General features: G+C 40.2%; 1 protein-coding gene across 1 annotated transcript; it reads left to right on the top strand.

Annotated features, from left to right (window-relative positions):
* Positions 1-345: 345 nt before the first annotated feature.
* Positions 346-84,257, top strand: SLC39A12 (solute carrier family 39 member 12; the record flags this gene model as incomplete). Its single annotated transcript, XM_080811391.1, has 12 exons — positions 346-606; positions 8,601-8,882; positions 13,298-13,505; positions 35,064-35,236; positions 39,736-39,907; positions 44,076-44,248; positions 47,040-47,192; positions 49,724-49,834; positions 52,747-52,813; positions 57,053-57,211; positions 58,718-58,905; positions 84,129-84,257. The coding sequence occupies 12 exons, from the start codon at positions 346-348 to the stop codon at positions 84,255-84,257; spliced, it is 2,076 nt and encodes a 691-aa protein (XP_080667517.1).
* Between the last annotated feature and the right edge of the window lie 59,922 nt (positions 84,258-144,179).

Raw genomic sequence — 144,179 nt, forward strand, 5'->3', positions numbered from 1 at the left:
TCTGCTGAGTTTAGAGAGAGGCAATCGCACAAACTTCTTGGCTGTTCTACAGTTTGAACTAAGTGCACAGTCCTGAGCATTGCCTGCTGTTTGCAGTTATAAATGACCTACACACACACCCCCCACCTCCCCACCCTCGTCCCCCGCTGCTGTTCAGAACCGGCTGACCATTGCAAATCAGCTTAGCCACCCCATTAATGAATCCTTTCAAACACGTTGCAGGCGGAATAATTAAAGCCTTTATTTTTCCCCTTTACCACAGAAGTTCCTCCCCTTACAAGTTTACACCGACAGCAAGCCACCCGACTCCATCACGCACGGTCTCCAGGTAAAGGAAGGGTGGAAATGTGCTTCTGGACAAAGCTTCCAATATTGGGGGTGCCCGTGTTCCTTTTCCTCGGCCTTGTTGCCTCTACTGAGACGGAAAGACCCTCCACGCAGGACAGCGGCGGCCCCTGGAGCCCCGACCACCTGACAGAAGTGCTACGAGCTCTGTCTGCTGGTGACCCCCGACCCCTGAACCATTCTGGAAGCCTCATCAAAACCTTGCTGGAGAAAACTGGCTGTCCGCGGAGGAGAAATGGAATGCAAGGAGATTGCAGTCTGGTTAGTGCAATGGGATACGGGGTCAGGTACCCGCGCGTGTTCCAAAGGGAGCCATGGCTTCTCCAGCCCTTTACTTCGCTAAAGGAAAATCAAGACACGGTGCCCAGGTGGGCGGCGCGTTGCGGTGTCATAACACCCGCAGCTAGGGTACTGCGGGTCACTCACTCAGCATCCTCCATACAGCAACTCAAAATGGGGAATTTTCGTTTAAAGTTTCTGGAAGCCTGTCTGCAACCCTCCAGCTCATGGAGGGTATTTAGCTGCAAGTGTGGGCTTTTAGTTCTCTCTTCTTTCTGATTTACTATTTTATTTTATATTTTATTTTATTTTATTTTATTTTTTGTGGTTGTGGAGAACTTGTGCTTCACTGGGTAGATGCTCTTTGTTTGGGGGAGCAGGATGATAGTGATAAGATATTTTTCTAACGCTGAATTTTTGAAGTACTTTATCCTGGGTGTTGATTGGTGTTTTCTAGAATGTTGCATGGTGGGTCGTTCATGAATTGGATAATCATCCTCTCAAAAAGGACACATCTGACTGGCGCCTGCGTGAGGCAGTCGGTTGAGTCTCGGTTTCTTGGTTTCAGCTCAGGTCTTGATCTCAGTGTCATCGGATCGAGCCCCATGTCAGGCTTGGCACCGAGGTGCGGAGTTTGCTTGAGATTCCTTCTTCCTCTGCCCCTCCTGCTCGTTCTGTCTCTCTCTCTAAAATAAGTAACTTTTTTTTTTTTTTAATGACATCTAACCTGGGGAAGAGAAGTGCTGTAGATGGAGCTAAAATGAAGCCTGTGGCTTGCCAGGCTGGGCTCCCTGCTTTCCCCTGGTCTGCCCCGCGGCCCTCGAACCCTGTCCGCTCCTCAGTGTTGTCTGGGCAGCTTTCCCCAAACACCATGCTGGGGCTTCTTCCTCTCTCCATGGAAGAGATTTAACTTGCCTGGAATGGAATTTTTAAAAAAATCTTCCGTAGGCTGCTTTCCTGTAAAATCCACCTTAATGTAAAGTCAGCATTTAACGTAAAATCAGAAAGTCTCCATCAAGGAGGGGGGACCCACAGAGTTAGGAGTCCATATTGTCAGAGGATAGCAAACAAGAACAAACAAAAATACCATTCACCATCCCTTTCCTGATTGATGAGATTTTTTTTCCCCAGAATGAACCTACAAATAAATAAATAAGCAAATAACTGTCTCCAGCCAAAAAAAAAAAAAAAAAAAAAAAAAGAGAGAGAGAGAGAAAGAAAGAAAAAAATTTGGCAGACTTTCTCAATCATGCTTCATTCTAGGGGAAACATTTCCTGGCCAAGTGTTTTGTTTTTTGTTTGGTGTGTGTGTATATGTGTTTGTTTTTCTTTCTTTTTTTTTTTTCATGTCAGAAGGGTCTTACTAATAGAATTTTTTCTCTGCTCTGTGCAAACAATAAATAATTTGATAATTAGTGAAACTCTCAAAGGTGCCCAGAGAAAACATGTGTTAAAATAGGCAACTCATCTGTAATGACATTAATTTATATATATAGCAACATAAGACTTCCCCATGGAAATAACTCGGAGTCATATCTTATTAATGTCCTCTGAGAATTTGCTTCAGGGAAATGTTCTCCTCTAATGACATAAAGTGCCTTATTAAGGCTGGTTGAATATGAGTCTAGCTAGGGCGAATGTAAACAGGCAAAATTGTTCTCCTGGTTTTTTTTTGAGGGGCGGAGAAATTGTTTTGCACTTTTTGTTTTCTGTGACATTACCAAGCATTTGACCAATTTAGCTTCTGTTTGAACTATTTCCTTTCCTAGGAAGTGAAACTCTCGTCTTGAATAGCCCTCTTGCTGCAGCTCTTTCTCTGTGGAAAAGACTGAGGCTAAAAAAAAAAAAAAAAAAAAGAAGATAAGAAAAAGAAAAAAGAAACAAAGAAAAAAGAGGGCAAATTTCCACTTCACCTGCTCAGAGAGCTACACTTCACATGAGTTCCCCATAAGCGAGGATCCCCTGAAATCTCTCCTTGTCATTCATAAAAAAGCCAGGGAGAAACAGTGTCCTGTTGGTTTAACAAACAATCACATTTTGGCACAAACCACAGGACTTCAGCTCGTTCTTGAATCTCTTATGTCTTTTTAGAGACTTTGTCCATTTAGAGGCAGCATTTGTATTAGAAATTCTGTGGTAAATAAAATCTTGAAAAAGAAAAGAAAGAAATTCTGTTGTAAAAAGAGGGCAAGAGGGTAAGTTCGTATCCTTAAATGTCTGGGGAAAAAAGAGGGAAGTAGGTGTCTTAAATTTGTGAGGAGAAAAAAAAAGTCCCCAAATTTACTTCAAGCTTAGGTAAAAACTGAATGAGTGTGTGTGTGTGTGTGTGTGTGTGAATCAATCTGCAGTATCTGAAAACACTGTGCATTTAAAAATAAATCCATTCAAGCTTTAGCCTTTGAAAATGGATAGTCTTGCCTGATCATGGCCTTTTTAACTTTTTTTAATGAGAAGGTTAGAATGGAGTTTTAATGAATTTAATGAGGGATTAAGTAACTCTAAGTGAATAAATTCCACTTCAGTTATGGTGGGAGCCATGACCCTACATGGATTCCAGACATGGTGAAGGGATAAGAACCCAGGGTCTGGGGTCAGCCAGCACTGGGCCCAAATCCTTGTTCTGGTACCTTCTAGTTAGGGCATGTTGAACCTCCACTTCCTCATCTATAAGACCCCAGTGCTGGGTCTTATAGTGTGAGGACCACATGGCCATGAGCTGGGGCACAACAGCTCAAGCTCTCTCTGTCCCCTCACATTTCCTATACATCATGGACATGTCCATCGCCTTTTCCGAGGGACCCTGGAGTGGTGCTGGTGAGAAATGAGATAATCCTCAGCATCCCCCTCCTGCCCTGTCCCCAGACTTCCCCCGCCCTCCGTCCCAGGGGCTTGGGGGTTTTATCCAAGATCTCTAGAATATTCTCAGACACCTTCAAGGTAGAGAACCACAGGTTTAAGGTCCTGCATTTAATTCAATGCTCCCTCCCCCATTTGTCATTTCTGTCCCAGGATAAACAGGGAACAGTCCAAACTCTTATCTTGTTGATCTAACAGGTCTTTCTTATCTCAGAAAGACTTATCTCTCTCTGTCAGTCAGAAATATCACGGAATCTGGTACAGACCCACAAAAAGCCAGTACCTGCCATCAGCCAACATTCTTCCAACTCTTGGTTTGGCAGGAAAAAGAAGAAATATAATTTCCCTCTTAGAGTCCATTATAAGACTCCCTTCCCCCCCCCCAAAAAAAGAGACCTTATAAAAATCTAAGAACTTGAAAAAGGCCAGTGGATTTATCCATAATAATAATCAAACTTAAACATCTTTGGATCTAAAGTCTTTTAAGTTTATCTACAAGTATGACAACTGCCCTGTTAATGCAGAAGAAAGATTTCCTATTGTTTTTGTCACTGAGGCTTTCCTAGCATCAGCAACAAACAAAACTAAATGAGGCGGCTGGGGAAGGTGATCTGATTTGACTATAGGAATCCAGAATCTGTTTGTTTTCCCTTTGAAACCTGATTGCCTCCACCTGACAAGAAATCAAAGGGAAAATCGACGGATTATTCCTGAATGAGTCCATGCTTCTTTTTTTTTTTTTTTAAAGATTTTATTTATTTATTTGACAGATCACAGTAGACAGAGAGGCAGGCAGAGAGAGAGAGAGAAGCAGGCTCCCCGCTGAGCAGAGAGCCCGATGCGGGACTCGATCCCAGGACCCTGAGATCATGACTTGAGCCGAAGGCAGCGGCTTAACCCACTGAGCCACCCAGGCGCCCAAGCCCATTCTTCTTTAACAAAGCATCACTTCACCCGAGTTAGCTACTTAGACGGATCTTGCTGCCTATGAGGTGGAAGTATTTGCAAAATTTTACTAGACATCATTTCCCAAACACAACCCAGCCACTGCTAAAAGCTCTAACAACATATCTAGTGATGATGAATTGGAAAGTCCAGTCCCCCACGCACCCCCATAGAGCTTTCTGTCCTGTCAGTGTCTGTTAGATCTCATGATGTTCCCAAGAGTAGCCTTTCCTCAAGCCGCTGCCCTCCATATACAGGTAACTTCTTAAAAGTCCAATATCATAAAAAGGCAAAACGTTGTCAGTCCACGGTCACTGGATTCCCCACTGAGCTTTATTCAAGCAGGTGTCAGAAAATTAAAGCAAGGTTAGGGAACTTCTGTTCATTTGAGATGAAGGAAATCTCTCATCAGACAGAATGAGCTGTTCCACTACTATTTAAACATTTTCAGTCAGAAATCAATTTACCTTCCCCATTCTGTGCTTTTCACAAACCATATCTCGCCCTAATCTCTGCTGCCCTAGGCCACATCCCTCCTCTTCCTTTTTTTCTTTCTTTTTTTTGTTTTTGTTTTGCTTTGTTTTTAGATTTTATTTATTTATTTGACACACAGAGAGAGAGATCACAAGTAGGCAGAGCAGCAGGCAGAGGGGGAGGGAAGCAGGCTCCCTGCTGAGCAGAGAGCCCGATGGCAGGGCTCGATCCCAGGACCCCGAGATCATGACCTGAGCCGAAGGCAGCGGCTTAACCCACTGAGCCACCCAGGAGCCCCATCCCTCCTCTTCCTATCCTAGAGAGCACATTGAGGAGGACCCATGAACGGAGAGGGGTCTCACGCACCCTGGATGCGATGAAGGGTGGCCATGTACTCTGCTATGCACTGTCAACCAAACCCTGGCTGTGTGTGCCTGGTCCTGTGGCTTCGTGGAAGTGCCATTTCTTGTTCCAGGGGCACTTTGTCTGACATACCCAGGTTCATCAAACAACCTGAACAGCACTTGACAGTCTGTCAGCAAGAATTCATTCAGTCTTCTTGTGGTGCTATGTCCTTATTGATTTATATTCAAGCCTTACCCATCCCTTGGTATCCTTTTTTTTTTTTTTAAGATCTTATTTATTTATTTGAGAAAGAGAGAGAGAGAAAGAGAGCACAAGCAGGGGAAGGGACAGAGGGAGAGGGAGAACAGAGGGCTCCCCACTGAGCAGGAAGCCATATGTGGGACTCGATCCCAGGACCTCAGAATCATGATCTGAGCCAAAGGCAGATGCTTAACCAACTGAACCACCAATCCATTGGTCTCCCAATTGACCTTTTTTTCTGTCAAAAAGGAGGGAGAAAAAATTACTGGTCAAAAATACATTACTTAATGTACACATTAAGTACATAGGTGGGTCTACAGCTTATGTTCTTCATGGCACAAAACAAAGGAATAAGAGAATAAAGCCTATCCTTGGCGAGGGATAATTAAGATTGGGCAGTATTAGCTCTGTGACCTTAGGTACATTGCTTAGACTTTCTTAGACTTGGTTCTCACATATGCTATAGTTATACCTTCCTTGTAGAAGGAAGACATAATTCATGCTGGATTCTGTGCCTTGCCCTTGCATACTGCACAGAAATTATCCATTATTACCCATTACCCATTACCCATATAATAATGTACCCATTATTCACTGTGAGTTAATTGGGTAATTGGTATTCTCAGTGCTTAACATTATGCAGAAATATTTGGTGGGTTATCAAATAGGCTGGGGACATTTTGTTTCCATTTAAAATAGTGGAATAATAATCTCACCATCAAAAAACAGATTATCTGAAATTTTTTTTCCAGAACCAATTATATTTGGGTTTTTTTTTTTTCTCAAGACTTTATTTATTTGACAGACACAGAACACGAGCAGGGGGAGTAGCAGGCAGAGGGAGAAGTAGACTCCCCACTTAGCAGGTAGCCTGATATGGGGCTCAGTTTCAGGACCCTGGGATCATGACCTGAGCCAAAGGTAATGCTCAACTGACTGAGCCACCCAGGCACCCCACCAGTTAGATACATGTACTGGGGAATGCTTGAATACCTAAGGTGCTTAGCAGTGTCCTGGACACATGGCTTGATTACACTTTTGTTTCAACTGATTCACCTCCCTAAGTCTTGGTGTCAGCTCTGCCAACAGCTACCAACCCATGAACTTTTCTTGTGGGCTAATCAAGAAACAGAAAAGGGCTGGGTTGGTTTCAGTGGTGAAGCTTTATAGCCACATCGCGTTGGTCTTGTTGGGAAGCCTGTTTGCTGAGTTCTTATCCCGGGGTAGCTGAGCTGGGGCGAGAACGGAATCTGTATGGCTCGTGAAGAATGTGATGAATGCTTTGCTTTAGAGACAGATGACATGTTTCTTCCTGACTCAGACGGTATGTCCCAGATGTTCCCCGGTGGGACACCCAACACACGTGGAATTAGGACGCCTGAAGCTTCCACCTCAGAGAGTAGATTAAAAGATGTTCTAGTAAACTGTCCTGCAATGGGAAAAAAAAAAAAATCCCTCTGGGGCTCAGGACAGGCATCCCTCCATGGCTTGACTCTGAGGCTGAGGCTATGCCATGGGCTGCTTCTGGTATCCTGGGAGAATTCTTTTTTTTTTTTTTTTCAAGATTTTATTTATTTATTTATTTGACAGAGAGAGATCACAAGTAGGCAGAGAGGCAGGCAGAGAGAGAGGGGGAAGCAGGCTCCCCGCTGAGCAGAGAGCCTGATGCGGGGCTCAATCCCAGGACCCTGGGATCATGACCTGAGCCGAAGGCGGAGGCTTAGCCCACTGAGCCACCCAGGCGCTCCCTCCTAGGAGAATTCTTAGGAGTGCCTCACCGTCTTTGAAGGAAAGCAGCTCCTGTCTTGTCAGGAGAGTTTCCCTTCCACAACTCTGTGTGTATCTTTTTTTCTCATCATCTCCTCATCATCTTTTTTTCTCATCACCATCCCATTACCCACAACACCTTCTGCCACGTAAACTTCCCAGATGAGCTGAGCCGGGCGTCGGGCAGTGTGTGTGAAACAAAGAAATCATCGTGGAAGTATTTTTAAGCAATTCTCTTAAGTAGGGTAAAGGCAAGGCAGATGGCGTTCATCATTGCTTTTCACACCTCCTAAGAGCCAGGCATTGTGCTCGATGCTGAGGATAGAACTGCGCACAGACAAAACTTGGCCCAATGGAGCACTTGTTCTCGGGGGAAGAGAGAAAATAAACATGGAGAGAAAGCAGTTTTAGAATACGAGGGCCACAAAGAAAATAAACCTGTTCTATGCTAAGGTTGCCACTAGCCCCACATGACCGCTGGGCATTTGATACGTGGTTCATCTGAATTGAGACCTGCTGGGAGGTGTAAAGTACACACCAGATTTTGAAGACTTAGTCTGACAAAAAGAATGTCAAATAGCTCACGAATAATTTTTAAAAATTTGGATGACATGCCGAAGCAATCCTATTTTGCATGAATGTTTCAATAAGGGACAATATTAGATATGTTATTAAAGTTAATTTCGCTTTCTAAAATGTGGCTATTAGAAAATTTAAAGTGACGTGTGGCTCACCTCTGTGGCTTGGGTCCTGTTTCCATTGAACAGCGCCACACTGGGGAACGTGGGGCAGGGTTTGGGATTTCCTATTCTAGAGGGGGTGTTCAGGAAGGCATCCCGAGGGGGTGTCACTTTAAGCTAGATCTGAGAAATGAGGGGGAAGAAGACCTGATGCGTGGTGGGAAGGAGCTTGGTGGGACTGATGGAAAATCACAGGGGCAGAAAGTTAACGAGAGGTGGGAAGAGGCTAAGGGAAGGGAAGGGTGGGAGGTAGGCAAGAGCCAGACCAACGAGAAAGTTGTGTAGAGCTTGGATTTCACTCTAAGTGCAATGGGGACATTTCTTTAAAAGCCAGAGTCAACTGCTTTTACTCCAGGCAGCATATGGAGAACTGGAGATAGAAGAACTCCTCTCCGGGAGTAAGGGCTCCCCAAGAGGGCATCCCTGATGTATGAAAGTCCCACCTGGATTATCTTATTTGAAGCTGACTATTGGGGCTGTCCACCTTTCCTTCCTGTTCATAAAATAATAAGGGGTGGTCATTAGTGTTCTAGGACTATTCACTAAGCTTTGTTTCTACCTGTGTTTTATTTTGTGTTTTTGAAACAGTGCTTTGAACCAGATGCCCTGTTACTAATAGCTGGGGGAGATGTTGAGGAGCAGCTCCGAGAGGAAGTGGTCCAGAGAGTTTCCCTTCTCCTCCTCTATTACATTATTCATCAGGAAGAGATCTGTTCTTCCAAGCTCAACATGAGTAATCGAGAGTATAAATTTTACCTACACAGCCTCCTCAGCCTCAGGCAGGACGAAGACTCCTATTTCCTTTCACAGAATGAGACAGAAGATATCTTGGCATTCACCAGGCAGTACTTTGACACTTCTCGAAGCCAGGTAAGGAGGGCCAAGGTGCCAGCTGGCTTTGCTCCTGAGATACAGTCCCTGAGCCTTGTTTCCTGTCCCTTATTCCTCCCTAGGACAGTCAAGGACTCTTAAGAGAGGGCTTTGTGGCTTTTAGTTATGGGATGTTAAGTGATGTCATTTAAAATTCTGAGTATAAAAGGGGGAGATGGGATGACTAATGATTGTAAAATGAGTTCTAGCCAGAAGGTGGGTGGGTGGGTCGGTGGGTGGGCAGGAAAGCCAGGTGACGGGGCAGCGCTCTTCTCCTGAACAAGCAAGTGGGTGATTCACAGCTCCTGATCAGTCTCCAAGGACTGACCCACGTCAGGGAGGGCACCGTGCCTCTTTGCCTTGCCTTCTGGCCAGGGAAAAGGAAGGCGGAACCATTTGAGGGAGAGGAATTTATCATTAGTTACTTCCCCAGAGAGGCAGCTTGCAAAAAGCATTATTCATGACCGTCAGCCCAGACCATATCTCCTGAAGCTTTTGATTCCTGCCGCTTCTGTTCAAGGGCTCTCCGGAAGTGGTTTTCTCCTCTCAGGGCTCCCACTGTGAGGAACAAGGCTCTTGGTCCCTTCTGGCCTTCATTACTGTTCCAGCAAAAGCTGGCCTTTCCATTACGTTTATCAGCTTTGCAGTGGGAAGTCTGAGTGGATAAAGTGCTCTGAACATTAAAAAAAAAAAAAAAAATTAAGCCACATTTTCTTAAAGAATTGTGCAGCCACCTGTGCAGTTTGAAGAGAGTTGTGAATCTTTTTTTTTTTTTTTCCTCTTGAATTTTTCATTGACATGTGTCTTTGAGCTGCTGTAACAGAAACACAATAGACTGGGTGGCTTCTACACAATAGAAATTTATTTCTCACAGTTCTGGAGTCGGGCGAGAGTCCCCATCCTGGTTCAAAAGATACCATCTCCTCCCATGGTAGAAGGGGTAGAGAAGCCCTCTGGGGTCTCTCTTCTAAGGGCACTAATCCCATTCATGATGGCTTCGCCCTCATGATCCAGTCAACTCCCAAAGGCCCCACCTCGTAATGCTGTCACAGTAGGTGGTAGGATTTCAACATATGAATTTGGATGAGGGGGACACAGTCATTCAGTTTATAGGGACGTATGTAGGTATATTTGATTTTGGACCTCAATTCTGGCTCCTCGGAGCCCAGAGGTTTCTGTGCAATCATGCTGTGGCCTAACGACCAGCAAACATATCCTCCAGTTTGTTGTAAAAATGTTTAATTTCTCATGTGATTGGCACACAGATGGAAAGACTGCTTCTTAAAGACTGTGTGGGCATCACTCTGGTAACTCTCATCTCATGAATCTCAAAATAAGGCCATATTTTTGTTTCCACTTCCAATTGAGAAAATGGGTTCCTTTCTGGAATTCAGTTTCTGCTTAAATAAGGAAATAGGCCCACATATAATTTCTTCGGTGCAACTTCTATATGATACAAGATCAGTTCAAATTAGCCACTAGGATTTTAGTCATCCCATCTGTTACTGCCTTTTGATGCAGATAAAGTGGGAATGAAAACCCAGCACTTAAAAGCAGATGGTGTGTATATGTTCAACGCAGATTTCTGGTTATCCAACACATACTGCAAATTCCTGGGCTTCCAAGTGCATGTGAGATTAAACATTCCTAGAGCAGAATAAAATAATTCAATATTATGTGTAGGCCTACTTTCTCCATCCCTTCAGTCAAGAAGAATTAAGAGCTCTTGTTGAGTTGTTAGGCCTTAGAGCTTTTGTCTCCTGGAGGATGGCAATGTCATCCTTTAAGCCATTCACTTGGGCTGGAATTCCCTTAGGAATCCTTAGTCAAGTCAACCCAGACTTTTACAGGAGGCCAGTTGGCCTCTCACTGGAGGGTGCCACTGTCTCCAACTAGAGAGTGTGAGGTCACAGAAGGTGCTGGTAGACCAGGCCCACCACTACCAGCAGGTAGGTCTTGGTCTACACAGGAGTCGGCCTCCATAGGTGAAGCCACTAACAGGTGCTCTAGTGAGCCTTCACCAGCTCATCAACAAACAGCTCTGCACTGGAGGACCCTAATGTAGCCCCCCTCCCTAGTGGCCCAGAACGTTATTATCCCTCCAGTCCTTCATTCTCTTTTGCCCAACTACTGTTGATCTCCTTGACTCAATCTCTTGCTTCCACTTCTCTCTGTTCTTTCTACTGTTGGCTGTTTCCATGATGAATAAACAGGGATCTGTACGGACTTCTCCACTAGCCCTGACTCTTCGATGAGGGAATAGTGGATAGTATTACCATCCTACATTTGACAAACCCAGAAACCTGAGCCATTTTTAACACTTCGGACTCCTTCACGTTTTCTTCCAAATCCTTTGTAATATTTCTCAAATATATCCATTTTTCCATCTCTAGTGCTACCATCTGAGGTTAAGAAATACCTTGGGTTAATCAATAACTTCTTTTTTTTTTAAGATTTTGTTTATTTATTTGACAGAGAAAGAGAGATCACAAGTAGGCAGAGAGGCAGGCAGAGAGAGAGGGGGGAAGCAGGCTCCCCGCCAAGCAGAGAGCCTGATGCGGGGCTTGATCCCAGGACCCTGAGATCATGACCTGAGCCGAAGGCAAAGGCTTACTTAACCCACTGAGCCATCCAGGCGCCCCTAATCAATAACTTCTTAACTATACTCCTGCTCTTAAATTCCAGCCCTGGCAATTTATTCACTACTTTGCCACCAGAGCGACATTTCTTTTCTTTTTTTTTTTTTTAAGATTTTATTTATTTATTTGACAGACAGAGATCACAAGTAGGCAGAGAGGCAGGCAGAGAGAGAGGAGGAAGCAGGCTCCCCACTGAGCAGAGAGCCTGATGCGGCGCTCGATCCCAGGACTCTGGGATCATGACCTGAGCCGAAGGCAGAGGCTTTAACCCACTGAGCCACCCAGGCGCCCCCAGAGCGACATTTCTATAAGATACCTTATTGTATTATTCTTTTGTTTATAATATTAATGGCTTCCCTGGAGCCTTTACGGGAAAAGTTTTCATAGCACTGAGTATAAGATTCTTGTCACCTTCTTCAGCTTACTGTCTATCCGATGCACAACTAGACACTGGGTCCAATAATAATAGTAGCGAAGACTAGCTGACTGTGTCCGATGTACCAACTACTATATTAAGAATTTTTCAGGGGGACGCCTGGGTGGCTCGGTTAAGCGGCTGCCTTCGGCTCGGGTCATGATCCCAGCGTCCTGGGATTGAGTCCCACATCGGGCTCCTTGCTCGGCAGGGAGCCTGCTTCTCCCTCTGCCTCTGCCTGCCACTCTGTCTGCCTGTGCTCGCTTGCTCGCTCTCTCTAACAAATAAATAAATTTAAAAAAAAATTTCAGGCTTTAGCTCATCTAATTTTAATAACTTTTGTGGTGGACAGCATTGTCCTTTTTTACCAATAAAGAGTATGAAGGTTGGCAAAGTTAATCATTTTGCCCAAGGTCACTCAGTTACAAATAACAGAGATAATATTAAAGCCTTATCTGCCTATCCCCAGCACTATGCTGTGGAACTCACTTTAATGAAATGGAAGTCCCATCACCATCCTGTGTTTCCATTTATTTCTACATATAAGAGGAAGAGTATTTAAGAGTTTAGGCTATGGGTGTACACTGGGACTCAGTTATCAGCCCAGTGATCTGTGTGAAGAGTATCCACTGCACAGAGGTCTGGGAGAATGAGAAGAGAGAATAATGTAATGGACTTAGCATAGTGTCTGGCACACAATAGGCGCTCGATAAATATTTAAATGAGTGAATGGGTATTTTAGTAGAATGCAAGGCAAGAGTCTCGCCTTTCAGACACTCATAATTTCATTGAAGAAAATTGATGTACACATGGAAAAGATCCTAGGTCCAATGGAAGTTTAAAAAACACAGACTGTGATAACTTTGATTTGCACTTAGCACACATTGAACTTGAAACTAAAGGCAAGGGTGAAAAGAGAAGTTTCCTATGATGACACAATGCAACCGAGCCAGTATGAAGTCAAGGTCAGGAATATATATTTGAAAGTCATTACCCTGCAGGCTCTACTTGAAGCTGGAGAGAAACAATTCCCCAAATGGAAGGGGAAGGGTGTGAACAATAAGAACAAGGGATCTTCTTGGAGAAAACCCATCTCTGAAGGAATAATGAGAAAGGTTGGGTAAATAAGGACCAGTAGGATGGGGATTAGAAAATCCAGTGTCAGGGTGAATAAAAGAAACAAGAATTTTCCAAACAGAATTCTGAGACTAGAGAATGAGGGTAGTCATGGTCCTACAAACAGTTCAGACCTCTATAAGGTAGCGAACTATTTCTTGTCTTTTGGGGAAATCCTAGAGATATTTTAATCAAAGTAACTTCAGAGGTTCAAACTTTTCTTTTTACTGTGTATCTCATTTCAGTGTATGGAAACCAAAATGCTGCAGGAAAAATCTGGAATATTGAGCAGTGACGGTGCTGATGAAAATACACTTCCTCAGTTAGCAGCGACAATCATCACTCTGTCCCTCCAAGGTGTTTGTCTGGGGCAAAGAAACTTGCCTTCCCCAGACTATTTTACAGAATATATTTTCAGTTTTTTGAATAGTACAAATACTCTCCACCTCTCAGGTGAGGATGCTTTTCATGAATTTAACTACTAAATTCATACCTACTAAATGAATTGTGCCTAAAAGAAAGACTGATGCTTTTTGAAGCCTAAATTTGTTCAGGTATGTTCTAAAAGCCGTTTCATTTTACCAAGCAGTAAGACAGCTGAGACCTTTTCTTTTCTTTTTTTTTTTTTTAATTTATTTTCAGCATAACAGTATTCATTGTTTTTTCACCACACCCAGTGCTCCATGCAAACATGCTATTGTCTCCATGTGGTGATGGGGCAAAAATAGGGACTTGACCCTTTATTGATGATATTATGGATATAGAGCCAAGGGAGAGATTTTATGACCTGCTGTAAGTACTAAGGAACACTTTTCTACTTGGTACCTAGTCCTGAGCCAGAGGTCGCATAATATTGTGAAGAGTGATGAAAGGGTATGCCAAATGATGCAAAAACCTTGGTAGTGTTTCCTTATAACCATAACAGTAAACTATTTAATTTTAAGTAAAAATAATGTGAACAATCCACTCTGGCTACATTCATGACTGGCAGCTTTTTTGAGCTCCAAGATAAAACAGGATGCTAGGAATGGGCTCAGAATGTTTGTCTCGCACATTTCTTTGTCCTTGACAAGATATTAAAAATGAAATGAGTTTTATTCATTAAATTGTATTCATTAAAAATGAAGTGAATTTTAATTTTTTAAAATTAATTTTATTAACATACAATGTATTAATTGCCCCAGGGGTACAGGTCTGTGAATCATCAGGCTTACACATTTCACGGCACTCACCATAGCACATAACCCAACCACACTATCCCTACTCCATATGTCCATAACCAAACCACACTATCCCTATGCACCCCCCCAGCAACCTTCAGTTTGTTTTGTGAGATTAAGAGTCTCTTATGGTTTGTCTTCCTCTCGATCCCTTCTTGTTTCATTTTTTTCCTTCCTTACCCACCCACAACCCATGCACTGCCTCTCAAATTCCTCATATCAGTGAAATCATATGATAATTCTTTCTCTGATTGACTTATTTCACTCAGCATAATACCCTCTAGTTCCATCCATGTCATTGCAAATGGCAAGATTTCATTTCTTTTGATGTCTGCATAGTATTCCATTGTGTATATATATACATGTATATATATATATACATACACACACACACACACACATACACACACACCACGTCTTCTTTATCCATTCATCTGTTGACGGGCATCTAGGTTCTTTCCATAGTTTGGCTATTGTGGACTTTGCTGCTATAAACATTCAGGTGCATGGGCCCCTTTAGATCACTACATTTATATCTTTACAGTAAATAACCAGTAGTGCGATTGCTGGGTTGTAGGGTAGCTCTATTTTCAACTTTTTGAGGAACTTCCATGCTGTTTTCAGAGTAGCTGCACCAGCTTGCATTCCCACCAACAGTGTTGGAGGGTTCCCCTTTCTCCGCATCCTCGCCAACACCTGTCATTTCCTGACTTGTTAATTTTAGCCATTCTGACTGGTGTGAGGTGGTATCTCATTGTAGTTTTGATTTGTATTTCCCTGATGCCGAGTGATGTGGAGCACTTTTTCATGTGTCTGCTGGCCATCTGGATATTTTCTTTGTAGAAATGTCTGTTCATGTCCTCTGCCCATTTCTTGATTGGATTATTTGTTCTTTGGGTGTTGAGTTTGATAAGTTCTTTATTGATTTTAGATACTTGCCCTTTATCCGATATGTCTTTTGCGAATATCTTCTCCCATTCTGTCAGTTGTCTTTTGGTTTTGTTGACTGTTTCCTTCTCTGTACAAAAGCTTTTGGTCTTGATGAAGTCCCAATAGTTCATTTTTGCCCTTGCTTCCCTTGCCTTTGGCGATGTTTCTAGGAAGAAGTTGCTGTGGCTGAGGTCGAAGAGGTTGCTGGCTGTGTTCTCTTCAAGGATTTTTGATGGATTCCTTTCTCACATTGCGGTCTTTCATCCATTTTGAGTCTATTTTTGTGTGTGGTGTAAGGAAATGGTCCAGTTTCATTCTTCTGCATGTGGCTGTCCAATTTTCCCAACACCATTTGTTGAAGAGGCTGTCTTTTTTCCATTGGACATTCTTTCCTGCTTTGTCAAAGATTAGTTGACCATAGAGTTGAGGGTCTATTTCTGGGCTCTATATTCTGTTCCATTGATCTATGTGTCTGTTTCTGTGCCAGTACCATACTGTCTTGATGATTACAGCTTTGTAATAAAGCTTGAAGTCTGGAATTGTGAGGCCACCAACTTTGGCTCTCTTTTTCAACATTCTTCTGGCTATTTGGGGCCTTTTCTGGTTCCATATAAATTTTAAGATTATTTGTTCCATTTCTTTGAAAAAAATGCTGGTATTTTGATAAGGATTACATTAAATGTATAGATTGCTTTAGGTAGCATAGACATTTTCACAATATTTGTTCTTCCAATCCATGAGCATGGAACATTTTTCCATTTCTTTGTGTCTTCCTTAATTTGTTTCATGAGTACTTTATAGTTTTCTGAGTACAGATTCTTTGCCTCTTTGGTTAGGTTTATTTCTAAGTATCTTATGGTTTCAGGGGCAGTTGTAAATGGGACCAACTCCTTAATTTCTCTTTCTTCTGTCTTGCTGTTGGCATATAGAGATGTAATTGATTTCTGTGCATTGATTTTGTATCCTGACACTTTACTGAATTCCTGTACAAGTTCTAGCAGATTTGGAGTGGAGTCTTTTGGATTTTCCATGTAAAGTATCATATCATCTTCAAAGAGTGAGAGTTCAACTTCTTCTTTGCCAATTCAGATGCATTTTATTTCTCTTTGTTGTCTGATTGCTGAGACTAGGACTTCTAGTACTATGTTGAACAGCAGTGGTGATAGTGGACAGCCCTCCTGTCTTCCTGACCTTAGGGGAAAAGCTTTATTTTTCCTCATTGAGAATGATATTCACTGTGGGTTTTTCATAGATGGCTTCGGTGATATTGAGGTATGTACCCTCTATCCCTATACTTTGAAGAGTTTTGATCAAGAAAGGATGCTATACTTTGTCAAATGCTTTTTCAGCATCTATTGAGAGTATCATAGGGTTCTTGTTCTTTCTTTTATTAATGTATTGTATCACACTGATTGATTTGTGGATGTTGAACCAAACTTGAAGCCCAAGAATAAATCCCACTTGGTTGTGGTGAATAATCCCTTTAATGTACTGTTGGATCCTATTGGGTAGTATTTGGTGAGAATTTTTGCATCTGTATTCATCAAGGATATTGGTCTGTAATTCTCTTTTTTGATGGGATCTTTATCTGGTTTGGGGATTAAGGTAATGCTGGCCTCATAAAATGAGTTTGGAAGTTTTCCTTCCATTTCTGTTTTTTGGAACAGTTTCAGGAGAATAGGTATAAATTCTTCTTTAAATGTTTGGTAGAGGGGTGCCCGGGTGGTTCAGTGCGTTAAAGCCTCTGCCTTTGGCTCAGGTCATGATCCCAGGGTCCTGCAATCAAGCCCCGCATTGGGCTCTCTACTCAGCGGGTAGCCTACTTCCCCCCCCCCCCCTCTGCCTGCCTCTCTGCCTACTTGTGATCTCTGTCTGTCAAATAAATGTTTGGTAGAATTCCTCTGGGAAGCCGTCTGGCCCTGGGCTCTTGTTTGTTGGGAGATTTTTGACAACTGCCTCAGTCTCCTTACTGGTTATGGGTCTGTTCAGATTTTCTATTTCTTCCTAGTTCAGTTTTGGTAGCTTATACATCTCTAGTAATGCATCCATTTATTCTAGATTGTCAAATTTGCTGGCATATAGTTGCTCATAATATGTTCTTATAATTGTTTGTATTTCTTTGGTGTTGGTTGTGATCTCTCCTCTTTCATCCATGATTTTATTAATTTGTGTCCTTTCTCCTTTTTTTTTTTTTTTTTGATCAGTCTGGCCATGGGCTTATCAATCTTATTAATTCTTTCAAAGAACCAGCTCTTAGTTTTGTTGATTTGTTCTACTATGCTTTTGGTTTCTATTTCATTGATTTCTGCTATGGTCTTTATTATTTCTCTTCTCCTGCTGGGTTTAGGCATCATTGTTGTTCTTTTTCCAGCTCCTTTAGGTGTAGGGTTAGGTTGTGTACTTGAGACCTTTCTTGTTTCTTGAGAAAGGCTTGTATCGCTATCTACTTTCCTCTCATGACCACATTTGCTGTGTCCCAAAGATTTTGAACAATTGTATATTCATTTTTATTTGTTTCCATGAATTTTTTAAAAATTCTTCTTTAATTTCCTGGTTGACTCATTCATTCTTTAGAAGGATGCTCTTTAGTCTCCATGTATTTGAGTTCTTTCCAACTTTCCTCTTGTGGTTGATTCTAGTTTCAGAGCATTGTGGTCTGAGAATATGCAAGGAATGATCCCCATCTTTTGGTCCTGGTTGAGACCTGATTTGAGACCCAGGATGTGATCTATTCTGGAGAATGTTCCATGTGCACTAGAGAAGAATTTATATTCTGTTGCTTTGGGATGGAATGTTCTGAATATATCTGTGATGTCCATCTGGTCCAGTGTGTCATTTAAGGCCTTTATTTCCTTGTTGATTTTTGGCTTGGATGATCTGTCCATTTCAGTGAGGGGAGTCCCCTACTTTTACTGTATTATGTATTATTATGTCAATGTGTTTCTTTGATTTTGTTATTAAGTGATTTATATAGTTGGCTGCTCCCATGTTAGGGGCATAGATATTTAAAGTTGTTAGATCTTCTTGTTGGACAGACCCTTTGAGTATGATATAGTGTCCTTCCTTATCTCTTATTATAGTCTTTGGCTTAAAATCTAATTGATCTGATATAAGGATTGCCACCCCAGCTTTCTTTTGATGTCCATTAGCATGGTGAATTGTTTCCCACACCCTCGCTTTAAATCTGGAGGTGTCTTTGGGTCTAAAACGAGTTTCTTGCAGACAGCATATCAATGGGTCTTGTTTTTTTGTTGGTTGGTTTGTTTTTGTTTTTCAATCCATTCTGATACCCTCTGTCTTTTGATTGGGGCATTTAGCCCATTTGCATTCAGGGTAACTACTGAACGATATGAATTTAGCGCCTTTGTATTGCCTGTAAGGTGACTGTTACTGTATTTTGTCTCTGTTCCCTTCTGGTCTATTACTTTTAGGCTCTCTGTTTGCTTAGAGGACCCCTTTCAATATTTCCTGTAATGCTGGTTTGGTGTTTGCAAATTCTTTAAATTTTTGTTTGTCCTGGAAGCTTATTATCTCTGCTTCTATTTTCAGTGACAGCCTAGCTGGATATAGTATTCTTGGCTGCATATTTTTCTCATTTAAAGCTCTGAATATATCATGCCAGTCCTTTCTGGCCTGCCAGGTCTCTGTGGATAGGTCTGTGGCCAATCTAATATTTCTATCATTGTATGCTACAGACCTCTTGTCCTGAGCTGCTTTCAGGATTTTCTCTTTGTCATTAAGACTTGTAAGTTTTGTTATTAGATGACGGGTTGTGGACCTATTTTTATTGATTTTGAGGGGTGGTTCTCTGTACCTCCTGGATTTTGATGCTTGTTTCCTTTACTATATTAGGGAAATTCTCTGCTATAATTTGCTCCAATATACCTTCTGCCCTCTCTCTCTTCCTTCTTCTGGGATCCCAATTATTCTAATATTGTTTTGTCTTATGGTATCACTTATCTCTCAAATTCTCCCCTCATGGTCCAGTAGTTGTTTGTCTCTCTCTTTTGCTCAGCTTCTTTATTCTCTGTCATTTTGTCTTATATATCGCTAATATTCTGTTATGCCTCATTTATTCTACAGTAATAGCCTCCATTTTTTATTGTACCTGATTAATAGCTTTTTTAAAATTTCAACCTGGCTAGATTTTAGTTCTTTTATTTCTCCAGAGAGGGATTCTCTAATATCTTCCATGCCTTTTTGGATCCCCACTAATACCTTGGTAATCATCATTCTAAACTCTAGTTCTGACATATTACCAATATCTATATTGATTAGGTCCCTAGCCATTGGTACTGCTTCTTGTTCTTTTCTTTTCTTCTTTTTTTTTTTTTTTTGTGGTGAGTTTTTCTGCCTTGTATTTTATCCAGATAAGAATATATGAATGAGATAATAAAATACTAAAAGGGTGGCTAACATCCCAGAAAAATATATGCTAACCAAATCAGAAGAGACCCAATACTGGAGGGAGAAGAAAGGGGGAAAAGATTAAAATATATATATATATATATGAATGACTGGTAAGTAGAACAGAGCCACTCACTTGATTTTGTCTGTATTCTGGTCTCAGAAGAAACTACTTCCTAGAATTTTAAAAAAGAAAAAACTTATACATATACACAAAAATAAGGGTAAACACGCTAAAGGGATGGAATATGACTGTGAAGATGAAAATTAAGAGATTCTAAAAAAGGAATTGATTAGATTACTTGGTTGGGAAAAGGAAGGGGAAAAAAAAGAAGAGAGAATGTGATCAGGCTGGAGACTAGAACAAAGCCATGCACTATATTTAGGTTATATTTTGATCTATATTTCTTAGAAATTGTATCCCAAAATTTCAAAGAAAAAAACCCTCTATGTATAAAAAAATAAGGTTAAATACAATGAAGGGATAAGATATGATTATAACAATGAAAATTTATAAAGAGTTTTTTAAGAAAGGTATTGATAATATAAAATAGTTTAAAAAAACAGTAAAAGAGGAAAGGGGAAAAGTTAAAAAAAATAGAATAAGAAAAAAATGGAAAAAAAATTAACTTTGCAAGACTAAGGGGTCATGGGGAAAAAGCCATGAATTCTATGTGTTGCGTTTCCCTGGCTCTGGAGTTCCACAGTTCTTGTTGGTTATTGAACTTTGTCTTGGTTGGATGTTCTTTCTGATCTTCTGGGGGAGGGGCCTATTGCAGTGATTCTCAAATGTCTTTGCCAGAGGTGGAATTGCACCGCCCTTGTCAGGGGAAAGGCTAAACAATCTGCTCGGGTTCACTCTTGGTAGCTTTTGTTCCCTGAATGCTTTCTGTACAGCGTTGCAGGATGGGAATGAAGATGGCGGCCTCCCAATCTCTGGTCCTGGAGGAGCCAAGAGCTGGGTCCCCGCTCCTCAGTGTGCCCTCAGAGAAAAGCAGTCAATCCCTCCCTTCTCCCTGGTCTCTGGCCACACTCCTTGCTCATCTGGCCTGTGACGGAGTGTTTCTGTCTCTGGTGCATGGTCCCATTTGGAGTCTCCAAACCCAGCAGATTCCTGCAGCATGTTCCCGCATCACTCTTCTGGAGGAGGAAGGAGGGGTTATCTCCGGATCTGCCACAGTGGGGTCCCTGCTTGAAGAACAGTGGCCCAACTGTGCCTCAGATCACCGTTGAAGGTAACTCCGAGCTGAGAGCCCCTCCTTGGCTCCATCTCTGCCACCAGCTTCCCTGCTCTGATACCTGAGGGCTCTGCCACACTAGGCACCCCTGGTCTTTCTGTGACCCTGCAGGTCCTGAGATCACACTGTCCCCATGAGGGTTCCTCCCCTCACTTAGCCCCTAGAGCAATGTCCCTCGGAGCAGACTTCTAAAAGTTCTGATTTTGTGCTCCACTGCTCTCTCACTTGCCAGGAGCCACCCCTCCCTCTGCTGTCTCCCCGTATGTCCCCTCAGATTCACTTCTCCACATATCCTACCTTCCAGAGAGTGGTCGCTTTTCTATTCCTAGAATTGCTGCTCTTCTTTTCTATCTCCTATTGAGTTTGTAGGTGTTTGGAATGGTTTGATAACTATATAGCTGAACTCCTGGGACCTAATGATATTTCAGTCTCCGACTCCTCCACCATCTTGCTTCCTCTCTGAATTTTAATTTTTTTAAAGATGCATTTATTTATTTTAGCAAGTGAGGAAGAGAGAGTGAGTGGGGAGAGAGTCAGAGAGAGAATGTCATACTACCTGCTGAGCATGGAGTCTGACTTGGGACTTGATCCTACAACCCATGAGATCATGACCAACTGAACCATCCAGGTGCCCCAGAAATGACATTTTAAAAATCTGTATCAAAATTTTACACCAAGGGCATCTAGAATGTTACAAAAGAGCTGGTGCTCCTTCCAATACACTTCCTCTTGGGAAGTCACAACATAAAGGGAGATGTGAATTCACCAAGGGACCAACAACATCTGTGATCTGAGTAAGCCTCCCAACTCTGAAGGAGGGGCTTGAGAGCTGGAACCGTACAGTTCAGTATTGAACTTTCCCTGGACCTGTTTGCCCAACAATTTGAATGACAGATGTGGTTTTCCACAGTTCACTTGCACTTTTTGTTAAAAGTTGAAATATAATTAAATCAGGTTACCCAGATTTCATGCATAGGAAATAAGCCAGAGAAAGACATGTTAAGCAGAGAATCAGTCTGAGGTGGGAAGTAGGTGTTGGAAAATTTTAACAGTGTAGTTTCTGTTGCAGTTGGAGGGGTGCAAATGATCCCATTTTTCAAATGATGTAAAAATGTACACCACTTGAAGTCTTGACCGCTCTAAGAAATAGGAGGCAGTCAGACCACAATACAGAAGACAGAGGCAAGTTGTGTGAATATTGATCATTGTGGACCTTGGTTAAAAAAGCCAAGTAACTGTTCATGAGAGATCAGTAGTATCACCTATCTGAGCAAAACCCAACCACTTCAGCGTTTGAGAACTTGGAGTTCAATTTCTGACTGCCATTCCGTCTCAGCTCCATTAGGCATTTTAAAAGCCATGAGGCATTTTCTCTCACAGCTGCCCCTGAGCTAGGGTACTGTAGCTACTGATTATATCTTGGGTGGGAAGAAAGTATGCCAGTTTCTAGTGTTGTTTTATTTGTTTTTTTTTTCATCTAAAATCCAGCATAGTGAACATAACAGTGTTATATTAGTTTCTGTGTGCAATATACTGATTCCATTCTATGCATTACTCAGGGCTCACCATGATAAATATATTCTTCATCCATTTCAACTATTTCACCCATCCCCCCACCCACCTCCCCTCTGGTAACCATATATTTGTTCTCTACAGTGAAGAGCCTGTTTTTTTGGTTTGTCTAGTTCTCTCTCTCTCTCTCTCCTTCTTTTTCTCCTTTCCTTATTTGTTTTGTTTCTTAAATTCCTCTTATGAGTGAAATCATATAATATTTGTCTTTCTCTGACTGACTTCATTTTGCATTATACTCTCTAGCTCCATCCAGACTGTTGCAAATGGCAAGATTTTGTTTTCTTATGGCTGAGTAATATTCCATTTTATATATACCATATCTCTTTTATCCATTCATCTACCAGTGGACACTTGGGCTGTTTTCATAGTTTGGGTATTGTAAATAATTCTGCAATAAACATAGGAGTGCATATAACCTTTTGAATTAATGTTTTCAAAGTCTTTGGATAAATATCCAGGAGTGTAATTACTGGATCTTATGGCAGTCCTGTTTTTAATTTTTGAGGAATCTGCAAACTGTTTTCCAGAGTGGCTGCACCAATCTGCATTCCTACCAACAGTGCACAAGGGCTCCCGTTTTCTCTACATCCTTGCCAACATTTGTTGTTTCTTGTATTTTTATTTTAGCCATTCTGACCCGTGTGAGGTGTTACTTTATGGTTTTGATTGTGTTTCCCTGATATGAGTGATGTTGAGCATCTTTTCATGTGTCTATTGGCCATCTGGATGTCTTCTGTGGAGAAATGTCTGTTTACTTCTTCTGTCCATTTTTATTTAGATTATTTGGGGTTTTTTTGTGTCAAGTTATATAAATTCTTCATATATTTTGGACACTAATCCTTTATTGGATTTTCATTTACAAATATCTTCTCCTTTTCAGTAGGTTGTCTTTTAGTTTTGTTGATTGTTTCTTTTGCTGTGCAGGAGCTTTTTATTTTGATGTAGTCCCAATAGTTCATTTTTGCTTTTCTTTCCCTTGCCCCAGGAGACATTTCTAGGAAAATGTTGCTCTGACCAGTGTCAGAGAAATTACTACCTGTGCTCTCTATTAGGATTTTTATGATTTTAGTCTCACCTTTATGTCCTTAATCCATTTTGAGTTTATTTTTGTACATGGTATAAGAAAGTGGTCCAGTTTCATTCTTTTGCATATAACTGGCCAGTTTCCTCAAGACCATTTGTTGAGGAAACTTTTTCCCATTGCATATTCATACCTCCTTTGTTGAAGATTAGTTGACCATTACCATACTCTTTTGAATATTGCAGCTTTGTAACTATAACTTGAAACATGGAAATGTGATGCCTCCAGTTCTCTTGTTCTTTTTCAAGATTGCTTTGGCTATCAGGGTGTTTGGTGGTTCCATACACATTTTAGGATTGCTTTTTCCAGCTCTGTGAAAAATTCTGTTGATATTTTGATAGGGATTGCATTAAATCTATAAATTGCTTTGGATAGTATAAACATTTTAACAATATTTTGTCTTCTAATCCATGAGCATGGAGTATCTTTCCATTTGTTTGTGTCATGTTCAATTTTTTTCACCAATATTTTATAGTTTTCAGAATATAGGTCTTTTATTGGTTAAATTTATTCCTAGGTTATTTGGTTAAATTTATTCCTAGGTATTTTATTATTTTTGGTGTAATTATAGGATTATTATCTTAATTTCTCTTTCTGCTGTTTTATTATTAGTGTACAGAAATGCAACAGATTTCTGTATATTGATTTTGTATCCTGCAAACTTGCTGAATTCGTATCAGTTCTAGTAGTTTTTTGGTGGAATCTTTAGGGTTTTATATATCTCATCATCTCATCTTCAAAGAGTGAAAGTTTTGCTTCTTCCTTAACAATTTAGATACGATTTGTTCCTTTATCTTTTCTTATAGCTCTTGAATAAATGTTGAATAAAAGTGGTGGGAGTGGACATCCTTATCTTGTTCTTGACCTGAGAGGAAAAGCTCTCAGTTTTTCCCCCATTGAGGATGATGTTAGCTGTGGGTTTTTTATATATGGCCTTTATTACGTTGAGGTATGTTCCCTCTAAGCCTACTTTGTTGATCATTTTTATATGAATGTGTGTTTTACTTTTTTCAAATGCTTTCTCTGCATCTGTTGGAAAGATCATATGGTTTTTATCCTTCCTCTTGTTGATGTGATATATCACATTTGAACCACCCATGCATCCCAGGAATAAATCCCACTTGATCATGGTGAATGATTTTTTAAAGATTTCTTTATTTGAAAGAGAGAAAGAGAATATGTGTGTGAGTGGGGGGAGGGACAGAGGAAGAGGGAGAGACTCTCAAGCAGACTCTCCACTGAGCATGGAGCCTGACACAGGAGTCAGTCTCATGACCATGAGATCATGACCTGAGCCAAAACCAAGAGTCAGATGCTCAAACAACTGAGCCACCCAGACACCCCAGGAAATGATTTTTTAAATGTACTGTTGGAATCAGTGTGTTAATATTTTGTTGAGAATTTTTGCGTCTATGTTCATCAGAGATACTGATCTGTAGTTCTCTTTTTTTGTGATGTCTTTATTTGGCTTTAATAGCAGGATAATGCTGGCCTCATAGAATGTATTTGGAAGCTTCTCTTTCTTTTCTAGTTTTGGGAATATTCTTTGAGAAGAATAGATATTAACTCTTCTTTAAAGGTTTGGTAGAATTCACCTGTGAGGCTTTCAGGTCCTAGACTTTCATTTGTTGGATGTTGTTTTATTTTGAGGGAGAGAGAGAGGTAGGGGCAGAGGGAAAGGAAGAGAGAGAATCTTAAGCAGGCCATGGAGCCTGGTGTGGGGCTTGATCTCACAACTCTGAGATTATCACCTGAGCTGAAATCGAGTTGGACACTCAACCAACTGAGCCAACCAGTCCCTGGGAAGTTTTTTGATTATTGATTCAATTTCAGTGCTAGTAATCAATCTGTTCAAATTTTCAATTTCTTCCTGATTCCATTTTGTTAGGTTATATGTTTTTAGGAATTTGTCCATTTTTTCTAGGTTATCCAATTTGTTGCTATATGATTTTTCATAATATTCTCTTACAATCTTTCATATGTCTGTGGTGTCAATTGTTATTTCTATTCTTTCATTTCTGATTTTTTAAATTTGAGTCCTCTTTTTCTTTTTTCAAGAGTCTCACAAAAGGTTTATCAGTTTTGTTGATATTTTCAAAGAACCAGCTTCTGGTTTCATTGATCTGTTCTGCTGGCTTTTTAATTTCTATTTTGTTTATTTCTGCCTTAAACTTTATTATTTCCTTCCTTCTCCTGGTTTTAGGTTTTGTTTATTTTTCTTTTTCTTGTGCCATTAAGTGTAAGGTTTAGCTATTTATATGAAATTTTTTCATGCCTCTTGAGGTAGGCCTATATTGTTATAAAATTCCCACTTAGAACAGCTTTTGTTGCATCTCAGAGATTTTGGACCATTCTGTTTTCATTTTTAGTTGCTTCCATGTATTTTTTTTTTCTTTTCAGCATAACAGAATTCATTGTTTTTGCACCACACCCAATGCTCCATGCAATACATGCCCTCCATAATACCCACCCACCTGGCTCCCCCGACCTCCCACACCCTGCTCCTTCAAAACCCTCAGAATGTTTTTCAGAGTCCATAGTCTCTCATGGTTCACCTCCCCTTCCAATTTCCCTCAACTCCCTCTCCCCTCCATCTCCCTATGCCCTCCATGTTATTTGTTAGGCTCCACAAATAAATGAAACCATATGATAATTGACTCTCTGCTTGACTTATTTCACTTGGCATAATTTCTTCCAGTCCCATCCCTGTTGATACAAAAGTTGGGTATTCATCCTTTTTGGTGAAGGCATAATACTCCGTAGTTTATATGGACCACATCTTCCTTATCCATTCGTCCGTTAAAGGACATCTTGGTTCTTTCCACAGTTTGGCAACCATGGCCATTGCTGTTATGAACATTGGGGTACAGATGGCCCTTCTTTTCACTACATCTGTATCTTTAGGGTAAATACACAGTAGTGCAGTTGCAGGGTCATAGGGAAGCTCTATTTTTAATTTCTTAAGGAATCTCCACACTGTTCTCCAAAGTGGCTGCACCAACTTGCATTCCCACCAACAGTGTAAGAGGGTTCCCCTTTCTCCACATCCTCTCCAACACACGTTGTTTCCTGTCTTGCTAATTTTGGCCATTCTAACTGGTGTAAGGTGGTATCTCAATGTGGTTTTAATTTGAATGTCCCTAATGGCTAGTGAGGATGAACATTTTTTCACGTGTCTGATAGCCATTTGTATGTCTTCATTGGAGAAGTGTCTGTTCATATCTTCTGCCCATTTTTTGATATGATTATCTGTTTTGTGTGTGTTGAGTTTGAGAAGTTCTTTATAGATCCTGGATAGCAAACTTTTGTCTGTACTGTCATTTGCAAATATCTTCTCCTATTCTGTGGGTTGCCTCTTTGTTTTGTTGACTGTTTCTTTGCTGTGCAGAAGCTTTTGATTTTGATGAAGTCCCAAAAGTTCATTTTCGCTTTTGTTTCCTTTGCCTTTGGAGACATATCTTGAAAGAAGTTGCTGTGGCTAATGTCAAAGAGGTTACTGCCTATGTTCTCCTCTAGGATTCTGATGGATTCCTGTCTCACGTTGAGGTCTTTTATCCATTTCGAGTTTATCTTTGTGTATGGTGTAAGAGAATGGTCGAGTTTCATTCTTCTACATATAGCTGCCCAATTTTCCCAGCACCGTTTATTGAAGAGACTGTCTTTTTTCCACTGTATATTTTTTCCTGCTTTGTCGAAGATTATTTGACCATAGAGTTGAGGGTCCATATCCAGGCTCTCTACTCTGTTCCACTGGTCTATGTGTCTGTTTTTATGCCAGTACCACGCTGTCTTGGTGATCACAGCTTTGTAGTAAAGCTTGAAATCAGGTAACGTGATGCCACCAGTTTTATTTTTGTTTTTCAACATTTCCTTAGCAATTTGGGGTCTCTTCTGATTCCATACAAATTTTAGTATTATTTGCTCCAGCTCTTTGAAAAATACTGGTGGAATTTTGCTCGGAATGGCGTTGAAAGTATAGATTGTTCTAGGCAGTATAGGCATTTTAACAATGTTTATTCTTCCGATCCAAGAGCATGGAATGGTCTTCCATTTTTTGTGTCTTCTTCAATTTCTTTCATGAGTGTTCTGTAGTTCCTCGAGTACAGATCCTTTACCTCTTTGGTTAGGTTTACTCCCAGGTATCTTATGGTTCTTGGTGCTATAGTAAATGGAATCGATACTCTAATTTCCCTTTCTGTATTTTCATTGTTAGTGTATAAGAAAGCCACTGATTTCTGTACATTGACTTTGTATCCTGCTATGTTACTGAATTGTTGTATGAGTTCTAGTAGTTTGGGGGTGGAGTCTTTTGGGTTTTCCATATAAAATATCATGTCATCTGCAAAGAGAGAGAGTTTGACTTCTTTATTGCCAATTTGGATATCTTTTATTTCTCTTTGTTGTCTGATTGCTGTTGCTAGGACTTCTAATACTATGTTGAACAAGAGTGGTGAGAGTGGGCATCCTAGCAAACAGGATCCAACAGCACATTAAAAAGATTATCCACCATGACCAGGTGGGATTCATCCCTGGGGTACAAGGATGGTTCAACATTCACAAATCAATCAATGTGATAGAACAAATCAATAAGAGAAGAGAGAAGAACCACATAGTCCTCTCAATTGATGCAGAAAAAGCACTTAACAAAATCTAGCATCCGTTTTGATTAAAACGCTTCAAAGTATAGGGATAGAGGGAACATTCCTGAACTTCATCAAATATATCTATGAAAGACCCACAGCAAATATCATCCTCAATGGGAAAAAGCTCACAGCCTTCCCGTTGAGATCAGGAACATGACAAGGATGCCCACTCTCACCACTCTTCCATGTATTTTTTTAATTTTCTCTTTGGTTTCTTGGTTGATCCACTCATTGTGTGGTAGTGTGTTATTTAATCTCCATGCCTTTTTGCTTTTTCTAGATTTCTTCTTTTGATTGATTTCTAGTTTCATAGCATTGTGTTCGGAAAATATGCATGGTATGACTTCTATCTTTTTTAATTTGCTGAGACTTCTTTAGTGATTATATGTAATCCACTCTACAGAATGTTCCATGTGCACTTGCAAGTACTATATATTCTGCTATTTTAGTATAGAATGTTCTGAATAGATGTTAGATCCTGCTGGTTCAGTATGTCAATCAAAGTCACTATTGTTGATTTTCTGTTTGGACCATCTGTCCATTCAGGTAAGTAGGGTGTTACAGTCTCCTACTGTTTTTGTATTACTATCAATTACTTCCTTTACATTTATTATTAATAATTTTATGTATTTGGGTGCTACGATGTTGGGTGGATAAATATTTACAACTCTTATATCATCTTGTTGGATTGCCCCTTAATGATTTTTCAGTGTCCTTCTTTGTCTTTTGTCACAGTCTCTGTTTTAAAGTCATTTTAGGACACCTCAGTGGCTCAGTCAGTTAAACTTCTGCCTTCAGCTCAGGTCATGATCTCAGGGTGCCGCATTGGGCTCCCTGCTCCATGGGGAGTCTGTTTTATCCTCTGCCCTTCCTCCCACTCATTCTCTCTTGCCCTCAAATAAGTAAATAAAATGTTTAAAAAAAATAAAATAATTTTATCTGAAATAAGTATTGCTCCCTAGACTTTTTTTTCAAATCCATTCACATGATAATTATTTCTCCATTCCTTCACTTTCAATCTGCTTGTGTTCTTTAGGTCTGAAATGACTCTCTCATAGGCAGCATATAGATGGGTCTTGCTTTTTCATTCATTCTGTCATCCTGTCATTCAACTGCAGCATTTTGTCCATTTACATTCAAAGTAATTATTGATATGTGTATTTATAGCCATTTTGTTACTCACTTTATGGTTGTTTTTGTAGTTCTTCTCTGTTCCTCTTTTCTCTTACTCTCTTCTCACATTTAGTTGGCTTTCTTTAGCAATAAGATTTCTTTCACTTCATTCTTTGCATATCTATTACTGATTTTTGATTTGTGGTTACCATTCATTTTGTATATAACATGTTCTATATATAACAGTCTATATTAAGTTGATGGTTGCTCAAGTTTGAGCCCTTTCTTTACTCCTCTCCCTGCCCTCACATTTTAGGTATATGGTGTCTTACTTTATATCCTTTAATTTTGTGAGTCCTTTGAATGATTTTTATAGATATACTTATTTTTATTGCTTTTGTGCTTCCTACTTTTCTTACTATTACTTATGGTATTTCCTTGCCAAGCGGAGAGTCCCCTTTAACATTTCTGGTAAGACTGGTTTAGTGGTCATGGATTCCTTTAATTTTTGTATGTTGGGGAAACTTTATCTCTGTTTCTATTCTGAATGATAACCTTGCTGGATAGAGTATTTTTGGTTGCAGGTTTTTGTTTTTTGTTTTTTGTTTTTTGTTTTTTTTTTCCTTTCAGCACTTTGAATATGTAGTGTCACTTTCTTCTGGCCTACACAGTTTCTGCTGAAAAATTAACTAGTAGCCTTTTTGGTTTCCTTTGTATGTAACTGTTTTCTTATTTCTTGTTGGTCTTAGAATTCTCTCTTTACCACTACTTTTTGCCATTTTAATTATTATGTGTCTTGGTGTCTTGGTGTAGACCTCGATGAATTGACTTTGTTGGGGGATCCTTGTGCCTCCTGGGTTTAGATTTCTTTTTCCTTCCCCAGATTTGAGAATTTTTCAGTAATTATTTCTCCAAATAAGTTTTCTACCCCCCTTTCTTTCTCTTCTTTTGAAATCCTTATGATGCAAATGTTATTACATTGGATGATGTTGCTGAGTTCCCTAAGTATGTTTTCGTCTTGAATTTTTTTTTTTTTTTTCTCAGCTATTGAACTTGATTTCATTACTCTGTCTTCCAGGTCAGTGATCCATTTTCTCTTTTCTCTAGTCTACTATTAACTCCATCTGGTGTGGTTTTAATTTCATTTATTGATTTCTTCATCTATTTTCTTTTCTTTTCTCTTTTGAGAGGGAGAGAGAGAAGGAGGGGAGGGGCAGAGGGGAATGGAAAGAGAATCTAAAGCAGGCTCCACACCTACCTCAGAGACTGACACAGGCCTTGATCTTACAACCCTCAGATCATGACCTGACCTGAAATCAAGAGTCAGCCCCTTAACCAACTGAGCCACCCAGGTGCCCCTCTGATGGGTTCTTTTTATGTTTTCTACCTCTTAAGGGTCACACTGATGTCCTTCACTCTTTTCTCAAGTCTTTTGAGTATCTTTATGACTATTACCTTAAATTCCCTATCAGGCATATTACTTATCTCCATTTTGCTTAGGTCTCTTGTTGCGATTTTGTCCTGTTCTTTTATTTAGGTCATATTCCTCTGTCTCCTCATATTGTCTAACTCTCTGTGTCTGTTTCTTTGTGTTGGGAAATTGAGCTACCTCTCCTGCTCTTGAAAGTAGTGGTCTTGGGGCGCCTGGGTGGCTCAGTGTTTTAGGCCTCTGCCTTCAGCTCAGGTCATGATCTCAGGGCCCTGGGATCGAGCCCCGCATCGGGCTCTCTGCTCAGCAGGAGCCTGCTTCCCCCTCTCTCTGTCTGCCTCTCTGCCTAGCTCTGATTTCTCTCTGTCAAATAAATAAAATTAAAAAAAAAAAAAGAAAGTAGTGGTCTTATGAAGACAATGTCCTATAGAGCCCTGCAGTGCAGTGTCCCTTGCTCAGTAGAATCCCACACCTCAGAGGACTCCCCTATGTATGTTACATGCACCCTGCTGCCCTGTGTTTCATGTATATTCATTGTTACAGATCTTTGATTACTTATTTCGTGGATACTGTCTTGTAGTCAGTACCATAACATCTTGTTCTCTCTTTCTTTTTGGGAAGTCATACGGTATTGATAATTGTCTAGATTTATTATTTACAGCTTATGAAATGGTGTTCTTCTAATTTAATTTCTTCTTCACTTATTAGTGTAATAATTCTGAAATGGAAAACTTCCCCTCATTACAATTTCATTTTGTTGTTGTTTTTACAGTAAAAATAAATTCTTGATTCTTTAATTTACCATTTTTTCAAAATGATAATATTTCCTTGCATCCTTCAAAGGAGAACCATGATATTTTCTTTTTATATCATTGTGATTTCATATCTCTCAATCTGTTGTCATTATTACCCTAATTAGTGCTCAGATTTTTGCCTCATTGAGCAGTGGGATCATAATCAAGTTGACTCCTAAGTCCTTTTGACAAAACTCTTAGGACATTTTCTGTCTTCTTTGCTGTCTAGTATAAGATATTCCAAGTTTATCTTATACATTTCCTGTCTAGATTTGGAATCAGTCTTTCTCCGAATATTTTTTTAATCTTTTTTAAAAAAGATTTTATTTATTCATTTGACAGAGAGACATAGAGAGAGCACAAGTAGGGAGGAGGGGCAGAAGGAGAGGGAGAAACAGGCTGCCTGCTGAACAGGGAGCCCAATGCAGGGCTCAGTCCCAGGACCCCAAGACCATGACCTGAGCCAAAGGCAGACACTTAATTGACTGAGCCACCCAGGCACCCCTATATTTTTATCTTTAAGATTTATTTATTTATTTATTTTAGAGAGAAAGAACAGGGGAAAGAGAATCTCAAGCAAACTCCCTGCTGAGTGTGGGGCCCATTATGGGGCTTGATCCCACAACCCTGAGATCATGACCTGAGCCAAAATTAAGAGTTGGATGCTTAACCAGCCTAACCACCCTGGTGTGCCTTTTAAATCTTTATATTAACAAATTAGTCAGACTTTTCTTTTACTGTTTTCTGATTCTGACTTAAAGTTTTCCACATTTCTAGGTTATAGAGGTAGTCATCTATATTTTCTTCCAATATTTGTATGTTATCATTTCTGATTCATTTTGGATTAATTATGGTATATGCTGTGAGGAATAAATCTCCTTTATTTTTTCTATATGGCCACCCATTTTTTTAAAGACAGTGGAAATTATTTCCTCTGCTGATTTGAGATTCCTCTTCTATATAATACATTGACAAATGTAATCAAATATATTTCTATTTCCTATTCTGTTGGTCAACTTATCTATTTATGTGCCAGTATCATACTCTCTTACTTATAGTTTTACTTATAATTAGTATATTAGTATATAATATTTAAAATATTAGCATATCTTAATGTCTGGTAGAGCTAGCCTTCTTCATTGCTCTTCTTTTCAGCATATTCCTGGCTTGTTTTTCCTTCCTAACAGACATCACCAAAATGTCAAGCTGGAAAGAAAAACATTGTGATAATTTATTGTGATGTGTATACACACACATATAAAATAACTTAGGGAGAAAATGACACTTATAAGATATTACATCTTTATATCTATGAATATATGTCTCCATTGCTCATGTCTACAGGTGTGTTTTTGTGGAGTTCTTTATTATTTTACTCATAGGTTTTAGACATTTCCTGTTATATTTATATCTAGGCTTTTGGCTGTCCTAAATGGAGTCTTTTCTTTTATTATATTTTCTAACTTGTCTTTGTGTATACAAAAGGTTTTATTTCTATGGACTAATTTTATAATCTGTTCCATCATTAAATCTTTTATTTTATTTTTGCATTTTTTAGAGTTTTCAGGTATATATAATCATATCATCTTTAAATAGATGTAGTTTTGCCTCTTGCTTTTCAATTCTTGTGTCTACTTTCTTATCTAGTTACATTGGTTGTTAATAACCCCAATATAATGGTAAGTAGTACTGAGGACAGTCTGCATCCTTATCATGTTTCTTACTTTGAAAGAAAAACCTGTAGTGTTTCCCCCACTGAATTTAGAGAATAAATGAGAAAAATATAAATTGGTCTTTTATATTAGCCCACATACTTATATTTCTAGTGCTCTTCATTTCTTCCTATATAGATTCAACTTACTGTTTAAATCATTTCTTTTCAGCCTGAAGAACTTCACTTAGTATTTCTTATAAGGCAAGTCTTCTCTCAATGAAGTCTTCCATTTATTGTTTATCTGGGAATTATTTTATTTCACCATCATGTCTGAAGAGTTGTTTTACTGGATATAGAATTCTTGGTTGACAGTTTTTTCTTTTAGCACTTTGAGTATAACATTTCACTATTTTCTGGCCTCTGTTGTTCAGATGGGAAGTCAAGTACTATTTGTACTGATGGTTCCTTTTATGTGATAAGTCATTTTTCTGTTGCTGCTTTCAAGATTTATCTTTTTCTTTGACTTTCATCAATTTTGCCTCAATGTGTCTGGGTATGGATCTTTTTGTATTTATCCTACTTGATGTCTGCTAAACTTCTTGAACATGTAGATTAAGGTTTTATGTCAAATTTGAATAATTTTGATGTTTTTCCCCCAATATTTTCTACATCTTTCTTTTCTGTGATTGTCATTACATATAAGCTGGTATGCTTGCTCTTGTCCCATAGGTCTCTGAATTTATTCTTTTTTAAAATCTTTTCTCCCCTCATTCTTCAGTCTGGATTTTTTCTATTAATTTATCTCCACTTTCAGTAATTCTTCCTTTTATCATTTCAAATATCATCCAAATTGAGCTCCATTAGTGATTTTTTCATTTCACTTATTGTATTCAACCCCATAATTTCAATCTGGACTTTTATATAATTTTGAATTTCTTATTTCTTCTATTCGTTGACTTCTTATTGTCACACTTTAATTCTTTAAATATGAGTTCCTTTAGTTCTTTAAGCCTACTTACGATACCTGCTTTGAAGTCTTTTTCTGTTAAATCCAACATCTGGGAATACTCAGAGACCTGTTTATTGACTGCTTTCCTCCCTGATTCTAAATCACACTTTCCCATTTTTTTTGCAAGTCTATTTTTTTTTTCACTGAAAGCCAGTCATTTAAAATGAAATATTATAGTAACTCAAGTTTGTAATTTCTCTTAATATTCAGGAAAATACCAGGGACATTGTTTTCTCAAGCAAGAAGATGGATAAATCCAAAAAAAAATTCACCATTACATTTAATTATTCTCTGTATCAATCAGTTTTTTAGAAGTCTAGAGCTCTACTAAGGGAAACTAAACTGTAATCTGTAAACTGGCAACCATACCACAGTAGCATTAGAAAACAAAGTCAGCTTGTCTCTACAATCTCAGATCCCTTTTATTTCCTTTATTATTTCTGCATGAACAAACCCTTAAAAAGAAAATAATTTTATTAACTTAATCATTATATATAGTTGTAGTTAATCTACTAAGGATGCCTGTAGTACCTCAAAAAAATAAATTTCCTAAGGATTAGGCCAGTTCTATCTTTTGTTTGCATTTTTATAGGGCCATCTAGAAAAAGAAATAGCTTGCTCAAGAGAAGGCATCTCTTTGGAGGAATTGCCTTTTGTATCATCCCTGGGAGATAAAAATGGTAGGAACTTCTTTGTAAGGCTGATTTAGCTCCAAAGCTTAGTGTAAATCTTGTGAGGCAATCAACACTCACATGAAGTATAAATGTTCTTTTATTATTGTCCAGAGTAATATCTTGACTTTTCATTGGAACCAAATTTATTTAGCAAAATATCTGTACTTTGGCCATAAGAAATTGTGATGATCCTGAGATTGACTTATCTTTATTCTATGTGACACCAGATTTTGTGTGAAATTTCTAGAACTAGACCATCTCCTCAACATTCTCTGGACCAAAAGTACCTGTATCAGGAAAGGTAAAATCCATCAACTTCAAAGGACACAAACCAACCTAACAATCTATGATTGGAGCCACCCTAATCTATCTGTATCCACGGGCCAAGAGTCAAATGATGGTTCAGCTTCCTGGGATGAGGTATGGTCATTATTCTTACACCATCCAATGCTGTCAAAGTTGTGAAAGTTCTGTAAGAGTTGTGGAAAATTTAAAGGATAATGTGTATTTCCTTAAACGTAAAAATATTCTATTTCTACAGAGTGGCCATGGGTTTTTTCCTTCTATAAATAGGTCTCTATGGACATAAACATGAGGCCAAGATATGCAAGAAAAACAGACATAGTGTATGTGTGTGTATATCTGCATATATGTGTGTGTGTGTGTATATATGTGTGTGCATGTATATATACATACATACACACATATATACATATATGTATATATACACACACATATGCATGTATATATACATACATATATGTATATACATATATGTATATATGTGTCATATATGTGACATATAATGTAATATATGTCATATATGTGTGTATTATGTATGTATGTGCATATATACATACACACACACATATATATATGACATATATGACTCTTTTCTCCCTTGTGTCTATATTAAATGAATGAGTAATTAATTCAGCAAACATACTGAGCATTTACTACCTGCCAGTCACCATCACAGGCATTAGGGATACAAGGCTGAACAAAAATAGACACAATTCCTTTGTCACTTAAGAGGATAGTAGGAGGATACAGACATTACCTATATATACTTACAATGATGCATGAATGCTTTAAACGTAGTTTAGGTTATGCAGAGATTACTTTGAGCCATTAGTAACAGAAATATTTGTATAAAAAGAAATATTTGTACAGTAAGTTGTGAAATACATATTTCTCTTTTTGAGAAAAGGTGATATATAAGTTTATAAACATATTTATATCTGTTATTTCTTTAAGTTGTGCTCTAAAGAACATTCGCTAGCCTATCTTAATGTTCCTCGAAAAGGGGTGCTATGATCCAGTTGGTTTGGGAAATATTAGATATACATATTGCCTTGTAGCATATTAAGTTATCTGGGGAAGTCCTTTAGCAAATAAACTTCTTTTATCTAATTGAATCCAACATTTCTCAAACTTTGACTACAGCATTCTTCACCCTAACCATTTAAACTCCTGATAAATTGATGTTCCACAAACATGACTTATGTTTATTGAGTATGTACTTTGCATTAGACGTGGCACTATTTCAACTGCATTGCCTCATTTAATTATCACAACTATATGAGGTTAGGTATATTATTCTATACTACAGATGAAGAGGTTGAGACATGGAACTAACAAATGATTGCTTCAGTTCACAGAAACTAGGATATGCCCATAGGTTGTCTAATAACATACTCTGTGATCTTAGCGGGTGTGCTATTGTTTGGGAATTGTTGATTTAAATAAAACTATTTTTGTTATTTGTATATTAGGTGAGCAAGGTACCGTCTGTACCTTAAAAGGGCAAGATCCCTTACAGATTCTTAATAATGCAGAATGTTGTTCCTGTGAGTTACAGATACATGATTGGGCAGTATCATATATTCCCTCCCCACCCCCACCCCCCCGGAAGTTTGTATCTCTTAATCCCCATCATCTGTTTGCCCACTCCCCCAACTCTCCCCTCTGGCAGCCACTAGTTTCTTCTCCATGTTTATGAGTCTGTTTCCCTTTTTTGTTGTTGTTTGCTTATTTTGTTTTTTTAGACAAAAACAGATTATTAATTAGAATATTAGATATTTTTAAAAGTAGATTTCTGTTACTTCTGTATATATGATATACATACAAAAAAATATGTGTGTGTGTGTGTGTGTGTGTGTGTATAGTATAAAGACCTGTATTAAATTTGATTCTTTCAAACTCATGGTACATTGTATTCAACTCATAGTGAAGAGAGCTGATGCTTATGTTAATCTTTGTTTGCTAAGTAGATTTCTTCAGGGCTGGCTTTTAGGAAGGGAGCAAATTTGCCTAATGAGACCTTATCTTTATAAAGAATGGAAATTGTTTCTTAAAATTTAGGAACTACCTACTTACGGCATGTGACCTCTAAAAACAGTAATAGTCATTTCCTGTGCTAACAATGCAAATGGTTCTTCTCTGTCCCAACCTGTCACTTTCCTCCTGACTCTTGATAGGACCCTATGACAGAGCAGATCTGAAGATCCTGCCTACGTTATTTAGACCAGTAATCCTCAATGTGTTATACCTGGAAACTTCTTGGAAATGCAAATTCTCGGGTCCCACCCCAGCATCTGCTGAATCGTAAACTCTGAGAGTAGGACCCAGCAGTCTGTCTTATAACAAGCCCTCCAAGTGATTCTCAAATCTAAAGATCATGAGCCACTGCTTTAGAATATGTTTGTAAAGTTATCATAGAAGTGTGATGATACCAAAGCAAGGATACCCATATATTGAAGTTTTATGCAAAGGAATAAAGATATTTTAAAGGTTATTGGCTGGATAATCTAAATTTTCATTTGATTTTGTTCTTTATTAAAAATATTTGGGGTTTCAGGTTTATAAAATATAATGAATCACCATTAAGGACATTTGTGTTCGTGATTTCAGAAGAAATGTAAAACAAACAAATGACCTAAATAGCACAGGAACAGCACATAAAGATCAAGGGCACAGAAGTTTATAACAGAATATCCTTATTCTAGGAGAAGGTAGTCTAAGACCAGAACGATTCAATTTCTTGGCAGTGAACTGGTGAAAGATGCATGTCATTCTGTTCATGTTTGTCTCTGCACTGCTTGATTTACCAATCCAGCACTCCCCAATGAGAATGCTCATTCCAAAGGATTCATCATCGAAAGTCTGTGGCCAGTTTCCCTTTGTTGTTGTCAGTACATCTAATAGTGAAGCAATTATATTCCCTTAGTAACAAACGGTGCAAAAGAGAAGTTGTATTTGGCACAAATTACTTTGACAAAGGGAAAAAGGAAAACCCAAGTTTAGCTTTCTGTTGTTGCTTTTGCTAGTAGAAACCTTTTGGATTCTGGCCCAGTCCTTTTCTGAGAAATGCCTTCCTCACCCACAGGCGTGAGGCTGGCAGCCATGTCTGGACAGTGTGATCCCACCTCCTATCTCGTGGGCAAAACTGATTGAACCAGAGGGATGCCTGAGCCCAGAAAGCACATCTGTGGCTTTGCTAAAGCAATCAGATCTCTGTCAGGACTTGCAGACTCAACTCAGTCTTGGGTTTGTGGGCTGAGAGGTCACTTCAGAGTTGGGATTTATATGGTCGTGTGTTTACTAAAGGAAAGAACACTGGACCGCGAAAGGAAATAGATACATGCAGCGGGAAACAGAAAGGAGAAAACACTTGGCCCCAATGAGACAGAGACAGAAACATCTTTGGTTCTCATCTTCTAGCTTCAAGTTGAGTTCTGCCTGAGTTCTACCTTTTCAATCTCTGAGATTCTTAGTGTCCTGCCAATACAACCTTCCCTTGGTTCTCACTGATTGGAGTAGGTTCTCTTCCCTGTAACCACACATTTCCAGATCAAGAAAAACATTTTTTATTCATGGCCTCATCCCCCCAAAAATGTATGTGGGGAAAACTCAGCAACTATGTCATCATTTTCTGATCAGCAGTGTGTCTTTGTTAAAAACCCCTACATTCTCCAGCAGGGCAAGTCCCACAAGCTTCGTAGAGCTCTGGTTTTCTTCAGAGACTTTACTGATTGTGACTAAAGCTCACAAAGTCATTGCACTAGGGTTTGATTTCACCATCTGTGCTGGTGGAACTATATACACATTAAAATTTTAAATGCAATTTTTGATACACAAAATCATCTGAAATGCACAAATTCCCTCTGGCAATTTTGAGAGACCTGTTGGATTGGTTGTTTACCTGTAATCCTTATCTGTCAATGAATATGTCTACATTTGCTGTAGAAAAACAACAAAGATAGAGATAAGCAGCAGCAGGGAGTCCTAGTGATTTCAGTTGTTTTTGTGGGGAAGGGAGGTCAGTTCCAAAGGTATCCATATTATTTAGTGTTTACACTCCCGGTGGTTGACACAGCATTCACCTTTCAAAATATTTACTTTTATTACTTTTGAAAATACATGTTGCCTACACAGGCTTTTTCAATCAGAGAATATTAAAGACAATGATCTCGTTCCCTCAGAGCTCCTGTTTATCATACGAAATCTTGACTCTGTTGAGACAAAGCCACCATCCACACTGAGAAGCAAAAAAAGAAAAAAAGCATCAAGGTTTTTAAACTGCTGGTTAGAAAACCATTTGACACATTGTAAAATCCAGTGTACGTTTTCAGGAAAGAAAAAAGGGTGCAAAACTCATACTACATCATACTCAAAACGAAAGTGAGATAAGCTGACTTTGATCAGAAATTGAAAATAATCCTTGCAATTGATCGGAGGTTGAAAATAATCCTTGCAAATTATGAACGCACAAAAAGATTGCAGGGCGGGGGGGGGGGAGACATGCAGTCATGGCTTCTCGTGTCCTTTTTACCCATTCTGTTGAGCTCTGACTTCTCAGGAATGACAACGGATGGGAAATTTGTTTGTCGAGATTACTCACGATGTTCTCTCCGTAGCCTTGCTTCTCTGCAGGGCAGCTGGCAGAGATATTTGTACAGAGCAGCCTTTCACCCATTTCCAAGGAAGACTTCCAACGAATGAGTCCGGGAATCATCCAGCAGTTACTCAGCTGCTCCTGCCAGCTGCCTGAGGACCAAGCAACAAAGGTGCCACCGACCACTCTGGAGAGTAAGTTGTGGCTCTTCCCTGAGAAAGTTAGTGCACATAAGGTAGTGCACGTAATATAGTGACCGTAGGATACGTACTACATGCCAGGCGCTGCTCTCAGCATTTTACCTTTCTCAGCTCGCTCGATCCTCACAACACTATGAGCGAGATACTGTTATTATCCCCATTTTACAGATTAAGAAACAGGCACCTAGAAGTTAAATGACTTGACCAAGGACTCACGCGGGTAAGTGATGGAGTTGGATGTAAACCGGAGCAAGCTGGTCCCAGCACCCTCGTTGTCAGCCACTGTGCTACATTACCTTTCATCGAATAGTTTCTGTTTTGTATGTAAGTTACCGAAATTGATTTATTCTCTCTATATGACTCAGGCACGGACCAACTTCAAAGTTCCCAGTTGAGAAGTGGCATGGTATAAGAGAAAGAACATGAGTGATGGGATCAGAGATGCAAAGTTGAGTCCTACCTTCTAGCCCCAGCCAGCTCCATGATCTTAAGCCCTCTCTTTATCTCCCTGAGCCTTTTTTGCCCCCTGCACTGTGTGAAAGCAGTGATATCACATAGCTTACTATCCTTTCACACATCATAACACACATGAAAAACAAAGGCACGCTGGGGTAAACCAAGGAGCTCCTCTGGGGTAGAAGTGACCTTGGAGAGAGTTGCCAGCCTCCGGGTCAGGTTGGCATCCCCAGGAAGTAAAGGCTAGATATTTGCACTCACCTGTGTCCCACTGGATCACTGCAGTAAGTGAGCTCCACAATAAGGCTTCCTAGGGTAGCTGTAAGTTTCAAATGGGGCAATGTGTACAAAACTGTGTTCTGTACCCAAAAGCCACTGTATAGTAAAAGAAAAAGAAATTGTGGCCAAAAACATCCATGATGGGTAGCAAAAACGTGACAGTTAACATATGCATGCTTTAAATATTACCAGTGATCAGAGGGCCTTATGTAGACTTTTTTAGAGCGTTTTCTTTCTCTTTGAGATAGTCTTGCAATGCCCATCAGGGGTGAACTGTCCAGCTACACACTTCTAACACAGTGCGAATTTTGCACCTTCAAGTGGCTCTTTTGAAGATTTTATGTGAACAGAAACCTGCCAGACCTAAATATCTAAGAATCCACATTCACTGAAAGCGAATTAAACCTGAACGATGAAATAATTCAGCACCTGCTGGTCAGTGTTGGCTCAGAAATGGAGAAGGGGGACAGACCATGGAGATCTAGGAGCCTCCATGAGCATTTTTACATGCCCATCCCCGGTCACCTTATCTGCTACATGGGGCAACTGTGAAATAGCTTTGTGAACTGAAAATCTGTGAGAAATATTTCATTCTAATGAACACCTAGACCCTTCTGCAGAATGGTCCACCTGAGAACAATTCAGAGAAATCACACTGACTATAGAACCCAGAAAAGCTTTACTGTGTTCAACTTAAAGTGTTGCGTTATGTAACTTAAGGGAAAGGCATAAATAACAGAAAATGTGGGCTGAAGACAGAGGCGGGGGGGATATTAGGAAGAACAGTGTTTGTTGTACTGGAATTTGACCCCTAAGCACCACCTGCGTGTGGGGTTCCAGGAAGGTGTGTTACAGCCTCCCATAAATCGGGTTTCAGACCTATTCAAGGGAGTTGCCCCAGAATGGCTAGGAATTTAATGATTAGGTCAAGTTCTAGTGTAATGATGGGAAACATTTCCATAGAACCTGTCTGCAGACCGCCTGACTCCGGTCAAGACGCCATGACATCTCTGTGAGGACCTGGGGAGATTAGCAGAGTCCCATGGCCACAAATGACAGATTTTAGGGTTTTCAGGCTGTCTTTGCCTCATGAGAGCAGGTGAAATCTGATCGACAGAAGACCGAAACAGATTTCTAAGCTCTCAAATTAGAAAGGGGCCTTTCTCCTCCCAGACCCCATTGTAGTTGCCCTCAGGACAAAGGGGAGAGGAGTAGAAGAATCAAAGGACTGGGAACTTTGCCCTTTACCTGGGAAATGCCACATCCTAATTTATCCTTGTGAATTCTCAACATTTGCTCATCTTTTGTAGCCATCATAGAAATGTGGCAACTTTGAACTTTATTAGACATCCTTTGAATGTCTTTAATTTATGTATTCAACAGGAAGAAGGACATTCCCACATAAGGTCTATTTGTGGAAGAGTGAGATATGAATCTTGGTTACGTATCTCCAGGGATGTTTTTATAACATAGGTATTTTTGTTAAGTCAGAACAAAATAAAACCTCTGAGTGTATGACTGATCCAAACCATTTTCATCATTTTAAAAAATTTTTGATTGTGGTAAAAAACTGAAATTTGAGATGAAATTTAACCATTCTTAAATGTATAGCTCAGCAGTATTTTCACATTATTGTGCAATAAATTTCTAGAACTTTCTCATCTTGCAAAACTGTAACTCTGTATCCATTGAACAACTGTCTTATAGAGGTTCCCTAGAAGTGAAGGGGTGGTGGTAAGAGTGGGAAAATTAAAATTTGAAAGTTTTTTGCTTCTTTTGTGTATATTGCCAGCACTATTTTAATATTAGACTCCTGTATGATTTAGAACTTATAATTCAATAAAAGTCCTCTTAAAAACAAAGACTATTATCATGTTACCAGCTAGTACAAGAATGAAAAGTACAGAAAAGTAGAAGAATGATAAGACCAGAATATCTTCTATCTTAACAAATTTTAAGACGGCAGTTTCTTAAAATCTACAGTGGGTTTTAATTAATATGGTAACTGAATTATTTAACTTCTTATCTGTAGTCAGTAAAGGAAATGATGGTTTAATTTTATAATTACCTTCCTTCATTGTTTACAAATCAATTTGCCATGGCTTATTAGTAATTTCTAAATAAGTAGAAGACAGAGTATTTGTTCTATTTGCCACCAAGGAAAATGGTGGCCTGGAAAACTCTTTATCCCCAAATCATTTATACAGTTGACCCTTGAACAACACAGGTTTAAATGGCACAAATCCACTTATATGCAGATTTTTTAATACATATACAGTACTGTACTGTAAATGTATTTTCTCTTATGATTTTATTTTCCTTTCTGTTTTTAATTTTTATTTCAAGTAGTCTCCATGCCCAACATGGGGCTTGAACTCATGACCCTGGAATCAAGAGTCGTTCAACCAACCAAGCCAGCCAGGCACCCCTCCTATGATTTTCTTAATGACATTTTCTTTTTTCTAATTTGACATTGTTCAGGGCTCAACTGTGCTTGACACTGAAAGCCATTTTTTCCCTCTCTTTTCATCTTTTTTTCTTTCCTTCTTTGCTTCTTTTCCCTCATACACTTCCTGAATATTTTTTGAAAATTTAGAAACCTATTTTTTTAATAAATTTAGAGGTTCTAAAAAACTATTGCAATAATTTAAAATGTAGGCTGTCCAAATTTATACTCCCAAGCATTACACATTCATTGATCAGTTATTACTAATGCAAGCACTCATTTTAGGCGCTGAGAATAATAAACACTTTGGACATTATGAATAATTTTGAGAACTTTGAGAAGAAAGTACTCACCTTGTACAGAAACCTAGGTCTTCGATGGCCCCAAACTCTGTGCTCCCTCTATAACTCTGCTTCCTTGACTTCAGAAGGTTAAAATGGGATTGGAAGGAAATCATGACCAGTGGATGGCAGCCAATGTTGTGGTCTAAAGTGAGAGAAGTTCGGGGCGCCTGGGTGGCTCAGTGGGTTAAGCCTCTGCCTTCAGCTCAGGTCATGATCTCAGGGTCCTAGGATCAAGCCCAGCATCTGGGCTCTCTGCTCAGCGGGGAGCCTGCCTCCTCCTCTCTCTCTGCCTGCCTCTCTGCCTACTTGTGATCTCTGTCAAATAAATAAATAAAATCTTAAAAAATAAAAAAAATAAAAAAACAAAGTGAGAGAAGTTCATTTCTTTGGTGGCGGGGAGGTAAGCTAGGTCCTTGCTTGCTGTAGTGATTTTAGTAAGGGGTAGTTGGGGTCACTTCAAAGCAACAAGGTTAATGGTGAAAGTCTTAAAGATGAAGACCTTTTGCACACTAGAACGCTCATATAACAAATATCTCTACCTGCTGTGTTGTAAGATGGGTTTTTCTGGAATTTTGTGGGCTGGGGCATCACTACAGGTGATGAACACTGATCCCTTTGCACTCTCCGTTTGGCTTAGAATATGGCTACAGCACAGCGGCCGTGGCCTTGCTCACGCTGGGTTCCATGCTCGGGACGACGCTGATTCTGTTCCACAGCTGTGAGGAGAACTACAGGCTGATTTTACAGCTGTTTGTAGGTCTGGCCGTCGGGACACTTTCTGGGGATGCTCTGCTCCATCTTATCCCTCAGGTAACTCTGTTCCATTTTCTATGGAGTGTTGCTAATTTCCATTTCCATTGAGTCACTGGTGGTGTCGATGCAAAATTTCACAGGGACTTGGCCAGTGTCTTCCTTGGGAATAAGTATCATTTCCCCAAAGCACTTACCGGGTGGGGAAAAGAAAGAACCAATCCTTAGGCTTGCCCCTTGTTACTCTTATTTTTGAAATAAACCGAAAAAGGTAATCAGAGGCAGATTTGTCTTTTTTTTTTTTAAGATTTTATTTATTTAACAGACAGAGATCACAAGTAGGCAGAGAGGCAGGCAGAGAGAGAGGGGGAAGCAGGCTCCCTGCTGAGCAGAGAGTCCTATGTGGGGCTCGATCCCAGGACCCTGGGATCATGCCCTGAGCTGAAGGCAGAGGCTTTAACCCACTGAGCCACCCAGGTGCCCCAAGGGCAGATTCGTCTTAAGAGACATTCAGGAAGTATCCACTAATTATCTGTTCAATAAAAATGAGTGGGCTGCAAGATGTTTGTGCTGAGTTTTCTTCAGTAGTCCCTGACGCTTACCGGATCCCTTCTCTGCCTTCTCTGCTGCTCTTTTCCTGCCCCAGAAGATTGTGCCTCCTCCGCTGCCTTGTGGGCTGAACTGTTGTTTGGATTCAGCCAATGGGAGGCGCAGCAGAAAAGCCAGGGCAGGAGGAGAGAGTGGCAGGGGTATTTCTTCCCCATGCCTCCTGGCTCTGCGCTTGCTCTAGAAGCAGCGGGTTACCTACAATTCTCCAGCTCCCGTGGGACGCATGCCCTCCCCCCGCCCCCGCCCCCGCCCCCGCCCCGAGCTGCAGAAACATGAGTTCCAACCTTCCCCCTTTCTGCCCTAAGAGTGGGAGTGGTTTCCCGGGGTTGGGAGCTTGGGGACGTTTCATTATCCCTTGTTCCTCCCCTTGCTGCCTGCGCCCGTCTTGCACCATCAATAAGCTGTCTTCATTCGAACCAACAAAATGAATTTCTTTTTTGCCTAATAACGTCTAGATTTTCCTTAAGCAAAATATAAGTACCAGGAAGCTGGCTCTTTGCTAAATTCTTCTGAGGCTCTTTATCTGTCAGAAATGACAGGACAAAGACCCGAGATGCAAGAGTTAAGGCAGAAGGGGCTCGAGATGAGGTTGTTTCTTCCCTCTGAAATCTCCTGGGATGGATAATGATGGGCAAATGAGCCCCCCTCTTGCAAAGCCGGAGATGTTAAAAATTTCCACGGGCCTCTGGCAATTTCCTACAGGGTCACTCTTGTTGCTCAGAGGCTCAAAAATGATTAGATGTTCTGAAAAATCACAAAGTGAGCCTTGGAAAATGAAACAAACCATTATTTGTTTTAATTTCCCTTGTAATCTAATTTTCTGGAAATATTTCAGGGCTTATTGGCTGGAGGCAGTGGCCGAGGCCTTTTCCTAGGTCCCTTTAGTCGTTGCAGAGCTGCTTATGGCCTAGGATTCTGCAAAAACAGCAAAAGCTTCCTGTCCCTCCCCCAAAGGGGGCATGCGGCTCCTGAGAGCAGGCGTGGACTTAGGCGGATTGGGGGGCAGTGCGTCAGCTCGTACTGCAGAGACATGTTCCAGAGAAGACCTTAAAAGATCAGCTAGGTCTCCTGAAGATCGGAAGGCAACTGTTTTACTTGAGGGAAGACCTGTGGATAAAGGTTACTGGGGAAAGGAAGGAGAAGGTGCAGTCCAAGTGTTTGGGAAGCTAGAAAAATCAGGGGCCGCACAGAAACAGGAAAAACACACTACTGTCATGATTTCCTTTCCTCAACTAGTAAAATGCATTCAACTTAAAGGTCTAGATTTTATTCTGAGCTTGTGGGGTTTTCTACTGTTTTGTTTTGTAAACTTGCTGTGTCCATTATTTTAGGAAATAACACCATCATCCATATGAGATGGGTGTCCTTTAATATCTTTACCAGAGGGAAAAGTTGAGTAACGTATATTGGTTTCTAGTTAGGTTCGTAAACTCAGTGTATATACTTGGATATGTATGCACGCTTACACTTGTCCTCAAATGCATGTGTGCATGCACACCTACACATGCACAAGTATGAAGTATGTATGAACGCATATATGTACAATATGTGTGCATGAAATTTCTTTTTCTTTTTCTTACTTTGGTGGTCAGTAACATCCTAAATGTAGAAACCACTGAGCTGTTTCCCAAACTGCCTTCTCCTTGGGAGGGAATATGATACATACTGATTTACCAACTCACAAGAAATCATGAGGTCAACCAATGGGATGAGTCAACTAGAAGAAAATTCCTAATGCATTTCTTGTATCCTTTTGTTTCCCAGAAAGCTGACAGTATTGCTGGGTATATAGTATACACTCTGTGGAAGAAGTCATTCAGGCAGATTTCTCATTTATCTGAATATTTATATTCAGATATTATAAGTTTTCTTTAATTGCAGTGGGTGTGGGGGGATAAACCTTGGATGAAATATATCTTTTTCTTTCTTTGGGATATAAAATACATTGATCTGCTATAAAGACTTGCTGGGCAAATAGACACGGATTGAACTCTGGGAGAGGGTACTGAGAATATATGAAAATTTGGTTCTCCTTTCTTTTCTCTTGTACACATTTTGTTTGACCCTGATCACATCAGATAGTGGAAGTACGCATACAACTGAGAACAGACTGGGCTCTGAATGACCATGGGGTTCCCCAGAAGGAAAGGTGAATATATTTAATACTGGACCTATTCATTAATATTTAAGTCATCAAAAGTTATTTCTTTGTGTCTCCCCCCGCCCCCTTTTTTTAATAAAGGTTCTTGGTTTACATAAGCAGGAAGGCTCAGAGTTCGGACATTTCCATGAAAGCAAAGGCCATATTTGGAAACTGTTAGGATTAATTGGAGGCATCTATGGATTTTTCTTGATAGAAAAATGTTTTATTCTTCTGATATCACCAAATACCGAGGTATATTTCAAATTTTATTTATCTTTTGCTTTAGAGCTTCATAATACTCATCTTTTATTTCAAAAGTCCTTGTTGAAACGTAATTGACATCTTCATAAGGTTCTCTAGGTAAGGGTTGGGGCTCTAATTTCCAGAACACGCAGATTATTCTGACTGGCAGCTTTCCTGTAAGTATGGTTATTAATATTTTTAAACATCCACTGCTGGCCTGTTAGGGTACTTGTTAAAACCCGCTATTTGACCTTTGTAGCTAGTTCAGAAACAGGAGACTATTTCATGTCTGGGAATGAAGGGGCCCAAAGCCTCGCTACTAATCAGCATTTGGATGTCTTTCCTAACCCAAAACAAATAAACATGCAGACAAAAACTTAGAAAATTCACAAAATTACCCATCATTTTCTATCCTAAAAGCATTTAAAATTATAAAAACAAGGAGCTCAGAAATGGGATTTGCGGCAGATCTTCCTTTTTTTTTTTTTTTCCAGCTGAATAATTGCATCCATTGTGTCCGTGTTTGATCAGTTTCTGCGTCTGTGATGAAACACAAAATGCAGTATGGTTTTTTAATGGATTCGTTTTGCTCTTACACATTATCCCATCAGCCAATAGATTAACTGGTGGGGTGGTTAAAAAGGTAAATGTGTGCAAACAGCTCTAGGAGACTAAAATAAAGCTAATTCTCTTTACAGGGTCCTGGGCCTCTATTGTCCCATGTGGTTTTCCACTTATTTTCTGGCTTTCTCCTTGTTCACATAGTTTATAATGTCTCTTCAGTCTTTTAAAAATATCGATCACTTGTTTGTTATTATCCCTAAATTTATCTGAGATTCAGATTCTGTGCATCAAAAAATAAGATGGTTTTATGGGTGAACAGAGGGATGATGGATGGTAACACGCTTATAGTCTGATGTTAAGGATCTTGCGAGTGAGTTTCTGAGTGATCACGTTACGGTTCTTTCAGCTTTTCTATTTGAAACTTATCACAGTAAATAAAATACTGTTGAAATGGTCTTTTTTTTTTTTTTTTAATGAAGCAGCGTTTTTCTTTGTCCTGGAGCCGAAGCAAAGATGCTATAATAATTCAGAAATTAGGAACGCTAGGTTTGATCACAGTCCCGACCCTTGTATGTTCAACAACTTAACCTCCACAGAAGGGGTTCTCATGTCAATAAGCACAAAAGACAATAATAGATCCTCTTTGTCCGCAACAGATTAGCATTGTCAGCCTGGGAAAATTAAATGACAAAGTCAACATATTAACCTGTGTGTAATAATTAGAAATTTAACCAGGATAGAAATGAATGCAATAAACTCTGGCCATCCAAAAATGTCTAGAACTTATTCAGATTGTCCTTAGACCTGTCAGGGAACTTAAAACGAGTTTTAAGAACAGAATTTCGGGGCACCTGGGTGGCTCAGTGGGTTAAGGCTTCTGCCTTCGGCTCAGGTCATGATCCCAGGGTCCTGGGATCAAGCCCTACATCAGGCTCTCTGCTCCGCGGCAAGCCTGCTCCCCACCCCCCACCTCTCTGCTGCCTCTCTGCCTACTTGTAATCTTTGTCTGTCAAATAAATAAATAAAATCTTAAAAAAAAAAAGAACAGAACTTCAAGACTCATTATGTTGAGTAAAATAAAAAGAATGCAAATGTTTCAGAAGGTACAGTGCTTTAGTGGATGAATACATTTCTGAAGATATTAATTTCATAGTTACGGTGTAATATAGTTTCAGTTATCATTCTTTGGTATCCCCATCAGAAAGAATGCAAAATTTAATTTTGTAGTAAATATGATTTGGGGGTTAATTCAAAAGGCAATATAAAAATTACCACCACTCAAATCTTTTAAAATCATAACTAGACATTTAAAGTTTCATTCTTAAGGCTTTTGGAATATGAACGATGTTTCAGAGCAGTCCTGTGCTTCTCCAAGGTGAGACATTTTAGCAAGTATTTATCAGGATGAAATTCTCTTAGTGCTTTTTTTTTTTTAAGATTTTATTTCTTTATTAGAGAGAGCATAAGCAAGGGGAGTGGCAGTCAGAGGGAGAGGGAGAAGCAGGCTCCCCGAGGAGCAGAGAGCCTGACGTGGGGCTCAATCCTAGGGCACTGGGATCATGACCTGAGCTGAAAGCAGACGCCTGACCAACTGAGCCATGCAGGTGCCCCTCCCAGTGTTTTGTTTTGTTTTTTAAGATTTTATTTATTTATTTGACAGACAGAGGTCACAAGTAGGCAGAGAGGCAGGCAGAGAGAGTGGAGGAAGCAGGCTCCCTGCGGAGCAGAGAGCCGGATGTGGGGCTGGATCCCAGGACCCTGAGATCATGGCCTGAGTCAAAGGCAGAGGCTTTAACCCACTGAACCACCCGGGTACCTCTTCCCAGTGTTTTTTTTGGGGGGCGTGTGTGTATGTGTATGTGTGCCACCCACCACTTTGGCCAATAAGCACAGTATTAAATAGAACCATGAAACTGACAAAGGCTGCACCTGTGTTCTTCTAGCTTCAGCACTAATTTTAAACCATCCTCATCCAGCAGGGCGTGTCGTTGGTTAATGGGCATGTGGGACATTCCCACCATCTTGCACTCAACTCTGAATTAAGTGACCAGTCAGGCAGAGGCAAATCTGCTTCAACTATCCAGTTGGTAGGTTACTGATCTGAGGTATTCTACTGATTTGATTACCTTCTTTCCTTTATTCTTTGATGAACAGCTGAAAATCAGTAGGATAGATAAACAAATTCACTCCTGATTTGCCTTTCTTAACCATGATAAGTAGCTTGGAAAACTTTGCTAAGCACCTAAAAGCTGTTTTAAAGAGGAAAAAGCCTTTCCAGAAATTCAAGTCCTTGCTATCTACACCACTCTGAAACATATAAGATCAGATAGACATAATATGTATCTCAATCATTTTGTTTAAAAGTTTTTCATAAACAAGTTGACCTTAAGGTTTTCCATCCTGAGTCATCCTTATCCATGACTAGATGGGGCCAAATAAATGTTGAACAAGGAATTAGAGCATCTAAGAGTGGGGTGATCATTTTATACTGCAGTGAAGAATGGATTCTGTCCCCTGAGATGTTTTATAGTGAGTGGTTTCTGTTACATTGAGTTTTCCAGGACAAATATTCCGTGAGAAGCTGCAAAACACAACCTCCAATTAGGTTTAAAACAATGTTCCCACTCTCGTTCTCAAAGTAATAAGTAAAGGGACAGGAAAAAATATGAAAGTAACAAATAGTAGAAAACTTGCCTCCTCTGACCATGGCCTTGGGGGAAGTGTTTACAGTTCAAGGGTAGATTCCTAACCTAGAGATAAGGGTGCTAAACCTGAGACACTGCTACAGCAAAGGGAAGTCGGCCGGGAGATTACGGATCTAGAGCTAACTCAAATATGAACGAAACCATCCCCTTAAACAAGCAATTTTTAAAAGCCTTATTATGTTTATTGTGTAGATACTTCACAGGTGGCTTGGAAGAAGGTAATTTCAGGCTGATATTAGTTTTAAAATCACTTTCAGGCCGACTTTATTTCTTCTGTTTCAGTGAAGGGTTTCAGAATCCCAAGATGTATTTGAGCAAATCTCCGATGCGAATTTAGTGAGTTTTAAACTCTTTAAATAAGCTAGCTCACTAAGAAGATAGTCCTTTTGTTATTTTAGCTGCAGGATCACCCTTAAGTGAATAAAAATAGTATGAGCTTTTAGGATTGTTTGGTTCAATTTCCCGGATTTTTTGGAAGGAGGGGAACTCATAATTCTCACCAATCAAGGAGTCCTGGATGCTTGCCTCTAAATTCCTTTACATAGTATATGGCTTTTGGGGGAAAAAATTCTAGAATAAATATTTGAACTTTTAGTAGTCTTCTAGTAGAACTATAGAACTTCTTGATTTTAACCTGGCTTTCGATGTAATGTTAAAAAAAAAATCACTTTGTTTTCTTGTTCACTCTTACCCTATGTCCTTTGGGTCATACCTTACTTCTCAGCCACTTATCCAAAAATAGCCCATTACTGCATCTTTTGAGTAGCTGCTACTGTTCTAATATGTGACATACAAGTTTATATTCTCTGTTTCACATTTTTCAAAAAGATGCTTATGCCTCACATTAAATTTGTCTCAAAGCTTTTTTTGGAAGTTTATTTAGGTAATCTCTACACTCAACATGGGGCATGAATTCACGACCCCAAGATGGAGAGTCGCACACTCTTCTAATTAAGCCAGCCAGGTGCCCTTGTGACTACCTTTGAAAGGATGTGGTCAATAGGCAGATGCAGGTTTCCCTCACTATCCAAAAAAAAAAAAAAAAAAAAAAGAAGAAGAAGAACATTCCTATGAAACCTTTTGTAAGTCAAAATGGTATAAAGAAGCAATTATCATTAATTTACATGGAAGAATGTGTGAGCATTCCGAGACACAAAAAAGTAATAACCTCTCTTGGGACCTTTTGACACCTTAGGACACATTTTGCTAACAGGTGTGCACAATAAATCGAGATAAAGCACAGATGCTCACAGATCAGAGGTCACAGGTCACAGATCACAGGTTAAAGGTCTGGTGGCTTGATGCTGAGATACTGAGTGCAGTTCCCGGGGAAAGCGCTTGGTAGCGCCACTCAAGGCTGGGGTGCGTGCTGCCGCTTTCACCTTGCCAAGAAACGGATGCCGAACGCTGTTGCTGCTTTTGACTTTTTTCCGTAAAAGCAAAAATCCCTTTCTGATTTCTTTCAGTTCGTGAAAACAGGTCCTAGTGTAGGTTTTTCGTAAATGCAAAGGGGGTGTAACATGAGCTTAAGAAAAATACTATGAAAAATATTATGAAAAATATTCTTTCACATCACAGAATGAGAAATCCGAGGCCCGGGGAAGGGAAATGACTTTGCCAAAATTGATCTATGAGTCAATCTCTGAAATAAAGTCACGTCATCTTAACTCACAGAAGTCAATTTCAAAATCTTAGTTCTCTGTCCTATGAAAGAATTTTTAGAAAAGCATAAAATCTCTATCTTTTGTAAGTCTGCTGTACTTTCTTCATCAGTGAGATTCTTCTACTCTTGGGCAAAGCCCCCGGAACAGAGTATTATGCTCTCAGGAGTAAGGAGAGGCAGTGCATAGCTTTGTTCCCTATCCACAATACGCAATGTGCTTTAGGATCAGAAAAGGAATCCTAGACCCACAGTTCACCATACAGAAGTGTCCAACTAAGTCAAGAATCAAGAATCATTTTCTTTTTTCTACAGCTTTCGGGTTTCATAAAGGCTTACATAATTTAAGAGCCTGAATTACAGACTGTCTCGGTAGCCTCTAGCAATGTGTGGAAGGGTCTGATCTACGTAAGAAAGCTATTTTCGTCTAAAGGTACACAGGACAAAAAGTTCGTTTCCAGCTCTTTGGCTTTACCATCTACGCTTGCCTATGAAATTTCGAAGTTCTGATACATCCCAGAATATTCGAATGTTTAAAAATCAACGTAACTCTCCAGGTGTTTCAGTTTTACGCCAAAATGATGAGCAATGCTAATCTTTCATCAGTTATTATTATTTTTTTAATTTAAAATAGAAAGGCCCAGAAGATTCACAGGCAGCTGAAATTCCTGTAGGCAGTCTGACGGCCTCCGACAGAAAATGTGAGTACCAATTTTCAACAGTTAAACTTTAAATATAGAAAGTACCACAGAACAGGGTTATGTCTGTTTGAAAATAATGCGAGGAAATCATGTAGATTTCTTCCTGGGCTTGCATTTCACTGTTACAGTCTTTATGAGAAAATATTTAATACTCAATCCTATCAGTCTTTCACATGCACTGAGCATTGATATGTTGTACTCCATTCTTTAAAAATGATGTTTTCCTAAACTGTTTAAAACTGATCCTCTGGGAATGACAATTGCTGTAAATCCATATGTAATCAAGGCTCCTTTAAAATCCTGAGCACAGCGTATAATATAGACTTGCAGAATCACTATGTTCTGCGTCTGAAACTAGTGTCAACTAAATATCAATTTAAAAAAATTCATGTTTGCATGATAATTGAGCCTTTTACTTCTTTTTCTATGAAGCCTGGAGACTTCTGTCACAGTCCACTGAAATTTGGTACAAACGTCTGTCTCATGTATGATGTTGTCCCTGGAACGGTGGAGGTCAAATCAGAGATAACTCATCATTTGGATCTTATTCTACAACTCACTTGTTCATAGAAATTTCAACCAACCTTTTTTCTTTCTGTGCTTTCCCCTATTTCTGAATTTAACGTACCAATTTTGTAGACCACTTTATTCCTTTTGGCTTATATTTCTGTAATTTTCTGAATTCTTTTGGTCTCTTTCAGTTTTCATCTGTTATTTCCAAATCTGCCTAGTGGTTCTTACTGATAGTACCCTTTTGTGACACAAGCTTCTCAGTGTTCTAATGTTAAATTGTCATGATTAATTACTCCCATTCTACTATAATAGATTAGTTACCTCGTAATAGAAATAGCTAACATTTTATGCCATGCATAGTGCTCCACACATCATGGATTATCTTATTTAATACTCCTATGACTGAATAAAGTAAGAACAATTATTATCCCAGTAAAATAAGAAACAAACTGTTTGAGAGGGTAAGTTACTGCCCAGGATTTCACAGCTAGTAAGCTCTAGTACTGAAACTTACAAATGCTAGTAGACCAACAATTTCATGATGGTCATTCATTCATTCTTTCATGCATCTGTGTCTTCTTACATTCTTTCATTCATTCAAGAAATGTTTGAAGTTGTGCTGTGTTTTGGGCACCAATGCGTGCACGGGAGAGAAAAATAATGGTTTTTATCCCTAGTTTGCAATGTGGTTGGGGATATAGATGCTAAAGGATCGAACACGATTGTAACGATCACTATTTTAAATGTGTTATATATATTAACCTCGGTAATTTATTTATTTGATTCAAAATATGTGATTATGTAGTCTGTCTAAGTCCACTTTCAGGACATGGCTAGTAATATTTTTCCTTCTAAATCTTTAGTTCCAGAAGAGAGTCTAGAATGCCTTGCACCTAGTTGGTCTGCAGTGGGCATTTCTTCACTATCGTTTTTGAAAGAAGGGAAGAGGGGAGAAGGATACACCCCATCATAGTAGGAGTGCATTGGCAGATACTAGATCAGGGACTAGCGATGGTCCTGTTCAAGGATTTTGGAAGCCTCCTATCTTTCCACCTCAGATATCAAGCTTGGCATACAGAACACACAGTGAACAAATCCAAATTTGATTACTCAACTGCCCTTTTGCCAGGAACCTATTGAATTAGCTTCAAATATTTGATTACTTGTTTCACATTACCTCATTGGTGGAACTCGGCTTGTGTTTCAAAAGACAGGATGTGAACATCCTACCCACAGTCTGATTTAAATAAACAAAAAGTAACATGATACAAGGTCCAGCCCCCGTTTCACCATGTGAAACCTCAGATAAGTTAGAAATGTGGAAATGAATATGACTGCCAGGTATATAAGCAAAGATAAAATATTATTGATAATTCTGTAATAAGTACATTAGATTACCAGTGGATGCTGGTCTTATCTTCCACTGAATCATGTGTAAATTACCTTAAACATGATATACAGTGTGCTTATGGGGTTTCCATTACAAATATGTATTTGCCTGTGGCTTGTTACATGTCTGTGATCTGACATTTAGAAACCCGTAATTAGAGGTAATAAAATAATAGAAAACAAAAATAGCCATACTGTTTCTTAGCAGAGTATAAATTGAGTGAAAATTTTCCATTTGAAGATATGCTACTTGTATCAAAACTACACTAAAGTACATGGCAATCACAATGTATTTGCATGCTGCAATGTTGCCAAATGTATTATTTTAAATTGTTTTATTTCCACAAAGAAGAGCTTTATTTCTGAAAATTGGCAGGAACGGCAAAGCGACCTGGTAGGATTATAAGATTTTGAGAGTTTCCAGGCCATGCCAATAAGAACTCCCTGAATTCGATCATTTGATATTTATTCTGTGTTTATGTGACCATTATCTGAAATTTTCTCATTTTTGATAAAGAATAAAATGTATTGGTAAACCACAAGAAGGATGTAAGTTCATCTTACAGGGATAGGTCTAAAGAAACATGAATTTCAGAAGTGAAATGCCTGGGACATGTTTTCAGGGTGGCCACTACATCTGTCTCCTGGCTGATAGCCTGGGCTCTATCTGCCGTTTACTCAACTGAGGGTACTTAGTTTATGGTGTGGGATGTGAAATGAGTTGAACTGTATCGTCCAGACAAAGTGGAAAACATATTATAGCCCAGTGCCCCCATAGTCTTAGACCACATAATAGAAACCAGGAGATATCCCCTTTCTAGTTTTACTGAGTGTAAAAGTATTAGAACACTGGGTTTAGTTTTTTTTTTTTTTTAAAGATTTTATTTATTTATTAGGGAGAGATCACAAGTAGGCAGAGAGACAGGCAGAGAGAGAAAGGGGAGCAGGCCCCCCGCTGAGCAGAGAGCTTGATGCGGGGCTCCATCCCAGGACGCTGAGATCATGACCTGAGCCGAAGGCAGAGACTTTAACCCACTGAGCCACCCTGGTGCCCCTGGGTTCACTTCTAACAGCAACAACAGCTACTACCTACACTGGTCAAACAGCACATTAATTAAACAGTAATTAAACAGTAATTAGTGAAGTTTTGGACAATAGAAATGGATTTGAATAGCTATTCTTTTTTTTTTTTTAAAGATTCTATTTATTTATTTGACAGAGAGAGATCACAAGTAGGCAGAGAGGCAGGCAGAGAGAGGGAGAGAGGAGCAGGCCCCCTGCTGAGCAGAGAGTCTGATGCGGGACTCGATCCCAGGACCCTGAGATCACGACCTGAGCCGAAGGCAGCGGCTTAACCCACTGAGCCACCCAGGCGCCCCTTGAATAGCTATTCTTATCAAATGTCATCCCTGGGTGGTTTACTGTGAAAATAAGTGTTATCCTAGGAGTACTTTTTGAATGTGTTAGTTGTCCAGTTCCATGAGGAGGTTATGCCAATATACAGTTTTAGGTTTTTAAAAGCAGAAATTTTGTCCATTGAAACCTTGGGCCCAATTTATGATTGAAAATATGATAGTAATTATTTTCTGTGACTCTGTACTAATGAGATAATGTATATTATGTAATGGAATCCCATGAAAACAGCTTCTCTTTATTTTGTTCGATATCTGCCTGTTCTAGTCCTGAAGGTTATTTTTTGGAAAGATAAGAACACTAACTAATTGTTCCAAAGCTGATTTGGGGGCCAGCAGAGTTGTCCATGGTTTTGTGCTGGTCACACCTGGGGCATGAACAAGAGACTTGGGGAAGTCCATGAGTGCCAAACAGAAAGGGAAACTCAATGAGCAGAAAACGGGCAGAAGTGTAGCCCAGCCAGCTAACACCAAGGACAGCCTGACCCAGAGGAGAGAGTGTTGGAAAACAGCCTCAATTTTAACAACATCCTACGGGGAGGGTCTTAAATTATTTTAAAGTGCTTTACAAAAGGTGCACGTGCAGAGGTCACTGGTGGTATTTTGGAAGGTTATAACAATATTATTTTAATTTTTTCCTTTTGAGATAGCTGAACAAAGTGACAGAATAGTGAATGTCATGCATAATTTATCTCGTTACGAGTCAGATCCGTTAGGAAAACAATGATCGTGCAGCCGAATGTGTCAATTACCATATTTGCATCTCCAGTCCTGACTTATTTGAAAAGCTGAACCAAAGCAGGGTTGCTTAATTTGACACAATGTAAGAAATGTCGAGAGAAAATGGGGGAGTTGGTTGTATGCGAAGGGTTCCATGACATGTCTAGCGCCCTGCTAACGTTTCTCGCTTAATTTGGTTCTTCAGGCAAAACCATTAGCCTGTTAGCAATAATGATACTGGTTGGGGACAGCCTGCATAATTTTGCGGATGGTCTGGTGATAGGAGCGGCCTTCTCATCTTCATCTGAGTCAGGAGCGACCACCACCCTTGCCATCTTGTGTCACGAAATTCCACATGAAATGGGTAAGTCAAATGGTAGCGTGGCTGTCTCCCACTTGTTGAGAAAGCTAGAGGGTATTTCTAGCTATGGTCTGTAGGCATCTTTTTCCAACACACAACTGAAAGATGAATACTTTCCATTCATAATCTATTTAAACGGCAAGAAGACGACAACTGGCCGGGGGGGAGCTTCTGTACCTTGGGATAAAATTCACTCTTTATGATGTTTGCCCAGGGCCAGAAGTCACTTGTTTTGGATTCCGGAGAGTTCCAAATGCAAGAAAGTCATTTAGAGAAACCTCATTTTAAAGAACTTCGGCAAAGACTTTAAAATCTGCTTCTTATATGTGGGAAAAACATTAAGAGGGGAACTTTCCCCATTATGTCAGCAAACAGGCTAATGAGATAAAATAACATTGAAATTAAAGCCAAACCATGGTTTCATCAACTTGATTTATATAAAATGTCTAAGACCAAGCATAAAATTAAAATGACAGGCATCTGCTAGCAGATGCGCGTAAGGCTCTTTTTCTGGATAATCATAATAGCCCTTGTAATTCAAATTCTGCCTCCCAGGAAACAAGAGAAGGCAAAATAGACATTCCGAAAAAGGCCCAGAAAGAGTGGGGGCTGGCTCCAGGCACACACATGCCCTGGAGAGGGGGCTCTGGGCACTCTCATGGCCCCCCACTGCCAGGTCTACACTGCCCCTTTGAGCCAACCCAACCTCGGTGTTCAGTGTCTACTGCCTGAAATTCTGTCACCAGCTCATCACCCATTCTTCTTAGAGCAGTTCATCCAAGGACCTTCCTGAGTCCATTAAAATGTACCTGGTCTGGGTGCCACACACTGTTGCCTTGCCTTTAACTATTATAATAAAACCACAGAGGAGTGTGACAGTCTGTGACAGGCCAGCGAAGGTGTTTTAAGACCTGTCCTAGGACCCGTTATACCACAGAACTAAGTAACTGCATCGCCAGGCCGTCTCTGGGCTGAATTTCAGCCCTTCCCTATCTCCCCAAAAGAGACTCTCAGATCAAAAGGTCATTCTTCTTAGGAGGAAAGGTGTGGAGAGAATAAGGTCAGTTTTGGCAATGATTTTAAAATCTATTAAGTAGTTCTCTGTGCATAGGAGTTCTCACAGAAAGTAAATAATAAAAGCCAACGTAACGTGATTTCGTCTGGCAAGTTTCCAGGCAAAAAAGGTTTAAAAACTCTGGAACAGCAAGTGCTTTATTCTGCATTTATCTAGGTCACAGGGTGCCAGGAACTAAAGAATAGGTCAGTCCTCCCGGCATATGTTAGCTTCAGGACTAGGAAAAGGAAGACAGCTCTTGAGATGTGACTTCCTAATGGTACCACGAGAATCCTAGAGAGATGTAAGAAAATGTTTTAGCAACTGGTCAGTCAACTTTCCTTGCAAAATTGGTCCCAGTTGCTGAAGTTTGAAGCAACCTAATAGCACATTACTCCGGGAAAGGTATCATCAATTACACAATGATTATGTTTTCATTTTCCCTTAAATTTCAGGAGACTTTGCAGTGCTCTTAAGCTCTGGACTTCCTACTAAGATTGCCATCCTTATGAATTTTGTAAGTTCTCTCACTGCCTTCATAGGACTCTACGTTGGCCTCTCAGTATCAGCTGATCCGTGTGTTCAAAACTGGATCTTAACAGTTACTGCGGGAATGTTCTTGTATTTATCCTTGGTGGAAATGGTAAGCTCTGTGGCTTTTCTATGTTGTGTTTCTAAATTCTGAAAATGTAAAACAGAGACAAAGCCATAAAATGGAAGGGTAGATGAGAAGAGGAGAATGTATTTAATAACATAAAAGACTAAGGAAATATTCTGTGTAATGCGAGAAAGTAAGTTGTAGGCAGAAGAAACATAATTTGAGATACAGAAAATATTGACATCCTTTAAGCGAATTTAAGTGGAATGAGTGAAACCTGTCAGATTGCCAAAAAAGGGATCATCAGTTCATTCTGCTCCGGTTTTGCGTCTCTATATGATCGTTCTAGCTGAAAAATGGAAAGTTCTGTAAAATAGCCACCTATTTTGTATATGCACTGGGCAATATACAAAGTTCAACCGAACTTGTCATTAATCAGCTGTTTGAATTCATTAACCAACTGTATTTTTTAAAATAATGATTTCATCTTTATTTCAGTTTTACTAGCCAAAGGGCTATCATGCTGGTAAAAAGAGAAAGATGATAGTATGAGGCCTCTCACATTACAACATTTATTTCCTAAAGATATCCTCACTGACATGACTGGGAACTCAGTTATCTCCTGTCTTCCTCTCTAATCTGATAAAGGAATACAAGCTGGGAATTTTACTTTTTTTTTTTCCTCTTAAGTTCTGGAATCTGAAAAATAAACCAGTCTTTTTAAGGTCACCTTCTATTAGACTTGGTATGACTTGGATGTGTTGAGGTAGAAAGTCTGAATAACTCTCTTTTCTCATGCACTGGAATTATGCAAATAAAATAATGTAAATGATTGAAAGAAATATTGAACAGTGAAAAGCAGGAGAAAGCCATTCCAAATGGAAGTAAGATATGTGAATACATGCATCCTAAAGTAAAATAAGCAATTTTGAAGGTCATATGTGGAACAGGAAACGATGACTTGTGATATGGCAGAACCTCTCTATTGCCCCAGAAGTAAGTGAAGAGAAATGTTTCATGAGGAAAAAAATCGGAAAGGCAGGAACTTTTACTGAAACAATCGGGTAACAGTGAACTCTGGAGGTAGAATTCCATGAGGGGACTCTTGAAATTAACACAACCATTTTAAACCTTGGTCTACATACTTTTGACTTTTTGGTGGTTCTCTTAATTCTCATGAGATTCAGAGAGCTGAGGTGAATACCAAAAGGTACTTCCATGTTTAGAAATGTTCTTAGATATTATTTACGATACTCAGGGCATTTCCTAATCTTGATAGTAAAGACGATACTAGGGGGGCGAGTTCAACACAGCTCTTCTGAACCTCAATCCTCAAACCAAGGTTGGTGTCACAAAACTCTGTGAGGTTTCCAGTTGGAGCAATCTGGATTGCTAACCTCTCCTAGTGCCTTCAAAAGAGCAGTGTCACTCGTCACTGAAGGTTGTGAGCTCCCTTCTGTTTAAAATGTCTGTATGTCAGTCCTCCGATTTTCACTCCGAAGTCTCCTGATTTTCAGTTTTCTGCTTCCAACTTCCTCTCTCTTTATGACTCAGTTGGGGGCGGGGGGCAGTTGCTGTATTCTTTTAAAGTGTATTCTGTTTTGTTGTTGTTGTTGTTTTTTAAGTCTGGATCTCTCTTTGATGATGATGGATGTCTATTTATCTAGTTAATGCTTTTTCTTTATTAGAGAGTCTGAGCTCCCAAAATGGACCTGAGGACATTATCAAGAACCATTTGTCATGGAGAACCCTAAGCTAAATACGTCATTTTCCCCCCAGTGTTTCTCCCCCTGGCTTTGTAAGCGAAAGCAATTGCTTGTATGAAATGTGGCAGACATCCTATGAGATTCCAACTAGAATGAATCTTGACCTTGCTGTAAATTACTATTGGTCAAGGAAAAACGGGCATCCTGGCAAAAAGACAGGAAAGAAAATACTCTTGAGTTTCCTGGGGCTACTTCCTATAATCCAGGTCGCTTGCTCTCACGGCCTTTGGAGTAACTTCTAAATAAATGGGAGTCTTTCACATAGCAGCAACTTTAACTGTTGCTGTGCTCTGGGGCTGTGCCAGAGAAAATAGTCTTTTGTCATCGAAAGGGAAGAAAACAAGTCTTCAAGACTCTGTAAAACAGCAAAGAAAATAAATAACAATAACAAAAGGGTAAGGGGGGGCGGGGGATACTTTCATGCACTGGTTATTTACTAAATGCAGGAAATTTACCAGGCACCTTCTGAGCAGGGCTAATGTGAAAAGATTAGCTACATTTTTGCCTTGCTTGTTTGTTTCAAAGTAATTGAGCATGTTATTTCAAACTCCCAAAAGAAGAAGAAGAAAAAAAAAAAATACTAGGAGCAAAAACGGGGCCATTAGTAATGAAGTCAGCAAAGCAGAAAGGCTTCACTAGGGAAATCTGCCAGCCTGAATTCTCCAAAGTGGTATTGCCTTCTCCAAGCACACTAACTCTCAGAGGCATTGATTGGTTTCTAAAGAAAGTTAAGAATGAAGCAGGCCTGGGTGGCCAGAGGAAATTCATTCTGTTATAAAGATCAGTGTGCTAGGATGGATTTGTCCCAAGCAGAGGCTAAGACAAAGGCGTATGTGAAGGCAGTTCGCCCTGGGGGTGATCCCAGGGGCAGGGATGGGGGGCAGGTGGAACGGGGCAGGAAATGATGGAAAATCAAGAAAACGATGTGTCTTTGTTAAGTCGATCTCCACTATGGGGGATCCACCACACAGGCCCTTCTGGGGGAAGGTTCCCATCCCCATTATTCAGAGTTAGTTCCACAAACATACCCCCCAACACACACACCCCTTTCAGGTTATGCATGCTTGAGCGCCAAGGGCGTTCCCACCGCAGTCCCACAGAGAAGCCCAAGGCAAGAGAAAGAGGAACACAGCGTGGGCTGAAGCAAACTTCTGTGCAAAACTAATCAACACGCCCTTGGAAATGGTCTCTGCAGCAGTGGCTGATTGTCACAGGTGGAGAATAGAGGAGCCCCTTCAAGGGCAGGAGTCAACCAAAAACTCAGGAAAAGACTCAATGCCTCATAGTTCGTGGAACACGCTCTCCTCTAGCACCCAACTTTGATTCTCCTCACCTTCAGGCAACACTTTGGCTGACCCAGATTTCTTTCCTAGAAGGGCAGCCATGTCTTCCCTGAGGGGTCTGCATTGTCCTGGCCGGGTCATGTTTCCTCTGATTGCCTCTTCCCCACTGTCATCAGACATGGGAGCTGCAAGAGATGCTTCAGGGAACTCCTGGTTTCTAGATACGTTCCTTGCTTCCTCCACTGTGTAATCATAACCCTAACTCCTCACGGTAGCCAGTGGCAATGACTCCCACCAGTTTCATAACATGCTTCTCTGCTGGTTCATCTGTTGACAGGAGGAGCGCAAATGTACTTAAAGGTTCAAGTTCAATGGAAATGTTCCCTGGTGTCTTTTCAAAAACAATAGACTGTGATTGGACAGTGCTAAACTTTGCAGGAGCAGGAAGCACAAATTCTACCGAAGGAAGAACTGGCAAAGATGGTGTACCATTGTTTCATGATTTTCTCTCATTTCTGCCAGCTCTATGATTCCCTTCCTTCCATTCACTTTGCATTAATTTTCTGCTTTTTTTTTCTTTGTGAAGTGGAATGACATATCATTGATTTTAAATCTTTTCTTCTTTTCTAATCCAATCACCGAAAGCTATAAATTTCTCTCCAAGCGCTACTTTGCTGGATCCCATGAATTTTAATCTATTGTGTGTTCAACACGGATCCCTCTGAAATATCTTCAAATGCCTCATCTAACTCTTTTCTTGTGGAAGGATGGTGCCTAATTGCTTGATGTTTGTAACTTTCATAGGTAGCTCTTAGTTATTTTAATTTCTTCATTGTCAGAGAATGTACTCTGTATTCTTTTAGTCCTTTGAAATATTTTAAGGCCGTGTTCTGTGGTGCAGGGTGTGGTCCATCTTGGTAGATGCCCTCCTACGTGTTTGGAGAGTCCGTGAATGCTGCATTTCTTGGGTGTAAAGTTCTGTGAATGTCCGTTAAGTCGGGCTGCTTGATGGTCTTAGTCGTATTTTCACATTCCATACTGATCTTTTTCTCCACGTGATCTGTTAATTATGAAGGAGCGATGCTGAAATATACACCTGTGTTTGCGGGTTTACCTATTTCTTTCTTGGTTTTATTAATTTTGCTTCATGCAGTGTAAGCTCTGTCATTAGATGCATGCATGTTTAGGTCTGTCCTGTCCTTTTGATTGAATTGATACTTCTATCACGTGGAAGGATCCCTCTTTACCTCTGAGAAAACTCTTTGTCTTAAAGCTTCCTTTGTCTGTTATCGACAAATAGAATAGAATAGTGGCACATCTGCTTTTCTGCTTACTATTTGCACAGAATATCCTGGCCATTGCTTTGTCTTGCCCTGTCTATAGAAAGTAAGGGGTGAGGTCTTTTTTTTTTTTTTTTAAGATTTTTTTTATTTATTTGACAGAGACAGAGACCACAAGTAGGCAGAGAGGCAGGCAGAGAGAGGAAGGGAAGCAGGCTCCCTGCCAAGCAGAGAGCCTGATGTGGGGCTTGATCCCAGGACCCTGGAATCATGACCTGAGCCGAAGGCAGAGGCTTTAACCCACTGAGCCACCCAGGCGCCCCAGGAGTGAGGTCTTGATAGAGTGTTTGAAGTGTCGTGTAACAGAAGTGTCTGATACAATCAACAATGCCTGGAATGAATAGGTTAGAATCCATTTATCTTGTCTGTCCACTTCCTCCAAAATATGTTTATAACCAGATCTATCGGTTTGGTATCTTTTTTGTACTCCCATGTTTGCTACAAAGATTTCATGAGACGTGTTCTGTAGAGAATGCTCCCCTCGCCAAGATACCCCTGTCCTCTTCTTGGGGACCTGTGAATGTGTTATCTTCCATATCAGAAGAGACTTTGAGGATGTGATTAAGGTTTAGGACTGTGAGACGGGGAGATTAGCCTGGATTATCTGAGTGGCCACGTTCTAATCCCACGAGTCCTTAAAAATGGGAAGCCTTCCCCAGCTGTAGTCAGAAAGAGATGTGATGGCGGAAGGAGGGTCAGAAGGATTTGGTTCTCTGACTGACCGATGGAGGAGGGGGTCAAGAGTCAAGGACTCCCAGCCACCTCCAGAAGATGGAAAAGGCAAGGAAACAACTTCTCCCCGGGAACCTCCAAAAGAAACCCAGCTCCGCTGAAGCGTTGATTTTACCCTCGTGAGACCCTTGCTGGATTTCTGACCTCTCGAACTATTAGATAACAGATTATATTGTTTTAAGCCACTAGATAAATGGTAATTTGTTAACAGCAACCAGAGAAAATGAACATATCCCTACTACTCCTCCCTAACTACTAACCCTGGTTTAGATGTGTTTGGGACCAGAGACCGCTACGTAGGACAGTCTCATTCTGCTTGAGAACTGCGAGTTCCTTCTAAGAAAATTCTCAGAACTAAAAAAGTCCAGAGGATTTCTCATATTCACCTTCCCTAAGTTTACAAACTTTCTAAATTAGAAGGAAGAGACAGGCCCCGGAAGTATTATTTTTCAACAGTTTGGGTAGGAGAGACTTTATTTTTAATAAATGTGATTTATTACTTAAAGAATAAATTAACTCATTTTTAAGAACAGAAGAGGCTATGGCAAGGGAAGGTTTATTTTGGATCGGAAACAAGTTTCAGACCTTTAGGCATTTTTCCTAAGGTTTTAGATCCTGCAAAACTGTTGCCATAACAACGAGCCTGTAGAAACCTCAAGGGGCTGTCACCACAGATAGAATTAGAGATGTCCCTAGAATTGGTGGAACTGGACAGCTGCCCAGGACCCCAGTACATGAATAGCACCCATGCTGATAGTGCAGAAGCCGTAACTCTGAGAGGTAGGTAGTAGAGAAGGAAGAGTGCTGAGTTCACCAGTTCATGCCAAAACAAAACGAAACAAAATTCAGGTGCCCCTCCATGGACATCAAGGCCATCTAGTTGAGAATAGACCCTCTTTCCAGCCCCCTCCTCAACCAATCTCCCTGACTAGTAGTTCCTCCGATCTCTTTCTCTCCCCTCTGTGCTTTTTTGTTGGTTTGTTTATTCGAAGGGATGCTCTTTTAAAACATCTCTTCCTCTTCCAGATGATTACAAATGTTCCTTCCATCTCGATTTCATTTACATATCAGGGAGTGGAAACCACAAGGTTGAGGGGCAGTCGGTCAGAGTACCTTGCGTATCTGTCCCCTCTAAGAAGGGTCTCCTTGAAGTAATATCACAGCCAGACTTTTGCCTGGACCGTTTTCCAATGTCCAGATAATGTTCCTTGAGCGAAAGGCAGGGTAAGAGTATTTGGATTCCGAACTTAAGATCCTCTGCTTTGAAAATAAATCCACACACGCAAAAGTAAGATCTGTGTATAAAAAGGATTATCAGCAGTCAGATGAAGAGCATGCATTGGCTTCTCGATGTTTATTTTAATTTAGTGAATTTAATAGCTTCTGGATAGTGAATTGGGCGAAAATAACAAAAATTGACAAAACAGCTGAATTTCTAGCGAGGCTTCTCAGTTTTTCGTAATCGCGTGACTACAGAATTAAACTGAAATAGAATTCTCTGCTTTTAGGATATTGATCCTGTTTGCATTTCTCCATTATTGTTTATTTCCAATTTATTGATTTTGATGGACTCGTGCTTTCTCAGAGAAAGCTAGATACGTCCAGTGCAATTCAGTCAATAATCACCAAGTTCGTTCTGGTAAAGTCACCAAGTTGGTTCTGGTAAAAGAGCCTTTTCTCCCTCTCCAAAACTAGTAAGCTACCTCTTCTTTGAAGTTTGACAATACCTAGGTGTGATATCCTTTTAAAAAATATGCATCCATAAAAGGAGACATTTTATTTGAAAGACATACAAAATAACCTTAATATACATATTTGCTTTCAACAAACATTGTGCTTGAAATCAAAGAGTGCAACTCACGTTATTTAAAATACTCTTCTTCTATGGAAAAAAATGACAAGAATTTGAAAACCATTTCAGGCAGCAAAATTAATATGATTTAATATGCACAATTACTTCACAAAAGCAAGAAGTATGAATCATTCTTATCAACAATTTTGAAGGATTTTTATTCTCTTTCTCTATAAATCAGTCAAACTATATGCTTAGATATTTTCTACTGAGAAAATGACTGATAAACCCAATTTTGATAAATGTTGTGCTCTGTGATTTTAAAAAATTGACCACCAGAAACGTTTGTATTTTTCTGCCCCTTGTAATATTTTTTGCTTCTATCCAGCCTCTCAAGACATGTAAATACATCTTCCAAAGTAATCCATTTCTTAGGAAAATACGAGAGACAACTAATGACTCTCTTTCCTGAGCTATACAATATACAAGAATTTGTCTAACTGAATCACTTCCCCTAAGGAAAAAAATGGAGACGTGAACTATTAAATAGAGGTTAAAAGAGGCAATGTATTTGTCTCTCTGAATCTTATGTGGTCTTTGTCTTACAACTCAGTTTTTTTTTTTTTTTTAAGATTTTATTTATTTATTTGACAGACAGAGACCACAAGTAGGCAGACAGGCAGGCAGAGAGAGAGAGGAGGTAGCAGGCTCCCCGCAGAGCAGAGAGGCTGATGCAGGGCTCGATCCCAGGACCCTGGGACCATGACCTGAGCCGAAGGCAGAGGCTTTAACCCACTGAGCCACCCAGGCACCCCTACAACTCAGTTTTTGAAAGAGGAGATTTATTTTCTAATGTAAACTGCTTCATAAATTCCCTTAGGAAGATAAGATCGGGAAATTAGAAGTCTATAGTATCCTGTGTTTGAATTTTAGAAAAAAAGAAAGGTTATGTTTACTTATTTGTCAGGGAGATAGAACACAAGCAGGGAGAGCAGCAGGCAGGGGGAGAAGAAAGCTCCCTGCTGAGCCAAGAACCCGATGTGGGACTCGATCCCAGGACCCTGGGATTCTGACCTGAGCTGAAGGCAGACACTTAATCCATGGAGCCATCCAGGCATCCCTGTGTTTAATAAAGTACCTAATGCTGAATTTTTAAAAATAACCTTAAGATAAGCCTCTTCTTTGGTACTTTCAGCTGGGTGAACCCAGGCATGCTGAAGGCTGTAGTCCTTGCTTTGTTGCTTGCAAAGGAAAATTAAAACTGCTTTAAGTTGCTTTGTGAAGAGAGCTACTAATTTAAAAAGACTTGAATTGGAAACAGGACGTATTGTCAGTGGGAACAAATCTCCCAAGTTTAGGATATTGTGGAGTCAACATAGTGATCTGTGATCGGGGTGTTACTATTAGTAATCAAATATGATGCTGAAATCGAATTCACTTCTCTTTTTTGTCATATAGAATCTGTGAATTTTATTTCAAGACAATATTATTATTCCACAACTGCTTTTACCCCCATGGAATTTTTAATTCTGTTAAGATGAGCATACAACGTCCTGTCAGTTTCCAACGTACAATAGAGTGATTTAACAATTCTGTATATCACCCAGTGCTCACCTTGATAAGTGTGATTTTTAATTCCCCTTGCCTATTTCACCCATCCCCTCCAGTAACTGTTGGTTTGTTCTCTCTGTTTCAGAGTCTGGTTTCTTCTTTCTCTCTCTTTTTTGTTGTTGTTGTTCATTTGCTTTGTTTCTTAAATGTCACATATGAGTGAAATCATATGGTATTTGTCTCTGACTGACTTATTTCACTCAGCATATACCCTCCACGATCCATCCATAGTGCTGGAAATGGCAGGATTTCATTCTGTTCTATGGCTGAGTGATATTCCATTGTATGCATATACCACATCTTCTTTATCCATTCATCTTTGGATGGATGAGTTGCTTCCCCAATTTGGCTATTGTAAATAATACTGCAGTAAACATAGGAGTGCATATATCTTTTCAAATTAGTGTTTTCATATTCTTTGGGTAAATACCCAGGAGTGGAATTACTGGATCATATGGTCATTTTATTTTTAATTTTTTGAGGAATTTCCATGCTGTCTTCCAGAGTGGCTACAATAGTTTGCATTTCCACCAACACAAGGGATCCTTTTTCTTCACATCCTCACCAACAATTGTTGTTTCTTGTGTTTTTGATTTTAGTCATTCTGACAGGTGTGAGATGATACCTCACTGTGGTTTTGATTTGCATTTCCCTGGTAATTAGTGGTGTTGAGCATCTTTTCATGTGTCTGTTGGCCATCTGGATGTCTTCTTTGGAAAAATGACAGTTCATGTCTTCTGCCCATAAAACAGAACATACTTCTAACCTCCTTTACATTGCTGTCAAAAGAAATGACTAAGAAAATGAATATGATAAAACAAAAGAGAAAATATATCATAGACAAAAGGATAGCTTAGGTTGAAACCATACCTAAACTTTAATTGAATTTAAGTCTTAGGAGATTGTTAGAGGCAAGAATTGATCAAATATTTTTCAGCAAATATTCCAAAGAAAAACTTCATCCTCCAGAATACTGAAGAAAGAGAAATCCAGCAGGGCCTCCCTGAGACTTTGTAGTTGGTAAAACCTCATTCTGTGGAGAGGCAACGTTCTCCAGGCAATCTGCAGCCGGTGAATCAGCCAGATTCCTTCAAGGAAAAGAGATACAGACTTCCCTCCATCATGTAATAGCCGACAATCATAACAAAATTCAAAGTAGTCCACACTGTAGACTATGAAAAAAAGGGGGGGGACTCTAATCCTCTAAAAATGGATTATTTTATGAGTTAATTTTTTGATCCATTTGGGCTGCTACAATTAAAAAACAAAACAAAACAAAACAAAACCTAGACTGGGTGGCTTGAACAAACATTTCTTCTCACAGTTCTGGAGCCTGGGAAATCCAAGATCCTGGGTGCTGGCAGATTTGGTGTCTGGTGAGGACCTGCTTCCTGGTTTGCAGATGTCTGTCCTGCTGTGTCCTCACATGGCAGAGTCCAGGGAGAAGCAAGGTCTCTCAGAATTCTGATAAGTATATTCACGTTGTAGTACAACAATCATTTATAGAACTCTTTTCACCTTCCCAAACATTAAACAACATTAAACAAACACTAACACCCGATTATCCCTGCCCCTACTCTCTGACAACCACCTGTTTGCTTTCTGTCTCTATGAATTAGACTACTCTAGGTACCTCATTTGATTGGAATCATACAGTATTGGTCTTTTTGTGACTGGTTTATTTTACTGAGCATGAGATCGTCAAGGTTGATCATTGTCAGCATGTGTCAGAATTTCTTTCCTTTTAAATGCTGAGCGATATTCTATTGTATGTTCACACAACATTTGGCTTATGCATTTATCCACCAATGGACATTGAGTTGCTTTCTTGGCTACTGTGACTAATGCTGCTGTGAATGTGGGTGTATAAATAGATCTTGAAGTCCCTGCTTTCAATTCTTTGATGTATATATCCAGAAGTGGATTTGCTGAATCATATGGTATTTCTAACTTTAATTATTTGTTTTCCATAGTGACTGCATCATTTTACCCCGCCAGTATCTCTGCAACTTCACCAACACTTGTTGCCTTCTGTCATTTTTAAAATAACCATATCAGTGGATGCAAAGTAATATCTCATTGTTTTCGTTTGTATTTCCTGAATGAGTAGTGATGCTCTTTAGCATCATTTCATGTACTTATTGGCCATTTTTGTATTTTCTTTGGGAAAAATATGTATTCAAATCCTTTGATCATTTTGTTTAGATTTTTGTGTGAATGTCAGTTGTAGGAGTTCTTTACTTATTTTAGATTTTAACCTCTGAGCAGATGTGTGATTCACAGATACTTCCTTCTATTCCATGTGTTGCCTTTTCACTCTGTTTATAATGTCCTTGGATGCATAAAGTTTTCGTGTTGATAAAATCAAATTTAAGCTATTTTTTTCTAATGTTTTCTTCCCTGAGCTTCTAATGACATATCCAAGAAATCATTGCCAAATCCAATGTTATGGAGATTTCTGCATGTTTTCTTCTAAAGGTTTTATAGTTTTAGGTCTTACATTTAGGTCTTTGATCCATATTGAGTGAATTTTTGTATATGGTATAACGTAAGAGTCTAATTTCATTCTCTTGTATGTGGGTACCCAGTTTTCCAATTCCTTACATTGAAAGGGCTGTTCTTTTGTTACTGGATTATCTCTTGGCACTCTTGTCAAAATCAATTGCCTTTGTTTGCAAGAACTCATTTCTGGGCTCTTTATTGTATTCCATTGGTCTGTATGTCTGTCTTTATGCCAGGACCACACTCTTAATTATTGTAGTTTTGCGATTAATTTTGAAACCAGAAAATGTGAGACCTTGAAATTTGTTCTTTTTCAAGATTGTTTTGGCTATTGAGGGTTCTTTGAGATTTTTAAAAATTAAGTTTAAGATAGATTTTTCCATTTCTGTAAAAAAAAATCATTAAGAATTTGATAGGAATTGCATTTAATTGTAGATCACTTTACCTAGTGTTGCTATCCAAGCAATATTAAGTCTTCCGATCCATGAACACGGGATGTCTTTCCCTTTGTTCGTACCTTTTTGGTTAAGTTAATTCCTAAGTATTTTATTCTTTTTGATGTTATTGCAGATGAAATAGTTTTCTTAATATCCTTCCTTCTCAAAGTCTTCATTATTTGTGTATAGAAACACAACAGATTTTTGTGTTGATGTGTATCATACAACTGCTAAATTTTTAAGCATGTTTTAACATCTCAGAAATAAAAAAGGTATTGGCACTGGGTAACAAAGTTTTATTTATCAGAAGGACATGTTTTATAAGCAGTAATTTCTTTAAGATTTTATTTATTTATTTATTTGACACAGAGAGAGAGAGAGAGAGAGAGAGATCACAAGTAGGCAGAAAGAGAGGGGGAAGCAGGCTCCCTGCTGAGTGGAGAGCCCAATACAGTGCTCGATCCCAGGACCCCAAGATCATGACCTGAGCTGAAAGCAGAGGCTCAACCCACTGAACCACCCAGGTGCCCCTATAAGCAGTAATTTTTAAATATAATATTATAGTGAATACAGTTTTTTAAATAAAGACATTTATAAGTCAGAAGATTTCCATCATTAATCACATGAAGTCATTTCTCTTGTTTTTTTTTTAACTCACTAGAAACAGAAATCTGCCTCAATTTTATCCATATTTTTCTTTTTCCTCAATTATTGTTATATGAATAGGTAAATATGCATTGATGAGAATATGTAAATAGAAGAAATCTTCATTTTTTTCTGAAAGTTAGAAGGGAGGATGTTAAATTCTTATTGAAGACTGTATGACAAATTTGATCCTTGCATGATTTTTTCCTTTAGTAGAGCAACTTCCTTGTCAAACTTATAAAGTCCATGAGAGTGAATGCCAGATACAATCTTGTTTACTCATTAGGACTAACATAGGTTGTTTACAGTTCAGTTCATCTAACGGTTATTGAATGCATGAGATGATCACTGCTATGAAGAAATAGCTTATGTATGGCTGAATGCTGTCAACAATCTGGGAGAAAAGCAAAAAGGTCATGTGATTGTTTCTGTGGTTGAATACTTACTAAAACAAGTAAGTTGGTCAGCTGACAGAGGAGAGAAGAAAGACAAACAAAAATCAGTCTATCTATTTTTATTGAGTATATTAAGGCCAACAGTCTTTCTAATTTATCAATTTTTCAGCAAGTTGTGATCTCATGGATGACTTCCTCAGAAAATTTTCTTGGAGACAGCATATGTATAAAGGATCTTATTGACTGAGTGTTCAGTTTTGCAAACACTGGGTGAATTTGTGGGTGTCGTTAAGAACCATAATAAACCTATCTACCTATTTAATGGAAGAACTCCTACATGTCTCTTTGTAATCATTTTTAGATAACATGTTATTAATTAATAATTATCAAATAACCCTTCAAAATCAAAAGAAACAAAAAAACCCTTTAAGATCAAAAGAAAATTGATTGCCTTATTAACATTGTCATAAATATGTGGATGAGTGAATATGCAAAGCTCATTTTTTTCCTCATGCATTTGACAATATACAGATGTTCTAGTGCCTCTTTGTAGCAATGATGATCATTTGAAAAAAAAAAATCTAGATATAGTAGTGGTATAAGACTGTGGAAAATATTTGGCAAAAAAAAATCCTTCTGTCCTGAGTATAAATAGAAGACTTTGAAATGACACTATCTAGTTTGACCTAAGCCACTAAATAATCCAGTAACTCAAAATATGCTTTAGTTTTTCCTTCTTTTCCCTTTTTTCTATTTTTAGATTAATAAGAATGTGTGGGTAGAACAGAAGAAATATAAAATGATCCATAACCACTATAATTCTCCTCCCAGTGGGCCTATACTTCCTTCTAAGAGTGTTTCTTTAATTTATCTAGTGACAGGGGTGCCTGGATGGTTCAGTCAGTTAAGCATCTGACTTTGGCTCAGATCATGATCTCAGGTCCTGGGATTGAGCCCTGGTTTGAGCTCCCTGCTCAGCGGGGAGTTGGCTTCTCCTTCTGTCCCTCCCCACATCGTGCTCTCTCTCTCTCAAATAAATAAAACCTTTAAAGAATTTATCTGGTGACTTAGATAATCAGCTTTTTTTTTTTTTTTTTTTTTTGGTCTGTACTATCTGCAACAGTAGTCCCTCCCCACGTACGGCTGTCTCATCAAGCACTTGAAGCGTGGTTAGTGTATCTGGGAAATGGATTTTCTTTTAATTAAAAAACTTTATTTCTTTAGAGCAGTTGGAGGTTCATGACAAAATTGAGTAGAAAGTACAGAGAGTTCCCAAATAACATCTGACCTATAAATGCATACCTTCCCCCACTCTCAGCATCCCACACCATAGAGGTACATTTATGATAATTGATGAAACTACATCGACATGTTATTATCACCCAAAGTCTGTAGTTTACATTTGGATTCATGTGTGGTGGTGTACATTCTATGGGTTTTGACAAATTACAAATGACCCTTGTAATATCATATAGAATATTTCCCCTGCCCTAAAAATCCTCTGTATTCTGCCTCTTCATCCCCCCCTTTCCTTGAAACCACTAATCTTTTTTTTTTTTTTTTTTTGGATCTCTGTAGTTTTGCCTTTTCCAAATATAATGTAGTTGAAATCATACAATATGTACCTTTTGAAAATTGGCTTCTTTCACTTAGTACTATGTTTTAAGTTTCCTCCAGGTTGTTCCATGGCTCATTTCTTTTTAGCATTAAATAACATTGTCTGGATGTACCACAATGCATTTATCCATTCTCCTACCAAGAACATCTTGGTTGCTTCCAGGTTTTGGCAACTATGAATAAAGCTGCTATAAATATCCATGTGCAGGTTTTTGTATGAACCTAAGTTCTCTATATGCTTAGGAAGATACCGAGGAGTGTAATCACTGAATCATATGATAAGAATATGTCTAATTTTATAATAGATTTCCAAGGTGATTATACCATTTTGCCTTCCCATCAGTAATAAATGAGAGTTCCTTTTGCTCCAGGTCCTTGTCAGCATTTAGTGTTGTCAATGTTTGGATTTTGGCCATGCTGGTAGTTGTGTAGCAGTATCTCATTGCTGTTTTCCCTTGAAATTTTCTAGTGGCCTATGATGTTGAACACCTTTTCATGTGCTCATTTGCTATCTGAGTACCTTCCTTGGGGAAGTGTCTGTCTATTCAGGTCTCTTAATCATTTTTTAAAAAACTGGATTGTTTCTTATTTATGTGTTTCAAGAGTTCTTTTTATGTTTTGGATATCAGTCTTTTGTCAGATGTGTCTTCCGCAAAAAAAAAAGCTTCCACTCTCTGGTTTATCTTTTTATTTCTTGACTTGTCTTTTACAGAGAAGAAAATTTAATTTTAATGAACTCAACTTATCAATTATTTCTTTCATGAATCATGTCTCTGGTATTATATTTAAGAAGGCATCACTATACCCAAGGTCATATATGTTTTCTCCTTTGTTATCTTCTAGGAGTTTCATGGTTTTGTGTTTTCCATTTAGACCTGTAAGTCATCTTGACTTAATTTTTGTGAAGGGTGGAAGTTCTGCATACAGATTCATTATAGGGTTTTTTTATTTTTTCACGTGTGGCTGTCTGATAATTCCAACACCATTTGTTGACAAGACTGTCTTTGTTCCATTTTATTGTTTTTGCTCCTTTGTCAAAGACCCGTTGACTATATTTATGTGGTTCTATCTCTGGCCTCTTTATTCTCTTCCATTGATCTGTTTTTCTATTCTTTCACCAGTTCCACACTGTTGTGATAGTTTTTATAGTAAGTCTGAAGACGGTTAGTGTCAACTCTCCAACTTCATTCTTCTTCAATATTATGGTGGCCATTCTGGGTCTCTTCCCTCTTCATATAAATTCTGGAATCAGTTTGTCAATATCCATGAAGTAGTTTGCTGAGGTTTTGAATGGGATTGTGTTGAATCTATAGTAAGAACTGACATCTTGACAATATTGAGTTTTCCTGCCCAGGGACATGGAATATCTCCAGATGTATTTAGTTTGTCCTTGATGTCTTTTACTAGAATTTTATACTTTTCCTCATATAGATTTATACATAGGTATAGCACTATTTTTGGTACTAATATAAATGGTATTGAGTTTTTAAGTCAGATTCTACTTGTTCATTTTCTTCATATGTAAGAATTGACTTTTGTGTATTAACATTGTATCATGCAACCTTGCAATATGCACTTATTCTAGGAGGGTTTTTTTAAATGATTCTTTTGGATTTTATAGATGGCATTTTTTGGGTATTCCTTTTATTTCCTTTTAGTCTCTTATCGCACCCACTAGGAATCCCAATCTGATGTTGAAAAACAGGGGTGCTAGGGGATGTCCTTGCCTTGTCCCTGATCTTAGCCGTAAATTTTCTGCATGATGTTACCTGTAGGGTTTTTTTGTTACAGATGTTCATTATGATTTTGAGGAAGTTTCTCTCTTTTCCTAGTTTGCTGGGAGTTTCTGTCATAAATGGATGTTCAATTTTGCCAATGCTTTTTATGCATCTGTTGATATCTTCTTAACTTGTTGATGTTGCAGTGTAGATCACAGTAATGTAGAATGTTGAACCAGCCTTGTATAATTGAATAAATCCCACTTGACTGTGGTGTATAATTCTTTTTATATACTGCTGGGTTCAATTTTCTAATATTTTGTTGAGAAGTTTTGCATCTCTGTTCATAAGAAGTATTACCCTATTGTTGTTCTGTAATGTCTTTAGTTTCCATATTAAGATATTGCTAGTCTCATAGAATGTGTTGGGAAGTATTCCCTCTGCTCTGTCTTCTGGAAAATATTGTAGAGAATTGGTAGGATTTCTTCCTTAAATGTTTGGTTGAATTCACCGGTGAATAACCTTTTGGAAGATTATTAATTATTGATTCAATTTTTAAAATAGATACAGGCCTATTCCAATTGTGTATTCCTTTCTGTGTGAGTTTTGGCAGCTATGTTTTTCAAGGAATTGGTGTGGTTCCTCTAGATGATCAAACTTGTGAGTATTGAGTTATTCAGAACTTTCCTTTATTACACTTTTATTACCCTTGGTATTTGTAGTGATAGCTCTTTGATTTCTGATATTAGCAATGTGTGTTTTCTATCTTTTTCTTAGCCTGTGTAGAGGCTTACTGATTTTGTTGACCTTTTCACAGAACCAACTTTTGGTTTTGCTGATTTTCTCTACTGATTTCCTATTTTCAATTTTATTGATATCTACTCTAATGTTGTTATTTGATTTTTTTTTCCTGACTTTGGATTTAATCTGCTGTTCTTCTAGTGTCCTAAATTGGAAGTCTGTATGATTGATTTTAGATCTTTGTTCTTTTCTAATCTATGCATTCAATGCTACAATTTTGCTTTACATACTTCTTTCACTCTGAGGCCCACAAATTTTGATTACTTGTATTTCTATTTTCTTTTAGTTCAAATACTTTAAAATTTTTCTTGAGATTTCTTTATTGACCTTTGTGTTATTTAGAAACTAGGTTATTTAATTTCCATGTATTTGGGGATTATTCAGCTACTTTTCTGTCACTAATTTCTTGTTTAAGTCCATTTTTAGTTGAGAGTAGACATTATATGATTTCTATTCTTTAAAATTTATTATGGTGTGTTTAATGGCAGAGAATGTGACCTATCTTGGTGAAAATTCCATGTGAGCTTGCCAAAAAATGTGTATTCTTCTGTTATTGGATGAAGTAGTTTACAGATGTCAATAATATCCAGTGGATTGATGGTGCTCTTTAGTTCAACTGTGATCTTACTGATTTTCTCCTGCTGGATCTGCCCATTTCTGAGAGACTGGGTTAAAGTCTCCAATCAAATAGTGGATCCTTTTCTTTCTCTTTGCTGTTCTGTCCATTTTTGTTTCACATATTTTAATAATCTGTTGTTAGGTACACACACAATAAGGATTGGTCTGTCTTTTTGGAGTATTGAATCTTTTTTCTTTATCTAATGGCCATCTTTATACTTGATACCATTCCTTGCTCTGAAGTCTGCTCTGTTTGAAATTAACGTAGGTATTTTGCTTTCTTTTGGTTAGTGTAATGTGATAGATCTTCCATCCCTTTACTTTTTAATCTGTATGTCTTTATATTTAAAGTGGACTTCTTGTAGACAGCATATGGTTGGGTCTTATTTTTGATCCATTCTGAAAATCCCTGTCTATTTTTCAGCATATTTATTCCACTGGCATTTAGAGTGATTATTGATATAGTTGGATTAATAGCTACCATATTCGTTACTGTTTTCTAATTGTTGCCTATTATTCTTTGTTTCTACTTTTGTCTTCCACACTTTTTCTGCCTTGTGATTTTAATTGAACATTTTATACAATTCCATTTTGACTCACTTATTAGCACATTAATTATATTTCTTTTCTAGTATTTTAAGTGGTTATGTTTATTTATTTATAATACATTTACAAGTAATCCAGTTCCACTTTCAACACTACCTCATGGGTAATAGAAGTACCTTATAATATTGTGGGGATGGGTTGTTTGTTTGTTTGTTTTTAAAGATTTTATTTATTTATTTGTCAGAAAGAGAGAGAGTGTGTGTGTGTACAAACAGCCAGAGGCAGAAAGAGAAGCAGACTCCCTGCTGAGCAAGGAGCCTGATGTGGGACTCAATCCCAGGACCCTGGGAATCATGACCTGAGTGGAAGGCAGCCACTTAACTGACTGAGCCACCCAGGTGTCCCTGGATATTGTGTTTTGAGAGTTTTTGTTTTGTTTTGTTTTCTTTTCTTTTCTTTTGTTTTTTTAGTCTTTCTTCTCTCTGCTTTTCAATTTTGGAAGTTTCTACTGTCATATCTTCAAACTCAAGAGTTTTTCCTCCGCCATGTGCAATCTACTAATGAGTCCCTTATTCTTCATTTCTCTTGCAGCATCTTTTATCTCTAACATTTTTTTTATTCTTTCTTAGAATTTCCATCTCTCTGTTGATATTATTTTTGATTGTTTATGTTGTCTCCTTTTCCCATTAAAGCCTTTTCCATATCATGGTCTTTTGTTTTGTTTTGTTTTCTCTTTTTAAGCTCCTGGCCTGATAATGCCAACTTTTTTTTCCTGCTGTATCTGACTCTGGTTCTGATGGTTGTTCAGTCTCTTCAAACTGTGTTTTTTTGGTTTTCATGTAATTCGTGTTACTTTTGTTGAAAGGAAGCCATAATGTACTGGGTAAAAGGAACTGTGGCAAATAGTCCTTTAATAATAGAGGAGTAAGGTATGGGGAGGGGGGAAGCATTATATAGGTCTTTGATTGGGTCTTGGTATTTTGTTGAGCTGGTGCTCCCAGATGGTGAACTTCTTGTCTCCTCCCTCTTTAGGTGGAAGAGAATGGCTAGAGGGGGGTGAAATTGAGTATTTCTCTTTAGTAGGTAGGATAATAAAACTCCAATAAAACCCCAGCAGGTTAGGCTCTGATAAAATAGTTTCTCTTAAGAGAAGTCCTTGTTAATATCAGAATTCCCTGGCATATTTCAAAATGGCTCCTTTATCTTCCTCCTGATAAAAGCATGAAGGGATTTTCCTCCCAATACTCACCGTGAGAATTCAGTAGAGCTCCTGGCAGAAAAAATCCACAGAAGTGAGGATGAAGACTTAAGACTGGGTCCCCCTAGATTTTTTACTTTTAGACTTATCTACACTGAATCTCTAGTAATTTGTCCATTACAGTTTATTTCTCTGCCCTGGCACTGGTTTCTGGTTATAGGTTTCTGCTCAGGTAAACTGGATTCTCTGTGTACACTCTTCTTTCTCTCAATGATTGGGTCAGCCATTTGATCTCGCTTTTCTGTCATATCTGAGGAGAGTTGTTGATTTTTCAGTTTCTTCATCTTTTTTACTTGTTGCTGGGTGAACTGGTGACTTCTTATCTTCTATGACATACCAGAAACCAGAAGTTTTGTTATTAAAATTTTAAGTGTATAGTTTGCATATGCAAACAGATAGTTGCAGATTTGCAAGCCAAACCATGACTTTCATTAATAAATTTCCATCTTATTCTCAGATGTGGGTCTTCTGAAAGGACACGATTGAGCTCATTACAGATGTGACAGTAAGAGCAGTCCATGGAGTATGTGCCCCTAGAGAGATTAAGCTTTACTAGGACAGCCTACAAAATAAGTTTCTGAGATTTTCTCTCATCATATTTCTAGGAACAAGAATGGCTCCTCTTAGCAAATGCAAATGAATACATAACTCAGTGTGCACAAAGGATTTTAGGAATCTTCTGAAAAGAAGATGGTATAAGTCAGTTATCAAGGGAGATTCATGAATGGAGGAGCAAATCATTTCTCTTGAAAGTTGATAATGCCAAAAACTATGCATTCCTGAGAGAGGAGAAAATATATGAATGACAATCTTACCTGCAACGGAGACATCCACCGAATGTCTTCAGCAAGTGAATGTTGAATATTTATATTTAAATTGTAAATTTTTCATGGTGAAAGGACTTCAGTTTTTTTTTTTTTTTTTTAGCATTTATTAGAAGCATCGGATACAGAACTTTCTTTTTCAGGATGTACCTTTATGATTCATACTGAAAGCAATGTGGAAATACCTAGTGAGAGATCTTTAACACCAACAAGAAACCAGTTTCAGATTACAGATGGAAGTAGACAGAGAAGGCTTTGCACGGCAAGATTCTGAAGCTTAGATGTGTAAGGAGAAATCAAAAACCTAAGTTCTAGAGAATGTTTTATAGATTGTCCTCCTTTGTGATGTCTTCCCTAGTATATAATTAATTGTATAGCACAAGACATTAGAATTTATCCAGTTTCTTTCCTGATGGGTTCTACCAATTTCCATGAGCATTGCTTTTAAAACTTTAGCTTGACTATGAGTACAGTTATGGGAACTGCCTCGAGTGTGAATTATTTACTTAATATCACTTTCTAAAATGTTCAGAAATTCTAATTACCGGTTGGCTATAATTCCTATAATACTACACCTGCAGACAAGTCAGTCACCGTGTAGACTCGGTGCATCTCAGGGAATTTCTCTCCTGTGTCTGGTTCAGATTTTAAAATAAAACAATGGCATGATAAAGGACTATCTTTTAAAGATTTTCTTTTTTTCTTCTTCTTTTTTTTCTTTTTTTGCCAGAAAATTACAGTTCCTTGACTGCCATGTTTAGGCATCCACTGACTTGAGTTGGGGAACTTGCTGAACATTGCAGGTGAAAAAGAAATTATTTTCTACCTCAAGGCTTCCAAGTTTCTGGCAGAAATCTAAAAAATATATGTCTCTTGGCTCTATCTCTGGGCAAAGATGTTTTGCTAACGTTTCTCTTTTTTCCTGACCTTTTTCTTCAGTTAACATACTCTATCCATCATTTCACCCCCTCTAGTCTTAGGCTATAAATCAAGATCTATAAAATTGTTCAATAAAATAATTTAATTGCCCAGGAGGAAAAGGAGGCTTTCCTCTCTTGAAATCCAGGGGGAAAATGGGGGCAATAAAACTGACATCGGGAATTTCTTTAAAAGAAAAAAACAAACTATATACCCTTGAAAATTAGTTCATATGGATCTTTATTTTCCTTCAAAATTTACTTACTGAAATGATTAAAAAAAATGTGGGTAGATTCAAAGTAAGCGAAATGCTGTAATCAGACATGGTTGAGATTTGGCATTTTACATTTGTATCTTTTGGAAAGACTTTTTGTAAGACTCTCTGGTATTTTGGTGTATATCCAAGAGATATTATGATTTATATGTTCATCCATAATCATTCAAAAAAGAGCCAAGTATTGTCTCAAAAGCAGACTTAGCTGGATTTTCTTACCAAGCCCATTTGTGTACAGACATGAGAAGTTCAGATAGACCACCCAAATTAAGATGATCCATATCAGAATGAGACTGACCCTAAACTTTTTTTTTGAAATGCTGATTTTCATCGTTTGTCCATTTTTATAGGCTCACAAAGTTAGTCTTTTTTTAAATAGCTTCTTCAAGTACACATTGTCTGCCTTAAAAACAGAATCAATAGCATGATATCTTTTACAACGAAAGCAGCATGATATCTATATGTTGCATAATATATTTTCATTATGTTTTCATTACATGCAGTGACTTTTATGTCTATTTGAACATTGTTAGCTTTGATATTTCCACTTTTTTCTAATTAGGTGGAAATGTGTTGGTCATAATAGAGATGAATTTCAGGCAGAGAGCTGGTCTTTATAGTTCTTTAGAAGGTAGAAGAGAGACAGTAAAGTATCCCCCAAACCGAGAAAGCATGGTGAGAACAGAAAATGAAGCAGACCATTCCATATAGTTTACACAGAATTTTATTCAGGATAATTTACTGATGGGGATTGGGGATTGGGCAAGCAATGATATATGGCAGCAGCATAGTTACTCTCTGCAAAATCCAGACCTTAGTGTAGACCTTAGTGCACCAATTATATAGAGGGAAAACACAGAAGTTCATTGTCATGAGATCAAAGTGTTCACATGCACCTCCAAGGGCTTGCATGCCCCTGATGGACAGCTAAGCTTTAATTAGATCTTGGGCATCACCTGTGCATCAGGAAGGAGAAAGACTGTGTTATCTCTAACAGAATCATGGGAAACCAAAACAAGCTTCCCCCAATCTCAGCCTCAGTGGGCATGTCTAAGACATGTATATTAATCTCCAAGAGGGCCAGGACATGTAGCCCTAAGAGAGCTCACTGAACAAATATGAACACAATGGAGGGCCAAAGATGGAGTCGGTGTTGTCTGCATTCCTGCAGTCCTCTACAGTAATGAGATGAGCTGGCTTCTTGTCCTCATTCTGATGTCACATCTATGTGACTGAGTAAGTCATTATCCTCCTTGAGCCATTGTTTCCTCCTAAATAAAAGGAGTTTAGTAATTTAGTAGTAGATGAGGGTGCAGGACTTCAGATGGGGCATGACAAAATGGATGTCAGTGAAAGTAAGTGCTGCATAAAACCTTCAGCCAGAGCATCCTGAAGAAGTTCAAGGAAAAGATGAACTGCTAGAAGTCCCACCTCCATGGATGGCGAGATCGTAGAGGCAGCCATTTTGATTAAAAAGTAAAAAGCAGGGACCCTGCTGCAAAACTTCCCAGAAGACATTGCATTCATGTGACTGGTGGCTCCTGGAGCTGTAAGAATCCTCATGGTGTTTTCTAGTGGATAATGCCATTTATGTACTCAGAATCAAGGATTCTTGGTTTTCTTACTGGGAGTGGGGTCACTGACAGAGCCTGGAAACTCTTCTAAACACATTTATTCAATTTTATTGTGTGTCTCACACTATAAGCCAATAGCTGGTCTATAAACTTAGGCTGGTGAGAAAAACAATAGGTCCAAAAATTATTTTTAAGAATTGTGGCATTTTGGGATTTAGTTGGGATAGAAACTGATGGAGATTATGAAGGAAGTCCCAAGACACTAATTTAATCTCTGCAGTTTTGTATCTTAAACATTTTGGCTATTAAGTCTAGCTGATGAAGACCTACATCTTTCCAACCACAGACCCTGAGTAGATATTTGCAGCAAAGATGGAACTTCAAAAAGGAGCTTTCTAAAATGTAGGTTAAGACATAGGTGGTTTGAAAATCCGTCTCAAGTTCTATGTTTGGAACTAGAACTGTTTTCACCAGCATGCTTTGCATCTTTGCTGAAGTATTTTCTCAACAATACACTAAAAACAATCATGATGGTTCATCCAATTATTCATATTATAGGAGTATTTGCCCAAAAAAACTTCTTAGAAATTACTTCTACTTCATCAGAAAGGAACAACAGTCAGATGGCACCAGACATAGTAGGCATAAGACAAGTTGTTAATTCATCCACATCTTGAGGATGAATATTAATTACCTTGCTTGAAAAACAAGGAGAAGGAATTACACAATGTCTTAGTTATTTGGAAATAAGGTTAATCAAAGTTTGAGCCTTTTTGTGACCAGAGATGGCATAATTATGTCTCACAGATGGTCCGAGAGACAAATTATTGAGATAGAAGGAAACTGGTCACCTATGTTGTCTGGCCTTGAAGTAAACACTTGGAAATTGCTTACAAACTCCTGAGAATCAGCTGTCTTAGAAACTCCAGTGCATGTATCTTATTAATCCCTCAAGAGAACCATCAATTGCCAGCCCTTTGGGAATGGTCTATGGATTTTCAAAATGTCATTTTAAATTTATAATAGATAATGAACCATACATACATACTTTTTACTATAAAGTAGTACGGGTAAGCTTATGTTTAAACATGGCAGAAAAAGACCAAAAGGACACAATCTGTTTAAGGTCATCCACCCAGGATAGCATTTCTGGATCCTACTTTACCTTTTGGTCCACTGCTCCATGTGAGGGTGTGAGATAGCAGATCACAATAACCCTCATCCTCATCCTGTCAATTTCTCTAATTAAAAGGAGAAACAACCATCTCAAGCATACCCAAAGAGAACATTCAGGATGCTCTTGGACAGATATTAAAAAAACAAGCCAACCTAGAAAAAGAATACATCAACTTTTTATTGCCATAAATCTAAGACCCTTGCATATTTTACAGGTTTTACCTTTTTCTTGCTGTAAATAACCTGGTAGTTCTCAAACAGAGGTGATTTTTTTTTAACCTCCCCGGGGAACTTGGGACAACATCTGGAGACAGTTGTGGTTGTCACAACTGGGGTCAGAGGTAACAGCTGACATCTGTCAGGTAGAAGCCAGGGATGCTGCTGAACATCCTTTAACCCACACAAGAGCCCCCATAACAAAGAATTATCCAACCCAAAATGTCAATAATGTCATGGCCCAGTGAGGTTTTCCCTCAATGTTGACTTAAGCCAGTTTCCCAATAGAAATGACTATGTCATGCAAGAGATACGTCACTCTCTCCTTCGCATAATGAGGGATTCAAAGGAATATGAGACAGAAACATCACGGGGATGAAAGCTACAGCATAGGGAATATGGTCACTGGTATTCTAGCCTTGTAAGGTAGACTGTTGTTACATCTGTGGTGAGCACAGTAGAACATACAGAGATGTGAAATCACTATGTTGTACACTCAAAACTAAGGTAATAATGTGTGTCAAGTGCACTTCAGTTAAAAAAAAAAATGAGTCGTGGAACACGACACCAAAAACTAATGATGTGCTGTATGGTGACTAACATAATGAAAATAAATAAATAAATAAATATGAAGAGATTAAAAAAAAAAAAAAAAGGAACACATTGAGCTGCTTTCCCCCCAGACTCTCACGAGAACATTTTCTTCCACGTGGCGTTAAAGCCATTCCACTAAAAAAACAGCTGCCACTTGCCTCTCTGAGAGTAAAATACAGCTTTAGGGCATGGTGTCTTTATTGTTCTGAAGGTCAGGAAGACCTTGGTGATCTCTTTGAAAGGAAACAAATATGTGCTTCGTAACAACCAGTACATCTAGCGGCTTCATAAACCTAACAGAAGAGTCAAAAATAATACTTCATCATCTATTTCACATTTAAGCACTCTCAGAAAACCAAAGTCAGAAGGATTGGGTTTGCTTTAGGCTGATAACTATGTCATTTTAAGACTTCTGGCAACGCTACGATCCTTCTAACCACAGTTGAATGACTTAATTTATCTTATATTTTAAAATTTTGGTCAAGAGTAGGTATCAAGCATTTTGTAACTGTTTTGGGAATTTGAAAGGTTATTAAGTTCTGAATAACAGAGTCTCTCATGTTTTCCCACCAAACTTTTCCCAGCAGTGAGTATATCTGGATCTTATTCTGGTTTTTTATTCTTTTTTTAGCTTCCTGAAATGACTCATGTTCAAACACGGCGACCCTGGTTGATGTTTCTCCTGCAGAACTTTGGGCTGACCCTAGGTTGGCTTTCTCTCTTACTGTTGGCTATATATGAACAAAATATTAAAATATAAGCTGAGAGTCTCAAAATCCTTCAAAAATGAATTTATACAGCTTCATTTTGTTTCTTTCCTTGTACTCCAGAGTGGCTTGTAAATTAAGCATGTTTATCTTCGAGAAAGGCTATGTGTCTTTTAGATCATTAACTTATTAATTTTATGATGCACTTTTGTTTTGGGATATAAATGTCAGGTTGTCCTCAACTGAAATTTTGGTGTCAGTGCCCAGCACCATGATGGAACGCCTATCTTTTTTTAGTAATTAGCCAATTCTAAATTAATGCTGGTAAAGTTTCAAACCATATTGTTTTGCCAACAAAGAATGTTTGTAGTATTTGAAGTGGACAGACGCCTGCTGGGATCAAGTCAGGCTGCAACTTCTTTGATGTCAAGAATATTCTTCTGCTTGTAAGACATTAAACCATAAGCAAAATAAATTACAAACAAATGTAATAAAGTCTAGTGTTGATGTGATGATTTGTATGACCTTCTGTTACTGGGTGTCAGATTCTGAGTCAGTTCTTGCAAAACCAATATAATGCGATTCACCTGCAAGCATTATTCACTGGCTCATAAATGCATATAAATCAGCAAACTCCGGAACCCTAAAGGATAATAGATCAGCATTTCTAGCTAACCACCAAATGAAATCTGTTCTAGGTAAGGAGAAATGGAAACAGGGAGGTGAGGAATTTTTTTAAGTCATAAAATTGGAGTTGGGCAGTAAGTCAATGCATAAACTCTCACAGATTTAACAGACTGTGCCTACGGATATAATATTACTGATGATGCAATATAGTTTATATTGCATAAATCAATGCATAAACTCACATAAATCAATTTATGCATAAATCAATGCATAAACTCTCACAGATTTAACAGATATATGCCTATGGATATAATATTACTGATGAGGCAATATAGTTTATATTTTTTTGAGGAAACCTAAACATCATTTCAATAGGTAAGTTCTAGAAATGTGTAGGCCGCATTACAGATAACCCAGCAAAATTATGAAAATAGAAAATAACCCTGGCTTTAGTTATTTTTCTTGGAAAACAGAGGCCTAATATTTTTCTTATTTTTTTAATGATATATCTTGACAAGGGAAAAAGCCCATTTTCCTGCCAAAATGACTCATGGCACTCAATCAAATACATCTCTTCCGCTTCTTTCTTACCGGTAGGCAGATACCCCTCGCCATGTCCCACCCAAGTCCCATGTCTTTTAACCACCTTTATTTGATTTCAAAATGAGACTGGTTTCTTCTTCAGTGGTCTTTAGAGCTTGATTTAAGGGGACCTCATGATAAAGTACAGTAGTTCAGAGATGTTGGACTATATCGGCATCAGCCAGAGTATGTATCCAAACACAGAACATCCATCCCTGTCCCAAGAGTTTCTGATCCTGAATGTCTGGGCAGATTTTGAGACTCTGATCGTGAACGACCTCCAGGTGATACCCAGGCTGCTGATAACCCCCCACCCCCACCCCACCCTGTTTGACCTCCACTGGTTGGGTAGAAGTCTGCACACCTGGCTTCAAGAAAGAGCAGGAACACAGCCCTGTTGCCCAAGAGCTGTGTGATTCTGGTTAACGCTGCAAACCTCACGCGGGACCAGCGTTCCTAGGGTGAAACTCCTTTCCTCTTCCTCCTCGCCTGGGAGCATTGGAACGGTTACAGGGGTCCCTGGATGACGAGTCCACAGAGAGGCACTTTTATTTAGATTTGCCTTGAAGGTAAGCAGACCTGACACATCGAGCTTTGCCCTTCTTTTGTTAAGGAACCCAGTGATTTGTAACCGAACAGAAACGCCTTTGTACAGGTCACGGCATGCGGGCTGCACACGAGAAGCCCCTGGCACCGTCTGTGTTATGGTTTCTGTGACCAAGTTCTGATGTTGACATTAAGCCTTAATTTATGCCAATTTAATTAGGAAAGCTCTGATGGATGACTGTACTCCGAGTTCCAGTTTAGAGGGGTTTGGGGAGAACTAAATTAAAATGTTCGATGTGAGCTACTCCATAACCTTCAAGTTAGAGGGAGTTTCATCTAATCTCTAGGATGAGGTCGTGGGCACAGGATGGAGGGGCTTGAAGGGAGCCACATGTTGGAATGAGTAGAGAGACATCCCCGCTGAGCATTTTGCAAGCCTACAACTAGTGCCCTCATGGTAAGCCATCGGTCCTGGCCATCAGAGGTCACTTGTAGGTAATGTAATCACTTCCAAGGGCACCTTTCTAGGCTTACCACGTCTTCCTTCTGCTCCTTTAGCTGGCTCTTTGCTAATTCACTGAGTAACCCGACACCCTGGGATGGACCTCCAGCCACAAACAATCTTAGGATTGCTAGAAATTCCCTTTGTCCTCAAAGTTGAATGATAATGATAAAACTATTATGACAAATATTTGCCTTGTAAATATGGACAGAGCCTGAATTTGGGGCGACTGAACTTTGTCGTCCCGGTAAGTCGTCTACATCATGTGTTACTCACGAGAGTTGGCGTATGTGCTGTTTTCCTTGAAGCCAGATTTCTCAATAATGTTGGAGTATTTCTGTTGGCCAGGCCTAAATTTAGGATTCCACTGTATTTCTATTTGGTGACTGATTTGTTTTGTAGTCACTGAGCTAGAAATGGTCCACGAGCAAAATCAGAGAAAATCACACAGAAATCTTACTTGGGCAGCCATCGTCCAAAGACAGCCATCTCTAGGGGAAGGGGAATCGGTACTGTGTCGCTGTGATGCTAAGTACCGGGCCTGGGAAGGTGGGCCCAGTGCTGCGTACTTACCGGGATGAGCGTGTTCTATGTATGAGGCTATAAGTTGTGGCCGATACCACTCCTCCTGGAACACACATTTTGGGGGTGAGACCATGACTCTTTCTGTAAGATGCATCTGTCAGGACACTGCACATTTACCCTTTTCTTTCTCCTTCGGAGCTGGAGGGGAAGGGTTATGTCAGGAGGCTGTGCATCACTAGGGTAGACTGGACTAATCAGGTTGGAGCTTTTGTGTGATCATTAAAAAATCAGGCTTTACACCAGAATCTTGGTTCAAATCCCAGCACTGCCATTTCATAGCCTTATCACTTCTTCTAACAACGATCTCTTCTCGTGTAAAATAAGACTGAGAACGGAACCTAACTCATAGGCTGGTGGTGAGGTCCATATGAGATATTTACTGCTCATGAAGGACTTAACACCATGCCTGGAGAACAGAAATGCCTCCATAAAGATGAAATTACCATCAGGACCCCCTTTGTTGTCAATTTTCACAGTTCACCTCTCCAAGCTGCACTTTGGGTCAAGGAAATGTCTTGTCTTGGTGGAGAATGGAGATGAAGGATTTTTATGTAATGTCTGCAGTCCTCTAGTGACTCCTCCAGGCCAGCTCCAATAGTCTTTCAAAGCTGTCCGCAGGCTTCTGGAGCCAGAGAGGTGGGTCCCCTCTGGTCGACCCCACTCCGCCCATCTCCCTGGAGAGCCTTCATCCTCGTGTCATAATGATTATGCTCGATGAGAGCCCCCTCTCTCATATTCTTTATTGCTCATAAAAGAGGAAAACCTATTATATTCTATTCCACTCACACTTCTAAGGATGTGGAGGGTGAATCATGGAGCCTGATAGCGAGAAACCTGTCTAAGCTCATGGTTACTGTTACGACTCGATTTCAACTTAGGGAGAGTAAAAAGTAGTTCAACGCGTCCCCCCCTGTTGCCAGGGCCCCTGCTGAGGGAATGAAACCAGCTCTGAGAAGAGTCCAGCCCTATCAGGGTAAGCAGGGGGTCTGGCCACTGGAGGCCTGGCCTGTTTCTACAACCAGAAGCCCTCTGGCTGGCCGCACGCACAGCCTGCACTGGACCCCCAGGGCACCATGGGTAGTGGTACTCCATCTCCCCCAGACGCTGCACATACCCCTAGTGCCATAACTCTCCTCAGTGTAGGGGCATGAGCCCCACATTCTCATACTTTTACTTACATAGGCACCTCTCAATACCCGACTGAAACCGTAGAGAGTTTGAGAAGCTAAAAAGACATTCCCAAATTCAAAGTGCCCTTACCCCACACCCATTGCTTCTTTGAAGGGCGTACCTGTGAAATGTATTTGCACAACCTGACGGCACCGACCCACCCTCCCTGCCCTGCCCCCACCACAACAGCCACCTCTCAGAGGTGGAGATTTGTCATACAGACCTTCCTCTGGCAAACTCAAAGCCCCACCCCCAACACACACACTCCTTAACCTGCTTTTCAAAGCCTCTTGTTTCTCAGAATTTTCTCTTTCATTCTATAACTTTCTCCACATCCCTAATCATACTAAACAACATCAAAAAGTTTCCCTCTTCCTCTGCCCACCAAGAAAGATGCTTTGTCCAACTGTAACCTACCTAGGCTCCCACCCACTCCCATCTATACCCTTGGCTTCACTCAAAATTTTGGAAAGTATCTAGGACTTCCATTTTCTGTGTTAGGTTGTCTCATGGACTCAGCATTTCCTGAAACATCAAGTGAAGCCCATGGTCTCAGCCTACAGGATCCCATAATGCTGGCGCTGGAACCAAAGTCAAACATTTAACTCAGCTCTTTGATTTTCTAGTAGTGTCATAATGGCAAACATATTTATAGCACTGTGTGCCAGACACTATTAAAGGTGCTTTGTGGGGGCGCCTGGGTGGCTCAGTGGGTTAAAGCCTCTGCCTTTGGCTCAGGTCATGATCTCAGGGTCCTGGGATCGAGCCCCGCATTGGGCCCTCTGCTCAGCATGGAGCCTGCTTCCTCCTCTCTCTCTGCCTGCCTCTCTGCCTACTTGTGATCTCTCTCTCTGTCAAATAAATAAATAAAAAATCTTATAATAATAAAAAAAAAGGTGCTTTGTGGGAGTCATTGAATTCTCTTAAGAACTCTGAGAATGTAGACCTAATACTATTTTCGTGCCCCCCTTTTACAGATGAACAAACTGAGGCCCAGAGAGGTCAGTTAACTTGCCCAAGCTTACTGTAGCCTGTCTCCAGAATCCGTGATCTTAATCCCTACATCAGATGGCCTCTACAGAGGGGAAACTGAGGTTGGGAGAGTCTAAATGATTGCCTGAGCTCTTATCTCTCTGTAAAGGAGTTGACATTGGACTTAATTCAGACCTCTGACTTCTAGTCCCACCATCTTAACAGTCTCCAGTCCTCCTTGGTCCCGCCCAATTAAACAATTCACCAGCAAGACCTCAGTCATTTGAGGTTGCTTTTACTACCTAATTCATGTTAGTTTCTTCCCATGAGGATTTAGAGTCTAAACAGCCAGGTTTGGTTTTTTTTTGAATTGAGATATAGTTGACATATAACATTATATTTCAGATGTACAACAAAATGACTAGATATTTGTATGTATCATGAAATGTTTACCATCGTGAGTCTAGTTCACACCCATCACCACACATACTTACAAATTTCTTTTCTTACGAGGAGAGCTTTTAAGATCTACTCTGAGCTGTTTTCAGATATACAACACAGTATTATTGATTATAGTCACCATGTCCTGCGTTATATCTCATGATTTATTGATTCTATAACTCAAAGCTTATGACTTTTGACACCTTCATGTGTGTCTCCCACCCTCATCCCCCTGTCTCTGGCAACCACCAATCTGGTCTCTAGACATATATGTTTGTTTTGGGGTTTTTTGTTTTTTGTTTTTAAGAGTCCACTTATCAGGGAGAACATAAGTAAGATGTCAGAACTAGAATTCAGAATAATGATTATAAAGATACTAGCTGGGCTTGAAACTGCTCTCACTTAGCTTAATGTCCTCAAGATCCACCCATGTTGTAAAAAAACAGCAGGATCTGGGGTACTTGGGTGGCTCAATCACGTAAGCATCCGCCTTTGGCTTAGGTCATGATCTCAGGATCCTGGGATCGAGCCCTGCCTTTCTGTTCAGTGGGGAGCCTGCTTCTCCTTCTCCCTCTGCCTGCCGCTCTGCCTGCTTGTGCTTTCTATCTCTCTCAGTGTCAAATGAATAAATAAAATCTTTTTTTTAATGGCAGGATTTCCTTCTATTTATGGCTGTATAATATTCCATTGTGTGTGTGTATATAATGGAATATTAGTGTATGTGTGGAGTATATATATTATATATATAAAGGAATACTGATATATATGTGGTGAAGTATACACCTCTCATCACCACATATATATTGATATTCCTTTATAGATATAACTAATATATAATACATGTCATATATACAGATATATCATATATACATGTACATATATCATATATATGTATATAGATACATATCATATATATAGATACACATCATATATAGATATATATACATATATATAGATATGTATGTATATAGATGTACATATATATGGAAGTATAGATATCACCACATATATATCACCATACATATGTGTAAATATAAGTAATAAATCTCAAATTTTCTTTATCCACTCATCCACTGATGGACACTTAGTTTCCATATCTTGGCTATTATAAATAATGTTGCAACAAAAATGGGGGTGCCGATATCTTTTTGAGTTAGTGTTTTCATTTCTTCAGATAAATACCCAGAAGTGAGTTGCTGGATCAACAGGTAATTCTATTTTTAACTTTTTGGGGAATCTCCGTACCCTTCCATAGTAGCTATACCAATTACATCCCCACCAGTAGATCCTTTTTTTCTCCACATCCTCACCAACCCTTGTTATTTCTTGTCTTTTTGATACTAGCCATTCTGATATACTTGAGGTAATAGCTCATTGCAGTTTTGATTTGTATTTCCTGGTTGATGTTGAGCATCTTGTCATACACGTATTGGCCATTTGGAAGTCTTACTTGGAAAAATGTCTATTCAGGTCCTCCGCCCGTTATTTAATTGGATTTGGGGGGGTTGTCATTGAGTTGTACGAGTTCTTCATCTACTTTGGATATTAACCTCTTAACAGATATCTGATTTGCAAGTATTTTCTCCCATTTGGGTAGCTCCCTTTCCACTTTGCTGGTGGTTTCCTTTGCTGTGCAGAGCTGCTTAGTTTGATAAAGTCCCACTTGTTCATTTTTGCTATCTTTATCTGGGCTTTTGGCGTTAGGTCTAAAAAGTCCTCACCAGACTGATGTCAGTCTATGTTTTCTTCTAAGAGTTTTAAGATTTCAGGTCTTATTTTCAAGTCTTTAATCCATTTCAAGTTGGTTTTTGTGTATGGTATGATGACACAGTTGTCCAGTTTCATTCTTCTGCATGTAGCTGTCGTTTTCTCAGGACTTTATTGAAGAGCCTGTCTTTTCCCCATTGTGTATTCTTGCCTTTTTTATCATAAATTAGTTGACCATACATGCATGGGTATATTTCTGGCCTTCTGTTCTGTTCTTTTGATCTATTTATCTGTTTTTACGCCAGTATTATACTGCTTTGATTACTCTATCTTTGTAAGAGTTTGAAATCAGGGAGCATGATGTCTCCAGCTTCATTCTTCTTCCTAAGGATGGCTTTGGCTATTTGGGATCTTTGTGGTTTCATACAAATTTTAGGATTATTTGTTCTATTTCTGTGAAAAATGCCATCGGAATTTTCATGGGGATAGCATTGAATCTGTAGATTGCTTTGAGTAACATGGACATTTTAGCAATATTAATTCTTCCAATCCGTGAGCATGGAATATCTTTCAACTTACCTGTGTCTTCTTCCATTTCTGTCATCAGTGTCTTATAGTTTTCAGTGTACAGGCCTTTCACATCCTTGGTTAAATTCATTATTAAGTATTTTATTCTTTTTGATGCAGTCGGAAATGGATTGTTTTCTTAGTTTATCTTTCTGATAGTTTATTACTAGTGTATAGAAATGCAACAGATTTTTGCATATTATGTTGCTGTATATTTCCCTGTTTAGGTCTGTTAATGTTTGCTTTATATACTTAAGTGCTGCTATGTTGTGTAGTTAAATATTTACAAGTGTTATGTCCTTTTCTTGGACTGACCCTTTTTATTTATGTAATGACCTTCTTTGTCTCTTGTTACCATTTTTGTCTTAAAGTCTGTTTTGTCTGTTGTAGGTATAGCTACCCTAGCTTTCTTTTGGTTTCTATCTGTATGGAATGTCTTTTCCATCACTTTACTTTTAGTCTGTGTGTGTCCTTCCTTCTGAAGTGAGTCTCTTATAGGCAATATATAAATGGATTGTGGATTGTTTTTTTTGTTTTTTTTTTTTACCCATTCAGCCATCTTGTGTCCACTGATTAGAACGTTTAGTCTATTTACACTTAAATAATTATTGATAGCTACACACTTATTGCCATTTTGTTAATTGATTTCTGGCTGTTTTGTAATTTGGTTTTTCTTTCTTCTCTTGCTCTTTTTCTTGGTGATTTGATGATTTTGTAGAGGTCTTTGATTCCTTTCTCTTTGTCTTTTTTGGATCTACTATAGTTTTTGCTTTCTGTTACCATGAGGTTTACATTTTTTAAAAAACCCACTTATATTTATAACAACTTATTTTAAGATAGTAACAACTTAAGTGTTAATGCATCTAAATTTGTACATTTTTATATTCCCTCCCAGCATTTTATTTTTGATATCACAACAAAATTTCTGCTGAAAAATATGCTGATAATCTTATGGGGATTCCCTTCTTCTTGCCAAATTATTTTTCTCTTGCTGCTTTGAAGATTTTTTTTCCTAGTCTTTGAATTTGACTCTTTATAATATGTCTCTTGGTGTGGATTTCTTTTAGTTTCTCTAACTTGGATCTCTCTGCAATTCCCGAATCTGTATGTATGTGTCCTTCCCCAGGTTAGGCAAGTTCTCAGTCATGGTTTCTTCAAATACATTTTCTGATCATTTCACTTTCTCTTTTCTGTCTTGGACACCAATAATGCAAATGGTGAGTTGGTTTGTCTGATGGTGTCCCATCAGACTGTTAATCTATATTCATTCTTTTTTCTTTCTTTTTAAGATTTTTATTTATTTATTTATTTATTTATTTACTTGACAGATTGAGAGAGAGAGAGAGAGAGATCACAAGCAGGCAGAGAGGCAGACAGAGAGAGAGGGGGAAGCAGGCTCCCCGCTGAGCAGTGAGCCCGATTCGGGGCTCAATCCCAGGACTCTGAGATCATGACCTGAGCCGAAGGCAGAGGCTTAACCACTGAGCCACCCAGGTGGCCTAATTCTTTTTTCTCTTGATGCTTTGAGTGGGTGAGTTCCACTGTCCTGTATTTGCATTCATTGATTCTTTCTTCTGCTTCATCTGGTGTGCTGTTGAAACTTTCTTGTATTTTGTAGTTGAATTATTGTATTCGTCAGCGCTGGGACTTCTGTTCGATACTTCCTTATATTTTCTCTATCTTTGTTAAAATTCTCAGTTTGTTCATCCATTCTTCTTCCAAGCTCAGTGAACATCTTTATAACCATTATTTTGAACTCATTTTCAGGTAAATCACTTATCTCTGTCTCCTTTAAGGCCCTTTCCCAAGGTTTCATCTTATTCTTTCATTTGGAACATATTCCTCTATTTCTTCATTTTCTTTGACTCACTATGTTGGTTTCTGTGCATTAGATAAAACAGTCATCTCTCCCAGTCTTGAAGGATTGAACTCCTGGAGGAGATGAGCCTTATTGTTCAACCTTGCCCTAGCTCCTGGTTGTCTCTCAAACTTTTGTGATTGTCCAAGCGGGCTTCTTTACCTTAGTGGCTCCCAATAGTTGAGGGTGCCATACCTGTCACTGCCCCAAAGGGGAAGATCTCGTCAACACCTAGATTTAGGCTGATTGGAAGTCAGATCTTCAAGTAGTAACTTCTAAAATGTGCAAATTTATCTCTTTCGAAAGAAGACTGGAATGCAGGTGTCACTGTCTGCTCTTTCTGCACTGAGCTCTCATCTGAGAACCATTTGGTTTTTTGCCCATCATCCCACTGAACCCATGGACACCAGCCACACTGGCCATCACAGTTAAGTTATCAGAGGATGTGCCTCAGTGTGGCAGATGCAAAAGCTGGACAACAGACATAAAAACTGAGGCTCCAGATGTGTGCACAAGCTCCCGTCTGGGATTCCCCAGTGCTCTCAAGCTCAGCAGAGGGAGAGCACACTGATATCACTCATGCTCTGAAGTCTCTGAAGAGGATTACTGTCAACCCTTATGTGTGTGTCTAATGGAGAGCCTGCCCTCAGGCCACAGCTATGAAGACAAGCTAATGGGTTTCTTGAACAGCAAGACTGGTTGCCTCAGCCTGTTGCCTCTCTGCTGTGCTCTGTGCATTGGAGCTAGTTACAAACTCATTCTCTGTTTGCTACAGTCCTGTGGGACCCACTACCATAAGCCACACTGGCTACCAGAGCAGGTAATCCAGAGGTTTGTCCTGGGCAGAGACTGAAAAATCAGGGCACCAGATAAATATAGAAGCTCCTTTCTGGGAGATAAAATGCTGGAATGAGGCAGAGGGAGAGCACTAAAATGGTACTTGCCAGCCTATGTCTTTGAAGAATATTTCACTAGCCCCCTAGCTGTGTGTTAAATTGGATGCCCACCCTTCAATCTGATGCTTTAAAATAAGCAAATAAGTGTCTTTCACAAAAAGTCTGGGCCCTTTTCATTCAGCTTCCTCCACCCTGAACTCTGGGGTGGGTGAGGATGTGTGTAAGCTATTTAAGAACTGTTTCTTAGATCACTGTTGTCTTGCCAGAGCAGGGGGGCAGCAAGCCCTATTAACTTCTAAAAATAGATGTTTGGGGAATCCTCTGCCTAGAGTTCTTAAAGTTGAGATGCCAGATGTGGGGTTCAAACCCTTCTTTCCTCAGGAAGAAGTCTGGGATTTTGAGTACCCTCTCCATTATAGGTTGCCATGCTAGGGGTGAGGTTTATGGTAAAATTGTGTTTCAGCCTCTCCATCCCACCTCAATTTTTTTTTTCTCATTTATGAGAAAACTTACAGAGGAATCCTCCAGATAATTTTGGGGCTTTCTTTTCAGAAGAAATGATTCCTTATGTAGCTGTAGATTTGTCTGTGGGAAGAGGTACACTCCGGATCCTTCTATGTCCACATCTTGAACCAGAAGCTGTTTATTTTTCTTGTGATTTGGAGCAGTAGAGTAAGCAGATGCCAAATGTTTGATGTGCAAAAGTCACCTAATGTGTTTACTATGAATTAGAAAAATGGTCTCATTTCGAGTTTTAAATGCATTGCCCTTTAAAAAAATGCACAGAAAAAAAAATGCACAGAGAAACACCTGGCTCTCAGGCCAACCTGGAAAAGACAGAGGCTTTTTGGCTACTAAGTTACCAGATCAGCAGTCACAATAAATGAATAGATAGGAAAAGATGTCAGAAATTGCCCATGTATTTTTTTCTGCTCGAGAGAGATGGTATTCTGTGATAGTATTATGTCTGATGAACCCAGGTAATGAATACAATATTGGGACCAACACTTAGAGTTCATGGAAGTAAGTTTTGCCCTTTTTTTTTTTAATGAAGTGAGGACAGAGGGTGTATCCAGAATTATACTTTAATGATAATAGTAATAGCTGTTATTTATTGAACTTCTTTCTACAAGGCACTTACTTAGTGCTTTACCTGTAATATTTCTCTCACCATTTAAACCCCATATTAAACCATATTGGAGATGAGGGACTTGAGTCAGAAAGTTTAAATACGCTAATGAGGACCACACGGCTCATAAATGGCAGAACTACTGTGATTCCATGGTCTCAGGTCTCAGGTCTTTCCCATTACACACACTGTCTCAGACAAGGAGATCAAAAGACAGCACTAGAAGAGGTCATTCGGAAGTGCTCTCTGGGAATCCCCTTTCTTACACATCGTCTTCCAACAGTGGAACAAGCTGCCTTGGCATGGGGGGGGGGTCCCCAGTTGGGAAAGGCTATCGAGTTAAATAACCTAAGCACCCCCAACCACCACCACCTCCGAGACTAGGAGCAGACAGCCAGGCAAAGGCAAACGTTTTGTTGGAGAGAATGGAAACTGACAACGTATTCGTGTTACAGACTCAAACTTCATACTATGAACAACTCAGGGAAGAGAAGCACTTTCCCAGCTATTTTTGGAGCTATTGTAGCTTTGCTAACTATATCGGAGGGTTCTTTTTTTCAAATATCCAGGTCACTATCATAGCACTCACCAAAAATTTTGAAGTTAACTCTTTCCTTATCTGTGTTTTCCACTAGACGTTTAGTTCTTCCAGGGTAAAATGATCTCTCTCCTTCATGTTTACACTCTGAGACCCTAACGTTCTGCCCCAAAGGTGCTAAATAATGAACTGTCTGAAAAACAAATCAGAGCACGTCATTCCCCTATTCAAAATATTTTGTTTCTCCCCATTGCCTTCAGGAAAATATCCAAGTTACTTAACATGGAGTTACTTAACAAGTCCATGAATTGTCCTCTTTCTACTTCTGTTGGATTTTCATTCCCTCCTTCTTTGTGTTTTACATTACAACAAATTCAGACTGCTTATGTATTTTCCTCATAGTATTACTTCTTCTCACCTCCAAGAGTTTGCAACATAGTTCCCTCTACCTAGCGTGCCTTGGCCATGACTTCCTTTGGAAGTTCTTCCCTCATTCTTCTTCCTAGGTCTCACCAAATCCAGTAGGATTCCATCACCATCTTTTCTCCTTCCATTGAATCTCTATCATGGTATCCACAGCTCCGGTATATCACTGTTCAGACAACACTCTCTCCCACCAGAAGGCAATCTTCTTGAAAACAAACATTACATGTTGTTTATCCTGATATTTACAGAACCATTGGCCTGTGGAGGGCATTTAGTAACTAGGCAATGAATAACTGAATAAATCAATTAAAGTGCTTTGGCAATTGAATTGAAAATTCAACCAATATTTCAGTTTTTAAAATGTTTTCAAAGTCCATTTGGAAACAAACAGAAAACCTCACAGAGATGCCAAATTGCTTTGTCTTCACAAATAAGAAGCAGATTTAATTTACCTAAATGGCACTAAAAGGAAGAAACCATCCCCATTTGCTTCATATGAGCTGATTATCTGGTTACTTCATAGATTCACAAGTTAGCTGAGATATATCTAGAAATACGGCATTACTTTACTTTACATAGCTATTTATGGTGACAGATGTTAATCCCTGGTGGAGTTGTGCAAATCTTTAGGCTACAAAGAATTGCTTTGTACAAGTTTGTGTGTGTGTGTGTGTGTGTGTGTGTGTATAATGGTATATAATTATTTTTTCAGTGTTATTTTAATGCAAGGCTTTTAGGAGGTTTTGATTATCTAGAGATCAAGATTATCTCTTAAATTCTTCTCTTAGGATAAAATATATAACTCACCTCCGTATCTGAAACCTGTTGAGTTGAAAAGATGAGATTAATCTAATGAAACACCAGCTGAACTTTTGGATGGGGTCACAAGTAGGATATTCAAAATATTCACCCATTATGGTACAAATATTAGTCTGGTGTTTTTGTAAATTATTATTTTTTAAAGATTTATTCATTTATTCTAGAGAGAGAGAGGGTATGTGTGGGAGGGCAGAGGGAGACAGAGAATCCCAAGCAGACTCTGTGCTGAATGCAGAGCCTCACGTGGGACTTGACCTCATGACCCTGAGATCATGACCTGAGCGAAAACCAAGAGTTGGGCCCTTAACTGACTGCACCAGCCAGGCACCCCTTTGGGTTTTGTTTGTTTTTTTTTTCGTAAATTATTAAAAAAACCCTTTTAGTTATTATGCTAGTAGTGTCACAAGATGGATAAAACTGCCTTGTGCTATCAACTAAATGTCCCCCAAATTCATATGTTGAAATTCTAACCCCCAACAGTAGTATTTGTAGATGCAGCCACTGGGAGAGGATTAAGTCATGAGAGTGGACCCCTCAGGAATTGGGTTAGTATCCTTATAAAATGGAACCCACAGAGCTCCCCTCACCACCACCATGTCAGGGCGCAGTAAGAAAAGAGCCATCTACGAACCAGGAAGTAGGCCTTCACCAGACACTAAATCTGCCTGGGGCTGATCACAGCCTCCAGAACTATGAGAAATAAAATTCTGGTAGTACGCACTACCCAGTTTAAGGCATTTTGCTACAGCAACCCAAACAGACTAAGACTCTTTGGTTTTCAGGAAAGGTGATGCCAGGGAGTCATTGATAGAGTGTTTTGCAAACTCAGAGGCTGCAGCTAGCTCCAGAGCTCAACAGCTGGGGTACCACTGCTCAGAAGTTTCCTTTCTGACTAATATCAGAAAGTTAGGTTAAAAACACGTGATAGGATCTCTGAGTATCTTTTTTTTTTTTTTTTTAAGATAGCAATTTTAGAGAAGAGGGTAGGGAAGCGGACCACATCTCTACCATATGACATAATGAGAACATCTGTCACACCACCACCATGCCGTGACCACCGTCTTCATTGGTAAAGCACTGACTGTGTACCAGGCACTGTTCTAGGTACTATAAGTACCGCCTTCTTTGACCCTTAGTACCACTTTGAGATGGTTATTCTTATGTGAGTACCTTGATGTTTGTAAGAAATTGATGGAGGGGTTAACACGTATCTTCTAGGGTTCATGTAAGAAGTAGAGGAGAAAGTGCATTTGAGAATATTTGCAAACAGTAAATATCTAAACAAATAGTAGATTACTTCATTCTGGCCAATTTATTTAAAGAGGAGACACACTCAAATTTGAGCCCATGTCATAGTGTTTGTCTGATCGTCCAGTTATGTCCTGCATTGGTAAGGCCGTACCTTAAAAGTGAAACAGAATTCTTCTCTGAAATAGACATGTGATATGAATATATACAACTTCGTGTAGAGAATCAGAGAATGCTTGGCCTGGAAGGAAACTCTGATGGCTTCCAGCTCAATCCTTTATTTTACAAAGGTGGAACTTAAAATACCAGGATGCCGGTACAATGTGGTATGATCGGAACTATGTTGGGGAAACATGGGTTCTGTATGACAGAGGGTTGGCTGCAAAGGAGAGAGGCTACTGGAAGAGGTTTGGAGAAACTGATTTGGCACTGGGGACAAGGATTTGGGAGAAGGAGAGAAAGCTGTCCAGACACAATGTTGAAAGGGGTGTCATAGTCTCGATCCTAATTCCAGGCTAGTTCCAGAATCCTTCTTTCCATTTAGAATCAAAGAATCCAGACGGCTGAGTCAGATGGGCTGGGTTTGGAGGCTCTGCCCAGGATGATGGACAGGTCAGTGCATTTTAGGATTAGACCAGTCTGTCTGAATTTCAACAGCACACCCAAGTCTCACTCTATTATTGGCTCATCAGAGGATTCAGGAATCCAGGAAATGGAGGTTGGGGAATCACATGGATTCTGGCCAAGGTGTTGCAGTTGGTGAGTGGCAGAGCTGAGCCCAGAACCCAGCTCTCCTGACTCGTCCTCTGTCCTCCACAACTGCCTGTCTGCTGTGAGTCTGTGTTCTGCTATGGTCTTCTTTCTGGGACATCTGCTGTCTCTTTACCAAGAACTTCCCTTGCAAAAGGATTAACAATATTCTTTTTTTTTTTAAGATTTTATTTATTTATTTGACAGAGAGAGACAACGAGAGGGAACACAAGCAGGGGGAGCAGGAGAGGGAGAAGCAGGCTTCCTGCTGAGCAGGGAGCCCAATGTGGGGCTCGATCCCAGGACCCTGGGATCGTGACCTGAGCTGAAGGCAGATGCCCAACGACTGAGCCACCCAGGTGCCCCAGATTAACAATATTCTTGATGTCACCCTATACCTGAAAGAAGGTTTGGGGGATCATTCTACATCCACATCCTATCACGTAGTAGGAATAGCTGCCCCTGTGCTAGTACCAGCCCTGGGACCACAGCCCCTTCCTTTGTGAGGCACCGATGTGTGCCAGGCGCGCCGAGGGTATCTACTACTTGGAAGTAGTTGAATTCTTACGTGAGTTCGCTGATGTTTAGGGAATATACATAGTCACATATGGGTATCATCAGACAGTTCAAATGAATTTACTTCTTTCTGTGGTCTGTTCAGTGATCATGGAATTTGTTTATTAGTTCTGGCTTTCATAGCCTGGCCTATTGGAAGAGCATGGGCTCTGAAGCCCGCTTTTGACACACTATTTGTTGTGTTAACTGGAGAAAATTCCTTAGCCACTCTGAACCTCCATTCCCATCTGAGGCAGATGTAACACCTTCCGCCTTGCAGGGCTGCTATGACATGTGTAAGCAACAGTACATAGTCCTCTGCATATAATAAGCAGTCCATAAACGATAGCTATCATTATATTGTTACTTCTGTTAAGAGTATTTCGATCTGGGGCACCTGGGTGGCTCAGAGGGTTAAGGCTCTGCCTTTGGCTCAGGTCATGATCTCAGGTCCTGGGATCGAGCCCCGCATCCGGCTCTGTGCTCGGCAGGGAGCCTGCTTCCCCCTCTCTCTCTGCCTGCCTGCTTGTGATCTCTCACTCTCTCTGTGTCAAAAAAATAAATAAAATCTTTAAAAAAAAAAAAGAATATTTCGATCGGTCAAGAAAATAAGTAAAGATTAAATTGAGTTCATTCAAAAGCAATAGGCATATTAACATTAGCACCATTTGCCAAGCACTTTCTCTATTTTGGCCACTGTCTTATAAATAATGACCTGTATTATCTCATGTAATCCTCACAAAGACCTTTACTCCCTAAAGTTCATTGTGGAATCAGGGAGTCCATACTTGTAAGTAGTTTAGCATAGTGACTGGCATATAATGAGCTGTGTGTTCATTAAAGCAAAAAAGATAAATACTATCATTTTCCTCATTTATCAGTTAGGGATCTTGATTCCCAGAGCATGTGACTTGGCCGAAGTCACACAGCTGGCAGGAAGTGAAGTTGGGACCCAATCCTGGCAAACACTGAGGTGTCACAGCAAATAGTACTGGTATTTCCCACAGAGTAGAAGTTGTACCCCATGACAGAGATGAGGGTTCTGTTCTGTGAACTGGCGGAGTGATCTTCCACGTTGCCTCTTGCTTTCATTTCCTTAGATAATGACTCCTTCCAACCCCCTGACATCCAGTTCTCTCTCAGTCTTCATCTGCTTGAGGGATCCTTTGTCTCTCAGAAAACAACTCAACCATGCAGATGCCTTTACTCTTTCTGCTCCCACAGGGACCATGAACAGTCACCCCTCTCTCAAGAGACTTGCAGTTTTAAAACAGCGCCTTTTCCGTCCACACTGTATCTTGCAGGTCAGAAATCCATATGCCTGTTTGTTCCCTTCTCGGAGTTTTTCTAGAATGTTCCTAATTCCCCTTTTGCACGAATCTCTATATCCTTTGCCCAAAGTCTCATGAAACACATTCCTAAAAATGTGCATTAGTGCTCAGGAGAAGTGTGGGGACATGTTACCTCCCAGCTGCCTGGGTCCAGGCAGCCAGCCCTGCGACTGAATGTACACTCTTTGTTAGTACAATCATTTTTACCTTTTCTTCTGCCCGACCTATGTTGCCTGTGCTCGCACAGAAAGCCTCGTTTGTATTCCAAGTCTGTTATTTTGATCTGCACGATAAGACAATCACTGTCATTTGAATCCATAGCTGGCGGGGGCCTCCTTTGCTTTTCAAGTACGATAAGTTCTTAAACACAAGCGAGATGAAAAACATATTGCGCTTCCCTCGGGGACTATTTAAAATGTAAAATATAAATATTTCTCCTTTGAATGTACTTAACTTAGCAAGCCTGTGTCTGGTTTGTGTCCTTTCAGTCATCACACTGACGCCGTGTTTGCTCTTCCTTCATTTAGCTGAGTCGAAATGAGCTGGAGAAGCGAAAATCAGCACTTGAGCCTCCTCTGCGGGGCCGAGGGCAGGCAAGCTTGCCAAATCTCCCTTGATCGCATAATGCCTTTCAGATAAGGTTAACTCCGCAGTAGGCCCTGCCTCGTGTTCCTGTTTTATGGTGACAGATAGGCTGGCGCAGGGTCTCCTGTTGCGATGAATCCAGTGTGAGGAAAAGCTAAGAGGACAGCCAGCCATTTTGGGGGGGCTGGGAGGGGGCATGCCGCACGCTACCTCATGGGGCTCTGCACCTGGGGCTCATGGTCTTGGTGAAGATAGGGGACGCTTACTCCTCCAGGGACAGCACCCCTGGGGGAAAGTGGCTTCTCGGTCTCCCAGTCGCTGAAACGTTTCTTCAGGCACAGTCTCATGAGGAAGCCCCATGAGGATGAGCATTTGGGGGAGGCAGGGGGGTGAAATATAGTTAATATAAAATTTGCCATTTTTCACCATTTTTAGGCAACTGATGCCGAGGCATAATGACATTCACAGTACGTGCTCCTGTCCTCACATTCTCGTCACACTTCTTCCACCACCAGAAACTCTACCGCCATCACGCAATAACTCTCCATGCCTGCCACAGCCTGGGCAACCCCCAGTCTACCGTCTCTCTGGTTGACTTGCCTATTCTAGATACTTCATATAATTATACAATATTTGTCTTTTTGTCTCTGGTTTATTCCACTCAGCATATGTTTTCAAGGTTCATCCAAGTTGTAGCAGGCATGAGAACTTCTGTCCTTTTTTTTTTTTCAATTGAAATATAATGAACATACCATGTGATATTAGTTTCAAGTATACAATATCATGATTCGACAACCCTATGCATTTGTCAGTGCTCATCGTGATAAGTGTGCTGTGGATCCCTCTGACCTCTTTTGTCCCCTTCATCTACTTCTTTTTCTGATGAAATAATATTCCATTGTATGGGTATACCCTGCTTTGTTTATCCACTCACCTGCCGATGGACACTTGGGTTGTTGTTGAGGTCTAGGATCTCTTTATCTATTCTGGAAATAGGATCGGGTATATACCAGATATATACTTTGTAAATATTTTCTCCCATTCTGCCAGTTGTCTTTTCACTTTCTTGATAATGTCCTTTGATGCACAAAAGTTTTTAATTTTGCTGAAGTCCAGTTGATTTACTTTATCTTTAGTTGCTTGTGTTTTTGGTGTCATATCCCAGAGTCTATAGCCAAATCCCAGATTATGAAAATTTACCCCATGTTGTCTTTAACTTTTTTGAAGACTTATTACATCTCAAGCACCTTTCATATATAATCGTATGTAATCCTGTAGTGAACTTAAGTGGTATTATTGTCCCCTTTGACTGATGAAGATATTTAAGCTTAAAATAATAATTTACCCAAGATTGTGCAACTAGCAAAATGATAGAGCAGGAATTTGAACAGTGCTTCCAAATTCCTAACAGTTACTAATTTGGGGGTTCAGGAATGACATAGCATCATTTACAAGATTTCTCAGGAATTCCCCGAAATTGTAATTTATTCTTCACGTACTTTCAGCATTCTTCATGCACTTTACTCATTATTATGGATATCTAAAATTTTGTGTTTAATAAATAAGAAATATTAAGGTTAGTAGTGTTTATAAAGTATGGTGAATGTTCAAACATTGGAAAAAGCCAGCAAACAGCATTGGTTAGTATTCAAATTATGTAATATTTAGAGCTCTTAACAAGATGAACAGAACTGCAAAAAAAAATTATGTATAGAAATTGCCAATTTAAGGATTTCTTTGCCTCTTTGTCTTGTTATTTCTTAAAACAACATCCACAGGACTTAAATAAAGCATACAATGTGTATCAACTTATTAATATTTATTTTCTGTGCCAGAATGACTCACGATTAGCAGCAGGTAGAGCCAGAAGCTCGTACTTACAAACAGCTCCAAGTAAGCCTGACTGATTAGATCATAAATATTCCCCTTCTATGGTGAATGTTAAGCTTTCTTTTTTGCTAGAGAATTACGTTTTCCCCTTTCCCCAATTTCTCAGCTGATTTTTTTCTCAGGAGGTAGAGAAACATATAAATTTTCTGAGAAATGACAAAAAAGAATTCTTGCGTGGAAACACTAGTTAGAAGCGCATCTGGATTTTCCCCCTCACAACCCATATTTTTCCTGTGGCTTCATTGGGCAGCCTCCCAAGGGAGGCTAAGAAGGGAAGGGGAAAATGAAAAGACCACTGGGTGTTACGACTAGGAGGTCTTCCCACCTAACACGTCTGGAGGGTTTATTGAATGTGTTTGTTTCCTATTGCTGTTCTGAGGAGTTACCACAAATGTAGTGCCTTAAATTACGGCAAATTTATTCCCTTACAGTTCTGGAGGTCAGAACCCCAGAATCGGCATCACTGGGTTGAAGACGAGGTGTCCGTAGAGCCAGCTCCTTCTGAAGGCTCCCATGTTTTTGTGCATTTTCCAGCTTCTAGCGGCCACCTACATTCCTTGCCTTGTGGCCCGTCCCTGAGCATCAAAGCAGATCATTCCAGTCTCTGTTTCCACGTTGGCTCACCTTCTCCTCTTATTCTAACTCCTTCATCATTGGTCTTTAAGGACTGTTGTGATTACACTGGACCCATTGGATAATCCGGGATAATCTCCCTCTTCTAAAGATTTTACAATTAATCACAGCTTCCAGGTCCCCTTTGCCTTAGAAGGCAACATTCAAGGTCCCAGGAGGAGGAGGAGGAGGACTCAGCGCAGGAACCATTACTCAGCCTCCCGCGTTGGGCATCGTGGTCTACCCTTCAAGCAAGAGTAAAAGGCAGATGGGGTGTCCAGGACCTGACAACAGGTGAGCCACCTCTAGCAGGGCACTGAAGAATGTCCCCAGGTGCCAGCGAGGCTTCACGGTACCAGGGCAAATTCAAGGTCTAACAGAAATCAACAACCTCCTACCCCAATCCAAGTCAAGAGCTCTTAAGCAGTCTTAGCCGAATTACAAAGGGTTCACGAGGGAAGATAGGAGGCGGGGGTCCAGACGGCTGATGCTCTGAAGTTTAAGTGAGCAGCCATCGAGGGAAAGCTGTCCGTAGATCCAGAGATCCTGCTTAGGCTCAGATTTAAAAGATCTAGTCTCTTCGAAGGCAAACAGAGAAGAATCAAGTGTATCTTCAGGGCTCACAGGAGAACCTGTTTAGGCCTACCCTGGGAATTCAGAATGTGGAAAAGAGCAAAAGCATAGTCTTCTGACCTGAGTGTGTTAGGAGAGTGTAGGTTTTAGAAATCTTGTTATCCCAACCTGGTTGGGTGAGTTCTTTGTGGGGACTCGAGACAAGTATGTGGTGCTCTGTGGTTAGAACTAGGAAGAGGCTCAGGCAAATCAGATGTGCAGATTTGCAGAAACAAAGATTTACTTATTCCCAAGGCTGGTGAGCATTTATACATGTCAGGCATGCATGTGTGCACACACTGGGGCGTATGAATTTCAGAAAGTATGTACATTTTATTGGTCCACTCTCCCAGGTGATACTTAGCAAGAGTCCCTGTAGCTTCCTGGTGCCAAAAACAATATCACAATAATTAGACTCAAATACTTCACCTTGCAGACCCATGTGAGGATTTCTTTGACAACACACCTGCGACAGGATTCCTGGGTTATAGGCTCGGCATAAGGGCTGGGGCGGCTCTCTGGAATGACACAGGAGGATTCCGATCTCCCCACATCCCTGTCAACCTTTGTCATTTTCCAGCTTTCTAATTTTGCCAGTTTATTAGGTGGTGTGACCTGCCTCTGATCACCTACCGCATCATTGTTTCTTATGCCTTAGAGTCATGTGACTTTGCTCTGCCCTACATCGCCTCTTCATATCCTTTTTTGACTTGCCTGTTGGAAGTGCTACCTTTCCCTTTGTTGATAGGAAAATGTCTCTTGTATTCTCCGGTAGTCATCTTTTGTTGGTTCTAGCCATTACGGATCACTTTTCCATTCTGTGAGTCTATTAATTTTGTCCACAGTGTTCTTCACTGAACAGACATTTTTAAGTGCCATGTAATTGAACGTGTCAAGTTTGAGCTTTATTGTTTGAGGTTTCATTTAAAATTCTTCCTCATTCCCCAACGGAATGAGAAGAAATCAGAGAGGGAGACAAACCATGAGAGACTCTTAACTAGAGGGAACAAACTGAAGGTTGCTGGAGGGGAAGAGGGCAAGGGGAAGGGGTGACTGGGTGGTGGGCATTAAGGAGGGCACATGATATAATGAGCACTGGGGTGTTATATACAACTGATGAATTACTGAACTCTACCTCTGAAACTAATGATGTACTGTATGTTGGCTAAGTGAATTTAAATTAAAAAAAAAATTCCCCCCACTAAAAGTCACAAAATTATTCCTCTACATTTTCAAGTAACTTTAGGTCTTTAATCCTTTTGGAGTTCACCTGTCTGGTGCTAGTTAATAATTCAGGTTTATTTCTTCTGATAGTAGTCCATTTTCCTAACACTAGCTACTACAGAATCTATTCTTTCTCCATTGATTTTTGATGCCATGTGACTATGAAGTTCCTCTGGGCACGTGGATCTGCCGCTGACCTCTGCTTTCTGTTTTATTGGTCTACTTTGATGCCAGACTTACTGTTTTTATCACTGTGCCTATGGTAAGTCTTAATTATTGATACATGTCCTGCTTATAGATTTTCTTTTAAGAGTGACTTAGGTCTCAAAAACCTTCATTCTTTTTTTTTAAATTGAGATAAAATTCACCTATGGTAAAATGGGCCCTTATAAGGTATATAATCCAGTGGTTTTTAGTGTGTTTGTAACCATCACTATATGCTAAGCAGGACCTTTTTCTCACCCTAAAAAGAAACTTTGTACCCACTAGCAGTGACCACATTTCCCCTTCCCCAAACCCCTGGTAACTTCTCACCTACTTTCTATCTATATGGATTTACCTATTCTCAACATTTCATTTACGTGGAATCGTACAATACGTGATCTTCTGTGACTAGCTTCTCTCACGTTGCATGACATTTTCAAGGTTCATCCATCCATCTAGTATGTATCAGTAGTATTGAGTATTTTTATTGCCCAGTAATATTCTACGGTATGGATAGACCACATTTTGTTTATCCATTCATCAGCTGATGGATATTGGAGTTCTTCCTGCTTTTTACTATCATAAATCATGCTGCTATGAACATTTGTGTACAGGTTTTGAGTGAACGTAGTTTTCAGTTCCCTTGTATGGATACCAACGAGTCACATTGCTGGGTCATATGGCAGCTTTATGGGTAATTCTTTGGGAACTACCAAACTGTTTTCCAAAGTGGTTGCACAATTCTACATTCCCATGAGCCATGTGTGTGGGCTCTAGTTTCTCCACATTCTTGTTTACTGTCAGTCTTTTTGGTTGTAGCCATTACACTGAGTATAAAATATTACCTCATTTGGTTTTGATTGCCATGTTTCTAATGACTCATGATGTTGAGCTCCTTTCCATGTACTTGTTGGCCATTTGTATAACTTTCCTGAAAAAGGTCTATTCAAATCCTTTGTCCATTTTTTAATTGTGTTACTTATTTTTCTACTGATGAATTATCAGAGTTCTTTATATATTCTGGATACTAGACCATTACTAGATCTATGTTGTGAATATTCTCTTCCGTTCTGTGGTCTGTGTTTTCACTTTCTTTATGGGCCTTTGGAATGTTCCCATTGCTGTTAGAGGCTCCTGTATGTTTTCACTGTTCAGGCCAAAAAATGTAGAATCGTTCTTGACTCTTCTCCTTCTCTTTTAACCTACATCCAATCTATAAGGCAGTCCCATTGCTCTGCCTTGGAACCGTGAACAGACTCTGACCCCTTCTCACCATATCCATCCTTACCCCCAGCAGTGCTCCTGCACCAACCCTCCAACTGTCTCTTCTCAGTACAGTACCAGAAAGATCCAGTTAGTTTAACTCAGATTGATATCCCTCCTGTGATCAAATCTTCCTCAAATCACTAAGAGTAAAAGTCAAACTCCTCCAGATGGCTCAGGACACCTGCAAGTTCTGCCGCTCACCCCTCACTCAGCTCTGCCCCAGGCACGCTGACCCCCTGGGCCTTTGCACGTGCCCTCCTCTTACCCAGAGGTATTTCAAGTGACCCCAGGATTCTGATTTTTCAGATGTTCTCTTCAATGCCATCTTTCATGAGGATGTCCCTGTTTACTTTACATAAAAATCACACATTACCCTCATCACTGCTGCCGTGGCCCTCCCTTTCCTATTCCCTGGTTTATTCTTCTCCCTAGCACTAGTCTGCTTCTAATTACTCTATATGGGGCTTGTTTTTGTTGCTGTCCATCTCTTGGCACCCCCATTTTAATAAGTAAGGTCCACGAAGGCAGGGATTCAAAAGACATTAAGAGGCACAAGAACCTCTCAGGATTTTGTGAAACTTTTCAGTTTGGAAATCAGTTAGAGCAGCAATTCAAAGCGGCCATCTTTCCTGCTTGGTGGGGATTTGGTTGTGGTCTTTTCCGATCCTCTGGGCAGGGCTCCTTCCCTACTAGAGCTATGACTTCTGCAAGGCTAAGTTCATGGCTCATTTGTCTTTGTTTGTTTGCTTTTTAAAACCAAGAAGTGGACAGGTATTTTGAGTAAGAAATGGAATCACGGAGTCCTTCTGAAATCAGTTCCTTCTCTCCTTTGTCTACCTAGAAGATTCCTGATCCAAGTCTGGCTTCCTTACCCTGCCTAGAACACTCAACCGCCACTTAGCAGCTTCTCACGCTCCTGGGAACCCAGAAGGTGAGGGGCCCTAGAGCATCAGCTTCAGGATAAGTTGGCCTCTGCTGCCCAGCAGTCCTGCTTCCTCCATCGAGACCATTCCCTCATGCTCACTCTCTGCATTTAGTGTCTTTTGTAATTTATTTTGCATATTTTTGTAATTTTGCATACCAAAAGCACACACATTTTAAGTGTGCAGCTCAATGACTTTTCAAAGGGGGAACACATCCATACAACCAGCACTCAAGTAAGAAATCAGAAGACCTCCCCGCACCTCCCAGCTGGATTTGTTGCACTTTTAGCCGATGGAGGAGGCCAGGGCAAGAAAACAAACAGACGGACCATAGAATAACACATTTTGTAGCTTTAGAACAAGACCATAGTTTTCAAAAACGAGCTCCCGCTGAATGTGCCTGATGTTCCTGAATTTCCGAAATGAGCCCATCTGATCTCCGTGCACATATCTGGTATACAATTTATACTAGTATTGTAGCTTTTCTCTCATTTTAAAAATAAACTTAATGTCATATTGGGTGGGAGCTCATTTTGAATGGATGTGGTCAGTTTGTCTCTTGATACTGCAAGTGGACGGCTCCCAGGGAAATGCAGCAAGGTGCCATCCCACTTTCCTCGGAGATAATAACACTCTCAAAATCTTGTCACCCCTGTCCTCCAAGCCTTGCCTGGGACCCAGGCTCCCCCTACAGTAAGCAAAGTGGACAAAGATCAATGCCCCGGAAGTACGAAGGAGAAAGTCTCAAGTTCAAAGTATCCCCCTGGGTCATTGAATTCAGCTTCCCTAAGTTTTACTTTTGTTATCTACGACCTAGTCCTAGAGTCCCGAGGCTCCATAAGATGGAAATAATCATAGTCATAAGGTGGTAGGAATTAAATGAAATAATATATTTGTAGTAGGCAGAATAATACCCTTCCCCCAAGAGCCCCACACCCTGCTCCCAGGAATCTGTGAATATGCTACCTTTGATGTCAGAAGGCACTTTCTGGTTGATCATAGTTAAGGACGTTGGGATGGGAAAATGGCAAAGGGGAATTAAGGCTACAGGTGGAATTAAGGGTATAAATCAACTGCTTTAAATTGGGAAATTATCCTGAATTATCTGTGTGGGTCCAAGTGCCATCAGAAAGACACTTAAAAGTGGGAGAGGGAGGCAGAAGAGAAGGTCAGAGGGATGTAAAGAACTTGACCCACCAGGGCACCTGGGTGGCTCAGTGGGTTAAAGCCTCTGCCTTCGGCTCAGGTCATGATCTCAGGGTCCTGGGATCGAGCCCCACATCGGGCTCTCTGCTCAGCAGGGAGCCTGCTTCCCTTCCTCTCTCTCTGCCTGCCTCTCTGTCTACTTGTGATCTCTGTCAAATGAATAAATAAAATCTTTAAACAAAAAATAAATTAATTAATTAAAGAACTTGACCTGCCATTGCCGTCTTTCAAGGGGAGGATGTGGCCCTGAGCCAAGGAATACAGGCAGCCTCCAGAAGCTGGAAATAGACTCTCGTCTAGGGCCTCCAGAAAGAGACACAGCCCTGCCGAAACCTTGGTTTTAGCCCCATGAAAACGTCAGGTTTCTAATCTTCAGAAGGGTAAGATAATAAATTTGTATTATTTCAAGCCACTGAATCAGTGGTGATTTGTTATCACAGCCATAGGAAACTAATATTTAAAGATCCTAATCAAGGGCCAGGTACATAATAAATTATCCATAAATATGTGTTAGTTCTGCAGGGTAAACAGGAAAAAGGAAGGCTGAATGCTTCTAAAAGCTTTACAATTTCACCATTTTGTCCAGGGTTGACCCTGTATATGTCATCAAAGTCCTGTTCCTAACTCACATAGAGAGTCACAGAGCTGGGTTTAGAAACTAACATAGGGGTACCTGGGTGGCTCAGTGGGTTAGGCCTCTGCCTTCAGCTCAGGTCATGATCTCAGGGTCCTGGCATCAAGCCCCACATCGGGCTCCCTGCTTGGCGGAGAGCCTGCTTCCCCCTCTCTCTCTGCCTGCCTCTCTGTCTACTTGTGATCTGTCTCTCTCTGTCAAATAAATAAACAAAATCTTAAAAAAAAAAATTTTTTAAAAAAGAAACTAACGTAGTTTTTCCTCTTTTTTATGGTCAGAGCCAGAGTTGTAGTGTCTAAAGTCACCCCTGACAGTCATTGCGACTGTTCAATAGCCACATGTGGTTAGCGGCTGCCATACTGGAGAGCGTGGACAGGGAAGGTTTCCATTACCGTAGAGAGTTCTAGAGGTCAGGGCTGATCTAGAACACAGTAAGTGATCGATAAATACTTGAGAAGAAAAGAAAGAAAGAAATATGGGAAAGAGGAAGGGAGGAAGGTGGGGAAGATAAATAAAATTCCAAAAGGATGTCAGGAGAAATGATCCAAGACTTAGAAGAGCGGAAAAGAGCTTACCAAGTGTCTTTTCAGAAAAGGCCTGGTGAGCCTTTTGGAGATTATCTGATTCTGTAGCTTTGAGAACCTCTGATTGACTTTGTATTATTTAGGCAAGTCTGTATCTCTGTGAGGGAGGAACTTAGCTTGCTGAAAACTGATAGCAATGCAAATGATTCTTGCCCAGGACAATGCAACTAAATGTTATTTCGCTAGAGAGATAATTCACTTCCTCCTGGTATGAAAGACAATCTCAAGTGTTCCATCTGATTGCCGCAGAAGGTGCTAACACACTATACTTCTATTAACAACTTCGTTTTGGGGCGCCTGGGTGGCTCAGTGGGTTAAGGCCTCTGCCTTCAGCTCAGGTCATGATCCCAGGGTCCTGGGATCGAGCCCCCCGTCAGGTTCTCTGCTCGGCAGGGAGCCTGCTTTCCTTCCCCTCTCTCTCTGCCTACTTGTGATCTCTGTCTGTCAAATAAATAAATAAATAAAATCTTTAAAAAAAGAAAAAAACTTCGTTTCAGCTTTGGTAACTGACTAGCATCTCTCCTTTCTTCAGTCTCTTTTGAAATAGCTTTAGTATCTTACCAGTGCTTTCACTGATTATTGAGTTGGTTAAAATCTCAGACATGTTTTTGTTTTGTTTTGTTTTGTTTTGAGATTTTATTTTTAAGCACTGTCTACACCCAACGTGGGGTTCAAACTCCCAACCCCAAGATCGAGAGTCACCTGTTCCACGGACTGAGCCAGCCAGGCGCTCCAATGTTCATATATACATGAGTCGTAGGTTTTTAACATTTAAAAAATGACACCCTGTGAATGTTGGAGGCTGTGGTGCCATACTCAAGTGGGCTCCACATGGAGCCTGGTAAAATGCACCACTCGGGGAGTGCACCTTAGGGGCTGTGGAAGCCCGACCTTGCCTTTTTTCCTTTTTTTTTGGCTCTGAGAGTGAATAACAAAAAGCAGTAGAGCTTCAACTTTGCTGACTCTCTGTTCTTTAGGTTCTTGCGTCCTCTGTAACGTTTTTGGGTTTTGGAGTGTGTGTATGTGGTTTCTGATTCTAGTTCACGCCCGCCCACTATGTCACTTCCTATTGGTTGCAGCCATGAGGAGGGAGTTAGTTTTATGGGCTACTTGGCAAGTCTTCCCAGATGGATGAGGAAGAGCGATGGGAGCCATGGTTTATAATTTTTTTTTTTTTTTTTTTTTTTTTTTGAAAATGAGACTCTAGCAGGGGAAAATGAGTGACAAAGAAAGAGATACTCCTTTGCTGGAGGTCCTTTCTGAGATACTGGTCCCTGTACATGTTATTAAAGAAAATCAGAGGGGTATCTGAGTGGCTCTGTAGGTTTGGCATCTGACCCTTGATTTCGGCTTAGGTTATGATCTCAGGGTCATGAGTTTGAGCCCCGTGTCGGGCTCCGTGCTCAGCACGGAGTCTGCTTGAGATTCATTCTCTCTCTCTCTCTCTCTCTCTCTCTCCCTGTCTTCCTGTCTTCCTCTCTTCCCCTCCCACTCCTCATGGATGCTCACTCTCTTTCTCAAATAAATAATCTTAAAAAAAAAAAAAAAGTAAGAAAATCAGAACCTAACAGTAAAGTGGAAAAATGAGATTTTATTCAAGGATGATTGCAATAGAACTGGGCTGGGTTCCAAAGACAGCATGGACACATGTGCAAGAGGAGATTAATGGCCCAGGAGCAGGGTGGGAGTCCCTGGATGGAGCATTATTCAGGAAACAGAGGAATAAGGGGGATTCTGGCTGACTCAACTTGACAGAATTTTGCTAAAGATGAGCTGTGTCATTAGACATCACCTGGCAGAAGTTGGGAGATAAAGAAAATGATCAGACGTCAACATGATCAGTTATTGAGAGTGTGAGAATTCCTCTATCCTGACATAGCAGGGTTTTTGCTGAAATCAGGCAATGCATAGATGGACCCCAAAGTCTAAAGGTTGGGGACTAATGGAGAAGAGGGTCCAGAACAGTGTGGTTCAAGTTTGCTCAAGGACAGAGTCCTCCTTAACCGGAACAAAGATGAGAATTTGGGGTGGCATTTGGAAAGAAAAAAGTTGCTTTGCCAAAATACAAGAACTGAGAGTAAGTAATAAGGGCAGGGACTAAAAAGTGGAAACCTTTTGAGTTTATTTTTTTGTTTGAGATGTTAACAGGAAGGAAGAGTCTTTTAAAAGAGCCCCATGTAGTCAAGATAGGAATTTTTTTTATTTTGTTTGTTTGTTACCTTTATATTTTGAAATGTTAAAAGAGGCAAGAAGCAATAGGAAATAAAGAGATATAGCCAGAACAAAGATTTCTTTGATGGGTATAAAGAGGAATAGGAATAAATACCCTGGTGTCAGAGAGGAAAGTCTAACCTCTACCGTCTTACACTGAGAGCCCGGGGTGCTGCCAATTAAACTAAGAAAAGACAGATTTGTAAGAGATAAGGCACACAATTTTTATTAATATTTACAGGCACGGGTGTTCCTAGAAAGAAGTAAAACTCAAAGAAGTGGTTAGACTCAGGGGTTATGGGCTTCAAGCTATGAGACACATTGGGGAAGTAATAGGAAATATGTGGGAGAACCACGGAAGAGAAAGGTGATTTTAGTAAGATCGGTTTATGCAAAATAATCTTGATGTTGGCCCCCTGTCTCTGAGGATGTGAGCTGCTCTCCTATTTCTGGGCCGGGGTGGGGAAGAGAGAGGGGAGAGAGCAGGGAGGGAGGGGACACCTTCGCACTTTCAGGCAAAGAAAGGAAGGGCAGAGAACTCTTCCTGAATCTGTTGGTTCTGAATTGTCTTCAGCTCAAAATAATCTTTATGCCAAGGTGGCGTATTTCAGGACGACATATTCTGATTCCCTTCCGTGGCTTTCTAAAACTGTATTAAGTATAGATGGGCGAAGGTTAATAAAAATTGAAGAAAACAATTATCCATTCATTTATTCCTTCGTTCAATACATTTTTATTGAAGGCAATTGCTGTGCCAAGCACTTGGCCAGGGGCTAAACATAGAAGGATGATATTCTCTGCTCTTTAAGGCTTTCGCACAAGCAGAAGACAGATACAGAAGAAAATTAAGTGAACCACGATGCCATAGGTACTGCATGATACGAAAGGAATACAATAGGATTAATGGTCTATTTTGGTCTGAGGAAAACATATCAAACAATACAGGAAAAGATGAATATTGTGGTTATTTTCCACAGCTTCCGACAGGCCCTGAGTGCAATTTGAAATCAGTCACTCTGTGACTGAGTAATGACTATTGTCAAGCGGCAGATTAGCTAGCAAATTAGAATTCACCGGAAGCCATGTTCAATAAACAATTCATTTTCAGATGTTATATTGGTTGAAAATGCATGTCTTTGAACATTTTACTAGTTGCTTATTTTCTTCAAAGGAAAGTAAACCAACAAAATGGTAGTTAAGTGTACTCATATCCAGTCGTATATTACCGTAAAAATATATACAACCGGGGGCTGAGGGGATCCTGTGACATCTCCGAAGTCTCCCTCAGACTGTCTGTTCCACGAATGTATATCCCAAATATCTGTAAATTTGACTTCTAACCCAGTCTGGGGAACTTTGGAGAAAATGTTTTTAAATTGGATTTCATGTAGCGACATCTGTTCCCTGGGTGAGAATGCATTAGCCAGATTTGTTTACTTATTTCTATGCCTCCGGTTAATCTTTTTCTTAGAAGTTACCAATAGTTTGCATGCAAATTCTCACAAGAACTCAGACTTACATAATAGGCTCTTCTCAGCTAGCTAAACTTATCTGAAGTCTGCCACTATTTTCCCAATTGCTTGATATCCCTCGGCATACCTATTATAACCCATTCTCAAATCTATACACAAAGATAAACTCAAAATGGATAAAAGATCTCAACTTGAGGCAGGAATCTATCAAAATCCTAGAGGAGAACACAGGCAGTAACCTCTTCGACATTGGCCACAGCAAATTCTTTCAAGACACGTCCCCAAAGGCAAAGGAAACAAAAGCGAACATGAACTTTGGGGACTTTATCAAGATCAAAAGCTTCTGCACAGCAAAGGAAACAGTCAACAAAGAGGCAACCCACAGAATGGGAGAAGATATTCGCAAATGACACTACAAAGGGCTGATATCCAAGATCTATAAAGAACTTCTCAAACTCAACATACACAAAATAGATAATCGCATCAAAAACTGGGCAGAAGACATGAATAGACACTTCTCCAAAGAAGACATACAAATGGTTAACAGACACATGAAAAAATGTTCATCGTCTCTAGCCATCAGGGAGATTCAAATCAAAACCACATTGAGATACCACCTTACACCGGTTAGAATGGCCAAAATTAACAAGACAGTAAATAACAAGTGTTGGAGAGGATGTGGAGAAAGGGGAACCCTCTTAGACTTTTGGTGGGAATGCACGTTGGTGCAGCCACTTTGGAAAACAGTATGGAGATTCCTTAAGAAATTAAAAATAGAGCTTCCGTATGACCTGCAATTGCACTACTGGGTATTTACCCCAAAGATACTGCTGTAGTGAAAAGAAGGGCCATCTGTAGCCCAATGTTCATAGCAGCAATGGCCACAGTTGCCAAACTGTGGAAAGAGCTGAGATGCCCTTCAACAGATGAATGGATAAAGAAGATATGGTCCATATATACAATGGAGTATTATGCCTCCATCAGAAAGGATGAATACCCAACTTTTGTATCCACATGGTCAGGCCTGGAGGAGATTATGCTGAGTGAAATAAGTCAAGCAGAGAGAGTCAATTATTATATGGTTTCACTTATTTGTGGAGCATAAGGAATAACATGGAGGACACTGGGAGATAGAGAGGAGAAGTGGGTTGGAGGAAATCAGAGGGGGAGACAAACCATGAGAGACTGTGGACTCTGAGAAACAAACTGAGGGTTTTGGAGGGGAGGAGGTGGGGGGTTGGTTGAGCCTGGTGGTGGGTATTAAGGGGGGCACATATTGCATGGAGCACTGGGTGTGTTGCCTAAACAATGAATTTTGGAACACACACACACACAAATTGAATTTTAAAAAATATTTTTTTAAAAATCTATTACCAATAAACTTCACCTTTCTTCAGCTGTCAATCAACAGGCAGGATCTCTCTGAATTAAATCAGTTGCCCGGGGCAACAGTGAAGTGCTACATATTTTGAGGAAATCAGCATGACTCTGAAGTGAAAAAGGGTAATCTTCCATTCCTTGTGCCACTACAAAAATCAAACCTTGGTGTGACAATGATATTAAATGCATTGATCTTCAATCACAGTCCGACTCAATGGCCAGAAGAAAGGTTCTTTTGTATGAAAATTCTTTCCGTGTCTTTGACCATCTTAGTGTGCATGTGGGCAGTCAGGAAGGCCGTGCAGGTGGTCCTATTAGGCGATGACAGCTGTAAATGGCCATTTCTTCAGAAAGCCAAGCCGCTCACTTCTGTTTGTGGAGAACACAGCAGTTATTTGAAATCACTTCTCAAAAGTCTTATCTCTGGCTTCATGAATTTCTCTTGTAAAGGCTAAGTTCATGTTAACCTGCCCAATTTACAAAAGGATTTCCAGAATTAGCTTTTGTCTGGTGCCACTTTTTCTTGGTCTATGTTTCTGTCAGGCTCCTCTGCCAATCTCTTTGAGCATCGCGTCCTCGCTCCCACACACCCGCCATTTTACAGACAGGGGAACACACCCCGATGGCTTCAAGTCCCCAGAATTGGCAGAGTTGAGAAGAGGGCCCAAGGGTTCTAATTACAAATCCCATATGAAGTGGGCCTAAGTATACCCTAAGTATACCTTCTAGAGCATTTTGTTTAATCAGCTGTACCCAAAAACTTGTTGCTACATTACATAGTTCTGAAGAGGATCCTTGAAGCCTAAATATATATATATTTTTAAATAAATATATATATATATATTTATTATATATTTATTTATATTTATATATAAAAATATATATTTATGTGTGTGTGTGTGTGTGTGTGTGTGTATGTATTATGTGGCTGACATTTAAGAACACTATTTCCTCTCCCTCAGGCTCTACCTCCAATGAGCTGTGAGGAGACAATGAGCCTTTCTTCCTTTTCTCAAAACCTTCCCATCCTTCTATCCCTTCCCTTCTAGTCCTTCAGCCCATCGCCTTCCTCCGGAGCTGTTGGGATGGCCACAGAAGTAGAGCTACCTGCGGTTCTCCCCCTCACCCAGCCAGGTCACCCCACCCAGAGCCAAGCAAGAAATAACCTAACCAGGTTGACTCCTCAGGCTCCCCATGCCTAAAACTGGAGTCCACGGCCTTGGAGGGGTTTGGTGACAACCTCTTAGGGATCTCTTACATTCTCTGTGAACAATGAAAAATTCTGGTCACTGTGCTGATGACAAGATTGAAAATTAAAATAAGTATTGAATCATCTGGGTGCCTATAACATAGGGTTGACAAATTCACCATCTGTATTTGTCTCTGTGTTTACTTGTCCCCTATAGAGCTGGTCAAAAAAAAACCAATTAAGGCCATTTTTCTTTAACTTGGGTGAGAACTATAAGGGACTTTAGATGGAGTTGAATAGTGAAGCGGGATTTTTTTTTTTTTAGAAAGGCCATTTAGACCCAAAATGGCAATTTTCAAAATAGAGGCACATCGTACAAATTTTTCAAGGATTGAACGTAATCACACGCTCAGCGGTAGGTGATTCTTTTGGAATTGCCTCCACCATTAAAAGCCTCCATCCGATGGGTGTTTGTCATATTTGCATTTCACGGTACAACGTGGATCTCTCTGCTTTCTCCCCTTAGTTGGTTTCCTGGCTTCCTGGCTGCCCAGGCTGCGAGTTTCCGAGCTGAGCGCTCAGCGCCTCAGGGCTGCTGAGTTTTAGGAGACGTTTCCCCACTGCGGAGCCTCAGCCCAGCCTCCCACGTTCTTACCTGTTTGCAGAGTCCGGTGACCAAGTTTTTCGAACTGTCAGGTGCACTTTAGCCATTAGCTGGCTCCTCGTGGCTGCGGCAGATCCCTGTGCTTCCGCTCTCACTTCCTTCTGCTTTTAAGCTATTTGATGCTTTTGTGTCTTCCTTTTGAGGAGCCAGCAACGTTTGGGGAGAGGGGAGGGACGGGGAGCATGTTTGGTTCTTTGGTGGGGGCAGGGAGGGGGGCATGCCTTATTGACTTGTTCATCCTAACTGGAAAAGCCTTCTCATTTGTGATTTCTCCTATTGTTCCTTCTTGCCTTTGCCTGCCTTCCAATACCTCCTCTCTGTCTCTGTCACTCTGTCTCTGTCACACGCGTGCGTGGGCTCGTGGTGTCCAAAAAATCATGTAAATTACTTTTGACTCCTGACTCCTCTCCTATATGACAGCACCTTGAGGAAAAAAAATGAAAGCGATTGTACAACACGTGAACTGGGTCAGGTTCTCTGTGGTTAACTTTCCCACTTTGTGTCCGTGACACCTTGAAGGAAGCCACCTTCGCCGTTCAGGCAAAAGAGGGGATGGATATCTTGGCTCATATCTACAGACCAGCTCCATTTCTCTCAAAAAATAAAATAATAATAATAATAATAATAATAATAGGGGCGCCTGGGTGGCTCAGTGGGTTAAAGCCTCTGCCTTCAGCTCAGGTCATGATCCCAGAGTCCTGGGATCGAGCCCCGCATCGGGCTCTTTGCTCAGCGGGGAGCCTGCTTCCTCCTCTCTCTCCGCCTGCCTCTCTGCCTCCTTGTGATCACTGTCAAATAAACAAATAAAATCTTAATAATAACAATAATAATAATAATAACCCTAATCCCTTTTGCATTTTGCGTCCCAGGATCTCAGTCGTGGGAGGGAGACAAACCATACTCATTCTGGTTGGAGTGCAAAATGCTGGAGGGCGGCATGTTGGCTTCACCTGGGCGAGATGCCCATCCTGGAACTAATCAGCTGGGTCCAGGGACAGGCATAACTTCTTAATGTGGCAGCTCTCATATGACCCCAGGGAAGGACCTGCAGCGGGGAGAAGGAAGGAGGGGCTACTAAGCAAATCCTCTTAGGATCCATGTCTTATATGGCATAGTATATGAAAATCTCAGCGATCACAGGAAGTCAATACTGCTACCCCCATTTTACAAACAATGGAAGATTCTTGGAGGCATTAAGCCACACAGGTGAGAAATGCGAGGTCAGGTTGACTTCTGCATCAGAATTTACCCCATTTCCACTATGACATGACACACAGTAATATTCGGTTGGAGATGAACATTGAGTTTCTTTAGTAAAAGAAAGGAATTCTTAACCAATTGTTACCTAGTATCACTCACTGAACCTCACTCAAAGTCATCATTTTCTTAGTTATGGATCCTATTATCCCAATAATATGATGTTAGAGCTACAAGGATCACAGTCCTTTCTGCCCAAAACCCTACTGGAATTCCAGCTGCCTTCAAACTCCATGTAAGCAGCCTTACTCCCTATGCTCCCATCATCCACTTCTTGGGTTCACCTGAACTTGGACAACCTCTTTCTCTCACTCCACTCTCCTCACCAGACCCCAGATATCAGACCCCTCCAGCTGGCTCCTTTGTAAAATCTTAAATCCAAACCTTGCACTCTCTGAATACACCTTCCCCTCGGGCATTCCCACCACACCTGCCATTATATCCAATCCCTTTGCCCCAATTTCCCTCCTGCCTCCATCTGCTCCCGCCTCCCCTTACCTCCCATCCATCCAAAATAGATGCTTCTTCATGTCAACTGGTCTTGACCGCTTTGCTCTAGCCATGTCAACTGGTCTTGACCGCTTTGCTCTAGCCATGGTCTAGCCATGGTCTTCATGGTCATCATGCTTTGGATCAACCTTGGACCAATGGAATTGTTTGTGTTCTCCCTCATTTGAACACTTCAGAGCGAAAATCACCAAAAGCACAGACTGGCACCACGAGGCATAAATACCTGGGCACTCACTGTCCCATTCTCCATGGTGGCTATTTCAAGACTTCATTGCTTTTCTCAATTTTTTTTTTTTTTTTAGATTTTATTTATTTGACAGAGATCACAAGTAGGCAGAGAGGCAGGCAGAGAGAGGGGGGGAAGCAGGCTCCCTGCTGAGCAGAGAGCCCGATGTGGGGCTCGATCCCAGGACCCTGAGATCATGACCTGAGCTGAAGGCAGAGGCTTTAACCCACTGAGCCACCGGCGCCCCCTCAATTCTTCTACCCAATAGCACTCTCCTCGTGCTTAGCCGATGACCTCGCCTGCTGCTTCTGAGAGAAAGTTGAAGCCTTTTCAGTGATAATCCTCTCACTTCCAACCTGGGAACAAACCTGTGAACTTTAGTAAATATTTTATCATGAAGGAAGAACTGACCCCCTCTCTTTGGCCTCTGGGGGCCAGCACTCCTTCCTCTCAGAGAGCAGATCTCCTTCCTGCCTTCCTAAATCTTCCGTATCTCCCTATCTATAGCTCCTTTCTCCCAGAAGTAAAATATACTTAGTTCAACCTATCGAAACAAAACAAAAAATATAACTTCCTTCTTTAGACTGCTTCTGGTCTCTCACCAGTAGAATACAAACTCCTTGAAAAGAAAGAGGATCTTTCCTCAGCATAATCCCTGCTCTTATTAGAAATATTTATTAATATGGGGCACCTGGGTGGCTCAGTTGGTTAAGTAACTGACTTCAGCTCAGGTCATAATCTAAGGGTCCTGGGATCGGAGCCCCGAGGTAGGCTCCCCCATCAGCAAGGAGTCTAGTCTGCTTGTCTCTCTGTCCCTCCCCCTGCTCGTTCTTTCTCTTTCTCAAATAAATAAATCTTTTTTTTAAAAAAAGGAAATAGTTATTAGTAAATATTTGATAAAATGAATGAATGAATATACTAGTTCAAATGTCTCAATTGTTAAGTAAGGAAATCGAGGTCAGTTCATTGTCCAGATTTACATAAAGCCAAACCAGCTTTTATGAGATATTTGTAAATGATAGGTATTTAGTGTTTCCAACACTTTAGTCAACTTGTATAAGAATGGATATTCAAATACAAAGTATATAACATGATTTATACCTAGTCTGGGATGCTTTTGAGATACTCCTTCTGGAGTTGCAAAAGAACACCCAGTGTGTGCAGAGTAAGCTGATTTGGGATTTACTAGACTGAAGCAACCGCTCACACACGTAGTAGTTACTAAGGAAAGACTCTTGTCACACAGCAGCCAGAAATTTTTCCAGTCTATGTCAGATCATGACACTTCTCTACTCAGAATCCTCTGTCGCTTCCCACCTCACTCAGAATAAAAACCCAAGCCTTGACCATCACATCCAGGGCTTTCCAAAATCTGACCTTCCTTCTCCAGCCTGATCTCTCCATTCCTTCCGGCTCCCTGAGCCTGTCGAGCTTGCTCCCTCCAGACCCCCTGCCCTCCTTCCCTTGCCTAGAAAGCCCAGGCCCCGGGGAGTCACCCTGTACACACTTCCTGACCTTCCTTTGCTCCAAAGTCATCTTCTCAGTGGACTTTAGGACGCTCTCTCTCTGTTCAGCCAACAGAATTTAAAGGGTGAAGTTCTCTGCGTAGAGAAAACCATCTGGGAGGACATCTTCCTGCTGTGTTATGGGGCGAGATGATAGCTACCAGGGGCGTAGGAAAATTTCAGACAGGCTCTGCCCTGAAATGCCTCATCTCCCCTTCTGCCTCGGAATGCCCCCTTTCTCGCTTCCCAGAAGAAAGGAAGCCGGTGTGCTGATGCTCCCCTGGGACTAGTCAAAGCCTCAGCACTCAGCCCTCACATTCCGTTTCCAGAAACGCCTTCTCATTTTCCTCCTTCCCTTCCACACCCTCCCCTCAAAACCTCCTTTTCCTCAGAGCAACTGAGGGTTGCCCTAAATCTGTGGGCACTACAGATAAAAAGTCCGCTATGTGTATTCTCCACCGAGGTTGTTTGCATCTTAAAAGCTGAGCATATTAATTCCAACAAAATAGGGAATTGGTAGATGATATAGGGAAGCTATTTTTGACGAAGAACCATCCTCCTGGGACCTGGTCCTCCTTGGAGGATACAGTCTGACACTGGGACAAAATAGCAGCAGCGAGGGGATGCCTTACTTTCCAGAGCCGATCGACCACTGAGAGGTGAGGAATTGTTTTTAAAGTTTCCAAAAAACATAAGCCATTGCTATACTGAGATTTTAATAGCAATATGCCCTAGCTAATATCATTCAGTTTGACATTTCACATATATATATAATTTTTTCAAGTTGTCTCTTTTTTTTTTTTTTTCTTTTTTGGTAAAGCCAATACTATAGCATTGGAACCAGGGGCCCTAGTGCTACATTATTTTTGGCTGAGACCGCTCATTAATTTCACAGGGTAGTACTTGGTGATCACGACCTTCAGGATGTGTTCTGTTTTTAAAGGAAATGTTTGACCACGGAGCAGGACAACTTATCACAGGCACTTCATTTAACATGGAAACCCAGCTGTTCCTTTCTCTGGAAGTCTTGGTTAACGGTTAAGGAAGGTAAAGTGGGAGAATTGGAACCCGAGCCCTGGTTCATGGGCCAAAACTGTTTTCAGAAAAAAAGGCCTCCAGTTGGCTAAAAAGAGAGCACTACACACGATGGACACCCCCAGAATCAGAAGCCAGAATTCTCCGAGCACCTCAGACAACCACAGCCCAGCCTCCTTGAGCTGTCCTTACTTGGCCGGTGGCCAGAGGAGGAATTGCGGAACTCCTGGGAAGCGTGCCCAGCGCAGAGTTCAAAGCTCCCTTTTTGAACAGATTCTGAGTACCAGTAGATAAAAGGCTGTCATCATTTTAGAAAAGACTAGGGTGCTTCGCTTCGTGGCCTGATCTCCAAATATTTCAGAATGTGCTGCTCTCCCTGTACCCGGTATATCCCTATCTGCCTTTAATCAGCAGCTTTACCCAGGCTGTATTTTGAGGGTGGGTTTCGCAAAATATCATAGCTTTAGAAATTACAGAGTAGTTAGAACAAAGGCTTTATGTAGAAAGGCGCAATTGTATATAGATTCCCATAATGTAATTTTCCCCCAAATGATAGGATTCCGACTTGGGACATATGCAGATTTCAGATTGGGTGACTGGTTTTTTGAAACGTTGGGAGGGGGCAACTTGAAATTCCTTCCTTCAAATTTTAGCCTGATAGCTTCAGAGATTCCCTTACCTTACCACCATTCTTTAAAGATAAGCAAAATATAATGCTTAATTATCTATTATCACTGGTTGGCGTTAAATTTATGAGCTACTTTGGGGTAGTATTTGAAGGAATCAGAACGATTCTTTGTGTTTCAATGAGGATTAAGGAAAAGAATAAGACAACCAAAAACTTGTCCTTCAATAGATATGGTGTTAGCTCCTTGAGGAAAATTACTATGTCTTATTGAATGGTTTTCCTAGAGCCTAGCACAGTGCCTGGCAGGTTGTAAGTACTCAGTAAGTATGTGTTGAATGAACAAGTGAATGAATGAATGAATGAATGAGCAAAGGACTGAGCAAACACTGGGGATTCATTTTTTAATGAAAAATAATAAGTATAATCTTTGGGGGTTTATAAGAGGAAAACCTTCCAATATTTTAAAACAATATTGGGAAGTCTATATGTTTAGGAAACCCAGATAAGTCACTTGTCGAGAAACTGGTAAACCTCTGAGCAGTGAGAACTGATTGTGCATAGAGGAGAGACAGAACACAACAAAGCTTGAGTCAAAACCCATTTAGGTCACCCAAGACACGGGAAATTGGATAGGTTGAGAGTGGTCACATGGGGTCTTCTGACGGGTGGGTAAATATCGAGACAACTGGGACAAGGTGAATACGATTGTACTGTCTGCCCTGCCAAGAGCACGTGGGAATGCACATTAGGGGCTAGGTCAACACCTCTTTGAGTTTCAAGGTTCTAGTTAAGGGTTCACCTGGAATCCCTGGGAAAGGAGCCTAGGCAGATTTGCAATTTGCATTCTCTCTTGCTCTTTTCATACGTTGACTGTCTGAACTGGCAGCATCCACTCTTTGAGCTCTTCCAAGACCTTTCCTCGGGCAGCCTAGGCTGGGTCTCCGTCCAGCAGGTGCTGGATTGCTGCCCAAATGTCGCATCGGCCACTTTGGATGAGTCCCTCATGGAATCAGTGACAAACTAGTTCAGGTCTGCACACTTCATTTCTCATCTGTTGTCTACCACACGTGCGACAGTCGCAGGCCCATCATCATCCAGGTTTAGTGGGTTGGTGGTACCTGAGGTTGGTGGTACCTGTGGGGGGGGTGGGAACTCTGAGGAGGAGAGTGGGGCTGGGAGGGTGCAGAGCAATTCTGAAGAGCCTCTAACTGTTGTGAGAAGCAATATTGTAAAGGAGAATTTATTAAGATGTTTTATACGGATATCCTTGAGATTTGGTCAGAGGCTCCAAAATCATTTTCAAATATTGTTGCATTTGATCAACACTGGGAGCACCTTTTAAATTTCTCTTCCTTCCCCTGTATCCTTCACACAAGGCACCTAGTTACTTTTCAAAGCCTGTTTGGCCTCTGTCACTATTCTGACATTAACGAATGAGTCCATTGATTTGTATTGACCTCTTGCTGTGAGGTCAGCACTGTGCTGGCCCCCGTGAAGACCTTGCTACCTGCCCCATCTTGAGACTCGGTCACTTCAAAGAGGTCATCACCTACGTAAGGAAATAGAACTAACATGGCAGAGCACAAAGTACAAAAATCAGGGAAGAGGGGAGTCTTGGAGAGATGGGCCAGTCTGAGATGGCTTTGGGGGAAGCTGGAGGTTGGCCAGGGTAGAAGAAGGAATTGGAAAGAGAACAAAAGCAGAGCCTTGGGGAGGACAGCCCAGTCATCAGAGGTGAGTAGTGTGTGGGCATTGGCGGGGCATGAAGGCTTGAGCCGTGTCGGTTGAGTCCTGGAGCCCAGGGAGAAGTTGCTACAGCATTTCAGGGATGTGGTGATGATGGCTGGGCAAGGGTGTTAACAACGAGAATGGAGAGTAGCTCGGGTCATTGAAACACATGAAAGGAAACGAAATAGGAAATCCTTTATATTGATTGGATGTCAGAACTGGTCATTATTTCTTGTTTTTCTTTCTCCCTACAATTTTATGCTCTAAATATTCTTAAACATAATGTTTTCTGAATTCCCGAGTACATTGAAGATTATATCCTTCTTAACCAATCTTCTAGCTGTAGCATATAATAGAAAATAGAATAGAATGAGGGTACGTGGTGTCAGATCACAGGAGCCTGTATTCCAGCCTGGGCTCTGAGTGGTGTGACCTTGGATGAGCGAGTGAACTTTTCACCATCTCCAAATTGATGACAGGAATGTTCCCTAGGACAGGTGTGAAGATTAAAGGTAGGTGAGGATTCCTAGCATATGGCACCCCTTTTCTTTTCTTCCTTCAGAAAGCTCATGAAAATCTGGAGAGCCCCTGGCATGTTCAGTCCCAAGTTGTAGACCAGAGATTTGCCAAATACCAGCTGTAGACTTTACAGGACTACACTTGCCCTGTTCCTTGCAGTGCCATTCATGCCAGTGCTTACACAATATTCTCTCTGGAGCCCCACTTTACATACTTAATTTTTCACCTCTCCCTCTAGCCCAATAGGTATTAGAGTTTACAACCTAAAAAAAAAAAAAAAAAGAAAGAAAGAAAGAAAGAAAAGAAAAAAAAATAAAGAAGAAAGCATACACTTTTGTAACCTAGAAGCAAATATTATCCTTGGTTCCCAGTGTCTCTTCTTACTAGGCTTCAGTTTGGACTTCCCTATCAAGAATGTCTCTGTATTTGGGGCACCTGGGTGACTCAGTGGGGTAAAGCCTCTGCCCTCGGCTGGGGTCATGATCCCAGTGTCCTGGGCGTCCCAGGATCGAGCCCCGCATCGGGCTCTCTGCTCAGCAGGGAGCCTGCTTCCTCCTCTTTCTCTGCCTACTTGTGATCTCTGTCAAATAAATAAATAAAATCTTAAAAAAGTCTCTGTATTTGCTACAATTCTCTTATAAATGAACTCGTCTTTCCCTAAGTGGGTGCTTTTTTTTTTTTTTTAAGTACAGAAATAGAAAGCATAACTTCTGCAATAACAGAGTTGAGTGTTAAGCTTATTACATTCTGGAAATACACCAAATAGCAATGATGTAAAGAACAAGAAACAAGCATTGTGTTTGAATTATATTTTAGTCTTCTGATTATTTCAAATTATAAGCCAGGGTTCACGTGTAACTCTTACCCACCACCCACAGGTTAGGCGGGGAGGGCAGGCTGCTGAAAGGGTCCTTGAGATGGGGAGAGATCATCTTTTTTAACATTAATCAAGACTGAGTTCTCCTCGCTAAGAATAACATACCCTCCACAAGACTTTGAGTCACGAGCCAGATCAGATTTTGACGTGCAAAGCTGAAATCTAGAGTGTAAGGAAGGAGGGATTGTGTTCAGTGTCAACTCTTTTGGTTCAGTCTACCTAAATTGTAAAAGAACAGGCTTTAATTGAAGACTCACTGTGTGCTAAGTGTTGAACATTCCAGGGATGTTCCCAAGGAGCCTAAGGGCTTGTGTAAGTGGGAGAAAAATGCTCTTATTGTCAAAGCCTGCAGAGTTTGGGACCAACTGCCCTAGAAGGACAGAACACTGCTTAAGTGGGAAAATGGCCTTTATATCAGAAAACACCTAACAGGCCATTAGAGTCTACAAATAAATGCTAGTCCAGAAGGGAGAAAGAGAGAGGCTGGCCTCCAGGAGTTAAGAAAGGGAAATTATCTGGATAGAGAGACTAGCGAAGGTTGGTGAGGATGACCTTTCTGCAAGGAGAAGGATGGTCACCACGAACGTCCCTGTGCTACAAATGACTTGGGGGGTAACAGTGACACCCAGTATTCAATTCCAAGTTATTTCCTGGTTTTCTATGTTGTGCTGTTGTTCATTATTGTCCCAGTTTTTAATAAGCCTGAACTACAATAAACGTATGTTTAGAATCACTTTCTTTGGAGAATGAAGGAGGAAAAGATATCTAGAAGAACTGTGAAAGATTTTATAATGGGAAAAAATTACTCAGTATCCAGAGCACCCTTCTGCATGACCTCCAGCTGTCATTGTCTCTTGGGCTATTTTACAACTCCACAAGGTAGAAGAGCAGTAGTGATACAAGTGATTCTGTTCATAAAAATGCAAATTATGTAGGGGCACCTGGGCAGCCCAGTCAGTTAAATATCAGACTCTTGGTTTCAGCTCAGGTTGTGATCTCAGGGTCAGGAGATTGAGCACCACACAGGGATGGGGCTCTGTGCTCAGCGGGGAGTCTGCTCCAGATTCTCTCTCCCTCTCCCCTCTACCTCTCCCCCTACTTGTGTGCATGCAAGTTCTCTCCCTCTAAAATAAATAAAATATTTTTTAAAGGCAAATTATTTAGAGAGGCTGTTGATTATTGCCATCAGTACTGACCACTTTCACTTTGATCTGTAAATTTCTTTCAGAATCTATGTATATATTTTTAAACATCTTACTGGGTGCCTTATTAATAAAATCTTTGGCAAGTGGCAATTTCACATTTGTACAACCATCACAATTTAAATTTCAATTTTTAATTTTTAAAATTTTTAAGGGGCACCTGGCTGGCTCAGTGGCTCTGCCTTCAGCTCGGGTCATGATCCCAGGGTCTTGGGATCAAGCCCCGCCATCGGGTTCTCTGCTCAGCGGGGAGCCTGCTTCCTCCTCTCTCCTGCCTGCCTCTCTGCCTACTTGTGATCTCTGTCTGCCAAATAAATAAATAAAAATCTTTAAAAATAAAAAAACATAAAATTTTTAAATTTTAACTTTTAATGTTAAGTATAGTTGGTGTATAGCATTATATTCATTTCAGGTGTACAACATAGCTGTGATTCAATATCTATATGCATTTTGAAATGCTCACTGTAAGTGTAGTTACCATCTATCATCATACAGAGTTATTACAGTATCATCGACTATATTCCCTATGCTGTGGCTTTTACTCCCGTGACTTATTTATTTTATAACCAGATGTTTATATCTCTTAATCCCTTTTATTCCTCCAATTTCCCACCACCCCCCAACCTCCCATATGGCAATTACTGTTTGTTCTCTGTGTTTATGAGTCTCTTTCTGTTTTGTTGTTTTGGCTGGTTGATTTGGGTTTTTTTATATTTCACATGTAAGCAAAATCATATGGTATCTGCTTTTCTCTGTCTGACTTAATTTGCTTACCATAATACCCTCCAGGTCCATCCATGTTGTCCCAAATGACAATGACAAGATGGCTTTCTCTGATTTTATATATATATATATATATATATATACACACACACACACACATACATATATATGTGTGTGTGTATATATATATATATATATAACTATTAGATATAGATATAGATATCAATATCTCACATCTTTATTATCCATTCATCTCTGAGTGGACACAAGTTGCTTCCATATCTTGGCTATTATAAATAATGCTACAATGAACAGAGGGTTGGGTGCATATATCTTTTCAAACTGGTGTTTTGTTTTCTTCGTGTAAATGCCCAGAATTACTGGATTGTGTGGCATTTCTATTTTTAAGTTTTTGAGAAATATCCACACTGTCTTTTTTTTTTTTTTAAGATTTTATTTATTTATTTGACAGAGAGAGAGAGACAGCGAGAGAGGGAACACAAGCAGGGGGAGTGGGAGAGGGAGAAGCAGGCTTCCCGCTGAGCAGGGAGCCCGATGCAGGGCTCCATCCCAGGACCCTGGGATCATGACCTGAGCGGAAGGCAGATGTTTAACTGACTTGGCCCACCCTCAAGTTTTTATTTAGATTTCTATTAGTGTTTGAAAGTTAATCACATTTTCAGGACTAAAATAAAAAAATATCAATATCCATCTACATCTGTCTATTCATTTATCTGTCCATCTATCTAACCATCCACCCATCCGTCCATCTTTCTGTCTTTCTTTGAGGACTTTTTTTTTTTTAAAGGTATTTTATCTTCTTATTTTTTTTTTTAAGATTTTATTTATTTGACAGAGTAGGCAGAGAAGCAGGCAGAGAGAGGGGGGGAAGCAGGCTCCCTGCCAAGCAGAGAGCCCGATGTGGGGCTCGATCCCAGGACCCTGGGATCAGGACCTGAGCCGAAGGCAGAGGCTCAACCCACTGAGCCACTCAGGCGCCCCTCTTTGAAGACTCTTCTTATCAGAATAAGTCCTGCCACAGATGGATGGACAGACCACTCACTGCTTCCCAGCCGGGGTCCAACATTGTCAGAGTAACTGAGAATCCTTTACTTATCTAATATGAAAAGTTTCTCTTTTTTTAATTTTTAAAAAATTGTTTATATTTATTTGAGAGAGAGAGAGCACAAGCAGGGGAAAGGACAGAGAGAGAGGCAAAGCAGACTCCCTGCAGAGCAGGGAGCTTGACACAGGGCTCGATCCCAAGACCCTGGGGTTGTGACCTGAGTTGATGCCAAACGCTTAACTGACTGAGCCACCCAGGTACCCCTAAAGCTTTCTCTCTCTCTCTTTTTTTTTAAAGATTTATTTATTCATTTGAGAGAGAGAGAGAACTCATGTGGGTGGTGGTCGGGGAGTGGCTAGGTTGGACAGAGGGAGAGAAAGAGAAACTCAAACAGACTCCGGGCTGATGTGGGACCTCCTCCCACGCCCCTGAGATGATCTGAGCTAAAACCAGAGTCAGATGCCCAACCGACTGAACCACCCAGGTGCCCCCCCAAATTTCTTTTCGAAACAAATGAACAATGTCACACCTCTGGGAGGAAAGGGAGGAAAGATATTCAGAAAGGGAGGCAAGGGGTATGTGGTTCTCCAAGGAGCCTCAGTGCCCTGAGGAGTGTCAGTGAGGGCAGCGCTGGAGAGGCAGAGGTGAGGGCGTTACTCTGTGCAGGAAAACCTCAGGGATTTTTTTCCCGACTCTTCGTAATCATCTCCTTTTCTTGGTGCAGCCCTCACCCAATCCGCCCTGGGAATTACCCCCACAAATTGGCGTTGCCCTAGGGCAAGTGTTTGAAGCCCTTATGAGAAGAATCTCAACCACAAATACCAGAGTCCGGGGGTGACCTTGTAGGCAGATAAAAGTGATAAGCGTGAGGTCACATGGACTTGACTCTTCATCCAAGCTCCCTCTTCTTCAAAATGTAGTAAATTCTTAAATCCCCTAGAGATTTCTCAAAAAATGAAATGCTGAGACAGCAGTGCTCACCTTAGAGGCTACTGCAGGGAAACAAAGATAAGTCCTAGAACTTGGCGTAGGGTGGATAGTCAGTGTGATTTCCCTTTTCTCTGAGACAGGCAGCTCGAGAATGAACTAGATCTGAGAGGCTACAGAAGCATTTTAGAAAAAGGAAAGATGAGATTTCTAAGCAGTTTTTTTAGGGACGTAATGAAGATGATAAAGGATGTGGGGCTTGGGTTTTCCCTTTCTTTCTTTAGTTAGGTTTGCACCCGTCCAGGGACAGATGTGTGGTTGGTTCTCAGGGTCAACGGACTTAGTTTCCCGTTCTCTAACCACTTTTGACCCTATTGCAGTGACAAAAGAATCCTGTCTGTCAAGACTGCCAGCAGTCTGTCCTCCATTGGTTATTGGCCAACTCTCTGACAAAGATGCCAGGCTTCTGGAATCATAACCGTCTATGTTAAAGGGTCACAACAATTGGGGCTCCTCAGTGGCTCAGTTGTTAAGCCTCTGCCTTTGGCTCAGGTCATGATCCCAGAGTCCCGGGATCGAGCCCCGCATCGGGCTCTCTGCTCAGCGGGAAACCTGCTTCTCCCTCTCCCACTCCCCCTGCTTGTGTTCCCTCTCTTTCTCTGTGTCTCTCTGTCAAATAAATAAAATCTTAAAAAAAAGGAAAAGAATCACGACAAAGGGGGAGTGAGGGCTGTCTATTGTGCTCATTCTTCAATACCAGTACATTCTGGATTTGTTTGTAGCAGGTAGACTCAGCGTCAAGGCTCTGTCACCCCCCACAGCCTGTCATCTGGTTGACTCCTACCCACAAAACAGCCTGTAGGTGGGAATAATGCCTCCTCCTCATCAGTGAGGATGACTCAGTGTGAGTTTTCATCCCTAATCATTTTCCTGTAATTTTGACTTATCTAGCCTAACGCCATGGCTCTGGTAACATTCCTCTTCTCTTCATAGTACTATCTGTAAACACATTGCTCTGTCAGACAGTGGCATCAAAGCCAAGGCCGGGGAAAGAATTTCCAGAATGTTCACCAAGCAGGTCACATTTTAAAAGGATTCTCAGGCATGACCCAGAGCCCGCAGTATTTCAATTCCATTCATCTTTCACTTCAACACTTCTTGCAAGGTCACTCTACCGCCTGATTTGGGACGGTATAAAGCAGCTCAACCCGCTGGCGCTGGGGGGGCCCCTGATCGTCCATCCGTCAAACACGCTCAAACTGTGATATTAATTGACTCCGCGTACTACTCATCTACCTGCGTATAAATGAGTGACTTGTGGTCACGGGCGTATGCCAGATAGGGTTGTTTTAGAAAGAAGAGAGAAGAAAATGGAATGTTAAGTCAGATTTTTGTGCGAGGAGTCACCAAAAAGGTGAGCCCAAGCCCAAGACAGAGTTCTTTCTGGCTTTGGAGGACAGGTGACAGAAGTTGCTCTGACCCCATTTAAAGAACTGACAGTCTTTCGTCCATGCCCTGAAATAATATTTCAGGTTGCTTCGATTTAAGCAGTTGCTATAGGCAACATAAAGCTCAAACTATTAACTCGGGAGGGAGGTAAAGATGACAGAAATTCACCTCATTGCTCTCCTTTGCAAAAACAGGAGTTCTATCCTCATATCCGTTTTACAGGAATATTATTATTTTGTTTTTGTAAAATACTTCGAGTTCTTCAGAGAGGGAAGCTCTAGAGATACGAAGAAATTGTTATTTTTTAACATATTCATAAAATACTCTTTCTGTTAAACCATATTTGCACACGTGGATTTTCTCCGACTTTAAGGCCTTACTCTCTTGGTTCTGATCCATTCCCTTGAAGTGACTGTTGATGGTTATGGTAGTTCGTGCAAATCAAAAACCAGCAAAACCAAGTCACGAACATGACTGCTCTTTTACTACAGCTGACAGATGGAAACAGAGTAATTGAGTCCCCTTGCGCTTGTTCCATAAGTCCCTGTAAGTCGCCCATGTTACTTGCAGATTTCTTAGTTCCTTAGACCTTTCAGGAAACCACACCTTGCTCCTTTCTCCAATGACTAGCACTTCTATTATAATAACTAAGTGAATCCCCAGCGTGCAAAGCACAGACAAACATACTCTTTTGACTCATCCCATGTTCTACCAGAATTCCATTTGAAAGTTCCTAGGGTCCTGTAGAAAAGAGAGTGTGCCCAGGATCTCATGTTTCAGGGATCATCAGACATGTGAAGATTAACTACTGTGTGCTTCTTTCAGAGACGACTAAGTTGGCTTAGACTTTATCCGCACGTACCTGCACAGAGTCTATAGGAATATTTCCTCTGCCAGATAGAGAATCGCTGTTATTTTTCTTGGCACTTAGTTGTCAAAACTATAATAATAATAATAATAATAATATAATAATAGCAGCAACCATTTCCTGAGAACTTGGCAGCACCATGAGTAAGACTTCACATGTGTTATCTCCTTTAATCCCGACAATAACTTCTGAAGCAAATATTATCTCCATTTTACAGATGAAGAAAAAACTTAGAGAGAAAATAATTTGCCCAGGACACACATCCAGAAAGTGGCAGAGTTGGACAGTGTTTATGCAAATAATTAGGTGCTGTTGTTTTTTTATTTTGTTTTGTTCCATTTTTAGCGATCCCACATAAAAGGTTAGAGTAAAATGTCTGTAGGTTTTCTGCATATGTTGTCTCTGATCAGCCAGGGGACCACAAATCAAGTCAAGAATGTCAACACACATTTGTGTTCTGTGACCTGGCCTCACTGATACACGAAAGTCTAATGGACCAGGTGATACCATGATTAGTTCTCTCAACAATTGTTTCTTGTATGAGTCTTCTGCTTTATTTATCCTCAAGCGCCTACTCTAATCTTCCTCTTCCACAAAGCCTTCCTCAGGTTATCTTTATCTGTTTGTCCTTATACCCGGTTACTTGTTATCCGTTTGTTCCTAAAATGTGATATGTGGACCATGGGGGAGGTATGAGATGGTTCTAAGGAATATACAGACAAAATTTTTAACAGTTTTAGTTTTCTGTTGCTCATTAGAAAAAATCTAACCAGCACATTAAATCTGTGATTTCACAAATATCATTACTTATGACAAAGCTAAATTTCTTTGTCAAGTACAGACACCAAGTACTTGACCTTAGCTTTGGAAATGCAGCTTGTGACTTCTGAAGTTAAGGCAATATTGGGGAACACCATATACAGTGCCAGATTATTATATTGTATAATGTCTAATTTTCACTGTATTTAAGTCTTATTTTGTAAGCATGACTGTTTACTAACTCTTCTGAAAATTTGCTACATGTCCATTTCTGTACTAAACACATAGATACATTACTTCAGCTCTTTCTTGTGACAAGTCTGTGAGGCATGTACTATCATAAACCCATTGTACAGAAGGGGAAACTGAGGGTCACAGACATTAAGAAGCCTAAGAGCACATAGTAAACAATAGTGTTAAAATCCAGGTCTATCTAATGCCAGAACTCATCTTACCACCACCTATGTGGTGTCCTTTCTGTTCATATATTCCTCAAGGTTAGAAATTGTTGGAGAGTATCCTAGTGCCTGAAATTATTGCTAGAGTACTTTGACTTTACCAGAAAAGTTTAGAAAGCTAGAATATCTCAGAAGAAAGGATGAATTTTTTTTTTAAATAATAAAGATTTGTCTCTTCTAAAAGAACATAAAATAAGCATCAAGAACTAGAATAATATTGTGTCCTTTCCAGTAATAAGCAGAGTGAATGTAAGTGCTAGGATAATTCTGTGTCTTTAGTTAGATTCTTTAGGGATACTCCTGAATGAAAAAGAAAAGAAAAAAAAAGCCAATACATTTGCTTCAGCATACACCACCCCCACCCCCAACACACACAACACTGTCCTTTAGATGTCAAGCCAAAGTTCTGTTCCAGGCAACCTGATGGGGGGGGAGGGGGGAAGGGTGAATTGACTTGGGGGCAGGGCATAGTCAACTCTGGGAACATAAGGAAATTTTGTGGAGTACATTCACTCTGCCAATTTCCCCACTCCCCTGCTTGAACTAAGACCCAATCCTCTCTATACTAAACAAAAAGATAAGACCATCAACCTGTTAAAAATCTGTGTTGGTTTAAAAACCAAAAGGAGGGGCGCCTGGGTGGCTCAGTGTGTTAAAGCCTCTGCTTTCGGCTCAGGTCATGGTCCCAGGGTCCTGGGATCGAGCCCCATATCGGGTTCTCTGCTCGGCAGGGAGCCTGCTTCCCCCTCTCTCTCTGCCTGCCTCTCTGCCTACTTGTGATCTCTGTCTGTCAAATAAATAAAATCTTTTATAAAAAAAAATAAAAACCAAAAGGAAACAAACTGCTAAAGCCAGATTGACTTCCTTTCAAATCCTTTTATTTTTTAGTAGAGAAAAATCTCTTTTATATTTTATTGATGAACCCTGGAGTTAGATTTGGATTTTTGGTACCTGGCATTCTCAATTATTAAAGTAAGTTCATTATGGTGATTACGGGAAGAAAACTTCATCCTATTCTCCCCAAGTCATTCCCTTGATCAATTTCCATCTGACATTGGAATGCTGAGTTCCCCAGGTTGGTAGTGAATGGGTCACTTCTCCAGTCTGGGCCTAGGTATATGTATTAATCAGGGTTCTCCAGAGAAACAGAACCAATAGCATGTATGTTTATTTGCCTACATAGAAGGGTGCAGTATTTATCATAAGGAATTCACTCATGTGATTATGAAAACGGGTAAATCCCAAGATCTGCAAGGTGAGTGAGCAAGCTAAAAACCTAGGAAAGTCAATAGTGCAATTCTAGTCCAAAAGTCAGCAGGGTTGAGACTCAAAAAGAGCCAATATTTCAGTGTAAAACCAAAGGCAGGAAAAAAAGGGGGGAAAAATGATGTCCTCGCTGAAAGGCAGTCAGGCAGGAGGAGTTCCCTCTTTTTTTTTTTTTAAGATTTTATTTATTTATTTGAGAGAGTGAGAGAGTGAGAGAGAGCATGAGAGGGGAGAAGTTCTGAGGGAGAAGAAGACTCCCCACAGACCCGGGAGCCTGACGTGGGACTCGATCCTGGCCGGGATCATGACCTGAGCTGAAGGCAGTGGCTCAACCAACTGAGCCACCCAGGCGCCCCAAGTTCCCTCCTATTCAGGGGAGAGTCAGCCCTTTTGTTCTATTCAGGTCTTCAACTGATTTGATGAGGCCCACCCATATTAGGGAGGGCAATCTTCTTTACTCAGTCCATGGATTCAAATGGTAGTCTCATCTAGAAACAGTCTTGCAGACACACCCAGAATAATGTTTGACCATATCCATGTGGCCCAGTCAAGTTGACATATAAAGTATATCATCACAATATACTCCACATTGTGGTAGAACATCTTTAGACAGTACCTCCTAACTCTTAGCCCCCAGTTTTGCAGAATTTCCCTAAGGCTGAACAAATTCCAATCTTCTTCTATGCACTTCCCAATGCCAGACCCTTAGTAAGGAATCCATAAATGTTGTTGAAATTACTTTTTTTAAGTGCCAGGGACAATCAGAGCTTGAGAGAGGAAGAAGGTGACAGTGGACTCCATCAGCTAAACTTCTATTTTCTGTACACTCAGTCTTGGTGTTAAGAAAATAGAATTCCTTGAAGGCAGTAACAAATGAGACTGAGTGTGTCGCACGCTGTAGATAAGAAATAAATGTTTATGGTATTGAGGGTGCTAAGGAGCATTCTCAAAAGTACATTGTCTCCAACAAGCCATATTTTTAACATTTCCCTAAGTATTAAAATGAGATTTCAGAATTATTAAAGTGTTGCTTTCGGAATCACCTTTGGTACTTCGCTCCAAGAAGAATGGTCAAAATACTTCCACATGTTCCAGAAAATGAATGGGCATGCAGGGTTTGGGGATGAACTATGACAATGATTTGCATTTTCTTCCTCGTTGCCAAAAATAATGTTAGTGTCTTCTGGTGTTCGTGGCAGGCAAAATTAATGCCCTTTGTCTTTCCCCTTGTCAGAAACACACTAAATCATTCAGGATTGTTTGAAGTAGCTTCTTCTATTTTTGGTCCTGTTTTCACAAGCATGAAATCTCTCTTTAGAACCTGGGGAATGCTTTCTGTTAAAAAGCCATATGACAATATGTTGATCGGTCATGGCTCTTTGTATGTGCATCTCATGGTCTTGAGGAAACCAAGTCACTTTGGGAAAGTGATGCCCTCTCCTTGACTTGGGCATTCAGCCAGAAACCAGGGGTTCTCTCTTTCCTGAACCCCCCTACTGGTCATACAAAAGCATGCTAGCACCCTGGGCCAAACTACTTTTCAAGAAAGAGGAGTGATGGTAATATCCTGCACCAGGCAGATGACAATAACCTGAAGGTTTCAGACACCAACAACCTCTTGTTCTCTCGCGGTCTTTTTTTTTTTTTTTTTTTTTTTTAATTTTTTATTTATTTTCAGCGTAACAGTATTCATTGTTTTTTCACCACACCCAGTGCTCCATGCAATCTGTGCCCTCCCTAATACCCACCACCTGGTTCCCCCACCCTCCCACCCTGCCCCTTCAAAACCCTCAGGTTGTTTTTCAGAGTCCATAGTCTCTCATGGTTCACCTCCCCTTCCAATTTAATCATTATGTCCTCCATGAAACCCATTCCATAGTTTGTCACACTGCCCTCTGCTGGCCTGGCCAGTACTTGCTGATAGACAAAAGGATTTTTGGGAAGTGGAACTTCAACATCCTTCCTGGGCTCTGACCACTGAATATAGCTCTTCCAATGTAATCCATAAATCCATCCAAAAAATGCCACTTCTGTAACACCCAAGGATCGCTTACTCTTTGCCAGGCAATATAGGCACTGAGAATATGACAATGAACAAATCGTAGACTCTGCTCTAAAGATGGTCTGGTAAACCAGTAATTATGGCAAGAGGTGAAATGTCCACATGTGGGTAATGACGATGTTTCCTGGTCTTCTTGATCGTGACTGTAGATCATACTCTTTCTGTTGGTATGAGAAGATCGTATCCCGGTCTTGATGTACTTATCACAAATGTTTGGCATCTTGGATTTGCGACACTTCGTATTTCCTCTGGGTGTAGGCCTTTTCGTTGTTTGTCTGCAAGATTAATGCTTAAGGATGACTGTCCAACAGTTTGGATATGTAGATAAAATGCAGTGAATGGTTAGGCCCAATGTTTTAGTCCACAGTTACAGAGACATTCTAAATCATTCAGACATATCTAAAACAGCAACCCAGTTTCTAATACCTTTGGTATTTTGTACTTTCTGACCAATATTCCTCAGTGAACAAAGCACACTAGATCTATGATTTGGTTGGTTAAAGTTTAAAGGATAACAAACTAGTCATTTGCAATTATAGCAAAAGCATGACCATAATTTAACACAGAGGCTTTTGGGGTAAATCTAAGGATACAGGTGATCCATGTGGGGTTGGAGTAAGGGTCGTGACTCTGAAGGTGAGCAAATGTCTGCGATGGTGACTGAGAGAGGAACCTTCATCTTTAACTACACTTTGCAGGTTTGGGACTGCAAGATTATCGCAGGGGCTGGTTATTTTGCTTTTCTGAAGTTAAGGTGACTGCTATTTGGATCTTCGTCCAAAGGCATCTGAGTCAAAGAAATCCCACAATTTTCCATTCTGTTGTCCTTATTCTATGATAATAGAATTCAATTAAAAAATTGTTTTCAGGGTGCCTGCGTGGCTCAGTCAGTAGAGCATCCAACCCTTGATTTCAGCTCATGTCATGATCTCTGGGTCTTGGGATCGAGCCCCAAGGTAGACTTCTTTCTCAGCGGGGAGTCTGCTTGACTCCATTTCCCTCTCCCCCTGCTCTCTCTCTCCCTCTGTCTTAAATAAATAAATCTTAAAATTCTTTTCAACTTATAAACTATCTATAGACTATTTATGCAACAATTTAAAGCAAGTCTAAAAGAATGTAGTAGCTAGGTATCTTTTCTCACTGATAACCAGCTGGCGTTCACCACTGCTTAGTTCAACCCGGTTTGCTTTTGTACTTGGGTAGAATATGCTCACCTAACTCACCCTGGTTTTTTTTATTTTGTTCTGTCTTGTTTTAGCATGTCCATGGCTTTGAGATCGCTATAGCTACCTTTTCATAAGAATTTTATATTGGAATTTCTCCTCTTGTTCTGGATTTTACTTAAGTTAAAACTCAATACTTTTCCAGCTTAATGAGAAAAGCTACTACTGTGCCTGCTCAATGCTCATAATTAGTCCTCTGAGTTCTAAAATGTTGTCATGTTCTCTGTGACAGCCATTCTTGTCCTCCCTACTCTAGAAAATAAGTAACTAAAACTATCAGGGAAAGCAGAAATTGGAGAAAAAAATGCACTGCGCTTGTGGTAACCTAAAGTATTCATTTCACTATTGAGTTTTACGATTAGAGAAAGGCTTCCACTGGGATATAGTCGTACTCCTTTTGCTGTTTGTCAGCAATTGAGCTCAGATACTGGGGGGATCTGCCATCGAAGGGGATGCTGAGACAGAAACAAGGCTTACTCTGTGTGGGAGAAGTTGTGTTTGGATAGAGGTCGACCAGCAACCAGAAGTCAAACGTATCACTGACTTCTAGCTCTGTACTTGGGGTATAGTGGGTGAATGTTTGTTGAAGGAATGGTTAAATGGATAAGTACATTTCTTTCTGTGCCTTGTAGAACCAAAGGCTATTACTCGTGCAAGGTCACACAATAACATATTGAGCAAATCCAGAAACGAAGCCCAATTTTTTGATTTCCAGCAAATGTGCCCCCCATTCTAGCACCCACCCTCATTGACAAGGACCAGATGTCACTCAGCCCTCCTTTTATCTGCTTTCACAGTCGGAGTTGACTGATAGAGGGCAAGGGTGGGGGAGTGGCCTTTTCTCCATTCTTTTTTTGCATTTTCCAAAGTGCATCTTTCAGAGCTGTTGTTATCTGTTATGGTCTTGTGAGAAAGTAAAGAGTGGAAAAGGTCGACGTTCAGAGAGTCAGACATTTGAAAATTAGCCAAACTACCTCAATCTATTTCTTAGATGGGTTTATATTTGACAAGAAACTAAAATATTATCATACCATATTTTCTACACCATAAAAAGTCAAACCATTTTTAGATATCTTGTGATCTGGAAAATAGAGGATTTTATAATTACTGGCCTTCCCACCACTCACTGTGTTTCACCCCATCAGTTTGGTGATACTCAGTAACAAATTTAGTATATTTAAGGATAACCCATAAATTCAAAACTCAATTTAGTCTTGAAAGGTGAAACCTTATAAATAGAGTGAAGTTTGGGTGCTGAAAAAAAAATTCAGAATCTTTAATAATAAATGAAGTTAAATTGCTCTTAATTTATTTAAGCTGAAAAATGTTCTTCTAAAAACAGACTTAGATCATGGGACCCGCGAGGAACGTATCTGAAGATTCCGCTATCAGAAATAGCCAGCAAAACACAGGAAATGGGATCCTTTTTTGGGCATGAAGTGAAGGCTTAAGCACAGGTACTTGGACATTCTCTGATAAAATAAAATGACTAAACATTTATCTGGATTAGGAGTTTAACAAGGGCAAGAGAGGAAGCCGGTTAGAAATGATCTACAGGATAGGAATGAAGGCCAGCTTTCTTTTCTGAGTGCTTTTCAAATGTTTGTATCTCTATGTCTCTAATAAAATAAATAAATATTCCCCGACACTTGGGATTATTTATATTACGTGACCCCTTCCTAATCTGCTTGTGTTTTAAAATCTCTTTCATTACACTCAGGTTTATTCTTAATTGCCAACATCGCCTTCTTCTGTCACTGTAGATTTCGAAATTTTGCTTTAGATCTTTAGCTTTCTTGCAAAGAAATAATTCGGTGTAATTCTTCGTTGTTTTCATCCGCTGGAATACTCAAAATGCAACAACTCATTGAGGTGGAATGCAAAGCAGGGACCAACCCAGATGTTCTGTTCAGATTTCAATCCCAGCTTGGCCACTTGCTCAGATCTTTGATCTTTGGACATGATTTAAGTATTTGTGCCTATACTTTTGCATGTTTAGTAGAAATTTTGAGGCTCCCATAAAGTTGTCATGAGGATTGGAAGAGATCATCTTTGTCAAACCTTAGTTCAGGAACTAGTCCTTAGCAAAGGTTGTATTTTATTGTTGTTATTATTTCCTTGCTCCTGCTAAGGATCAAGTGTTCTGGGGTTAGCTAAAATGCTAAGAAGGCATTGTGTGAGGAGGTGAAAGTGGGCAGGGTTCCCTCTCAGCATTTCACAGCGTAGACTCTGGACCTCATTTGATCATAAAAGGAGAGGAGCGCGTGTGCGCGTGTGTGTGTGTGTAAGAGACAGATAGAGACAGAAATAATCTCGGGACTTCTCTTTTGTTTCCATGGCACAGTTCCTGGGTATCCTTTGGTTTTTACACTGCTGTTTGTGCTGCCTCCATTTTTCCTGCCCACCCCCACTTTGATCAGTCCTTGGATCTCTTGTTTCTCTCTCCATACTGCCCCTAGATGATCACATCCATGCCTATGGTTTCAACCCTCATGTGTCTGGTGAGGGCACCCAACTGTCTACCTCCAGCTGTCCTGAGCATTAGATTTGTAGTTCAGTGGCTCGCTGGGCATCTCCCTCGAATACCCCCTAACATTTTTAAAGTCAACATTTTTAAATATGGGCACATTCTTTTAAGCCCCCCTCTTAGCTGCCAACATTCTCCTCCTGAGGTCTTTTCTTGGCCAGTAGTGTCATCATCTACCCAAATTATCTACTTTAATAACCTCAGAGTTGTTCTGAACTTCATCTTCGAAGTCAACTCAGCTGCCAGGTCTACCTCCAAATCACCTGTCGTTTCTTTGTTGGAGCGCTTAGCGGTGTTTCAATGAAAACCAACACAAATTAACTCCAAAAAGCATGGACACCATGTTGTTTCTTACTGAAGTTTTCTGGTGGAAAAAAGGAATACTTTGCACAACTCGGAGAAATATTTTCTTTCTAAAGCTCCAGTCTTCATGGCAGCTGCTCAAAATTTCACCAGCTTCTCCCTCTTCCTGTTTTTGGCTCTATCCCTCCCATCACCCCCAACCTCATCCACCTTCCTGGATCTTTCCCTCTGGGCGTCTTTCTGGTCTTATCACATACAGTAAATTTTGGTCTCTCTGTACTTCCTCAATTAAGGAATTATAGTTTTAAACAGTCAACACAATCAAGTTCAATATCTATGCAGAAGAAAACACAAAGAAACAAAAAAGATGATAGAAGGCAGTGTTGTGGGGGAGTGAAAATAATGAAGATAACAGAGGCTTACATTCTTTAGCTTCATTTTTTGGCCTCTCTCATTCCAATATACCTTATAAATTCACACATGATGAATTCTCTACTTTGCTTTGCCCTTTGGGTTTCTAGTCCAACTTTTCAACTTCACCTAGTCATCCCTTGAGATTCAGTTGAAAGACACATTTTGCATTTTTCTGAAATGCTCACCAACCCCGCCCCTCCCACAACCAACAAAGTAAATTACTCTTTTTTCTGCTTCATCAAATAACCTTGGACACACTAATTGTGCCTGTATATCCCCTCCCACCAGAATGTAAGCCCCTTATAAATGAGAATCTCTAATTCAGTGAATGATGACTGAGCTTTGACGACGTGCTAGGCTGTGTCTGAAGAGTTTGGGAGTCATCGGTGAACAAAATGGATAGAAAGTTCTGCCCATCGGGGAGCATGCATTCTGGAAAAGATACAGACTATAAACAATAGCATTCTAAACAAGTAAATCGGACTAGCTAAGAAGGTCGTGCGTTACAGAAAAATGGAAATGTAGAGGGATCTGGAGCATGCAGAGGCGCAGATGGCAGTTTCAGATTGCATAAAGAAGGTTGAGGTGAGATTCAAGGAAACATGGAAAGAGATGGAGGATATAGCCCTGGGTATCCCTGGGGGAAGAGCATACACAAAGATGACACAATCACACCATGGTATAGACCTCAAGGCTGGATCTCCCTAGAATTTTGGAAGAAGAGAAAGAAAGTTGGTTTGGCTAGAATAGAGAAAATGAGGAAAGCGGAGCCAGAGAGAAGGTTGCAGAAGTGATGGGAACCAAATCATATAGTTACCCGGGAGTCAACAAGGCTTTGGGTCTTACTTACGTGAAATGCAAAGCCACTTCAGGGTATTCAGTGACAGACTGACACCATCTGACTTTCATTTTGGAAGGATTGCTCAGGCTGCTCTGTGGAGCACTGACTGTAAGGATACACAGATAAGGAACAGGGACGCCTATTAGGAAGCTGTCATAATAATTGAGATGTGATGATTGTTGCTAGGACCAGAGAGTAGGATTTCATAATAGAAGAAATTCAAAGTCAGCAGGAATTTGAGAAAGGACTATTGGGATTTTGGTCTGGGCAACTGGGAGGGCAAACTTTCTAAGAACTGATGTAAGAAATACATTGGATGGACTAAGTGTGAGAGTTATTGGTATCGCAGTTTTGGACATAATGATTTAGAGATAGCTCTCCAACATCCAAGAGATACATCCAGTAGACATTTGGGTATTTGAATCAGTGTGGGAGAGGAGTCTCAATTGGAAAAAAAAAAAAAATGGGGCATCTTTAGTGCATAGATGACACAGCCACGTAACTGGAGTGGGTATAAAGAGTGAAAAAAAGGGGATGTGATCCCCTCTCCGTTAACTGGTCAGGACACAAGAACGAATGAGAAGAGGACACTGATGATGCAAAGTATGGAGAAACCAAAGACAGCATCCTGAAAGTCACACGTGATGATTATGTTAAAAACTGATCATAAGATGAGGACTGACCCACAAGAGCAATTTCCATAGAATGGAGGGAGAAGAGACCTGACTGGAAAGGACTGAAGAGAGAATGGAAGGAGAAAAATTGATAACAATGGATGTCAGCAGACCTTTCAAGGAAGCTGACTGAAGGGAACAGAGAAATTGTTTGGAAACTGGAATTGGAGGAAGTGGGTTGAGAGGAATTTATTGGTTCTGTTTGTTCCCTTGTTTGTTTTAAGATGAGAGTATGTTTGTATGCTGGTGGGAATGCTCCAAAAGGAGGTCTGGAGGTAGATGAAATGGGAGAGAAATGTGAAGATTCCTAGATCACCAACTTTGAGAAGGGAATATATAGGCTCTAACACAGAAGCACCAGCTTTCTTAGTTCATCTGTACTAACAGGACTGAGATTGAGCTGTTTTCCTGAACTAGCACCATGTTTAGGTCATGGTCAGCATCCAATGAATGTGTATATAATTGTTTGTTTGCTCTCTCACTAATGTAGAGAGGGAGAAAAAATGCGTTCTGTCTTATACCTTCTTCCTTCTCTCTTCTATCTCTACCATATTATACTACAGTCTATCTCCTTAGTTCATCCAACATGTTCGTAAGGAAAGAAGAAGATGGCAGTGGTGTTGGGTGGGGAAGCATAGTGGGAGGTGAGGCAGGCAGTGAGAGACAGAAACAGAGAGACAGAGAAAGACCTGTGAAACATTGTGGAATGTTAATGTTCAATTATCTGACAGATGAAAGCCAGGCAGTGAAGAGAATGCTGTGTTGCCTGTCCCTGCCTTACATTAGCTGAGTAGTTTTCAGGGTAACCTAACTGCGAATCAACCAAAGTCCTCTGTCTCTGGTGACTTCATTGCTAATGGAGGGGGCTGTTTCCCAGCCCACTTTTTCTCCCTGTCTTCTGATGTGGCAATGTTTTCCTCTCTTTGGCTCTGTCCCTACGTTCCCAACTGTCTTTCCACCCACACACACACAGGGACTGATTTCCTCTGTGGGACAAACTTTTTATTTTCCTTATAAAACTTT

The sequence above is a fragment of the Martes martes genome (genome assembly GCF_963455335.1).
Source record: "Martes martes genome assembly, chromosome: 8".
Taxonomy (NCBI): Eukaryota; Metazoa; Chordata; class Mammalia; order Carnivora; family Mustelidae; genus Martes; species Martes martes.